The sequence below is a fragment of the Nothobranchius furzeri genome, chromosome 1 (genome assembly GCF_043380555.1).
Source record: "Nothobranchius furzeri strain GRZ-AD chromosome 1, NfurGRZ-RIMD1, whole genome shotgun sequence".
Classification (NCBI taxonomy): domain Eukaryota; kingdom Metazoa; phylum Chordata; class Actinopteri; order Cyprinodontiformes; family Nothobranchiidae; genus Nothobranchius; species Nothobranchius furzeri.
This window is the reverse complement of record NC_091741.1, coordinates 50,758,945-50,901,388: the sequence shown is the minus strand read 5'-3', so window position 1 is coordinate 50,901,388 and position 142,444 is coordinate 50,758,945. Positions and strand designations below refer to the sequence as shown.

Genomic DNA, 142,444 nt, shown 5'->3' with positions numbered 1-142,444 from the left:
TAGCGGTTTTCTCCTTGCAAATTCACATTTCCTTTGTTTCCAGTTTGATCGTGTTCAGTTGATGCCACTCCATCATTCAGGTGCAAAGCAGTTTAGAGTCATGTGTCGAACTAGTTTAGGCTTTGTCAGATTAGAAAACTGGCTTATGATACATTATGTGTCAATATGAATATTTGGTATTTAACTGTTTCCTTGTATTTTGCTTTGTTTTGTGACATTTTGGTTTCAAAAGGTCATTTTTTCATGATCATTTTGTGATGTTTGGTTTTTGTGAAAAAAAAAATTGGGATATCAAACCACAAAACCATGAATCATCACTTGACCCTGATCAGTGGATTTAATTCCTGCTCGTGAGACTGGGAGAGGAGTCTTACGGCTCTTAGCGTCGGTTTGGTCCCTTACATTCTCTTCCGGGACAGGAATTTGGCTTCACACACAGGTCAGATTAGCCTTTTTAGTTCAGAGGAGACTCTTTTTTTCAGACCTTCTCCCCAGCGGTCAGACTGGGACTGGGGTGGCATTACAGACTGATTGGCTGACTCAAATTATGCCTACCCTCTTCGATCTGCGAGTAGAATGACCCTAATCCGCATGATTCATTTTAATGCTGGAAGCCATTGAGTAAACTTCTGTCTGTAGCAAGGAGCTGCCGTTCCAGAGCTGCCGATCAGCGTGGGAACGGGAGAAGAGAATAGCTCTGTGTGTGTGTGTGTGTGTGTGTGTGTGTGTGTGTGTGTGTGTGTGTGTGTGTGTGTGTGTGTGTGTGTGTGTGTGTGTGTGTGTGTGTGTGTGGCACAAGATTATGAGGACACACACAGCAAATTAATAAAATAATGTGGTTTCGAGTCTCCAAAAGCAACACAGCTCATGCTCGCCTTTGTTAACTTATAATGGAGGACACAGCAAACTTTCCTGTGCATATTAAACTCCGCCCACAGGCTTGGGGATTTCTGCATTCCCGAGAAGTCCCTCGGATTTATGTGTGAACACTACACCGCCCATTTGAGGCCGAAGTCACACCATCCAGCCCCACCAAACACAGACCGTGCCGACTCTAGTGTGTAAGCGCCATAAGCATCTACAGCAGGTATAAAAAAAGAATCACCTCCTTTGAAATACTTTGAGTTTTTTTCCTTTACATCCTTAAATTTATGCTTTATTAAAGCTGCAATAGCAAACATGGAAAACAAATTAGCTTAAAAAATGTTCATGCCACTTAACAGCGTTCTAAAATACTACAGCTATAAATGTATTGTGGAGATAAAAAGAAAAATGAATCAAGTGGTTCTCCTGCATTTGTCTTAAAACCTCAGCCAATGACACATTTTGGACCAACAGCAACTATTGGACCATCTGGTTGTCAGTTTTGCCAGACCACACTTCTGCACTTCCCTGGGTCTTCCACTCGTGCATTTAGCAACAGAACACCACTGGTGTGAGATATTTTCCACTCAGTAATGTCAGAGAAGGCGAAACAGCCAGCTGGTACCACTTTAGGACCGACTACCAGAGTCCCAAAAAGAAAAACACTAGTTGACGTCACAGACAACAAAAAACCATCTAGGCCTAGAAAATGGCGACTGGTGTTTAGCACTAGCTTGTTTCCTCTTGTATTGCAGGTTCCGGTATCAGATGGATGTGAGTTGTGTGACTGTATTTGGTTTCAATTCAAGTTTATTTCTATAGCGCCAAATCACGACAATCTCAAGGCACTTCACATAGTTTCAAAATCTAGCTTGTTTGCACATTTGCTATAACGGCTTTAACAGCCATGAGTCTGTTGGGATACCTCTCTATCAACTTTGTACATCTAGATTCAACCATATTTGCCCACTCTTCTTTACAGAACTGTTCATGTTGGGTCAAATTGAATGGAAACATTGGTAGACTGTAATCTTAAAATCTCTCAACACATTTTCAGTTGGATTTGGGTCCAGGCTCTGGCTGGGCAACAAGAGAATGCTCACTTTTTTCTCCTTCAGCCACGGTGTGGTTGATTTTGTTGTGTGCTTTGGATCCTTTTCATGTAGAAAGGAGAATCTTCTGCCCCTCTTTAACTTTCTGGCAGAAGGCAGTGGGTCTTCTTGAAGAATTTATTGCCTCTACCCTAATCAGCCCCAGTCCCAGAGGAAGAGTAACGCCTCACATGATGCTGCCACCTCCATGCTTGGGTATGGTGTGTTGTGGATGGTGAACCGCTTTAGATTTATGCCAGGTGTACCATTTGGTTTGAGGCCAAATAGTTAAAATTTGGTCTCATCTGTCCATAACAACTTTTTCCTTTTGGCTTCAGAATCTTCAAACCAGCTTTAATGTGGCCTTTCTAAAGAAGTGGCTTTATCTTTGTGATCCTCTTAAACAAGTTGCATCTGTGGAGTACTTGTGAAATTATTCACATGCACAGACTGACCACTCTCCCATAAAGTCAACTCCTTCAGAGAGGCCATCAGCCTCTTGGTAGCCTCTCTCACCTGTTTCCTCCTTGTTCTTCCATCCTGTTGTAGGAACAACCAGATCCAGTGAGGGTCCTACTAGTACCAAACAATTAACCACCTTTATTGTAGACTTTGTGTTCCTTGGGAATGATAATGCCTTTGAGATATGTTTCTATCCACCTCCTGCCCACGTCTGTCCACAAGTCAGTCCATGAGCTCGTTTGAAAGTGACTTTCCAACCAGTTGTTTGCTGTCAGTTGCATTTTCTTGTAAAACAACAATCACCCAAACAAAACATAATAATTAACTGTTTAAGGTTTGAAGAAAATAATGTCTCATTTTCCTTAAAGGGCTGGCTTGTCTACTCGGGAATATTCACCTTCAGAGGGCTGCCTTCACTCTAGCTACCCGCAGCTCTTCAAAACGTGCAGGAATTGATTTTTGTTGCAGAAAGAAAGAGCAGGTTTAAGTTTCAAATGAGATTTCATGACAGTGGGGGATGTTATCAATATAAACCTTTATTTTGTTTCATATGTGTTTGTGTGTGAACAGCACAACCCTCAGTGGCGTTGTAAAGACAGAGGCCATCTGAACCTTCCACCCTATTGACCTCTGATCTGGTGTTGTAGCTTTGCATGTAACAGTCCGTGTTCAACCGTCCAGAATAGATGAGTCATTCATTAAATGACATCATAAGCAGATGTGTCATGATGGAAGAATAAACAGCCTTAATGGCCAGTTTTTGGACCAAATGTTTGTTGTATTTCATGTGAAAAATAATGGATTTATTTTCTAAATGAAATATTTTATTACTATCCTGTGAGTAGATATTGCTTCTGTTGTTTCAGGTTGGTGTTTTTGGCTTTTATGATCCTTTTGTTTTGTATATATTGCAGGATGAAATGAGTTTGATGGCTCATCTTCTCCTCGTAAAACCACTTTTTTATGGCCATCTGGGGGACAGTAAATTTTTTATTTGTTACGTTGGACAGAGATGGACAACAGCATGGCTGTAACGGCACACCCAGTCATTCAAGTCATCTATCATATTTATTTGTGGCTGTAGATCATTTGAAAGGGATATGTTCCAACAAAAGAGTTGGGACTATTTCACTCCTGAAGTGATGCTATAACAAGGTTAAATGTACTAAGTGAAATTGGTGACATGTTGAGACAAATGCACAGCTACAGTAGGATGTGTTGGTAAAAAAACAAAAACGATTAAAAAACACAAACCTATTATTGCTTGTCGGTTTTTGAGCCTATTTTAGGATGTGCTCTTTTCGACAGGGCGTGTCTTTGGAGATGGTTGTAAGCATTCATGTTAGTTTACAAAAAGCTGTTAAAAAAGCAGCTCAAATATGGATATAAATACTTTCTAGTCTTCACATTTCCCTCAGCTGTAGTCTGATTACAGACTGTTTTTATACTTCATCCTGTTGGCACAGATTTGTATTAATTCATGTGATATTTTTGCAAAAAATTGTGAAAGACCACAAGGTGAAAATAAGGAGGACATTTACATAAAAGTTAAAGTCCTGTAACAGTTCTAAAAACCCTGTCCTTTAACTTTTTGTGTTAGCTTTTGGCAAAAAGGGTTTCCGTGTAAAAGTAATAATTATTTGGCTTTCTTAGCAGCTACTTTTGTAAAAGTTGCTTTTATGTCCTTTGGGACTTGCTAAGAGCTAATCTAAGTGCAGCCAAGATATAATCATCATTGATCAATGTAATTTATGAATCCAGTAGCAACCGTAAGTCCTTATTTTGGGGAGGAATTTCTTTACATTCGTGTTGAAAAACATTCGTCTTCGTCTTCGTCTTCCTCCGCTTATCCGGGTCCGGGTCGCGGGGGCAGCATCCCAATTAGGGAGCTCCAGGCCGTCCTCTCCCCGGCCTTGTCCACCAGCTCCTCCGGCAGGACCCCAAGGCGTTCCCGGACCAGATTGGAGATGTAACCTCTCCAAAGTGTCCTGGGTCGACCCGGGGGCCTTCTGCCGGCAGGACATGCCCGAAACACCTCCCCGGGGAGGCGTCCAGGAGGCATCCTGACCAGATGCCCAAACCACCTCAACTGGCTCCTTTCGATCCGGAGGAGCAGCGGTTCTACTCCGAGTCCCTCCCGAATGTCCGAGCTCCTCACCCTATCTCTAAGGCTGAGCCCGGCCACCCTACGGAGGAAACTCATTTCGGCCGCTTGTATCCGCGATCTCGTTCTTTCAGTCATTACCCAAAGCTCATGACCATAGGTGAGGATTGGGACGTAGATCGACCGGTAAATCGAGAGCCTGGCTTTCTGGCTCAGCTCCCTCTTCCCCACGACAGATCGGCTCAGCGTCCGCATCACTGCAGACGCCGAACCAATCCGCCTGTCGATCTCCCGATCCCTCCTACCCTCACTCGTGAACAAGACCCCGAGATACTTAAACTCCTCCACTTGCGGTAGGACCTCTCCCCCGACCCGGAGGTGGCAAGCCACCCTTTTCCGGTCGAGAACCATGGTCTCAGATTTGGAGGTGCTGATCCTCATCCCAGCCGCTTCACATTCGGCCGCAAACCTACCCAGCAAGAGCTGAAGGTCAGAGCTGGATGAAGCTAGGAGGACCATATCATCCGCAACAAGCAGAGACGAGATTCTCCTGCCACCAAACTCGACACACTCCACACCACGGCTGCGTCTAGAAATTCTGTCCATAAAAGTGATGAACAGAACCGGTGACAAAGGGCAGCCCTGGCGGAGTCCAACCCTCACTGGGAACAGGTCCGACTTACTACCGGCTATGCGGACCAAACTCACGCTCCTCTGGTAAAGGGACTGAATGGCCCTTAACAGAAAGCCACCCACCCCATACTGCTGGAGCGTCCCCCACAGGGTGCCCCTGGGGACACGGTCATAAGCCTTCTCCAAATCCACAAAGCACATGTGGATTGGTTGGGCAAACTCCCATGCCCCCTCCATCATCCTTGCAAGGGTATAGAGCTGGTCCACAGTTCCACGGCCAGGACGAAAACCACATTGCTCCTCCTCTATCTGAGATTCAACTATCGATCGGACCCTCCTCTCCAGTACCTTGGCGTAGACCTATCCAGGGAGGCTGAGGAGTGTGATCCCCCTATAGTTGGAACACACCCTCAGGTCACCCTTCTTAAAGATGGGGACCACCACCCCGGTCTGCCACTCCCTAGGAACTGCTACCGATGACCACGCAATGTTGTAGAGACGTGTCAACCATGACAGCCCTACAACATCCATAGCCTTGAGATACCCGAGACGAACCTCATCCGCCCCTGGGGCTCCGCCGCTGTGTAGTTGTTTGACTACCTCAGCAACTTCTGCCCCCGAGATCGGACAGTCCATCCCCAGGCCTCCCAGCTCTGGTTCCTCCTCGGAATGCGCATTGGTGGGATTGAGGAGCTCCTCAAAGTATTCCTTCCACCGTCCGACTATAGCCTCAGTTGACGTCAGCAGCTCCCCATCCCCACTGTAAACAGTGTGAGCGAGTTGCTGCCTTCCTCTCCTGAGGCGCCGGACAGTTTGCCAGAACCTCTTTGGAGCCGATCGATAGTCTTTCTCCATGGCCTCACCAAACTCCTCCCACGCCCGAGATTTTGCCTCGGCAACTGCCACTGCTGCACCCCGCTTGGCTATCCGGTACCTGTCTGCTGCCTCCGGAGACCCACAGACCAGCCACGCCCTGTAGGCCTCCTTCTTCAGCCTGACGGCTCCCCGAACCTCTGGTGTCCACCAGCGGGTACGGGGGTTGCCACCACGACTGGCACCGGCCACCTTACGACCACAGCTAGCAACAGCCGCCTCGACAATCGCAGAGTGGAACAAGGCCCACTCGGACTCAATGTCCCCCACTGCTCTCGGGACGTGGTCAAAGCTCTGCCGGAGGTGGGAGTTGAAGACCGTCTTGACAGGTTCTTCTGCCAGGCGTTCCCAGCAGACCCTCACTATGCGTTTGGGTCTGTCAGGTCTACGCGGCATGTTCCCTTGCCATCTGATCCAACTCACCACCAGGTGGTGATCAGTTGACAGCTCCGCCCCTCTCTTCACTCGGGTGTCCAAAACATACGGCCGCAGGTCAGATGATACGACTACAAAATCTATCATCGACCTGTGACCTAGGCTGCCCTGGTACCAAGTGTACCGGTGGGCATCCTTATGTTTGAACATGGTGTTCGTTATGGCCAAACTGCGGCTTGCACAGAAGTCCAATAACAAAACACCGCTCGAGTTCAGATTAGGTGGGCCGTACCTCCCAATCACACCCCTCCAGGTCAAGCTGTCATTGCCCACGTGAGCATTGAAGTCCCCCAGCAGGACAATGGAGTCCCATGATGGAGCACTATCTAGCACTCGTCCCAGGGACTCCAAAAAGGGTAGGTACTCTGAACTGATATTTGGCCCATAAGCACAAACAACAGTCAGGACCCGTTCCCCGACCCGAAGGCGCAAGGAAGCTACCCTCTTGTCCCCCGGGGTAAACCCCAACACACAGGCAGAGAGTCTCGGGGCTAACAAAAAGCCAACCCCAGCCCTCCGCCTCTCACCCGGAGCAACTCCAGCAAAGTAGAGTGTCCAACCCCTCTCCAGGTCTCGGGTTCCAGAGCCAATGCAATGTGTCGAGGTGAGTCCGACTATATCTAGCCAGTACTGCTCAACCTCTGCCACAAGCTCCGGCTCCTTCCCCGCCAGCGAGGTGACGTTCCATGTCCCAAAAACTAGTTTTCTTGTCCGGGGATTGGACCGCCAAGGCTCCCGCCTTGGTCTGCCACCCGATTCGCATTGCACCGGACCCTTCATGTTCCTCCTGCGGGTGGTGGGTCCACAGTTGGACGAGCCCATGTATCCGGTTCGGGCTGGACCCGGCCGGACCCCATGGGCGAAAGCCCGGCCACCAGGCGCTCGCTCACGGGCCCCAACCCCAGGCCTGGCTCCAGGGTGGGACCCCGGTAACCCTCCGGGCCGGGTACTCCGACTCTTCGTTTTAACCGCCATGAAAGATCCTTCGAACCGTTCTTTGTCTCACCCTTCACCTAAGACCAATTTGTCATGGGAGACCCTACCAGGGGCACTAAGTGCCCCAGACAACATAGCTCCTAGGATCATTAGGGCACTCAAACTCCTCCACCACGATAAGGTGACGGTTCAAGGAGGAAATGAAAAACATTTGCAAACCAAATTTAAAGGCTCATCAAATGTTTGCATGAATTACAGAGAAATTGTAAGAAAGTGATGCTGTTTTAAGGTTTTACATTGGTCTTTGCTGTATTGAGGCTAGCTGTTAAAGCCATGCTATGCACCTTGTTAAATAATTTTCTTGAGCCAGTATGTGCTAAAATGACCCTTTACAGGATTAATGAAATGTCACTCAGACTCACACCAACTTCTGTCACCAGAATATCACACTTTCAACTTCAGTGTGTGTTGGACATAGAAAAAATTGGAGCTGACCTACCAGCACTGCAGTCTGCTTCCTGCATGTTTTAGATCATGAACACAGCTGATTTTTTTTTTTTTGATGTAGTGATGAATCACTCCTGTAGACACAAATTCAATTCAATTCAATTTTATTTATATAGCACCAAATCACGACAAGAGTCATCTCAAGGCACTTCACATAACATTCCAATCCAGGTCAGTTCATTAAGCCAATCAGATAAATTGTTTCCTATATAAGGAACCCAGTAAACTGCATCAAGTCACTGAGTAGTGTCAGTGACTTTGCAGTAATCCTCATACTAAGCAAGCATATAGCGACAGTGGAGAAGAAAACTCCCTTTTAACAGGAAGAAACCTCCAGAGGATCCTGGCTCAGTATAAGCAGCCATCCACCACAACTCACTGGGGATCGAGCACACACGCACGCACGCACACACAAGCAATGTGTTTATGGTTACATTGTGATTTCTTAGTAAATTTTCTATTTGGTGAGAGATAAACTTTATTGTATTTATCCTAGTGAATCTATAATTAAATGGGTAAACTAGCAGTAGCACATCCAATGTCAAGGAAAGCAAAGAGTTACAGTATAAAGCCCAGATACCAGCTGAAGCAAAAGTCAGAGAAAGTTCACTAAAATGATAAATTTAAGGTAGTATTCATATTAGAATGATCCACCATAACCAGAGGGTTTCCATCTAAAATACCTACTGCAGCCTTTTTGTGTGAGGTTAGCATTTTCTCCTTGAGCATCTCTGAGTAGTCCTGTTTCCACCAGAACCCTGAAATCCTGTTGGTGTGCTTGTGCAGTTGTTTATTTTGTATTTGCAACCTGTTCAGGTTCTTCCCTGCATTTCTCCTGATGACTAATCAATGGCTTTTAAAATCTACATTTCATAAAACGCGTAGCTCTCGCTACACGTGCACTAATTAGTTGAATGATTCCTGTAGATTTGAATCTTTAGATTTGCAGCATCACTTTGTGATTGGAGAAATCTGATAAACAATTAGGTGTCATGCCTGTAGCCCAACCATAGGCTGATGTATAGATTTGTCCCTAAAGATCTGTTCTTTTGGCATTGTCACTTTACTGTATGTTCTTCAGTCTCCATCTGAGTGAACATATTGACCAGGACCACCACTGCCAGTTAGTCCCACACAGTGGTGATGCTGAATCAATAGACTGCATGAATTCAGCATTTGGAGCTGAACTCCAATCTTCCTGCTAAGATTGTAAGAATGCACAGGAAGTGTTTTGCTTTTAGGTTTATGAGCACAATACACAAAAATCACATATCGGCTCGTTTTGTGCTTCTTTTCTTTACCCGGAGCCTTTGTTTCCAGGGCATTTTCCCTCACATCACACCTCTAGTTGGCACCTAGAAATACAAGCATAAGGGAGGATCGGGGAGACAATGGCCACTTCCTTATCTTCCTCACAGGCAGTAGCTTGTCCTTCACTCAGGATTAGATGCACAAGTATCACCAGCAGCTGGAAGCAGGAAGTGAGACAACACGAGACAAGGCGGGCCACACTTTGAGTTCAGCGGTGTATGACTAATCTTTAGTCTTCTGACCATGCAGGCTCAGTCTTTTACATTTCTTTATCACCATGTGTGGGGAGTCAGATTAAGGCCACATTAATTCTCAACAGGAAAGCCTTTTTAAACCCAGGGGTTGAGCAGATAAGCGTCACAGAACCAAGATGGAAAAGTGTTGGAGGTTTGGAAATAAACCTGTATATAAAAAATGTTCTTGGGTGATGGAAAATGATCAACATCCTGCTAAAATTATGGTGAGAGACATTGGTAATAAAATGGCAAACTGCACTGTTTATCGTTGCAGTTTCTTACTTATTATGTAGAATTGGTTTCCTAAAAAGTGGCTTTTCCTAAAATATCATTTCTAATACCAGAATTGGTCAAAAAATACTAAATTACTCTCAAACTGACAAAATATAGGTTTCCAAAAAACATAAAACACATTCTATCATTAACAAAACACATCACAGTGCTATAGAGCCTAACCACTCCTTCACACTGGAAGCATCAGCGGAGGGGAATGGCAGCAGAACGGTTTACTCTCGACTGTTGCTCCGGGCCAGTACACACTGGGAGAGTCTCATTGCCACGGAGAGGCTTCCTCAATGTGCACCACGCATATCCCTCAGGGTGATGCCATTAAACCAAAAAGAAGGTAATGACATTTGATATCGCTGTTTGATATCATAAATGATGTTGTTCCTCTCCACTGCCAGGATTAAAGCGATTAAAAACACACCGCTGCATTTCTGGGACGATACAGGGAGTAAACAAGCCGTTAGGTCACTTGTATTGAATCTACATACCGTAGATTTGAAATTGTATAGCTGCAATTGTCTTTGTTCCGCTGCCGTTCTGCACTGCTGATGATTCCAGTGGGAGGTGGGGGTAAGCCTCCTCCCTTTCCAGTTGGCTCATGGGTCCCCGGAAGATGAACGGAGCTGAAAGAGCAATTTTCTAATTTGCTTTGCCTTAGGACCTGAATCACACATATGTTGTACTTTCTATTTAAAGGAAAAGTAATGATGTATGTTTCGACCATGTTTGTCATGTACTTTGAGATTTATCAGCTTGTAAAAATTCTTAATTCCTGTGACTACAAATCAATGTCAGCACGTCATATATGTGACGCCACCACAGAATCGCCCCCCCCCCCCCCCCCCCCCCCCCCCCAGCGTAGCTGCTAATTCCCACATGGCCAAATTTTTAGTGGTTCTTTCTTCCTGGACGATGGGTTCCAAGTTCGTTGAACCCTACAGCCATTTTTCCTTCTCCTGTTCTCTGTGTCTGGTACAATGGCATCAATTTGGTGATGTGCATTTGTAGTCCTGGACGTATTTTCACACAGAACCTCAAATAACTTTTGCCCCCATTCAAAAATAAGCACTTTCCTGCCATCCTAATGTGTCTTTAAAATTCATGGACATCATATGTGAAATCCATGGCACATAAGAAGTGGGATTAGAACATAATATCTAGATTGACTTGCATTTATTTTTTAGTTCTTCAAGGCACACATGGTCCAGAGGCTCCCTATCCACCTAAAAGAAGCTAAATTGCACAATTTGCTCTATATTAACAATTTTCCCTGCCAAAAACTACAGACTAATATCTACTTCTTAGTTTCGTATAAACTTTAAACTCTGAGTGGAGCATGCACATTGTACAGTCCTTGAGAAAAGCCTGTTTATTTCTGTCTGTTTACATCCATTGTGTGTTATTGAGCAACCTACTGTAGTAGCATGGTGTGTGCATGCTGTGTGCATGCTTGGCTGAGCAAAGCTCCCGTCCTTATCCATAAAGCCGCAGGATGATGCGTCCTTGTGCTTCTCCGTCTGCCTTTGAAGTTTTAGGTCAAGTCTTAGTACGAAAGTGCATGAGTGTGCATGTGTGGAGGAGGTTAGCCTTGTGCTCCTCCTTAATCCTGTTAAGCACCTGGGCAATAAGAGAACAGCTGGCTTGGCCTTCCTGCGCTCTGTAGCATGAAGTAGGAGAGGATATTATGCATTCAGATAAAGGAAAAAGATAAATAAAAGAGACCAATCTTGTTCTCCTTGGATCTATTTTTCTACCATATACTCTGCCTGTGTGTTTCCATCGGTCCTAAATGACGACGTGTCTTCTCCCTCCGGTCACCAGTGCTTCTCTGTATTGGCCTTGTTGCTCCATTCATCCTCATGGTTCAATACTGGCACAGATGTTGTGGAAAGTTTAAGGGGCCCGTCTGTGCCATTAGTCCAGCAGTAAGGGCCGTGTACAGCGGGGGAGGACTTCTCTAATCAGTTTTATTGGAGCTTTGCTATTGGGTTAACACAACAGGGTCAGGACCAGAGCCCAGCGGCACTCCAGTGTAAATGTGTGTGTGAGAGCACACGGGGGAGTCTGTGTATGTTTATACCCTGGGGCTAAAAGACAGATAGACATGTCTCTTTGTCTCTGTTATGCTCATTTAGACACACAGTTTGAGACCTGCTGAATAGCGGATGAGGTCCATTGTTTCAAAGCTGTCTTTGATGGATGGGATTGGTCAAAAGATTTTCTTGCAAATATATTTTCTGTGTATGTTTGGATATTCCTGTAAAATAAAACAGAGCTAAATTAAATTATTTGTGATGGAAACCTCAGATGGTTTGTGTTTATCAGGAACATGCAGGGAAACTGAGTAAAAATGTTTTTGGGAAATTCCGTTGAAAATATAGTTTCTCACCAACAAAGATACAGGCTGGATGTTCAAGCTCTGTAATCTGCATGTCTGAAGTCTAGATTATTTCCAGGATAATGGCATGTTAATGCTAAGATAAAGACACAGATACAAAATGACACTCTTCATTCCAGAAACCTATCCAATCATTTGGAAGGACTCGCTGTAGGAGTTTCCCATTTTGAGTTTAAATGCCTGGATAACATTCATAATACAAGTTTTGTTGTACATAGAAATAAAGGAATGAGAAAAATGTGGGTTGAAAGGAGACATACTATGCAAAACTCACCTTTTGCATCCTTTTGTCCTGACATGAGTGTACCCACTGCCTCTATAAACACAAAACGTGAATAAAATAACTGTCCTTTCGTCTTCTGTCAGCATGTGGTTTTAGAAATTACGTGCCAAAAACAAGCTGTTTTGAAAAGTTTCTATTTGTGACATCACACATTACTAAATTAGAATGTAACCAGCTCTACTGCAAGCCCCTCCGGGCATCAGAGCTTCTTAGCTAATAGCAGCCTGAGCAGGGTGTATGTGGGCGTGGCTAATTGTAGCTTGTCTTCATAAAGTGGCAGAGCCCTGACAGGATCATTCTGGAAGTTACTGAAACTGTCAAGAATATAACGACAGAGATCGCTTCGTGTTAATGCAAAGAAATTCATGAACATGTATCTTAATCAAGCTAGGCACAAAATTATGAGCGGATTTGCACATTTTCTGTTGGAGTCACAATGATTTGGTTCGTGTGACACTTGTACTATGAATTTCTTATAAGGCCAGTTGCATGGATGGATGGAGGACCCTCTCGAAAACGAGATGTTTCATCTCAAGAGGTTCATATCCTCTGAAAATATAAGTAAATAAATAAATGAACATGGAGCAGATGATGTGATTACAAACAAATTGCAATTTGTGCAGCTCTTACAAATTTTCTTGTCACTATTTTGTCACAAGGGGAATTAGTCAGGTCTCCATTCGTTTGCAATTTATCCTCTCTATATATTAAGTATCTGCATTTCTTTTTGCTATTTGGTCTTGAACTCCCAGCAAAGTTGTTCGACATTTTTTTACTTCTCACTGTCAACCCAGAACTAAAACTTCCAGGCTTTTAGTGTCCATTCAGACTGCTCAGCGGTCCAAGTGAAGCGGTTAAAGTACATCCAAACGTGTTTCCCAGTGCCTGAACACAAATCCACCCTTTTGGGCTACTTGACCCTGCATGGCTAATGCGTTGTGAGGTCATCTGGTCAGATGCCAGTTTGGCTGCTGGCTTCTCACTGGTATTGCTGCTTCTTCTTTTGTTAGCTGATGGATCCAGCCTCGTACCTCCAGCTGCCTGGTAGCAGGAAATCAAGAAGGGTGGAAAATGCTATCATTTGGTTTCTAGACATCTTTGTTTAATAGAACAATGACAAACCAGGTGACTTGCAACGCAAAACGAGTGATTTGATTGAAATTATCTGCATATTGTCTGGCTCCTCTGTGAGAATTTAATTAAATCAAGTCCATCTTCAACTTCCTTACGAATGTTTTTGTTCTTTTCTTGACAAACTGGTTATCCTATCTCACTTTTATGGACTGACAGCCTTTGTTTCTTTTAAATCCATGTTCATAATTTGATAATTAAATGGCTGGGATCGCTTTAGCACTTTTATTTTACATAGTCAGTCATTTCACTGGAACAATCCAGATCGGGAGACAAAGACTGGAGTCGTTATGCCGGTTGGATCTGAGCATTTGTCTGATGCATGCTGCAAAGCAATTAGAGAATAATGAATAGTTAAAATGTAATTACTAGAACAAAAAAAATATTGAAAAAAAATAAAAAAGTGATGCTGCTTTTCAATTACCATTATGTACCATTATTCCCCCTTGGCCTTTAACTCCATGATGTAAGTAGCGCTCTAATTGTGTTTTTATTGAGACAAATGGTTTAGACTTCTAAATAATGTATGGCTATTAACAGCAGTGTAGTGTGTGTGTGTGTGTGTGTGGGGGGGGGGGGGTCGCTTCAAGCTCTTCTCACACCAGCAGAAATGCTGCTGTTTTGTATTGACCTTTAGGCCTAGTCCACACGTAGCCGTTTTTTTTAAACGAATACCCGCTGCTCCAAAAACTTGCATCCACACCACCTCGTTTAAAAAAAACCTCTGTCCACACGCACCCGGATAAATATGTTGTTAAGGACATGCCAGACCTGTAGGCGGCAGTACTTCCCTCGTCCTTCGTCTGTGGTCTTCCGCAAGGAGCAGTAATTCCGCTTGCAAAAACAAACACGCAAAAAGCGCTTGGACAATTGATAAAGCGAGCGCAGCTCTGAGGGCATCCATGCTGTCGGCTAGTGTAAACACAGGTCGCACACGTGATGTCAGCATTTTTTTGTCGCGGAAAGTTACGTTGCAGACCTTAAAACTCCGATTTTGTCTGTCCACACGCAGACACCCAAAACAGAGAAAACGCAGATCTTCACTTTGGCCAGAGTTTTTAAAAATATCCGTTTTTGTGTGAAAAACTCCGTTTTCGTGTGGATGACAGGCCAAAACGTAGAAAAATATCTACGTTTTGGCAGATCCCCAGCTACGTGTGGACAGGGCCTTAGATGTACACAGAAACATCAAAAGGTCATTTTAAAGGCAAACTTCAACATTACAGGTGGTTAGAAAGTTCATTTTGATAATCATTTATTTAAGGGAACAAAAACCTAGACTGAATTTTAAACAGACTTCAAACAAAAAATATTCATTTGATTTTGGCCGTAAAAAGTGCATCTGGAAACCTTATTTTATTTGTTTGTTTTTAGCTGGTACCCTTGCAGACTTTTCATCATCCTCAGAAATGATGGTGCACAAAAAAAAAAAAAAAAAGAAAGAAACACCCAGATCATCATAACAGCATGAGCAAGAGTCCTGGAGGTGTTTTCTTTATTTTTTATTTTTATTTTTTGTACATACCTAAAGATAATAAAAAGCTTCCCGAACAACCAACTTTTCCCATGATAGCCCAAGCTCAGCAGGACAAAAAAGTATTATGGAGTCTCTAAAGGTCCAATCACTAACATTTCTCAGTTCACGGGACTTTATTTATAAGCTTCACCATCAGTTTCGCATCACAGTTATTTACAAGGAAGTATACAGATATTTACAAAAATAAATACAGCATCAAACTGTAAAATGTCCGGAGCATCCAGAGACTAAATTCATTGGGAATTTCTTCACATTTGTACCAAAAGAACCACAAGCATAAAACTGATGGTAGTGTGAATGTTTAAAACAACATCAACAAAAGTTTGAACCAATAAGAAGTTTTTAAATTTTTAAAGGCATTTTCTCCCAACTTACCAGTTTGTTCTCAATGGGTCCACCTACAAAAATTAGCTCAAATCTCGAATTCTATGACAATTTCCAGAGTATTTCTCTTATCCAATGGCACCATCTAGAGGCTGACAAGCACATCACACAAATAGTCTCTCGATCCGTTTTTTTAAGATAGCGACTTCACATTTCTTGATTGTCTGCAGGCAACAAACAGAGCTAAAACACGTTGTTTTATAAGTATTATTCTCATGTTATGTTGTGTTTTCATATATTTATATTTCAAACACTTACTTGTGCTTGTGTGTGTGTATATATATATATATATATATATATATATATATATATATATATATATATATATATATATATATATATGTATGTATATATACACAGCCAAGGGCGTCAGTTTGTTTTCAGAATTGCTTGGGACAATAACCATACACTTGAGTGGGGTTTAAAAATTGCTGGGGACAATAAAATAGGCTAGCACAGGGGTCGGCACCCCGCGGCTCTTCCATCCATCTGATGCGGCTCTCTGTGCTTGTAAAATAATGAATGGATATTTAAATTAAAAGCTTTATATTTTACTGCATTAATTTTACATCTGCCAATTCTAAATGTAAAGATTGTCTGCGTAAACCTGAACAGTTCCAACCCGGTCTTACTGTGAGACCGGGTTGACAGGTCACACTTGTGCTCGCAGCGTTTTAAAAAGAAACCTATATGACAAAAGGGGCACCTGCTCAGTAAAACCATCATCAGGGTGAAAAATACCAAAAATTGAAGGCAGAGACGGGCTACAACTTCTGGATCCATTTTGTATATATCGTTTTATTGATTAGCGTCTTATGAAAGATAACTTTGAAGTACACGAGCGACCAGGTGCGTTGCAAGCTTTTCAAAAGTGTGGGGGATGTTGTCTGTGCCTAAAATAATTTCATATTATTCATCTTGTTAGTTTAATTTCCATAATAGCGGAGCAGGTGCGAATTTTAGACGCGTCACGCATGTCTCCGTTTTAAACATGTTTAAACTGTTCAGAATACAAATCCAGGCTCTGTCTTGTTAGATTGGTGTAACTAAAGTTTGTACTGAATGAAACTTTACATTAAACCATGTTGAAAAGAAAAGGATCCGATTACATCGTTTCCCCCTGATTCACAGTCAGTACAGCGCAGTGTGCATGGCTCTGGGGTTAATCAAGTTTAGTTGTTTCTCTTTGCAACAATCTTCACAGGAAGGCAAACAGTTAAATGGCAGGTTACAGATATTTCCATTTGACTGTTTATTTTGACAGAAACTCAAGGATGTTGGTTGTTTTGAAAGAATTACCCCGATGCACACTGATGTGCATGGATGAGCTGACATTTTAATTGTTAACGCACATCGCAGAGGTAACTTGATTCCCATTAGAACATCAGAGCTTTATACTGGACACTGTGTTCAGCACGGCTCGGAGCGAACACGGTGGACAGTGGGCTGAAGATCTGTAGAGAGGTTTGCAGTGCAGCGCAGAACCACGGCACATGCGATAAGATTTCCTCCCACTGAAATGGTCTGGAAACCTGGTCTCTCTGAGGGATGTGTCACTTGGAAAAATGTTCTCTGATTATGAAACTTTGGCTGAATAGCGCTTGTTCCCGTCTCTAATATGGAGACGCATGACACATCCAGTCTGAGGCAGAATAGCCTCTTCAGCTCAGAAAGCACCTGTAGAGACATTTGATCACGCACAAAGTTTATGTGGAGCAGAAGCGGTCGGGCCACGGCAGGTGAAATGTTCCTAGCCTACATGAAGTGAAACTGTTTAATTGTAACATTAATATGTTACTGGACACGCTGGTCTGGTTGGTTAGACCAGTGTTTGAAGTGGAAAACACACACACACACACACACACACACACACACACACACACACACACACACACACACACACACACACACACACACACACACACACACACACACACACACACACACACACACACACACACACACACACACACACACACACACACACACACACACACACACACACACACACACACACACACACACACCTGTGTGTGCAGGTGACTATTACTGTGCATAATTAATAGGCAACTTAACAAAAAACAAATATATACCGATTTCAATTATTTATTTTTACCAGTGAAACCAATATAACATCTCCACATTCCCAAATATACATTTCTGACATTCAAAAACAGCACAAAAACAAATCAGCAACCAATATAGCCACCTTTCTTTACAAGGACACTCAAAAGCCTGCCATCCATGGATTCTGTCAGTGTTTTGATCTGTTCACCATCAACATTGTGTGCAGCAGCAACCACAGCCTCCCAGACACTGTTCAGAGAGGTGTACCGTTTTCCCTCCTTGTAAATCTCACATTTGATGATGGACCACAGGTTCTCAATGGGGTTCAGATCAGGTGAACAAGGAGGCCATGTCATTAGTTTTTCTTCTTTTATACCCTTTCTTGCCAGCCACGCTGTGGAGTACTTGGACACGTGTGATGGAGCATTGTCCTGCATGAAAACCATGTTTTTCTTGAAGGATGCAGACTTCTTCCTGTACCACTGCTTGAAGAAGGTGTCTTCCAGAAACTGGCAGTAGGACTGGGAGTTGAGCTTGACTCCATCCTCAACACGAAAAGGCCCCACAAGCTCATCTTTGATGATACCAGCCCAAACCAGTACTCCACCTCCACCTTGCTGGCGTCTGAGTCGGACTGGAGCTCTCTGCCCTTTACCAATCCAGCCACGGGCCCATCCATCTGGCCCATCAAGACTCTCTCTCATTTCATCAGTCCTTAAAACCTTAGAAAAATCAGTCTTGAGATATGTCTTGGCCCAGTCTTGACGTTTCAGCTTGTGTGTCTTGTTCAGTGGTGGTCGTCTTTCAGCCTTTCTTACCTTGGCCATGTCTCTTGAGTATTGCACACCTTGTGCTTTTGGGCACTCCAGTGATGTTGCAGCTCTGAAATATGGCCAAACTGGTGGCAAGTGGCATCTTGGCAGCTGCACGCTTGACTTTTCTCAGTTCATGGCCAGTTATTTTGCACCTTGGTTTGTCCACACGCTTCTTGCAACCCTGTTGACTATTTTGAATGAAACGCTTGATTGTTCGATGATCACGCTTCAGAAGCTTTGCAATTTTAAGACTGCTGCATCCCTCTGCAAGATATCTCACTATTTTTGACTTTTCTGAGCCTGTCAAGTCCTTCTTTTGACCTATTTTGCCAAAGGAAAGGAAGCTGCCTAATAATTATGCACACCTGATATAGGGTGTTGATGTCATTAGACCACACCCCTTCTCATTACAGAGATGCACATCACCTAATATGCTTAATTGGTAGTAGGGCTTTCAAGCCTATACAGCTTGGAGTAATACAACATGCATGGAGGATGATGTGGACAAAATACGCATTTGCCTAATAATTCTGCACTCCCTGTATATATGTATGTATATGTATGCATGTATGCAGTTGATGGAGATTTGTGGGATGCACATCCAGGGCATGAAGCTCCCGTTCCACCACATCCCAAAGATGCCCTATCGGGTTGAGGTCTGGTGACTGTGGGGACCGTTGTAGTACAGTGAACTCATCGTCATGTTCAAGAAACCAATTTGAAATGATCAGAGCTTTATGACATGGTGCATTATCCTGCTGGAAGTAGCCATCAGAGGATGGGTACATGGTGGTCATAAAGGGATGGACATGGTCAGAAACAATACTCAGGTAGCCCATGGCATTTAAACGATGCCCAATTGGCACCAAGGGGCCTAAAGTGTGCCAAGAAAACACCCCCCACACCATTACACCACCACCACCAGCCTGCACAGTGGTAACAAGGCATGATGGATCCATGTTCTCATTGTTTACGCCAAATTCTGACTCTACCATTTGAATATCTCAACAGAAATCCAGACTCTGACTAGGCAACATTTTTCCCATCTTCTACTGTCCAATTTTGGTGAGCTTGTGCAAATTGTAGCCTCTTTTTCCCATTTGTAGTGGAGATGAGTGGTACCCGGTGGGATCTTCTGCTGTTGTAGCCAATCCGCCTCAAGGTTGTGCGTGTTGTGGCTTCCCAAATGCTTTGCTGCATTCCTCGGTTGTAACGAGTGGTTATTTCAGTCATCCTCCTCATCATCATCAGATGTTTTTCCTTTTTCACACTATTCTTTGTTAACCCTAGAAATGGTTGTGTGTGAAAATCTCAGTAACTGAGCAGATTGTGAAATACTCAGACCGGCCCATCTGGTACCAACAACCATGCCACGCTCAAAATGGCTTAAATCGCCTTTCTTTCCCATTCTGACATTCAGTTTGGAGTTCAGGAGATTGTCTTGAGCAGGACCACACTCCTAAATGCATTGAAACAACTGCCATGTGATTGGTTGATAATTGCATTAAGGAGAAGTTGAACATGTGTTCCTAATACTCCTTTAGGGTAGTGAATTATATTTATATTCACCATTGACAGACAGGCAGAACCTGATGACTGACTTTACCATGAAATGCAAAGCGACTGTTTGAAGCTCACCTCAGTCCTCCTCACCCCAGAGTTAACTACCTGTCAGATCATTTATTGAGCTTACAAGTATGACACTGCTTTGTTCTGTTATCAAGCATCATACATGAAGTTACATTTTGTGTTCAATACCTACCATATCTCAGCCCCATTTTCCAAGCCCCACACCTGTTAAAACTGTACATGATACTTCAGTATTAAATGAGAACAAGAGTCTGCCCTGTGGCTCATTTCCATGAGAGAAAATAGACAGGATGATAAACCAGTATGAAGAAATGTGTGTGACTCGGACAATAAAAAAAGGTGTAGGCTATAAATGGGGATGATGTCACAGTTTTAGTGGGGCTAGAAATACCCTGATATAGATGCTTCTATAGATTTGAGTCATACCAAATCAATCATAATTAAAAAACATAATTTATCTAAACAACACTTATACTAGCTTCTGTTTGCATTGAACATATCTTTAGTTTGGGATAAAATAATTCTAGATTTCTCTTGTTTATTTTGTTTTAAACAGTTGAGATCTTTTTAGAGCCGACTTTGCTTCTAATTCACTTAGTATTGTTACCTCAACATTAGCCTCTAGCCTTCTTCACCAGATATTGGCGTAAACTGAAAGGATGCCGTGGCTTCTCAGAGTTACAATAAATAACAGTAACTCTCCTTTTATTGGCTGACGTACTGTCCATGACTCTGGAGGTTTTTGCCATCCACTGTCGAGTTACAAATGCTAGTGCAGCAGCGTTAGCTAGCGCAGACTCAGCAACCTTGCAGGCACACAGAATGGAAACATTGACTATACATCCCTTCTTGGCCATTTTGAAAGGAGAAAAAATGACAACTCCACAACCAGCTGAGAATGATAAATGACCTGCACTTGTATTGTGCCGTTCAGTCAGAGGACACGGTGCATCATTCATTCATTCACACGCCAGTGGTGATGAGCTGCAGTGCTGCCACAGCTGCCCCGAGGCACAATGACAGAGCTGTGGCTGCTGTACGTAGGCGCCAGTCCCTCTGACTACCACTAGTAGGCAAGGAGGGTGAAGTGTCTTGCTCAAGGACACAACAGTAGAAGGAAATCTGTTTCAATGCAACTTTCCTTCCAACATGGAGATGCTAGACAGTTTGTGATCATTTCCTTGTAAAATTCTTACTTATTGTACCTTTAATATCCAGACAAATGTTAAAAAAAACAAGGAGAATTCCTGGTTTGTGGTTCAATTCATGCAAAGCTTTAAAGTTCCTTGAGTTTACTCCTTCCTAAATTTAGATCATTTTCAAAAATGCACAGTGTGTTATAGAATTATTTAAGATGCATGTGGTATAATTTAAGGGAAACTCCAGAAAGGTTAAACAGGTTCCAGTTTTGATTCTTTTTCCTCTGTCCAGTCACATGCCAGTTTGGGTTAAAGTTTTACTCTTCCAAATGTTCACCTCTTCAGTTATTTCTTCAGCTCACATAAACATAAAACCAGTGGTGCATCGTAGACCACTGGTTTCCCCAAGTCTTGCGCTACAGATTTGGGACCTTTGAGATTTGCTGGTAAAAGCTAGAAAATGCAGAGGCAAATTGACAAAGCAAAGCTTTATCTACTATTTCTGTCAATTTATGGCTTTTTCTTTAGCTTTTACAGCAATTCTCGCTAAACAGTAAAAATACAACAATCTGGATTAATTATTAGATTGATTTGAGATTTTCTGAACTTCCCAACATCAACTTTGGGAAACATTGATTTTAGTCTTGTTTCCCTTCTTGCATATTAGTCATTTTTCTCTGAAAAATTTGCCTTTTTTTGACCAAGCCAACAAAAGTTAAGTGAGTTGTTTATTCATTGTAACAGAATCATGAAGTTTGAGTATCTTGATGTGAAATATTGGGATTTAAAGAGAGTAGGACACAAATGGGTGATGCAAATATTCAACGGGAAAAGGGCTCTGAGATTAGTTGGTGACATCATCCTGAGAAGTCATTTGCAGAGGTCAGTGAGGAGAGCGGTGACCTCATCATGATACAAGACAAGAGGCTGACTTTTATCTAGGTGTCTGGATATGCTCTGAACCCCCACTCCCAGCCTGACTTTACCATTATAATGTTGTACCTGCATGACTGCTGAAGCACATTTGCCCTTTCCTTATTGGCTACCACAAAATCTGTCATTTAGACATTCTCTCAGTGCTGCAACAGTTAGTCATCGTCGTCGTCTTCCTCCACTTATCCGGGTCCGGGTCGTGGGGGCAGCATCCCAACTAGAGAGCTCCAGACCATCCTCTCCCCAGGCACCTCCACCAGTTCCTCCGGCAGGACACCAAGACGTTCTCGGACCAGATTGGAGATGTAACCTCTCCAACGTGTCCTGGGTCGACCCGTGGGCCTCCTGCCGGCAGGACATGCCCGAAACACCTCCCCAGGGAGAAGTCCAGGAGACATCCTGACCAGATGCCCAAACCACCTCAACTGACTCCTTTCGATCCGGAGGAGCAGCGGTTCTACTCCGAGTCCTTCCCAAATGTTCAAGCTCCTCACCCTATCTCTAAGGCTGAGCTCAGCCACCCTACAGAGGAAACTCATTTCGGCCGCTTGTATTTGCGATCTCATTCTTTCGGTCATTACCCAAACCACATGACCATAGGTGAGGGTTGGGACGTAGATTGACCGGTAAATCAAAAGCCTGGCTTTCTGGCTCAGCTCCCTCTTCACCACGACAGATCGGATCAGCGTCCGCATCACTGCAGACGGCGAACCAATCCGCCTGTCAATCTCCCGATCCCTCCTACCCTCACTAGTGAACAAGACCCCAAGATACTTAAACTCCTCCACTTGAGGTAGGACCTCTCTCCCGACCTGGAGTTGGCAAGCCACCCTTTTCCGGTCGAGAACCATTGTCTCAGATTTGGAGGTGCTGATCCTCATCCCAGCCGCTTCACACTCGGCCGCGAACCTACCCAGTAAGAGCTGAAGGTCAGAGCTGGATGAAGCTAGGAGGACCACATCATCCGCAAAAAGCAGAGACAAGATTCTCCTGCCACCAAACTCGACACAGTCCACACCACGACTGTGTCTAGAAATTCTGTCCATAAAGGTTATGAACAGAACCGGTGACAAAGGGCAGCTCTGGCAGAGTCCAACCCTCACCGGGAACAGGTCCGACTTACTACCGGCTATGAGGACCAAACTCACTCTCCTCTGGTAAAGGGATTGAATGGCCTTTAACAAAAAGCCACCCACCCCATACTCCTGGAGCGTCCCCCACAGGGTGCCTCTGGGGATACGGTCATAAGCCTTCTCCAAATACACAAAACACATGTCGATTGGTTGGACAAACTCCCATGCCCCCTCCATCACCCTTGCAAGGGTATAGAGCTGGTCCACAGTTCCACGGCCAGGACAAAAACCACATTGCTCCTCCTCAATCTGAGATTCAACTATTGATGGGACCCTCCTCTCCAGGACCTTGGAGTAGACCTTTCCAGGGAGGGTGAGGAGTGTGATCCCCTATAGTTGGAACACACCCTCTGGTCACCCTTCTTAAAGATGGGGACCACCACCCTGGTCTGCCACTCCACAGGAACTGCCCCCGATGACCACGCAATGTTGCAGAGACGTGTGAACCACGACAGCCCTACAACACCCATAGCCTTGAGATACCCAGGATGAATCTCATCCACCCCCGAGGCTCCGGCGCTGTGTAGTTGTTTGACTACCTCAGCAACTTCTGCCCCAGAGATTGGACAGTCCATCCCCAGGTCTCCCTGCTCTGGCTCTTCCTTGGAATGCACGTAGGTGGGATTGAGGAGCTCCTCAAAGTATTCCTTCCACCATCCGACTATAGCCCCAGCTGACGTCAGCAGCTCCCCATCCCCACTGTAAATAGTGTGCGCGAGTTGCTGCCTCCCTCTCCTGAGGCGCCGGACAGTTTGCCAGAACCTCTTTGGCGCCAATCTATAGTCTTTCTCCATGTCCTCACCAAACTCCTCCCACGCCCGAGATTTTGTCTCGGCAACTGCCACGGCTGCACCCCGCTTGGCTATCCGGTGTTCGCCTGCTGCCTCCGGAGACCCACAGACCAGACATGCCCTGTAGACCTCCTTCAAACTGATGGCTCCCGAACCTCTGGTGTCCACCAGCGGGTACGGGGGTTGCCACCATGACTGGCACCGGCCACCTTGCGACCACAGCTAGCAACAGCCACCTCAACAATCGCAGAGTGGAACAAGGCTCACTCGGAGTCAACGTCCCCCACTGCTTTCGGGATGCGGTCAAAGTTCTGCCGGAGGGGGGAGTTGAAGACCGTCTTGACAGATTCTTCTGCCAAGCGTTCCCAGCAGACCCTCACTATGCATTTGGGTCTACCAGGTCTGTGCGGCATCTTCCCCTGCCATCTGATCCAACTCACCACCAGGTGGTGATCCGTTGACAGCTCCGCTCCTCTCTTCACGTGGGTGTCCAAAACATACGGCCGCAGGTCAGATGATACAACTACAAAGTCCATCATGGACCTGCGACCTAGGCTGCCCTGGTACCAAGTGTACCGATGGGCATCCTTGTGTTTGAACATGTGTTCGTTATGGCCAAACTCAGCTTGCACACAAGTCCAATATCAAAACACCACTCAAGTTCCGATCATGCGGGCCATTCCTACCAATCACACCCCTCCAGGTCATGCTGTCATTGCCCATGTGAACATTGAAGTCCCCCAGCAGGACAATGGAGTCCCCTGATGGAGCACTATCTAGCACTCTTCCCAGGCACTCCAAAAAGGGTGGGTACTCTGAACTGATATTTGGCGCATAAGCACAAACAGTCAGGACCAGTTCCCCGACCCGAAGGTGCAGAGAAGCTACCCTCTCATCCCCCAGGGTAAACCCCAACACACAGGCAGAGAGTCTTGAGGCTAACAAAAAGCCAACCCCAGCCCCCCGCCTCTCACCCGGAGTGACTCCAGCAAAGGAGAATGTCCAACCCCTCTCAAGGACTTAGGTTCCAGAGCCAATGCTATGTGTTGAGGTGAGTCCGACTATATCTAGCTGGTACCGCTCAACCTCTGCCACAAGTTCCTGCTCCTTCCCTGCCAGCGAGTTGACGTTCCATGTCCCAATAACCAGTTTCCTTGTCTGGGGATCGGACTGCCAAGGCTCCCGCCTCGGTCTGCCACCCGATCCACACTGCACCAGACCCTTCATGTTCCTCCTGCGGGTGGTGGGTCCACAGTTGGCTGAGCCCATGTATCCGGGCCCCATGGGCGAAGGCCCAGCCACCAGGCGCTCGCTCACAGGCCCCAACCCCAGGCCTGGCTCTAGGGTGGGACCCCGGTAACCCTTTGGGCCGGGTACTCCATTTCTTTGTTTTTACATCCATGAAAGATCCTCTGAACCGTTCTTTGTCTCACCCTTCACCTAAGACTCATTTGTCATGGGAGACCCTACCAGGGGCACAAAGTGTCCCACACAACATAGCTCCTAGGATCATTAGGGCACTCAAACTCCTCCACCAAGATAAGGTGACGGTTCAAGATGGAGTTGGTGATTTACAAATTTACAAATCAGTGCAGACATCTTCCAACTCATAACCCAATATTCCTACCAAAACGCTGTGTTTAGATGCAGCTTATAATTGGAAGTGGGCACCAGCACCTGAGGCGAGGCTGAGTGAACAGGTCCCCCTTCCTGGTGCCATTCATTGTGCTCATCCCCAAGGCCCTATGCATTTGTATGGAATGTCATTGATGGAATTGTTTGATTTTAAATGTATTTTGAACCTCTTATAATAGCTTCTGAGACAAATTTCTTCTTTGAATTGTCAGAGTTGCAACTTGCAACAGGAAATATTCAAAATTACTTCTTATTTTTGGTTTCTGCAAGTCTGAAAAAGAGAAATGTGAGAAATCTTTGGAACTGGTTGGAGTCCAAATTGCAGAAAACATAGTCATTTAAAAATGTAGAAAATGTTTTTTTTCCCCCAGCTTGTTGCTTCCAAAAACTTTGACTTTAATTCCCTGATTCTGGTTTAAAAGGTTCATCAACAAAGTCTAAACTCTAGTAGTAACAAACTTCCTATGGAATAAAAAAAATAAATAAAAAGAAAGCATGATTTATGTTGAATGATGTAATTTTCACCATCTCTGCACTTTTAATTTATCTTCACATGTTTCTTCCTCCTCTTTTCATCCTGTCCTCCTGAAGAAATGCACTGAGTGGGACTGGAAGCTAATTTGAATCAATCCATAGCCGTCTGGGATTCTTCCTGTGTGTGAGTTCCGTCCGGTGCCCTTGTCTAACTGCATGCACGGAGAGGAAGCGTGCATTGGAGAAGTATCGCACGTTGACTGTAAATCTATGACAGCCACTAAACACCACTCCTGGAAACGTGGTGCTGAGTGCGAAAGGCTATCTGACTGAATCCAAATGAGATTGATTTCCATGCCAAATCCATTAGTTAACCGTGCGCTCTGACAAATAGCCCTCTCACTAACTTGATTAACTGTAGGGAGGGAGCTTTAGCTGCTCGTAGATATTTTACATTTATAAATTGGGATATTTTTCTGAATATGTGCACACTGACACCAGCAGGATGTCCTTAACCTAACTTACACACAACACCAGCGTTTAGTCACTGAAGTGAGCCCTTCACTCCCTCCACCACCACCCTGGCCCTCATTCCCCTAAACAGCCAATGAGGATGCTGTCTATTCATGAGCTGAAGTGGGAGCAGGCATGTGCAGGCAGCCTGCCACAGGAGGAGGTGTGTCTCTGTGAGCCAAGAGAGTGTGCACGAGCGAGAATGTGCTCACACTGAGAGAGGAGGTGGAGGAGTGAAGAGTGGATGTAGGCATGCAAGTGGGAGTCAGGAGGAGTGACAGGGAAGGTAGAGAGGGGAGCCAGGTGCATGCTGCTGAACGATTACTGACTTACACACTCACCACAAACACACTTCACAACAAAATATAGTGAAACACCGGAGTGTGTCAGTGTGTTTTTGTGCCTGGGTGTGTGTGCGCTCAGCAACAGAGCGGGATCTCTGAGGATACACGGATGAGAAAGAAGAGTAGGGGATCCAAGGAAGAGGAGCCTGAGTGTGCATTGCCCTGGGGGGAGCTCACACACAGCAGACAGCGCACACACTCCAGCGGGCACTCGGCACTGTTTCCCTGACAACTAGAATGGGCTGTAATTTGTGCACCTTGCAGAAACGGGAGGAACATTACAAACTGCTCTACGAGATTGCACAGGTAAGTGAGACTTGGAGGAAGGAGGAAGTCTTCATGACAGCATAGGTGATGATGTAAATCTTGGCAAGAATGATTGGGTGTGAAAATAACTTGATTTCCATCCGATGCAAAGGCAGCACTTCTAACTGCAAAATGAGCAAAGTTAAAGAAAACAGAAAGTGAAGGAGACAGTTTTGGAGCAGAACTTTGGAGCAAACGATGATGGAGTCGAGTGAAATGTACAAAAAATGAGCTGCCGGACATGGTGCCAGTAAGTGTGTGTGTTTCTCCATCAAAGTGAAAGGAGCTAGTTATTTCTCCTCAGTTGCAGAAGATGTGAGAACAAGTTCAGCTCTTCTTGCTGCAGGGGAAATCTTCACATCTGCTCTGCTTGTGCTTGAGCAAAGCAGTTCAAAAAGATGACCACTAAATGAGTTTCACTTCTTATTTCTTTGAGCTGTTTGTTAGGAGTAGACATACTGATCTCTAGGACCTAGTCAGATTTATGCATGCTTTTTAATTAAATGACTTCTTTTCTTTAAAAAAAAAACCCCTGATAAAGTTTTAATGAGATTTAATTAAATCTGCATTGGATACATTTTGCACGCTTTAAGTGATGTCTCAGGTTCCTAATAGGTTTTTGAGTAAAGGGTCCAACAAACATGCAGTTTCATGGTTTTGTTGTAGAAGTTAGTTTTTTGCGAAGCTGATTGTGGGGAAACCTGTTCTTGCCTTTCTCACTAGAGTTGAGAACAACACGGGCAAACATTAAGCCAAGCGTTCATTCATCATTTAGTGTCTTACACTGTTACAGAGCGCAGAAACTCAATACGGTGCAGCCAGCCTGAGCAAGTTAGTTGTTTGGGGGATATTCTTTATATGATCCATAGTATCAGATTACAATAAAGAGATGTAATCTGTTTTGAGTTGTTGAGTCAATTTATAGTGCAGTACAATTGATTGTCTTCTATCGGGCTACTGCTTTTTCAGGGTCTGGGTTAAAGCTAATGGTTCTTCTGTAGTTTGTGATTTGTCTCTTTGTGCACAGATAAAAAAAAATAACTATCATAACTATATCAGAGTGCATCTAAAGTTATATTAAGTGCAAGATTGTCATGGGTTATCTATGAAAAAGCTTAAACTTAAATAAAAAGGGTCCAAATATAAAACCCTGGGGCACACCAACATTATCAATCAACAAAGCAAAATTAAGATTGATGCAAACACGTTTTTCTGTTGCTTAAATATGTTTTTATCATTTGAAATCCTGTTTTGGACTACTGACATCCAAATGTTTTGCCAAAATCAAGCAAACATCTGAGTTGTTTGCTGGAAAAGTTTCAAGAAAAAAAATCGTTTTTCTCTTCTGTCGTGGAGATGCATGAATGTTTCTTTCCATTTCTCGACCAGAACAGACTCCCCAGAATCTTATGAGTACGATGAAAGAAAAACAGACATAAGCATGGCGTGAAAGATTAGGGAAATTTTGGAAATCAATGCTTTTTTGCTTCTTATTAGGTGGGTTGTTGGTAGCATTTGTGTGCAAATATCATAAATACAACAATGGAATTTTAATTCTTTGTTCAGATGCTGGAACACAATTAGAAGCTTCTCCTTTTTAACATGTATGCAACCAGATTTAACCCAGAAAAAGAAGAAAGAAACGGCCTCTAGTAGGTTGTTTTGTGGGTACATTTCAGCAGATGCAGTGTACAATATTGTGTTTGCATGGAAATTTGTTGGAACAAATCCAGGAAGGACCTACTCTTCCCACATTACACTGCAGGTATCTTCACAAAATGGCACATGTCCAAGAATATGTGTGTGCACAAACGAAAGTGAGCAGCCGCTTGCTGGTAAAAGCTCTGTGTTAGGTTGGAAGCAGCAAGCGCCAGAGTTGAGAGAAAGAGAAAAAAGCTCATCAGGCAGCAAGTGTGTCAGCGTGACTTTGTCCTGAAACGAGACTGAAGGGATTCTGTAAATCCACGGAGACTTCCTCAACAATCCCTCATTTCTTCTTTTTCTCTGCAACCTTCGTTAGTTGGGCTCTCCTCCTGCCCGTCTCCCCCTCAACAATCTGTTTCTGCCCACACACACACACACACACACACACACACACACACAACAGTATTCTACTGGCAGGGCCTTTTTGTATTACCAAAGAATATCATACTGCTAAAGGTGTGTGTGTGTGTGTGTGTGTGTGTGTGTGTGTGTGTGTGTGTGTGTGTGTGTGTGTGTGTGTGTGTGTGTGTGTGTGTGTGTGTGTGTGTGTGTGTGTGTGTGTGTGTGTGTGTGTGTGTGTGTGTGTGTGTGTTATAGAAGTAATCAGCAGCAGACTGCAGTTTGATCTCAACAACTGATTTTTATAATGTGCCCTCTGGTTTCCTCAGGTAAACAGCTGAGGTCAAGTTTGATTTTGTTTCACACACACACACACACACACACAAATAAATAAACAAAAAATAAAAAAAAGAGTCCTGACCAAGCCCAGACTGGTCCTGTGTAATGAAGTTTCCAACAAGTTGTTTTTTTAAACGTTAGCACCTTGAAATGTCTTGCCTATTTTCAGAGTTTGTCAAAGCCGGTTCATGTTTCATAGATATACTCTGATTTAAACAGAAAAATGTTGTTTCAAAGCAAATTTTTTAAATATGTTTTAATGAGCTACAGCCTAATCCTACAAATGTATTAGCCCATTTGTGATAACTGGAAGTGAGTCGGAAAATGTGTCCTTTGTTGGCAGGTTTTCCAGAATTAATCTGCCTGTTTTAGACCCAGGCCATCACACAACCACCACCGTGGCATGATGTTATTTTCAATAACAGCCTTAAGTGTGTTTACATGTGCATCATAAAACTGGACATTTGCCATAAATAGACTGATGCAGTTTTTTTAAACGCATGTAAATGCATTCATGCTGAGGGTGAACTGGTTCTAATGTGGGCAACGGTGGCACAGGAGTTAAGTGCTCGTCCCAGAATCGGAAGGTTGAAGGTTCGAGCCCCGCTTAGTTTGTCGCTGTTGTTGTGTCCTTGGGCAAGACACTTAACCCACCTTGCCTGCTGGTGGTGGTCGGAGGGACCGGTGGCGCCAGTGATCGGCAGCCTTGCCTCTGTCAGTGCGCCCCAGGGCACTCGTCCACTGTTTAAGGCCCGGGCCGGGTAGCGTAGGTTGTTTACATATCTGGGTGGCCTGGTATTTTTCCTGGCCAACCAAGGCTCATTCTCAGCCCTCTTCTCGAGGGGGTCTGCTTCAGGCTGACCAGGGCCAACACACCCACTGCTGACAGCAAATTCACACCTTCCATCAGAGCAAGCCTCTGATTGGTGGGTAGAATCAGCCCACATGGGCTTAAGGCAAGGATGTGTGGAATCAACCGGGCCAGGCTGGGGCCGACTGGGGCTACCCGGCCCGGGCCAACCCGGTACAGATGGGAATGGCCCATAATTCTGCAAAGAAAGGGTCTGGTTTCTCACAGGCAGAGTGGCACATGAGGGGAGGGACTAGCAGCTCAAAAATAACCAATCAGAAAAAAGACGGAAATGCCGACTGTACCAAGCGACGCTGTAGTTTCTTAGCTGTAGTAAAAAAAAGGCGTCTGGCGACAGCGCAAACATCATTTATTTTTTTAGAACAAAAGATTTTTGCGCTTATACTTGTTGTTTTAAAGACGTGTCCAAGTCACTTAGAACAGAGGAAAGAGCCGCAGCGAACTACGCTTCCGTCACCATGTTTGACAAACTCGGCGTTTTGGTGTGTGACGTACGCTGCTCAGCGCTGATTGGCTCGGTTAGAATTCTCACGAGGTGGGGTTATTTGAATAGGAGAGTTCCCAGACCCTTTCTCTGTGCAGAATTAAACTGAGGAAGAGTCTGGCAGGCAAGGTTAAGATAATGTGGTAGGAACCGCTGCTTTAGTTCGATCTAGATGTGCATTTACACACGAGTGTCATCTGTAGTCCAGAGGTAATGGGAGACATGCCTTCTTAAGAGATCCAGCTTTCTGCCCAAAAACATTTCCCACAAGTCTTAGGGATCAAAATTACTATTATTTACAATGAATTCAAAACTCATTAACCATCTTAACCATGTGTGTTTTCTTGGTTCTTTTGTTGATCGGTTTCTTGAGAATGGGGTAGGGTGTGTTGTTTTTTGGCATCTTTTAGCTGACATCGTATAGTCAGGAAGGTTCTGATAGAAGTAATCAGGCCTGGGTGGGGCTAATGAAATAGAAAATCATAAAAGAAAACATAGCATATGAAATATTTTAAAAGGCATTTAAAACATTATAAAACAATGTCCAGCAATAGATTACTACATGAATCAAACCAATTTAGGATGTACAACAACAAAAAGAAACAACAACTTGAAATCTTCTAAAGAGAAAAACATAGAACCTCTGAAGCAGTAAATAAGTATCAGACTAACCTTAGATTATGACAGATGACCAGTATGGCTTCAGAAATAATAAAAACATTTGACAACAACTGATTTGATGTAAATAGTAACATTGAGTAATAATGACGAAAACTATAGAATGAGTGATTGTAGATTTCATTCAGTGTACTTATAAAGTACCACGAGTCATCTTAAAGCACCATCCAAAGCAACAAATCCAAATGGTTCAGATTTAAGCTAACTGATTGTAAGAGACTCAATTAATTTGTAACTAAATTAGACTAATCATGAAAAGCTGATTAGTCAAATGTGCCTAGAAACAACAGACTGAATGGCTTCAGGAGACCTGGCTTTAGACCAGGCCAGTCGGCACGGACCGTAGAAGTTTACTGGAGCTTTCAGTTTCTACTTTAGTGCCAGTTTTGTCCCACAAGGATCCAACTCTCAGGTCTGTACTTCATTTCAATAATTAAAGACTTTTATTAAAGAGCAGGGAAAGTGCTGAAGAAACAGTTTTCTTTAAAAGTGTCAGCAGTTAGCTCGCCAGTTACAGTTCACTAACCAGCCCTCTGGGCTTTCCCATCACACTCCTGCAGCCAAATATTAACAAACAACAACAACAAAAACACAGGAAGCTTTTGATATTCTTGGAGACCCTTAAAAGTTTTTTTTCCATTTCTTTTATTAAGGTTTACATTGTCATTGCTGCTGTAACAAAAGTACAATGAATCTTAAACGGATGTAAACCCATGGGCAGACCTTTCACTGTTGGTGTCTTTCATGACGAGTTTGAGTTTCCAGCCTGCAGGCCCAGCTGTATCTGTTCCTACGGCTACATGATTATGGCAGGGCTCCTTGCTGCTCGACCCCCAGCTGCCCAGCAGCCTCTAGGAGATTTATGACTCTCGCCGGACCATTTTACATTCAACGTTTCATTGGTGATTCGCGGTTTGTATGTGCGTCTCCCCAAACTCACTCGGCACGGCACCATTCAGACTGTAGCAAAATACTATTCCATGCATTTTGCTTGTGGCTGTGTTAAATTGTCCCACAGCCTCTGGGCTTTAGAATCTCACAGGACCCATTTGTTTACTGCTTTTAGTTTTCCTCAAATCAGCATTTTCCTATTGGACAATAATACAGAAGGACAAAAACGGTCACTTGCAGTGATAGACGGTACTTCCCAGGGTTCTAAAATAATAAGCTAAAATTATTTTTGAAACAGGAAAATAAAATAAATAAAACACAAAGCTAATCTACAGAACAAGGTAGGCTTTGAATGCCAACACAGTCATGGAACACCTCAGGTATCTTCCCTGGGATGCTTCTGCCGCAAACAGAAGCCTGCGATGCCGAGAGAGCGCTAAACACCAGTCGCCATTTTCGAGGTCCAAACATCTCCAGTTGTCCATGACTTCAAATGGTGATTTTCTTTTTGGGGCTCTGGTAGATTTTCCTAAAGTGGAAGTGGTAGCAGCCAGTGAGACCGACAACCGGATGGTCCAATAGTTCCTTTTGTTCCAAAGCGTTTAAAAAAAAATGTCTGAGGCCCTGTCCACACGTAGCCGGGGATCTGCCAAAACGTAGATATTTTCCTACGTTTTGGCCTGTCATCCACACGAAAACGGAGTTTTTTCACACGAAAACGGATCTTTTTAAAAACTCCAGCCAAAGTGAAGATCTGCGTTTTCTCCGTTTTGGGTGTCTGCGTGTGGACGGACAAAACCGGAGTTTTAAGGTCCGCAACGTCACTTTCCGCGACAAAAAAATGCTGACATTACTTGTGCAACCTATGTTTACACTAGCCGGCATCATGGAAGCCTTCAGAGCTGCGCTCTGTCACTACCCGATCCATCAATTGTCCAAGCGCTTTCTGCTTGTTTGTTTTTGCAAGCGGAATTACTGCTCCTTGCGGAAGACCACAGACGAAGGACGAGGTTAAGAACGGGGGAAGTACTGCCGCCTACAGGTCTGGCATGTCCTTGACAACGTATTTATCCGGGTACGTGTGGACAGAGTTTGTTTTTAAAACGCGGTGGTGTGGATGCAAGTTTTTGGAGGGGCGAATATTCGTTTAAAAAAAACCCCGGCTACGTGTGGACTAGGCCTGAGAATCACTGTGGGTCATACCAAAGATTAAAAAAAAAAAGGGACTCAATTTCTCCCTGTTTGACACCCATCATTAAGGGGTTTGTTTGGGGATTGAACCACCAAATGGTTTGAGCGCAGCCGTGTCTGCAGCTCACCACTCTATTAGGGGATGGGTCAAATGCGGAGAAATAATTTCACCAGTGTGTGAAATCTAATGGGACTTTAACATTATAGAACATAATATATTTATAGCTATACTATGTGTTTTAAGCCATTTTGTTTACAAATTTACCATCACAGCTTTAAAACAAATCTTCCAGCAATTGAGCTTTGAGTGGCTTAGGTTACCTAAAGAAAGGTAGACTTACTATAAATACCACTTAACTCCTTTGTGATGTAGAAAACATTGATTCTTAAGTTGCTTTTGATACCAGTGTCAAAATTTGTCTAGCACCTTTTTTTTTTTTTTTTTTTTTTTTTAAACCTACTAGTGGCTAATTCAATGTCTTTTCTTGGTCTTAATGGAGACATTAAAGTACCATTCTGTCTCTCTGCTGTCCTGGAAGCCCTCAGAGAGCCCCGTCCTCACACACGTACAGACAATATAGGGAGTGTTAATCCCTCCACTTCCAGACTACAAATCAGTTGTTTATTTTTTATCAGTTTATTGTTTTATTTCCTGTAACTTTTAAAAGGGCCATTCTCAACTGTATCTTGTGGGCTCCTAGGTTAGCAATTAAACCAGATTTATGACAATTATAGTACACTATATTTCCTTATAATTGCGAGATAATCACCATTTTCTGTACATTTACAGCTTTTTCTCTTGAGCTGGTCTGGTTAGGAGCTGTCTCTGGTGTGAGCATTAGCTCTTTGGACAGATGCCGCACCTCATGTCCAGCCTGTTAGCACGGAGAGGGCTAGACGGATAGCCCCTCACCCCTTCCCCACCTAAGGTGTCCGGCTAGCGCCACGCGGAGCAGGGGAGGCTCTGGTCACACCCTGACAGCCGTCCTCTCCATATGGCCAAATCAGACCTGAACCCAGACTTAATGTGAGAAACAATGACTATCTGTCCCATTAGTCAGAATGGTTAGATCATCTGCAGACTTTAAGTACAAGTGGTTTTAGGGAAACATGAAAAATGAAATATTGTCACATCTTATTAAAAATAAATCGGATGTCGACCTTTTCATTTTTCTTTCATTTTTTTCAAACCTAACATCTTGTCCACCTGTCTATGTGGGTCAGTAAGTTTGACCTTTTCACCTGAGTGCACAATTCCTCCTGGCAAGCTACACACACACACACACACACACACACACACCAAAGCTTTTGGCCGTTGTCTATCTTTATCTTTCTCTTTTGCATTTTTATCTTAAGACAATGATGTTGTATTTTATTTGGTATGAAATATAATTTTTTTATTAAAAAGGGAGTTTTTGAACTTCCGAACAGTTTTTTCTACTGAAATAAGGACACAACATGCAGTGAAAGAACAGCAAACCGTGTGTGTGTGTATGTGTGCGTGTGCGAGTGTGTGTGTAGCGGGGTTAGGTAATGTGAGGTCCAGTGTGGAAGGGGCTGGGGTGGGGGGCTGCTGTGGCAGCAACAATTGCCGTTTTGCTCCACTGGCCAACAATCTCCTTCTGCGTTGGCTCTGATAAGCCCAGGATGAAAGCTCCTTTTTTTCTGAGCACAATCGTCCACCACACAAAGCTAAAGAAGCACACATAAAAAATACAAAAGTAGACATGCATATTAGCACTGACTATTTACTTGTACCTCACAGAAGGAGGATGATAAAAGGCCCACCTATTAATCACTTTTACTGCATTTTCCCCCCAGTTTTATGATGGTGTATAAATGCCACTCGAGCTCTTTGCACCTCACCTGAGGACTTATCAGCTGATGTCTACACTCACCAATCATCCAAAGGTCTGAACAAAATGATACAGGAGAGAAAAGGGGGAAGGAGATGTGGTAAAAGGAGTTGGAAAAAAAGCTTAAATAGATGAGTTGTGTCATCGAGGAGCCTTTTAAACCCCCTCATTCTCCTCTAACTTCTACAAAAAGCCATCTATCTCACTGTCCCTGTTCTCCCATCACTTTCCAGCCACCAGACACGGTTCCATTTCACTGCTCCTGTCCATCATCCGGCTTGTCTTTTTGACTCATTAATTCACTTTGGCACAACCACTCCTTCAGAGGGACCATGGATTTGTTGTTAAGACCCTGAAAGAGGCAGAGAAGCAGCTTGTCGATCACAAGCAGCAGAGAAAGCCTGTCATTTTGTCTACGGTGTGATGTCAGACAATCACCGTTATACGCTTTGAAGCTGTCCTCATGCCAGAATAACCTAATATTACACCTCATAGCCACTTGCTGCAGGGGATGCTTTGTCAGGTTAGACAGATTCCAAGGAGTTATTGGATGCACAGAGAGGAATGCATCAAATAAGCACAAAAAACAAAATCCCCAGATGTTTAGCAGTGGGAAAATGCACAGAGCTCCAACATGCCTCACATTAGCATAACATTTCTCAACATTCACTTTAAACTGTGCAAATTTGCAGCAGTTTGCTTGTTTTTGCAGCCTTTCTAGAATATACTTCCTGCAACAAAATCACTCCACATTCAGAGAGTTTTCATATTAGGGTGTTCAGATGGGTTGTCATGCCACAGTCAAGTGTGGTTCCAGGGACCAGGTGGTCCAAAGGGAGATCGGGTTACACCAGAGAGCCGGTGTTGAGTCCCCACCTAACCGACTTGGGTTTAGAAATCGTTAGGCCCACTCAGAGCTTGGCATCGAGTCCAGTTACAGATAGAATAACACTGAGCCATCTGCACAGCAGGGGGGGGGGGGGGATTACATTTAGCAGTAGGTGTAATCAAAAGCCTTAAGCGGATATGGAAAATATCCTGCAGCCACGGCACTTTTGGGTTTGTCATAATCTCTCTTTTCTATTTTGCTTTAGGAACTCCAGGGGCTTCGGGATGCTCAAAAGTACACCATACTGCAGTATTACTGTGGCAACATTGAATGTGAAACTAAAAGGAAAACACTTATAGGTTGTCACATTTTCTAAGTATAGCTACATTTAATCTCTCAATAACCTTCAAACATTTTGGGAAATATTATGTAGTCAATAATTTCTGCATTTTTGGTAGCCAACACCAGCAGCTGGTGAATTTAATGTATTATTCATATTGTAAAGAATGAATGATCATAATGCCCTGACCTGCTATAAGAGTAAAACAGTTTAGTTTCCCTGAAAAAGACATTGCACCCATGTTTATACCCGCATATAAATCACATCTAGTCTCATTTAACGTTATTTTACCCTGGTTGAGAACAAAACAACACTTTAGCACATCTAAGCCTACAAGACACGTCTCAGTCTTTCACAGTAAAAAAAACTCATCCTAAAATGCTCAAAAGGTGCAAAGTCCTGACTGAGCCTGGTTAAATTACACAACATCATGTCTGCCTTAGCAAAGCAGCCATGCTTTTGGATGAAGGTGTTTCTATTGCAGGGAGAGCTCCTCCAGCTCACATCTAGTGAAGTGTAAATGAAGTGCAAAGTTATTTTTTTTCTCCACCAAAGGGCAGACTGAGGAAGCTTTGTGTTATGAATAATGCTAATGTGCTAGGTGCTTCCAGTGAACATAAACATGCATCACATTAAAAAAAATGAAAATAAGGCAAAAGTTTGAGGAGAGGAAATCTCCAAGAGTTCTTAGAAAAGATTTTCATCTATGTTTAAAAAGCAGAGCATGAATCTTCAGTTGTTCTGCTCTCTAGTAAAAAAATGCAGTTTCTAACTGCATTTCTTAAAAACTAATCATCTCCAATCCCAACAGCAAACAACTATAAACTGAATGCATTTAGCTCTTTGTTTTCTGAACGATCAGAACAGTTGGGTAGAACTTTTTTGCTGCCTCCACAGCTCTGACACTTTATGGGATGAAGGATTTGTTGTTGTGCCACAAAGCTGCTCAACAAACCTGATTTGTTATAATTTAATCTTATATATCACTGCTTTGAACTCTAAATATCCTGTAGGATGCTGTAATTGTTTGTTTTTCAGTTTGAGCATTGTCAGTTATAGGAGTGATGTGGAGGTGACAACTCCAAGAAGGAGGTAAACTCAAAAAGAGTTTTAATAAGTAACTGAAGGCAGGCTAAATGGAGATGAAACAAGAAACAAACAGAAACAGAACACTTTTATACTGAAGGAGGTGATCACCAAACAGGGACAGGTGAGCTGAGTGCTAAATGGAAGACAGGTGTGCTTAGTTAATTGGGGAGCTGAGGGGAAAGATGGAACCATACAAGTGAAAGTTGAAAAATTAGAACATGTCCCTTTATTTCAGTAATTTCACTTAGATTGAGAGACCATGTAAAGGCTCAGGAACCCTTTAGGCGTTTTGGGTTCATCAGCTAATTAGAGGGTGACACTTGAGTCTTGAATATTTAACCTTTTTACAATATTGTTGTTTTTCTAATTGTCTGAGATTTAGAATTTGGAGTTTTCATGTATACCACAATAATCACAATTATAACAAATACAGGCTTGACTTATCTGGTTTTGCCTTTGTTGAGTCTGTCTCATGTATTAGTTCCACTTTTTAAGATTCAAGATAATTTAGGTGTACAACAAAACTGACTTAGCGCTCCCCAAAGACAGCTCACATAAGGAGGTAGTTAAATATAAGTAAAATAAAATAACAAGGCTAAAACAGAAGTTGCGCACATGCTCTCTCTCTCTCTCTCACACACACACACACACACACACACACACACACACACACACACACACACACACACACACACACACACACACACACACACACACACACACACACACACACACACACATACATATCGTCCACACACACACACAGCCAGTTTAAGGTGCAAAACATAAAAATATAAATGTAAATGCGGTAATAAGACAAGTCTAACTGTTATTCGTTATTGATCGGTGTTGTTTCCAAGTCAGTTTTGTTTCTACAATAAAGTTGGGTAATTGTGATGCCCTCAATGATTTTATTTATTTTTTTGTCTTCATTTTGTTTTTACAGTGAAAATAACATAGTTAACTTTAAACCATTCCGGAACATTAGACAGTATATTCTTCATTTGTTTCTCTTACAGGCCATTAAAGTCAGAATGTGATAATAAAAAACAAGTCTGCAAAAATAAGAGGCTAAACTTTTTTACAGACATTTTTTAAAGTGTTAAAATGGCATGTTCACTGAGAAACCATTAATTAATTATTATTATTATTTTAATTATTGGTTTTTCATTTAGGATGTACGTGAAAATAGTCCACCACTTTTTTCTGCATGAGCATCTGATAGAAAATAGACAAAAAACGCTTGGTTCAGAAAATCCCGACAGATCTATGTCACACTGTGACTAAAGGTTGGTTTATGCTTGACGCGTTCGCGAGGTCCGCACGGCTCTGCGCGGAAAAGTTGCGTCATTTTGCGTCATTTTAACAACCACGCCCCTCCACCGCGTCTCCGCACGGCCCAAGATTTCCGCAACGCGCACCTCGGAAAATTTCTAACCACGCGGACGGTCGGACGCGGAAAAACATGGCGGACCGGCACGGCAGAGGTTCGTAAATACAGACATTTGTATGATTCAGCTCTCAGAGATCACCGTGATCAACATGTTGTTAATAATTCTTGGAGAGAAATAGCTCGCACTGTCAGAAAAGACGAGAAAGCTGTTAAAAATGCTGAAATACCATGTTGTAAACAGTGATTTCTACTTCTACTATGGTGTAGTGTTGGATGCATGCTGTAGAGCTCCATGCTGCCCCGTTCAGTTTGGGAGAATATTGGCTCACCTCAGAGACGAGCCGCACAAACCATAAACGCTGCGAGTTGTGAAGTGCGTTCCAGCCGCGAGCCGTATCACCGCGCGGAAAGTGAATGCGTCAAGCATAAACCAAGCTTTACATTCATGGGCTCACCCATCTTGACTCACCACAGGGATGGCTGTTGTTGGTTTAGCTTCCAGGAAACAGCAGATAACGTCTTGACTAGTTGAAGCTAAACGTTAGCGTTAGCAACTCCACAACATGGCAGAACTCCTTCAAGCTTGTGTTATTTGTGGAGATTAAGCATAAATGTTGCAAAGCAAACAGGGTCAATGGTAGAGTTGCTGTTAGCAAATCAGAGGTAAAATGTACAAATATCAGGAAATACGATTCCAAATCCTGCTGTCGGAAGCTATTTTCTCCATCAGCTGACTTCTGCGTAAACAGGCTCAGCTGAGCTTTTTTCCCCTCAAAGTACAACTTACAAGGCATTGTTCCTACTAGAGATCACAGCAAATGTATCAAAACACGAGTAAAGTTGACCTTCAAAATACATAGAGAAGAGGGCCCACAATGGGACCCTGCGGAATCCCACATGCAAGTTTAGCTCAGTTTAATTTAGTGTTGTTAATACAAACATGTTGTTCCTTTTCAAAAATATAGCAATTTAAAAACATTTTCTATTCCACGTTTTTGAAGTTGATGAGATTAACCTTCTGGAGGCAGGCGTTGCAGATTTGCAACGTTAAAACCTACCTACCTGGGGCCTCATTTATCAAGCTTGCTTGCGCACAAAACGGGGTCGGAAAACTGCGTAAGCAACTTTCCACGCAAACTTTGGGATTTATGAAAGAAAACTTAGCAGAAAAATGTGCGCAACTTTAAGTTGACTAAGAACCTGGCTTACGCACATTTTGGACATGGAGAGCACCTGCAGTGCTGCTACTGAGAAGGATAAAATTATGAAATCATGCAGCATTATCACTCGTACTGCTTCGTTTTCACACAGAACAAGACCCCCACAACCACGCACACGTGCGCGTACACACACACACACACACACAGCCTGAAGCGCAGAATACGGAATGCAGAAAATCAGCAGGGGGACAGATTGAGACAGAATGCCATGCGTCTGTGACAGTGTGCGTCCTGTCACTGTGACCCGATTGATCATGCGTCCTAGCTACTTGTACAGGGTAGATCTCTGTTTGGCTGACTGGTTAGCACGCGTGTGACTTTCACCCGGGAGTCTGGGGATCGAATCCTGATTGGACCATTTTTTTTAATATCTGTCACAGATCTCTCTGAAGAATTCACAACATTGACGGCTTCAGCAACGCTGTGCCACTCCGTGAATTTTCTCTTATTTGTTTTGCAAAAGCACTTCCTTTCATTTCTCCACCTCACCCGCAAGTACCTCAATTTCTGCTTCTGTGAAATAGCGCATCGTTGATCTGTCTTGATCTGCAGTCGCCATGTCATTGGCGGAGCATTTTAACAGCCGGCTTATGTATATGCATGAGATCCACAAGGCACTTTGCATTGACTATTTATGGCAGTAAGTGGGTGTGGTGAGGGCGGGATGTGACTAAAATGCTGCTGAGAAACATTCTCGTTAGTCTCCGATTTATGAAGCGGAGATTGCGTACAGCTGTGCGTACTCCATGTTTGATAGATCACAAACCTGCTTGGCGTAAGTACATTTTTTTTGCTGAGCATAAGTACAGTTTTAGTAAGGATTCCACGTAATGTTTGATAAATGAGACCCCTGGTTACTCCTCATACATATTTCATGAGCATTTTTTAACTCAGAAGTATCCCTGAAGGACTTAGTTGTTCGTCATTTTATCAAAACTTATTTAGAGCCTGAGAGGGTTAAGATTTACTTTGACAAATCAAAATTTTTACTAAGAAAATTTTTTATCATCCAAATCTGCTGTAACCTTGTCCACAGTAGTTACTAGTATAGGACACACCAAGCAAAAACATAAAATATTATTTTTATTGCTTTATTTTGTTTGTTCATTAACAGCTATAATATGTTGTAAGGTAATAAAAATGTAAAAAGGATATTAGGGCATTGTTAATTTGGAAGGATGAGACCACCCACGGAGGGTGAGATGGGGATTATATATATATTAATAATTCTGTTTATTGAAACGGTTTCCTTTTTTATAGAAATATTTGATTTACTAGTGATTTTTCTGTTCTGTTCAGTGCATGCTTTCTTAAGTTACAGGGACTAAACTGTGGCTGACCTGCCAGGTAAAGGGTTAAAAAAAACAATCGTACTGTAAAAACTGCAGCCTAAGAATGCTTGTTGTGTTTTAAAGAGATACTCTCTTCCTCTGTCTTCCCCGTACAGAGGAGTAAAACATAACCTCTTTGTGAACTCTGCCATCTGCTAGAATTATGAGGGTCTAATTGGTGACCCCCGAGAGCCTAATTCAGACTCGTTGCAGTGTGCGTTGTGTGGCGGGAAGTCAGGCCACTCTATTGTTCAGCTCAGCTCACTGACTGTGGCTCTAATGGCAGATGAGAGATTAATGGTGATATAATGAGTGTGGGGAGGACACAATGCAACAATAGAGTCCTGCTACAGCACAGGCCAATTACATTAGTCAGTCAAGGCAACTATTTGCATCAGTGCGCAAACACCCAATTATACTTGCATAAAACGTCTGTAAAAAAAACATTCAGATAATCCCCAGGCACACAGAAACATTCAAAATGTACAAATGTGAAAATGAAAATGGCATTTATTGATTCCTCATCTGGCTTTGCAGTGCACCGTGTCATCAGGAATTAAAAAAAATAAAAATAACTGAGCTGATTCTCAACCCATCTGCCTCCTGATGTGACAAAGGGAGGCTAATTTATGCATCGGTGACATAGTGTGTGAGAAATAAGAGCACGGCAGCGGGGCTGGATGCCCACTCTTGGATTGTGGTAATTGTGATTTGGTTGCTAGGATGACTGTAATGAATGTCTTGTTGATGCAGTTTGTCATAACCCGTGCCATCGATGGCTGCTTGAAGACACACAGCCTATTAGCTAAACAGAGACACACAATGTATGAGCACCAAGATGAACATGTTAGTTATCTTATGGGAGAAAATTAAGAACGCTGCCAGACTTCAGTTGATTTCCAACAAGATTGGGGAGGAAAAATTACGATGTCTGAAGCAGAGTGCTTGACTTTTGCCATTGGGGCTTAATCGTGACTTGCAGTTTGAAGAGCTGGATGTTTTTGGACAGTTGTTTCTGCCTTCACACATAAATAGTCACCGTAAATCACAAAAAAGGGCACCACAAGACAAATCTTGTTTCATTCCAGGACTATACCTATGAAATACATCTGTATTCATGAAGCCTAATTGAAAGGAAGGCTGCCCCGCTTTCAGATGAGGCACAAAGAAGACAAAATCAGATGGATCTTAATGAATCCACTGACAGATAACCTTTGATTTCCCCCACTTACATCAGAAATGGCTGCTTGGAATGACAATTGAGAGTCAACAGTGTCTGATGCATACGTGCATATTTCTAATGCAGGCGTACCACCAAGGAATAACGATAAAAACAAGATAGAGATGTCTTTGTGCGCTACTTCAGCAACACAGAATATGTTTAACCACCCAAGTCCAATGGGTTGACTAATAGTGACAGCAGAAGGAAAAACAAGGAGTTCCTTGACAGAGACAGGAACAGAGAATACAGGAAAAATAAATAAATACAGGAATAAAAGTCGAGAAATCAAGAAATGAGCTCTTACTGCTATCTTGTTACAGTCATAATAAAAGTGTCTTTTTTAATCTCCTGCTGCCCGTTGCATTCATTTGCAAAGATTTCACTGGAAGAACAAGGACCAGTGTTGTGCTAGTTCCTGAAAAAAGTAACTAGTTACAGTTACTAATTACTTCATTCAAAAAGTAACTTAGTTACTTTCCTGATTACTCGCATCAAAAAGAATCGAGTTACTGTTAAAAGTAACTTTTTAGTTACTTATTTAAAATATATTCTTAAAAATGCTGTACAAAATGTAATCTTGAGATTGAAAGAGCAAGTCACCCCCCAAATCAACATTTTTTGCTGATAAATCATATAATTGAGTGTCTAATCGTGCTGTAGACATGTGTAGTCAATAACTTGGCACTTAAGTACATATTAGTTAAAATTTCAATTTTCTGCCAGAAACTGTCAGTGTTGCGCCCTCTTCAGGTAAAAATTCTGCACTGCATTTGAATTTAAAACTGAAATCGTCAATGGCTAAGAGGTTACCCTATGGCTTAACTGGTACCATATGATGTCACAAATTTGTTGTGAGCCTGTATGTGTGTGTATTTGTTAGTGGCTCTGCCCTCTCGTCTGCCAGGCAACAGCACTTGTTGCATTTTTCAAACATGAAATGGGACTGGAGTAAAACTCTGGTAGGGGGTGACTTGCTCTTTAGGAGTTAAGAAGCTGGACTTCAAGAAAAAAAGTACAGTTGCTTTAATTTTAAATTTCAAGATCATCATGTCCTGGATGACTGAGAATCTACAGTTGCTTTAATTTTAAATTTCAAGATCATCATGTCCTGGATGACTGAGAATCTACATTAACATACAAAATATAATTCAAACTCAAACACAATGTAATTTGTAAACTCCATTTTAATCAAGTCAGGCCAGTGAATGATTTCAAAAACAAATAAATAAAAACATAACACCAGGTAAAAATAAAATCTATGAGCAATGCTCAACTTCAATGCCAGTAACTTAAAGTAGGCTGGGTGTATTAGGTAAAATGCAAATAATAAAGTGGTTTCAGGACCATACAACTGCCGAAGTGTACTATTTCCATAGAACATTGTTGAAAAATATTTCAAACCTTTTTTGAGCAACACCATGCATTCATATGAAATAAGTGTTCTGAAATTTAACAAATGTCACAGTGACTACGGTACTTAACTAACACATGTTGTTTTTTGTTTGTTTATTTGTTGTTGTTGTTTTGCAGTAAATGCTGACCTCGAAAAGAAATGACTTAAGTTTGACCTAATTTGAAAGTTAAACTCATTCTAAATTTCTTAAAGAACATGTATGTCCACTAATGCAAGCATCTGGTTGTATGCCATACATGCTACTTGAAAAATACTTGAAAAACAAACAGGTCTCATACAAAACAGAATGAAGACAGAGTAAATATCAGTAGGTGAACAAAATGAAAATATTCCTCAATGTCTCTTTGAAGATCAGAATTGTCCTAATATCTGAAAGAAAACTGAGTTAGAACACTCACAGATATCTAGCCACTTGGGGAAAATGAACTTTCCAATTGAACAAATAAACTGTGAAAAACCATAAGGACATTATGTGAGCATTACCCAGCAACTTGTTTAAACTAAGCTGTATTATTTCAAGTGCAAAAAATTAAACTGGTTTCAACATGAAGTAACTGTATTATCCTCTCTGGATACCAAGCTTATTATTAAATGCACGCACACACCAATCTTTGTCCCAATAGAGCTCCGGACCCCACGTGACTCTCAGTTAGTAGACGCCATATTGGCAGGTAAAAGGAGCTAAACAAACACGGATCTTAAACATGAACGTGAACGGGATCAGCTTGGATTTTACTTCGTCGGAGTATACTTCACACTTTAAAACCGAATAAATTGTTTTATATAGTCAGAAATTAAATAGACTAAACATCTCCGACCCTTACCGTGCCCCTGGGATACTTTTTAAAAACACCAGAAGCTGTCGGAGCGGACGTCTTACTGGATCTGGCTGGAGAACCCCTTGGGATTCCCCCGGAGGAGCTGGCTCAGGTGGCTGGGGAGAGGGAAGTCTGGGCCTCTTGACGCTACTGCTCCCGCAACCCGACTCCGGATACGCGGATGAAAATGGATGGATGGATGGACAAATAACAGATTTACACGTAAGTAGTTTAAATAGAGTGCTGTTCATGTGCACATGAACTTAATTGCTGTGATCATAAAACACGTAAACGGCAGCATGCAGAACTCACGAGGCAACGTTTTACGTGATGTTTACTTGTTGCTATGAGTAATAAGACAGAAAAAGCCACGCCAAAATAAGTTTAGGAAGCCCATTAAGAATCGTAATAAAAGCATTTAAAATAAATACCATACACAGTTGAGGAAACGTTGGTTTAAGTACCTGATATGACGTGGTCGCTGCATAAGAGAAAACCTTTACTCTCTGGATCCCACAGTTTCATTTTAGCCTGGTCACTAGCCCGTTTTATTACAATGATCCAACGTTTGCGGCGCTCCGGATCTTGGGGAATCCTGTAGATGGTTCATTCCTTATGTCCTCCGTGTCTGTTCTGCATCCTGGGGCACAACGGGAATCTACCATATTTCCTGTCTGATTAAGTTTTCTGACAATAACAAATAGTCCAGCTGCTGGCTTCTACCTGCCAATATGGCGCCATTTCGATTTGAACTGTTGCATACCGGGAGAAATGACGTCAACTCCTGGAGCTCTATTCCACTTTATTTCGTCATCCCTCCTTTCAGCTTCTTTCTCGCTGGTTCCCCCCACCTTGCAACAACACAGTGCCCTCTAGTGGCTGGTGCGAACATAGGTCAACATGTTACTTCCCCCTTCTTAAAAAAACAACAACAAAGCAAGTCAGGCCTGTGAATTTTTTTTTCAGGCAACTGAAATTACGAGAATAAACATCCTGAGTAGCATCCATTAATAACATAGCATTCGACTCAATTCAATACTGGCTATATCATTACCATAATAAACAGATGCATTTAGTGACATCATTGAAACAACAAACTTGTGAACAGTTTTTTTAATTTAATTTTTTATTTTTTTTTAGGGCAGCGATCCGCCTGCACCCTTTACAATATTACAGGTCCAGGACCTGTCTTGGTTTAGTAACACGCCCATATCGAGTCGTGTATCCGGGTGTTGTAATGTCTTTATCAGGGGGCTCCGCAGGCGGGGGCTGAGAAGCCACAGCGCTGTCATTGCTGTTGACTGTTGGTTGAATAGACTGCTCACCTCCTACACTTTTGCTGCTTTCGCGGAGATGTTGGCGGTTACGGCGATAAACTTGTCCTGTATCTGTGGTTATGTTGTAGCTTCTAGGCGTGTCAGCACAACTTTCGACCGCAGCTGATTTCCAGGAACCATCTTGTTGCCGGAACCGGACCGGTGCGCCAGGACATAGTTGAGGCAGAGGTCGGGCTGCTCTGTTGAAATAAGTTTGCTGGTGCTGCTGGCAGACTTCTCTCCTCTCACGCACTGTTTGCTGACAAACTACTAGGGGTTCCAGCTGTTTTGGTATTGCAGGGAGGCTGGAGCGGAGTCTCCGGCTCATGAGAAGTTGTGCAGGCGACTTTAAGTAGTCCATAGGGGTGTTCCGGTATGCTAATAGGCTCAATTAGGGATCCTTATGTTCAGCTTTGGCCTTGTCCAGTAGTTTTTTTTTTTGCTGTCTGGACAGTCTTTTCGGCTAGGCCGTTGCTCTGTGGGTAATGGGGGCTAGTAGTGCTGTGGGTGAAACTCCATGACTTTGCGAACTGTTGGAACTTACTTGAAGCATTGCACGGGCCGTTATCACTAATCATTGTCTCTGGAATAACATGCCTGGCCATGGCTGACTTTTGTTTGTGGATCACTGCTTCTGCAGTGCAGCTGTGCAGTCTTTCCAATTCGAAGAATCTACTGTAGTAATCGACGATGATGATGTAGTCTTCCGAGTTCCAAGTGAACAGATCGGTGGCTATAACCTGCCATGGTCATTCTGGTATTGCATGTGACAGCAGGGGTTCCTTGGGGTTAGTAGCTTGTCTCTCCTGGCATGTGCTGCAGGCTCCGACTGCCTCCTCGATCTGCTTTCCCATGCCTGGCCAAAACAGAAGGTCTCAGACTCTGTTTTTACTTTTTTCTATCCCCATATGGCTGGAATGTATCCGATCTATCATGTCCTTTCTGAGCCTTTTTGGGATGATGATTTTCTCTCCTTTAAACAAGATCCCGTCCATCAGTGAGATCTCATCCCTGTGGTTCCAAAACTCCTGGATTTCAGGCGGACATTGAGGCCTTTTATCTGGCCATCCACTCAATGTGGTCCTTCTCAGAGCGTTGAGCTGAGGGTCCTGGGCTGTTGCGTTTTTTATCTCTGAGAGTGTCTGATCACTGACAGGCATGTTGCTGAGGACTGTGTGGATCTACGCATCCATCCCGTCACAGAGTGATTTATCGTGGAACTCTATGGATTTCCGGTAGAGCGTGTCAGCCACCGGGATGTCTTTCCCTGGCTTGTGGCTGATGCTGATGTTGTACTTTTGCAGTTGTAGTATCATCCTCTGTAGTCGTGGTGGTGCTGCTGCTAGTGGTCTTTTGAGTATGGACTCTAGTGGCTTGTGGCCCGATTCAATGGTCACGTGTCGACCGTACATGTACTCGTGGAACCGCTTGCAGCCAAAGAGAACAGCATACAGCTCTTTTTCTATTTGGGCATAGGTCCGCTCAGTGCTGTTAATTGACTTGGATGCATAGGCAACTGGCCTGCCATCCTGCAGCATCACAGCACCAAGGCCACTTTGAGATGCTTCGACCTGGAGTCGTAGTGTTTTCTTGGGGTTGAAGAAGGAGAGGACTGGGCCTGGTTCTCTAATGATCAGCTCCTTCATTTGTTGAAAGGATCTGTCATGGTTCTTGTCCCATACAAACTCACTGTCCTGCTTTAACAGCCGACGGAGTGGCGCATTTATCTCTGACAGATGTTGGGCAAATCTTGCTAAATAATTAACCATCCCCAGCACTGTTTCCAGTTCTGCCCTGTTCTGTGGGGGTGCCATGTCTTAGACTGCTTTTAATTTTTGTGGATCTGGTTTTAGTCCTTTGTGTGACAATGTGTGACTGAAGTAACTGACCTCTTTGACGCAGATGGTGCACTTGTCGGGTTTCAGTTTTACACCTCTCTCCCTGCTGCGCTCCAGCATGGCCCTCAAGTTATCGTCATGCTCCTGTTTGGTTGCTCTGAAGACCAACACATCGTCCACAATGGCTGCCACGCCCCTCAGGCCCTCGTAGGTCTCATCCACGCATCGTTGGAACTCATCCTGGGCTGAGATTATGCCGAAAGGCAGCCTGAGGAAGCGGTACCTGCCAAACACAGTATTAAATGTGGTTAACAGAGACGATTTGTGGCTTAGCTTAATGGCCCAGTAGCCCAATCTGGCGTCCAAGACACTGAAATACTTGGCCCCAGCAAGTTTTGTGGTGACATCCTCCAAGGTGGGTAGAGGATAATGGGGTCTTTGTATAGCCTTGTTGAGGGGTCTGGGGTCCAGACATACTCTGAGACTGCCTGTTTTGGGTTTTTCCAAAACAACAAGTGCATTCACCCAGTCTGTAGGATCTGTCACCTTGCATATGATTTGATTCCTTTCCATGCTGTCAAGCTCATCTTTGAGTCGGGCTCGCAGAGCGATGGGAATTCGACGAGGTGGGCTGACTGTGGGTGCGACTTCTGGGTTTACGTGGAAACTGCATTCACCAGGAAATTCTCCTATCCCTTTGAACATGTCAGCATACTCGTCTAGTATTGCCTGCGAACTGTTGGTTGTCTTGTCTCTTTCCTCCGTCACTGCCATCACGATCCTGACCAGATTTAGGTCACGGCAAGCTTTCATTGCTAATACAGGTGGGGTGCTTGTGTTGACAACGTGGAATTCCAACGTGCGAGTTTTGTCTTTGTGTTTGCATTTTAGCTGGCATTTTCCTTCCACACTGAGTGAGTGTCCCCCGTAATCTGTGAGCTTGTGTGTGACAGGTTTCAGTGTCACATGTGGGAAGAGCGTCTGGAACATGTTGGCTGGAATTGTGTTTGCTTGTGCCCCAGTGTCGACTTTGAACCTCACTGTCTGTGGGGGAAAACCAAGTTGCATGTCAGCATATGCTTGCTCATCGTTTCTTCCTTTATTTTCTATTGTGATGCTATCAATGTAGAAACAGTCTTGCACCTCATCTGTGTCCTCAGTTGTCACTTCTCTCTCACAGAGTGTACTGATTTGAGGTGGGCTTTTGCCTGCGAAGGAAATTTTGACCTGCATGCTCTTGCAAAATGGTTCATTTTCTTGCATTTTGCACATTGCTTTCCTTTTGCTGGGCAGGTGTCTTTATTATTGTGTTGTCCGGCACAATAGCTGCACATTTTCAGTGTTACTTTAGCGCGTTCCTTTGATTTCACGCTTCTTGTTTGATTTTCTTGTCTGTGTGGATTCCTGCCGATAGCATGCACAGTTTCCTGGCCCCTCGAGTGGCCCATGGATTTTAGCTGCTGCTTTGCTAGCTCATGTGATCGTGCTATATCTATAGCTTTCTCAAGTGTGAGCTCTGCGCCTTGGCTGAGTAGCTTTTCTCGGACGTGTGGCGAGTTAGTGGCAAATACGATGCGGTCCCTGACCATTTCATCTGTATTTGGGTACCCACAGTCTTTAGCAAGCAGTTTCAGTTCTGTAATAAACTATTCAAACGCCTCATTTTCACCCTGCATCTTTTCATGGAACTTATATCTGGCGTAGATTGGGTTCGCTTTCGGTGTGATGTAATCGGTGTACTTATCGTAGTACATCTGAAGCCTTCGGGAGTCGTCTGCGGTGAGCGTCCACGTTTTGTAGACGTCCCGTCCTTTCTCGCCGACCCATAGAAGAAGGTAGCTGCATTTGTCTGCCTCCTCCTTCCCCCGAAGAGGACCAGCGAATATTAGCTCGGCGTGCTGCTTGAAGTGCCGCCATGCCTCGGGCAGGTTGCTAGAGTCCCAATCCATGCGCGCTGTGGGAACGCCGTAAGCCTCCATGTCTGCGCTGTCCGATGGCGAGGGGTTGCGTATAAAACCGCTACTCTGACACCATGTATTATCCTCTCTGGATACCAAGCTTATTAGTAAATGCACGCACACACCGATCTTTGTCCCAATTCCACTTTATTTCGTCATCCCTCCTTTCAGCCTCTTCCTCGATGGTTTCCCCCACCTTGCAACAACACAGCGCCCTCTAGTGGCTGGTGCGAACATAGGTCAACATGTTACAGCAACCATTGTATATGATCTCTGTGATAAACTATCCAAGGATTCAAATGAATGTTTGAGTTGAGGTTTAGCCTTCAAACCAGTGGTTGTAACGCATGAGAAGAAGCCTCTCAAATCATTGGTCTGACAGTTTGTTTCTCTTTGGAGACTGCACTAGACTTCCCAAGCTAAAAAGTCTCTCGACTGGTGCACTGGAAGGAGTAGCTGCATTTTTCTTCAGAGAAATCCCCTTTATTGTAGGAAATTGTTTGAGAATCTCTGTACCTGTTTCGGTTGTTCTCAAGTACGGTACATCAATACCTCAGTTTCAACAGTGCTGAAGGCATCATCATCATCCTCGAAGCAGAAAAAGTCCTGCATATTGGAGGAGCTTGAGTTTGGTGTTGTTAGAGTCACTGGCATCTTGGCTGCTTGCTGCACAGGACCAGGTCGAGGGATGAGCTTGTGGCACTCTTTCATCAGCATTCCCTTGACCATCTCTTTCTTCTCCTGGTCTTTTAACCATCGCAGTTTGAACATGGGAAGTGAGGCAGCTGCAAGCATTGCATCATCGTTTTCCAAGACAGATGAAAAACGTCTTTGGATAGCCTGAAAAACACACACCCAAGTGACACAGACCTTAAACAAATGAAAGATTTGTCCTTAAGCAAGTTTTTTAAAGGCTGTACACCACCATGTGATTTTTGAGTTATTGGTACAAGTTCTAAAAATTTCTAAACATCAAAATTACAGCATATACTGTAGACAAATGACAAATGATTAGACAAAACTAAACATTTATTTGGCAAAAAGAAATTGTGGCACAAAGCTATTAACGTTTATTTTTATTGCATAATGTAGGTAAGTGGAGCACATATTTTTTGGTTACATCAGTGGTTGCTCCAATGAAAATATCAGTGTTTACATTTATAAACTTCTCCTGTTATAAAAAATGTATACCACGTGCTTTAGTAAATATGACTGGTGTCTATTTATTAAATTCAGTCTTTTTGTACTAGTAGAAAATTAGATGTGATGATGAATATTTCTTACATGTGCTATGGCATCTGGTAAGCCAGCTGCAATAGTCAGACCTTCTTTCAACTCCAGCGTCTTTGACATCAGTACTTTCAAGGTGGGGAGGAGGGTGCCAAAGTAACAGTTCTCTTCTCCTTGTAGAATGTCCAAAGCAACTGTGAGTGGCTTCACGACTGCACAGTATTCTTTCAGAAACCGAAGCTCTTTCTCACTAAAACATTTTAACTCTAAACGATCAGAGATGGTATTCAAGTCACTTGTAGGCATTTCAACAATCCTTGCCACAGCGTCGTAGAAAGAGTTCCATCTTGTAGAGCATGGCACGAGTAGCTTTTTGTCAACAGTATCGCCCACTATTTCTGAGGCCAAGGTTGATCTGCTAGCTTTAGTCCACAGAGCTGTGCACTTGGCTGTCGCACTTCTATATATATTTTTTGTAGTAGGACTCGAAAGCAGCCACTTGTCCACATCAGAACATGAAATCAAGTTGAGAGTGTGAGAGGCACACCTCAGGTGGGGAGGTAAAACAATTCCCTCATCTGCAGTGGTGCTGAGCACATCTGAAACATCAGTGAAGATGACATCTTCACCATCTTCTTCATGTTTCTGTTGTGGACAGTACAAATATCTGCTGCAGTCGAAATGTGATCAATCTCCTCCAGTGCCGTTTTAAGCTCAGTTTCCATTTTCAAATACTCCTTATCCAGGTAGTCGGAAAAAGTCTTTCTTCCCATTTGCTGTGTGCCACTTGGACATGTTGTCATACTTAGCAGTTGCCGAAAAGCGGGCGATTCCACAGATGAAACAGGCTGCATGTTCTCAACAATAAACCATGCGACGGCCTTGTTTATCTCTCCTTGGCTAACACCAACAGTCCTGTTAAAATCTAATCGTTGTTGTTTGGTTGGCGGGGCATGGCTAGCTTCGTGAGTAGGGTTAGCATTCGGCTTCTCAACTAGCTTTGTGGAAGCATGTCATTTCTGGAGTTGCTTCGACAAATTGGAGTTGCTGTTTGCTGCCGTAGAAAGGAGTTTTGATCCAGAAAGACATAGGTTGCCGTTGACAAGAATATTCTTCTCTTTGTGCTCGATTAATGTGAAATAGTGAGCATATTTCCATGAGGAGAAACTCTGTTTTCTCCTGCTTTGATCTGCCATGACTGTGAGGTCTCCAAATCAAACACTCCCGCAAGGCATCACTGCTGTAAACAGGAAGTAGCACGCAGCTGTCTTTTTTGCCAAACTCTATGAAGTTAGCTGTCTTTTTTGCCAAACTCTATGAAGTTAGCTAGTAACAGACAAATGCGCCATAGCGTGACGATAACGAAGTTACTGTATTTAAAAAGTAACGCATATGAGTATTAGTTACTGACAAATGTAACGGAGTTACAGTAACACGTTATTAGTAACGCGTTACTGCCCAACACTGACCAGGACACATACATATTTTTGAGGACATAAGAGCATCCGTATGATTTATTAGTAGCGGTTGCAGGAAAATTAAAGGTTGAATATGGAACATGAACACCATAGCGGCATGTAGTGTATGAAGGTTGTAGTTTTAGGTCAGGTTCGCTGCCGATACGTGAAGTGACCAACCAGCACCATGTCATGACGGCTTGTACAGAGTAAGGGCTAATTTCTATAAAAATGTATACAATAAATTTAACGTTAGAACATGTTCTGGGCTCAAAATGCCAGCCTCGCTGTGCTGAGCAGACTGCTTGTTATATTTGGCAACCCGCAATGGTGCCCTCTGTTGGCTGGTAGGTGTAAACATAAACCCATTGTTGTGCCAGTCAAAAGAAACATTTGATTTATTTTCATTGAAACATAGATTTTAAAAGGAAGTACTGTACCTTCACACCTCTCAACACCATGTGGATTAGTTTTTCTTTAAATGTAGTTTTTTATTACACTGTTCCATTCCCTAACTTCAATCTCGTGTTTTACATTATTTGCATTTTAGAAAGATTGCAACTCTGAAAGTGTTCTAGTAAACACAACAACGCCTGCTTTGTTCAAGCCTTGCTCTGGTGATAGAGCATCAGCTGCCGAGCTGCCAAGCCAATCGCGAAGAAGGACACTTCAGCTTCACACGCTTCATAATGAGAAGTTTGAATACAAGATAACCAGTTGAAGGATGGTACACCAGAGTGATGCCTTCAGCAAGTGTCATTAAACAGGGACATGTGGGACCATGTGGCTTCTGCTGCTGCTGTAAGTGAGTCACTCTTTAGCTAAATGCTACAGTTTTATCATCACGCTTTCTGAAACCGCATGAGCCAACATCTAAAGCTAAGCCAGTTCTGTCAGGACTGACTCTTGAAGGAAACACACTCTTTATTCTGTTGCACACAGATACTGTGTGATGTGTAGGGGATTGACCTAAGCGGACTACTTAACATCCGTCCCAACAGCAGCTGCTAAATCCATGTTTCATGTTGTCACGCTGACTCCTTCATGCAGAACTAATTGGTTGTTTTTGCCTGTTGTGCATGAGTCAATGTCTGTATGAAAAAAACCTCAAGGACACTCGTAACTTGTACACATACTCAGAGGCACGGCTGTAGATGCAATCATGGCTTTAGACGAGCACAGGTGGGAAGAACTGAACTAAATTCTATCCAGTAGGAGCACTGAGTGAAATCTCCTTGAGCCTGTTGCCAGATTTAAGCACACACACAAATACACACTCGAGCCTCAACGCAAGTCCTCCCCCTTCTGCACTCGGTCCTTGTCTGATTTGCATTTTGGTTAACACTCTAATTGCCTCTCATTAAATACCTTGTCACTTTGATTAATTGGCGTGATACAGAAATGTAAAACAGCAAAGCATTACGACGCGCGGAGAGCCATCGCTGATTGGAAACGACGACCGAGGCCGGATCAGAAATGCTAAACAGAGGTGAAGTGTTAGTCCCATAATTAAAAACAAATAAAGCAAATAAAGTCGAGTCAGGATGTTTTTCATCATCCCTGGGGGTGATAAAAGTTTTTACAACTCTAAACTTTTGTAGTTTTGATTTTTGCTTTTCTCCCTTTTGAGTAAAAGAATAAATTGGGCAGAATAAATTTAGCATTTATGGTTTATAGCTCACTGTCTTCCAACTCGAAGCATCAGGTCAAAAATAATTAACTGTCTTTAGAGCAAGGGTGTCAAGCTCAAATTCACACTGGGCCAAAATGAAAAACTGGGATGAAGTTGCAGGCCAAACTCAATATTTTTTTTAAAATTGATGGCAAATGTTCACATTTTCCTTTATCTACAGATATGAACAGTTGAACCTTTTTATTTAAAAACAAACTTATGTTTGCATTAACACTGAATGTGGACTAACCAAATTACACATGAGCAAGTCCATGTTAAATAAAGCACACATCAGTGGTATTCATTACTTATGTCTTATGAACACCGAAAATGTAACTCTGGCTGAAGAGTAAGTTTTATTTTTGAGTAACGGAGTTAAAATGACACTGGATTTTTACTGATAGTGTTCCTAAATGAACCACAGGACTGTTAAGTGCAGTTTCTGGTCAGCAGAGGACTACATGATGCAGTGCAATAGGAAGTTCTGCCTCAAAAATCACTGAAACCAGTTTGAAAGCAATAGTTGAAAGTGTGAAAAACTCTTCAATAGCAAAAAGGGAATAAAACCTGCTCTACATTACAGAGCGTGTATCATGAACCCCTATTAACCTTGCCATGTATGCTTTGTTGCAAAAAATGTTTTATGTACAATGTTTGATTCCAATTGAAATATGTCCTATTTTCTTGCCATTTTAGTGCCTAACAAGTCTCAGCAACAGCAACCCAGAGGAACACTTACCTAAACTCATATTTTTAAATCTAGATGATACAAAGTAGAAATGACACATTACATTTATCTTTATAGCTTCCCATTGTTAGAAGATTTCAGTATCTCATGACTAACCTTTTGCAAACCCATTCAGTTTTTATGAAGCACAAAAATATTCTCAGACTCACATTTCAGAGAAATATTACAAAGGTGTATTTCTGTATCACTTTCTGGATCCTATTACTGTTTTCTCGTAACACTTCCTTTGGTCTCATGTCAGGTTTCAGTCCACGAGTTCCATAGCCTGCCGCTCAAACGCATGAAAACAATCATCTTTGCCTTTGTCGCACAAGCTGATATTGTCAGAGAAAGACTTTTATTATTGAAATGAGACATTTGTGACAGCGAGCTCTCCTGAATCATCTCTATGCAGCCAAAGGAGGACGAGAAATGAGATTTGGCAGATTGCTGAGGCAGGCCACCTGCGCTTCCTCACTCGTCACAATATTTTGCTTTTAATAAAAGCAGCCTTTTCTTGTACTGAGCTGAAGTTTGCTGAAATCATGATCTAGGGGGCTGGCGAAGAAAGAAAGGGAGCTCCTCTGGGGTGTGAGGGGTCAACGCTGAATAGGGCAGCTTGTTTCGCTGTCTATCGTGAGCCTGTTCAGACTGAGGTGTGGTATTATTCAGTCTGCCGGAGTTAATGCAAACATCTATAGATGTTTCAAGTCTGTCTGGAGGTAATGCTTTAATTGTGCGTGAACAAGTGTGTGTGTGTGTGTGTGTGTGTGTGTGTGTGTGTGTGTGTGTGTGTGTGTGTGTGTGTGTGTGTGTGTGTGTGTGTGTGTTTGTGTTTCAATTTGCTCACAACACCCTATCTGTCAGATTTAGCTGTTAGGTTGAGTGGTTTCGCTCTTATCTCAGTTCAGCAAACACACACACACACACACACACACACACACACACACACACACACACACACACACACACACACACACACTTATACCTATTATCTGAGGGTTTTACTAATCGCTTCTGTTTCTATTCAAGAGTGGAAACTGCATTTAGCCATCTTAGTGGCAAACTGATAAAACTCAGACCGCTACTGAAAGCTTCACATCAAGCACCTCAGTTGGCTCTCACTGTCTCCCAATCGGGTTTGATAAATCCAGCAGCCCTAGACACATCTGCATTGAGTGAATCTTGTGCCAAAATTAGCTTGTAGCTATAACATTTTAAATTGATTCTGTAATGTAATTAAAATCAGTCCATTTCGTGACGTTACAATTCAAATACTTTCCAACCAGATGGTTCGTTAAACCCAAACACCTGTTTTGAAAAGGGCAGAAGACACTCAGCAGGTGATTACTCGGAGCATCTGTCTATCACTGTCAATTATGATCAGATGTTAAACATGCAGATCAATAAAAACACCAGAAGCTAAGCCAGTCATTCAGTCGTGGCAGCTCGAGTTGCAGATCATTGTTCTTATGCTGCCATGCTGATTAGTAAGAACTTTTATTTATTTATTTATTTATTGGAAGCAAAATGATATCTGGAAATTTGGCAAGATGGTTTCTCTCATTAACCAGCTGAGTGAGCTAACAAATCCAGCTGCCATGCAAAATAAATATGTAATAAAGCAACATAGAAGAGAGGATACACAAACAAACCCCCCAAAGGTTTTCTGGTTTGGAAAAGCTTGGTTAAGGCCAGATCTTTTTTCTATGCAGAAAGTTTTTAAAGACATTTGTAATTTCTCACTAAGTGCATTCTAAACCGAACTTAAAAACAAAAACAAACCCAAGTTTATAACAATCTCTTGTCTAAAATATTTCCAAACACAACAAAAGACACATTTCTAATAGCATAAGAAAGTGTCCAAAATGGTTTGAGGAGCATCAACTCAATTTAATGTTGCTGGGTAACAAGCCAAACCCAGAGCTCGAGTAGACGAGACGGCTTGGACGATGTTTTCATTTGTATTTTTTACACTTGAGCTTCATCTGTCTCTTGTTTGTTCTGTGTCTATAATTGTTTGCTCAGCGTGGAGCCTTTGACGTCTGCCACGTTCAGTTTGACTTTAAAACTTTCCTGTTGGATGACGTGTTTTTGGGTGATGAAAGAACTCGAAATATAAAGTATTCATCCAGAAAACCAAGATCTGAAAGTATGCTGTAGAGCACATCATACACACAGCTGACTGTTGTGATCTGAGTAAGTAATAATCCATCCTTAAAGTCAGAAATATCCTGCACGGAAGTCTTCTGCCTGGATTTTATCACTGAGTCAATTTGTTCTCTCAAAACCTTAAAACCATTGCTGGACACAGCATGCCTTCATGATTTGTAACAAAGATCATGTTTATATTGTTTTATTTTGTGTATTCCCAACAAAATGAAACAAAATGCATATGCGTGTGTGTGTGTGTGTGTGTGTGTGTGTGTATTAAGGATGCTCGAGATTGGCTTTTTTATCAATATCCAATATAACGATATTGTCAACCCTTCATTTCCGATACAGATATATGCAGGGTCCTCCCCGATAAAGAAAAAAGAACACGTAAAGTATATTGGGTTACTGACATCACGTATCTCCTATCATGAATGTTTAAACTACTTCCCATCTCACCCTCCGCGGATGGTTTCATCCTTCCAAGCGTGGGTCCTCTACCAGAGGCCTGGGAGCTTGAGGGTTCTGCGCTGTATCTTAGCTGTTCCTAGAACTGCATTTTTTTGGACTGAGGTGTCTGATGTTTTTCCTGGGATCTGCTCTAGCCACTCCTCCAGTTTGGGGGTTCCTTTTTCTGATGTTGCTCATCTGGAAGTCCCACAGGATCTTTGCTGTCTCATTCTCTACCAGCTAAGGGGTGTTACCCACTGTGACCTCGGGACTTCCAGACAATACTCTGCACAGATGTTATTGTATGATGCCAGCCACCTGGTTATGGCATTCCACGTATGCTTTCCCTGCCAGCATCTTACACCCAGCAGTTATGTGGTGGCTTGTCTCCAGGGCCTTTTTGCACAGCCTATGTTTCTGTTTTTGTATTAAGCAGAAGTTGTCCAAAGCTACTTACAAGTGATAATGAAGCCAGTAGGTTGCCCTTGAGGCTAACAACAAACACTAATCAGTCAATCCTAGGTGGCAGTGAGGCAGCATAATCAATCATAGAAGGAAGTGCACAAGGAGTGGGCAGTGGAGAGGGGGACGGGTGCTACTTTAGAAGATGCCCCCTGAAGAGCTGGGTCTTCAGGAGTTTCTTGAAAATCGACTGTTCTGGTTAGTGCTTGGTAGGTCATTCCACGTCTGTAGAACGATACATGAAAAAAGTCTGGATTGTCTGGAGCGTGGTGTAGGCAGTGCTAGCTGACGATCCTTCAATGACCGGAGCGGCCGGGCCGTGACGTAACCCTTTGCAAGAGGATTCAGGTAGATGGGAGCCGTACCATCCAGGACTTTGTATGCTATACTGCTAGTGATTTGAATTTGATGTGTGCAGCTAGCGTTAGCCAATGGAGCTCAGTGACAGAGGGATGACATGTGGTCTTTTAGGCTGATTGAAGGCTAGAATTAAGAAACAATAGTAACCCCAACAAAACAATTGCTTAAAACATTTCAGACACTGATTTACTTTGTGCTGAAAAACATGCAAAAATAAGACATTCATTTCAGCTTTAATAAATATAATAATTAAGTTTGCTTGATGACCAGCAAAGCTTCTTGTTTGCCTTAACATTGTCAACAGTTTAACGAGTTGCACAAAAGGTAAAGGTTGTTTCAGCGTGAATGGGTGAATTTTCAATATGTAAGAATTCCAGCACCATCAGATCGATAGCCTTGGCTTCTATTTGCAAAAAATTCCAGTATTAGCTTTCAAAATCACAATTTTACGTTTGTAATTAAAGTCTATTGTTCATTAATTCTGCTTGACACACCCGAGATGCTGTGTGTGTAAATCCCTCCTAAGATCTACCTCTGAGGTAAACCTTGACCTTTAAGGCGGAGGAGCGCTTGGACGTACAAGGCTTTGGGTCCACTCTACCCGGAACCATTTTTATTGGCAATGATAACCTTTAACTTGAGAGGTATATAAAGGCTGTGCTGTATTGTTGGTTCATTACAGCTGTCCCCATAGACTCAGGAACTCACTCTATTTTTAGTGCTCCTAAGTGTTAGATCAGATGATGAGGCGATATTCTCCTCCAGTCATTTTAGTCACAAGAGCACAGTTGAGTTATGAGAAGGGAATAGTGTAATCAAAATGGAATTAGTGTTTGATGCTGATGGAATCCGCTCACCTATAGGATCTCCGTACATTTATTCTGCTGCCAGCTGCAGCGACATCCAAGCTCACATATATGCAGATTCAATTACTACAACTCCTGTGGGGTCTCAGTCCATAAGTAAACACAATATCTGAATGGTAAAAACAGTGGAGCTGAATTATTTACCACAAAAGACAAAGATGTTTCTGAAGTGCACTGAAGATGTTTAAAAGAGGAACTGATCTATGTCCTGTCCCCTAATGATTTTGCGCAAAATTATTGATGAACAGAAAGATCTTTTTATGTGCATAACATCTGCATTAGTCTAAACCATTATCTTCTGCCTTTTTGCAACATCTGTTGGCTATTAATCAGCTCCCAGTTAGCTCATCAATGGCTGATCTCAAAGAGGAAGAACAGCAGGTAAACACGCATGTGTCTGCTCAATGACTACCTCCCTTTTCAGAATATTCATACAAATGGGACATTAATAGGTCCATCTGGTGCTCGTTATGAATGTTAAGGAACTTTTTCTACACTTTCTTCATGTAAATAGAGTTAATATGAGCAGCCGTTAGCAGTATCATCATGTCATATAAATATATATATATATATATATATATATATATATATATATATATATATATATTATTTATTTATTTATAAATAGATATATATACACTCAACAAAAATATAAACGCAACACCTTTGTTTCTGCTCCGATTCTTCATGAGATGGACTTAAAGATCTAAAATTCATTCCAGATACACAATATTACCATTTCTCTCAAACATTGTTCACAAATCAGTCTAAATGTGTGATAGTGAGCACCTGTGCTTTGCTGAGATAATCCATCCCACCTCACAGGTGTGCCACATCAAGATGCTGATCTGACATCATGAGTAGTGCACAGGTGTACCTTATACTGCCCACAATAAAAGGCCACCCTGGAATGTGCAGTTGTTTGCTTTATTGGGGGTCTGGGGACTCAGAACCGGTCAGTATCTGGTGTGAACACCATTTGCCTCATGCAGTAAAACACATCTTCGCATAGAGTTTATAAGATTGTCAATTGTGGCCTGTTGAATGTTGGTCCACTCCTCTTCAATGGCTGTGTGAAGTTGTTGGATATTAGTGGGAACTGGTACACGCTGTCGTATACGCCGGTCAAGCACATCCCAAACATGCTCAATGGGTGATATGTACGGTGAGTATGCTGGCCATGCAAGAACTGGGACATTTTCAGCTTCCAAGAATTGTGTACAGATCCTTGCAACATGGGGCCATGCATTATCTTGCGGAAACTTGAGGTGATGTTCATGGATGTACGACAAAACAATGGGCCTCAGGATCTCATCACGGTATTGCTATGCATTCGAAATGCCATCACTAAAACACACCTGTGTTCTTTGTCCATAACAGATGCCTGCCCATACCATAACCCCACCACCACCATGGGCCACTCGATCCACAACATTGACATCAGCAAAGCACTCACCCAGCTGATGCCACACACGCTGTCTGCCCTGAACAATGTAAACTGAGAGTCATCCGTGAAGAGAACACCTCTCAAATGTGCCAGACGCCATTGAGTGTGAGCATTTGCCCACTCAAATCTGTTACGGCGACGAGCTGGAGTCAGGTCAAGACCCCGATGAGGATGACGAGCATGCAGTTGAGCTTCCCTGAGACGGTTTCTGACAGTTTGTGCAGAAATTGTTTGGTTATGCAAACCAATTGCTTCAGCAGCTGTCTGAGTTGCTGATCTCAGATTATCTTGGAGGTGAACCTGCTGGATGTGGAGGTCCTGGGCTAGTGTGGTTACACGTCGTCTGTGGTTGTGAGGCCGGTTGGATGTACTGCCATATTCTCTGAAACGCCTTTGGAGATGGCTTATGGTGGAGAAATGAACATTCAATGCACGAGCAACAGATCTGGTTGACATTCCTGCTGTCAGCATGCCAATTGCACGCTCACTCAATGCTTGTGGCATCTGTGGCATTTTGCTGTGAGACAAAACTGCACATTCAAGGGTGGCCTTTTATTGTGGGCAGTATAATAGTTTTTCCTGGGATCTGCTCCAGCCACTCCTCCAGTTTGGTGGTTACTACCCCGTGTGCCCTGATGACCACGGGCACCACTGATGTCTTGGTAAATGGCTTGTATTTGATATAGTGCCTTCCAGTCTTGGAACCCCCCAAGGCGCTTTAAACGCAACCAGTCATCCACCCATTCACACACACACATTCACACCTGTTGTTCCTAGAACTGTACTTTTCTGGACCGAGATGTGTGTGTGTGTGTGTGTGTGTGTGTGTGTGTGTGTGTGTGTGTGTGTGTGTGTGTGTGTGTGTGTGTGTGTGTGTGTGTGTGTGTATATATATAAATATACTGTATATATATATATATACACACACACACACACACACACACACACACACACACACACACACATATATATAGCTTGGTCCGCATTGCCAGCAGTAAGTCGGGCTCGTTCCCAGTGAGAGTTGGACTCCGCCAAGGCTGCCCTTTGTCACCATTTCTGTTCATAACCTTTATGGACAGGATTTCTAGGCACAGCCAAAGCGTGGAGGGCATCCGTTTTGGTGGCCTGAGGATCAGGTCTCTGCTTTTTGCAGATGATGTGGTCCTGTTGGCTTCATCAAAACGTGATCTTCAGCTTTAGCTGGAGCGGTCTGCAGCCGAGTGTGAAGTAGCTGGGATGAGATTCAGCTCCTCTAAATCTGAGACCATGGTCTTGATTCGGAAAAGGGTAGAAGGCATTCTCCAGGTCAGGGAAGAGGTCCTGCTCCAATTGGAGGAGTTTAAGTATCTTGGGGTCTTGTTCACGAGTGAGGAAAAGCTGGAGCGTGAGATTGATAGGCGGATTGGTGCTGCATCTGCAGCTATGCGGGCGTTGTACTGGTCTGTCGTGGTGAAGAGAGAGCTAAGTCAGAAGGCGAAGCTCTCGATTTACCAGTTGATCTACGTTCCTACCCTCATCTGTGGTCACAAGCTTTGGGTAGTGACCGAAAGAACATTATTGCGGATACAAGTGGCTGAAATGAGGTTTCTCGGCAGAGTGGCTCGGCTCTCCCTTAAGCTTGGTTTATGCTTGATGCATTCACTTTCCGCGCGGTGATGCGGCTCGCGGCTGGAACGCGCTTCACAACTCGCAGCGTTTATGGTTTGGGCGGCTCGCCTCTGCGGTGAGCCAATATTCTCCCAAACTGAACGGGGCAGCATGGAGCTCTACAGCATGCATCCAACACTACACCATAGTAGAAGTAGAAATCACTGTTTACAACATGGTATTTCAGCATTTTTAACAGCGTCCTCGTCTTTTCCGACAGTGCGAGCTATTTCTCTCCAAGAATGATCAACAACATGTTGATCACGGTGATCTCTGAGAGCTGAATCATACAAATGTCTGTATTTACGAACCTCTGCCGTGCCGGTCCGCCATGTTTTTCCGCGTCCGACCGTCCGCGTGGTTAGAAATTTTACGAGGTGCGCGTTGCGGAAATCTTGGGCCGTGCGGAGACGCGGTGGAGGGGCGTGGCTGTTAAAATGATGCAAAATGACGCAACTTTTCCGCGCGGAGCCGTGCGGACCTCGCGGATGCGTCGAGCATAAACCAACCTTTAGAGAAAGGATGAGAAGCTCGGTCATCCGGGAGGAGCTCGAAATAGGTCCACTGCTCCTCCACATCGAGAGGAACCAGTTGAAGTGGCTCGGGCATCTGGTCACGATGCCTCCTGGACGCCTCCTTGGTGAGGTTTTCCGGGCACGTCCAGCCGGGAGGAGGCCTAAAGGGAGACCCAGGACACTTTGGAGGGACTTCGTCTCTCATCTGGCCAAGGAAAACCTTGGGATTTCCCGTGGAAGAGCTGGCCCAAGTGGCTGGGGAGAGGGAAGTCTGGGCCTCTCGACTTAGGCTACTGCCCGTACGACCCGACTCCGGATAAGCGGAAGAAAATTAATGTATGTGTGTGTATATGTATACATATATATATATATATATATATATATATATATATATATATATATATATATATATATATATATATATATCCTTACACTGGATTACAAACTGTTTCCTGCGTGGAAAAGTCAGGTTTTGTGTAAATCTTGCTTTTCCAGTCGAGCTAAGTTTACGTCACACCATCCTTCCCTATTTTGTTGCTCATTAGTCTTCATCCGTTTGGTGTTCAGAGAGCTTAATGATGGAACTTCATTATGAAAAACGCATTTGAGTAAGGTTGATAGGGAAAAAGATCACAGGCTGTAACCAGAGTGAGATAAAATTAGCACATAAAATCAGTTTTTTTTTATACCTTTACACTCTTTCTGTAGCCTGGCCTGCCATACTCGTCTTCTAATCAATTCTGCACAGATAACTAGTCTGGTTACTCACAGGCAGAGAGGGACATGAGGGGTGGGACTAGCCAGCTCGAAAACCATTCAGAAAAAAGGCAGACACGTTGTCAGTACAGCATGACGCTTTTAGCTGTAGTTAAAAATGGCGTCTGACGACGGTGCAATTTTCTTTTTGTAGAAGAAAGGCTTTTAGCACTTCTTGTTGTGGTTTTAAAGACATGTTCAAGTCACTTAGAACAAAAGAAAGAGCTGTGGCGGACTCCGCTTCAGATGCCATGTGTATGAGAAACTCAGCATGTGTGCGTGAGACGTGCATGCTCACCGCTGATTGGCTCGGTTAGAATTCTCAGGGTGCAGGGTTATTTGAATAGAAGAGTTCCCAGATCCAATGATTCCCAAAGGAAGCATGGGTCTAGCTGGTCAGGCTACTGTTTCTGCAAAGTGTCAACTAGCTTAAAATTCAACACACTGGTAAATAAGCTGTTACCAATCGTCACGATGGCGGGAGATGCCCAGGTGCCCTGTTTAAAGCCCTTACCTTGTTTTTTAATAATAAACTGTTAATATATGTACAGCAAGATCCTACTGGTAGAACTGCTAGTGAAAACAAAATTAGTTCTTTGTAAAAAAAAAAACTTTTGGACAACGATCCATGGTCCCCATCCAAAATCTCTATTTGTTACCCTAGAAGTTTCAAAACACGACTCACTTCATGAGAGTTTATGTTTTCTTGTATCCAAGGTTAATGGACGGGATTTCTCCAAGGCAGAGCACAATGAGGCAGTGGTTGAAACCATCAGGCGAGACCCCATCGTCGTCCAGGTCCTCCGACACACCCCCACCAGAGCCGCGGCAGCTGTCGTGCACAAGAACCGTAGCTCACCTCAGGATGTGTGTGTGGTCAACGTTTGCACGCAGACCGATATCACCTTTGAGCACATCATGGCACTGGCCAAGCTTCGGCCCACAACCCCGCCAGTGCCGGACGTGTGTCCTTTCTTGCTGTCTGACAGGTGAGGACAAACACTAACAAATGGAAAATTCTTAACTCATTTAAGAGAATCGGTACGTTTTTTTTCCCTAAATTCTGTACACCACTGCAAGCAAAAAACTTTTTTTTTTCACTTCTTGCAACAAATGAATGTAGGTTTCCCCAAAGGTTGCACTGCTGATCTCTTTCACTTCATTGTTGCTATTAAGCAGCCCCCTTCACAGAGTGGAAAGTCCAAGCAAAGCTAAGCACTGTGATATGATAATGCACAACCAAAATGGGATGCAATAATTGCTTTGGTGTGCCACATCCATTTTCTTTAATGGACTGTCATAGCCAGCATCCTGATACTGTATCCATTCAGTAGCTATTTATAAGGCTTTGCCGGAAGTCAGCTTGTCTAACAGACCTGCAAACACTCCATTCTTGGTCAGTAATTATGGTGAGGTAGACAGAGTTACAACATAGAGACCATAGCTTGTTTTTAAAATGTACAATGATCAAACAGTTGGTATTATCAGGTGTGGAAAATAGTTTGACTGGTGCCAATGAGCAAAGCTCATATAGGTCCATTCATGAATAATTATAAGCATATTTGCATATTTTCTTTTTCCTGTAGCTGCCAGTCTATTCACACCATGGAGCATGAGTTCTACGAATGTCCAGAGTATTTGTCCAACACCCCAGCAGAAGTGGAGCGGACAGAGGAGTACGAGTATGAGGTAACGTTTTATAAAACCTCTTATTTATGGTATGTCTGAATGTAAGGGTGGTGTTCTCCCTACAATGTAGATCAGGTCCTTCCATTGACATGCCCTAACTCTAAGAACAGAGGAGAGCGGCTATGGATTTGGTCAAGCTTGCCTTCATATTTCTTCCCACCCGTATGTCAGCATGTGTCTTGTTGTCTAGCAACCATGATAGTGGTAAACAGAAGGTAAAACTAAATTTGACGGTACACGAAGAAATACAAAACCTGCCACACTTGCTTGCTTACAAGTATTTTTCAAATTTTTTACAAAAAAATGTGGAAGAAAGAATATGGAAATGACAAAAGCCCAACAACACAACCGCTTGAAGTTTTTATATGTTTACCACCAGATAATGTTATACTAATATTTCAAACTGAAATCCTCTAGCTCTGTCCACCATTAAAACAAAAACGAATATCTCCTCTTTGGCCCACGATGAATTCTGGATTCGCCTTTGCCAATAAACTTACACCCGACCCGTCCTCAAAACTCGTGAGATGCCTTTGAGGACCCACTTTGAGTTTACTTTGAATTTGGACAGCCTCATGGCTTCTCTGTGACATAATGGACATTAAAATGTGTACTCTGATTGATGCAACCCCTGGATTCGGACACACCTTTTGTCTCTGTCATTTCTGAAATCACGTTTTTGGGGCTTCTTACAATCAACAGAAGCTTGAGATTGAAAATCTACCAAAAACATCTGTTTTAATGCATTATCACCCTAGCAATAGGTTTATCAAACAGGTTACATAGCTTAAGGCGTTGTTAGGTGAGAGTGATATATATGCTTTTGTGGTTTAATAGGTGCTTCCTGGTTCAGTGAACTTTATTGTGCGTTATTAGGATCCCTTTGCTGCCATCTGTGGCCTTTTACCTTGAAGCATCATCCAAGGGAAAGGGCTTCCTGTTTGGGTCGGGGGTGGGGTGGAGGCAAAAAGCTTGTGTGTTGTAATAACTGTGGTATTAGAACAAATGTAGCAATACAACACGCACCTGCCGAACACACACACCACATCAGCGGTCCGGACTTTTCCACATCCATCCGTGTGTATCTAACTGAAACAAGAATGGCTTTCCTCTTGAAGGCAGCAGAATAGGGCTGCCATTCCTGGGAACATTACTTCTGACTGACAGGTCGTGCTTCACTTCAGACTGATTGTCCACATGGGTACGCCTGCTGTCATAATAGTCCTGGTGGTTCTGCCAAATCTATCATCCTATAATACACAGCAGGTAGCAGCAGAGTTATGACTTTGACATACGGTATGAAGGCTTTTATTTATCAAGTGGAAAAGGAAAGTTTAACTGAAAAATGTTCACCTGCAGTTTACATTTTTACAGTTAAAAAAAATGGAAAAGTATTTGTGGCAGAGAAGATTTTCATCTACATTTGCTTAAATGTACTCCTCCCCTCCAGGGAAAAATCCTGTTTAATGATGGCATATTGTGTTGTTAATAAAAGTGGCGTTTCATCACCAGGTCACACTGTGTTGTTAATGAAGTGGCAGCAATGTGCCAGACAGCAGTCAGCTATCTGTTTGTTAGATTAGTCTCATTTTAATTTCTTAATCTGGATTGTCTCCAGGTGTTGAACTTTAAAGGCTGACTTCTTCTAATCTTGCAAACCACAAAAGAAAACAGCTTTTGGCAGGCAAATACAATAATTCCATTGAGCTGTAAGCCGTGCAGGCGTTAAAGAAAGACAAGAAAAGAGCAGCAAAACAGATGCATCAGCCTCAAAGAAGCTTTTAGACTTTGATTCCAGGGCGAGTTTGAAAGCTGCAATAAGTAGCTTTTATTTTAAAGGGGACAAATTATGCAAAACTCACCTTTGGCATTTTTTGTGCTGCCATGTGGTTCTCTACTGCCTCTATAAACACTCCAAACGTGGAAAAAAAATAAATAAATACACCCATCTGCTTTCTGTCACGGTTCAATTTTAGGAAATATGTGCATAAAAGGAACTGTTTCAAAAAGTTTCCATTTGTGACATCACAAACGGGGAAATTAGAATAGAATGACCTCTCAGGGGCAAGAGAGAGCTGCTGCTGGAGGAGCCACGGCTCAACTCTGAATTCCTCCTGGATATCGGAGCTTCTCAGCTTACAGCAGCTTGAGCAGGGGCGTGGCCAGCTCCAGCTCAAGAAGCCTGCAGACATGGCAGACATGTCCATTTAGCTCTCCACTATTTTTGCTTTAATACTTTTAAAAACCTGGGGTCTCATTTATCAAACATTGCATAGAATCCTTACTAAAGCCGTACTTCAGCTCAGCAAAACAAATGTACTTACTCCAAGTAGGTTTGTGATCTATCAAACATTGAGTACGCACAGCTGCACACAATCTCCGCTTCATAAATCGGAGTCAAGAATGTTTCTCTGCTGAATTTTAGTCACATCCCACCCTCACCACGCCCACTTACTGCCATAAATAGTCAATGCAAAGTGCCTTGTGGATCTCATGCATACACATGAGCCGGCTGTTGTAGCGCTCCGCCAATGACATGGCGACCGTAGATCAAGGCAGATCAAGGAAGCGCTATTCACAGAAGCAGAAATTGAGGTAACTGTGGGTGAGGTGGAGAAATGAAAGGAAGTGCTTTTGCAAACAAATAAGAGAAAATCCACAGACTGGCACAGCGTTGCTGAAGCTGTCAATGTTGTGAATTCTTCAGAGAGATCTGTGGAGGATGTAAAAAAAAAAGGTCCAATCAGGATTCGATCCACAGACTCCCAGGTGAAAGTCACGCACTAACCAGTCAGCCAAACAGAGATCTCCCCTGTACAAGTAGCCAGGGCGCATCATCAATTGAGTCACAGTGACAGCACACACTGTCACAGATGCATGGCATTCTGTCTCAATCTGTCCCCCTGCTGATTTTCTGCATTCCGTATTCTGCGCTTCAGGCTGTGTGTGTGCATGTGTGTGTACGCACGCGTGTGCGTGTGTGTGGGGGTCTTGTTCTGTGTGAAAACGAAGCAGTACGAGTGATAATGCTGCAGGATTTCATAATTTTATCCTTCTCAGTAGCAGCACTGCAGGTGCTCTCCATGTCCAACATGTGCGTAAGCCAGGTCCTTAGTCAACTTAAAGTTGCGCACATTTTTCCGCTAAGTTTTATTTCATAAATCCCCAAAGTTTGCGTGGAAAGTTGCTTACCCAGTTTTCCGACCCCGTTTTGTGCGCAAGCAAGCTTGATAAATGAGGCCCCAGGTAGGTAGATTTTAACGTTGCAAATCTGCAACGCCTGCCTCCAGAGGGTTAATATTATCTCATCAAATTCAAAAACATGTGGAATAGAAAATGTTTTTAAATTGCTATCTTTTTGAAAAGGAAGAATGTGTTTGTATTAACAATACTAATTTAAACTGAGCTAAACTTGCATGTGGGATTCCCCAGGGTCCCATTGTGGGCCCTCTTTATGTATTTTGAAGGTCAACTTTACTCGTGTTTTGATACATTTGCTGTGATCTCTAGTAGGAACAATGCCTTGTAAGTTGAACTCTGAGGGGAAAAAAGCTCAGCTGAGCCTGTTTATGCAGAAGTCAGCTGGAGGAGAAAATAGCTTCCGACAGCAGGATTTGGAATACTATTTCCTGATATTTGTACATTTTACCTCTGATTTGCTAACAGCAACTCTACCATTGACCCTGTTTGCTTTGCAACATTTATGCTTAATTTCCACAAATAACACAAGCTCGAAGGAGTTCTGCCATGTTGTGGAGTTGCTAACGCTAACGTTTAGCTTCAACTAGTCGAGACGTTCTCTGCTGTTTCCTGGAAGCTAAACCAACAACAGCCTTCCCTGTGGTGAGTCAAGATGGGTTAGTCCATGAATGTTAGTCACAGTGTGACATAGATCTGTCAGGATTTTCTGAAGCGTTTTTTATCTATTTTCTATCAGATGCTCATGCAGAAAAAAGTGGTGGACTATTTTCACGTACATCCTAAATGAAAAACCAATAATAACATAATAATAATAATTAATTAATGGTTTCTCAGTGAACATGCCATTTTAACACATTAAAAAATGTCTGTAAAAAAGTTTAGCCTCTTATGTTTGCAGACTTGTTTTTTATTATCACATTCTGACTTCAATGGCCTGGTAAGAGAAACAAATGAAGAATATACTGTCTAATGTTCCGGAATGGTTTAAAGTTAACTATGATATTTTATATTATGATCAATCAGGTCACAGTGACAGGACACACACCGTCACAGTCGCATGACATTCTGTCTCAATCTGTCCCTCTGCTGATATTCTCCATTCTGTATTCTGCGCTTCAGGCTGTGTGCATGTGTGTGCGCGCGCGTGTGTGTGAGTGTGCGCGCATGTGTGTGTACGCGCGCATGTGTGGGGTCTTGCTCTGTGTGAAAATGAAACAGTACAAGTGATAATGCTGCAGGATTTCATCATTTTATCCTTCTCAGCAGCAGCACTGCAGGTGCTCTCCATGTCCAAAATGTGCGTAAGCCAAGTCCTTAGTCAACTTAAAGTTGCGCTAAGTTTTCTTTCATAAATTCCAAAGTTTGCGTGGAAAGTTGTTTACGCAGTTTTCCGACCCCATTTTGTGCATAGGCAAGCTTGATAAATGAGGCCCCTGGTGCTTTTCTGTCACTGATTACTGGATTCTGTGAATTTTGTTGGACCTTTGATGATTCTTATGATTTTTGTAATTTCTTGGATTTTAGTTGGACTACAAATCTTTGCATCTGTCAGACGTGGCTTGGCCACTGTATAGTGCTTTCTGCAGCCTAGAAGGTATTGTGAATGTCTGTCCCTCCTCCCCCACTTTCTGCCCCACAATGATGAGTTTATGTTTTTTAAAGCAAATAAAATGATTAAGGACCTTAAGGAGGATGTATGACATCTCTCTGTTGAACTTCAAAGGAAGGATATGCTTCTGGATAGTTTTAGAAATCACCTCCCTTCACTAACCAGTACCATTTTGAGAACTTTTGGAAAAGAAAAGACATCCATGCAAAACCCTCTGCTGTGATTCACTGTTGCTTTGGATTCTGCATCACGACTACTGACATCCAGCTCTCACCCAAGCCCATCTTCATCATGGTCAGAGGTTATGTGTACAGCAGTAGCTCAGGAGGTAGAGCGGGTTGTCCAGTAACCGGAAGGTTGCAGTTTTGATCCCGGCTCTGACCAGAGAATGCTGTTGTTGTGTCCATTGGCAAGACACTAACCCCAAAATTCCACTATCTCCGCTCCGCTGCCGCTCGCTTCCGAACTCAAATTTTACTACACCCGCTCTACAACGCTCTACTCCGCAGTCAATGGACAGAAATCACAACCGCCCAACAGGAAAGGAAGCAAACACAGCTTCCGTTATTTCACAATAAATCAATAACTAAAAGCATTTTTTTGTTTCATATGCACAGGTTTAACAACTTTTTAACAACTATCAATGGTGGTTGAACTTTAAATGCACAAAAATAAGCCATAAATACAGTTTCCACTATCAAAGTAGTCACACTTTGTTGATCCAAACACTGCTGATCTCTCAACACAAATGATGGGCAGATTAAACAGTTCATTTCGATGCTTCTCCCACACAACGGGTGTTTGGATCTAACTTCCGCATTTATTGCTCGGACTGTATCGCAAGATCTCGAAAATCCCGCGCATGCCTGTTTGCGCACCTCAGGTCTCCGCACCGGAGCGGAGCCGTTGTAGAGCGGGTGTAGTATAATTTGAGTTCGGAAGCGAACGGGGGCGGAGCGGAGATAGTGGAATTTTGGGGTTAACCCACCTTGCCTGCTGGTGATTGTCAGAGGGGCCGGTGGCGTCATTGTTTGTCAGACCACACCTCTGTCAGCGTGCCCCAGGGCATTGTACATCATACTCACCAGCGTGTGAATGAGTGTGTGAATAGGTGGATGACTGAGTGAGTGTGTTTACATGCAGCCAGTAACCCTTTTAAAACCCGAATATTCACAATAACCCGGTTCCGCAGGTCCATGTAAACACCGCCAAAAACCCGGACATGCTCATAACCGGGTTTTTAAAAACCCGGTTACTACACCTGGGGTAACCCTTTTCTAACCCAAATGCTTGGTCGTGTAAACGCATATTGGGATATCCCCATCAAAGCGTGTGTTCTGCGCATGCTCTGTTCGCAAGGAATCTTGGTCTTTTGAGTAGCGAGACGTCTTGTATGCGCCAGAACACCGGAAGTAAACAACAAATTAGGAGGACATGGTGAGTCGCGGCACAGCACCACACTTTTGGAGTGACGAGGAAACTAAAGCGCAAACAAACGCGGTCGCTATCTCTTCCGAACTAGGAAACGTGTTGTTGTTTTCACGGATACCGGAACAAGAAGAACTGGAAATGACGCATATTGCGTCTGGACGTAGTCCATACGTCCTGACACTACCCCAACGTCCGCATTTAAATCGGGTTATGCAAGTTAGAGGTAACTCTTTCTATTTATGCTTGTAAACGGGTTATTCTGATCAACTCAGAAACCCAAATACCGACCTTAACCCGATCATAACCCAGATATTGGCTGCATGTAAACGTAGTCATTGTGTTGTGAAGCACCTTGGGGGGTTGTAGAACCCCAAGAAGGCACTTACACGGGTCATTTAACATTTACATCATGTCTGTCATGTTTTGGTGGAAGTCTTGCTGTGGTCTTTAAGGACAAACATGCCTGTAATTTGATGAAAAGTTGCCCTTTTACTACTTTTGAATGTCAGGTCATCAAAATAGAGTTTCAAAATGTATTTCGCTGTATTTAAATCTATCAACCTCCCAGTCCAGCTGATACTTTTGCCTCTGAATTTGCAGAATTTTCATCATTGGTGGTCAAACATGAAATTACACAATGATGACCCTGCTTGTCCAGCAGTAGAGTTCATATCTATTAGAGTCTTTTGCTCAATAACTTTCTTTACATTAGATATGATAAGAATAACAATATTGGTCTTCTGTCTCGTTTACAACTTTTACTATAACAAAAGTTGTTGTTCCTTCTACAGGAAAATATAGTTTAATTTACAAACGTGTAATATTTTAGCCGTGTCAGTGTTTTGGGACAAATTCTCAGACTCGGATCCACCTCACCTAGGCAACCAAGGCTGACTTGAGGCTAGAAACAACATTTTGGCTAATAAAAACACTGATTAAAGTGTGCCTTGCTGCCAGAAGATTAGAGCTGTGTGTGCACAGTGACAGAATAAAGCAGGAGAGGCTGAGCTACAACAGACAGAGATCACAAACCTTTGTCTGTGTGCGGTGTGGATAATTACATTTGCCACAAAAGATTTTGTGGTTTTATAAGCTCAGAATTCATCCATTTGCATGTGGAAACTATTTCAGCTTTATGTGGGTGCTGTTGCATCTGTGAATTTCTTGGGAAACAAATGCATCTCTCCTCTTTTCATACTTTTATCTGCAGAAATAGAAAAAAATAATATAGCAGATTTAAAAAGTGGAATGTTTTAAGGCTTTTTTATTTGCTAACCACTGATAGTGTCATTGTGTCTAATAAGGAAACATATAAGTCAGAGTAGATTACACTTGACAGTAATTATGTTTATATGAAACACGTGGCAGCGTTAAAACTGAAATGGTACATCCAGATGTTTAATGTACCCCTAAAAGCTGCTTTTATTTCTCTTTACAATTAAAATTAATCCACAAACTGCAAAGACATATTCTAGCCATTTTAAAATTCATTTTAAATATGTTTATGTCCAAATGTCACTAATGCAGTTTAGAAATGAACACATTCAACCAATCTGGTCTTTAATCTGGTTTCTGGGTCAAAGTGCAAAGCAGCCAGTTTCTTTAATTGGGCAGGTGTGTGTGTGTGTGTGTGTGTGTGTGTGTGTGTGTGTGTGTGTGTGTGTGTGTGTGTGTGTGTGTGTGTGTGTGTGTGTGTGTGTGTGTGTGTGTGTGTGTGTGTGTGTGTGTGTGTGTGTGTGTGTTACAACATCATAAAACTCCTGATACACTCCTCCACCTTTGAAGGTCAGGGCTGTTTGCACTGGGGGTTAAATGCCACAGAAATTAATTTCTCCCCATGTCAATCTCAGCAATCATAGTTTCCCATGACAGAAAAATCAAGAAGCTTAAGGTTTAAATCCCCGAACAATGTCGTCACCCCCAATCCCTTTTTTTTTACCCTCCTTTCATATCATCACAGAGGAAAAACTACTTTGGCAGACCGAGGTTAATAAAGATTACCCCCAGAGTTATCTTTATGTGATTAAGTTTATACACAACGGAGATCAAATAGGAAGCCAGCTGGGGGGCGGCGCTGATCAAATTCAAGGAAATTTCCTGTGGGAGGAGCTCCTTATAAGTGAGGCCCAGTCTGGATATTTCATCATACTAGTTTTTGTTCGATCGAGCCTTTAATCCACTCATGTACTGGTCAGATTATGTTCATGGATTAGCAGTTTTATTTTGTGTTAATTTAAAATGCCTCTTTGCAAACCGACACCCTGCATAGCAATAGTCTTTGTTTGAAACTGTATATCTAAGACTAAACCCACGTGGAAACGGTCACATCCAATGGAAATGTATTCATAATTCAAATTAGGACTGATTTATATAATTGACACCAATTTTTTTATTGCATTCCCTTTCATCTGGGTTTGAGACCAGCTCTGAATTATTAGGAACAACCGAGTAATCTCTAGGACTCATACGAACTTTGAGGGTTTCATCCCTGTGCTTTTATGGGCTTTTAAATCTTTGCATGGCCTTGCTCCAGATTCCCTCTCAGCTGATATGATGCTCCTGGAAGTCCCAAAAACAAGGCGTAAGCTCAGAGGTGACAGGGCTTTCTCTGTAGCGGCCCCTAGGCTCTGGAATGTGATGCCCTTGAGCATTAGGTCGGCCTCTTCACTGCCTGGTTTTAAATCTCTTTTGAAAACTTAGTTTCATGATTTGGTTTTTAACTCAACATGAGTCTTTGCAGTGTTAGTTTTTAAGCTTTAGTTTATATGTATTTTCATGTTTTGTATTGTTTTTAAATGTTTTAATTTCTGTGAAGCACTTTTGTCTGTTTTTTACTGTTGTAAGGTGCTATACAAATAAAGCTGCCTGGCCTTGCCTGTGTTTTAAGAAGGTGGCTGTGTAGAAAAGAGGTTTCTGCAAAAGAAAAAGGAATACATTTAGGCATAAACGTATTTCCATGGGTCACCTCAACAATCCAAAGTCGTAGAAAGAACAGGATGGTGTTCTCAAACAGGGAAATATCTAAAACATGGGGCAGTTGGCTCTGAAAAGCAGATTTGTGGTCCTCTAGTTCACAGTGGAGAGATGTAAATCAACTGCACTGATGTCCCACATTTCTATATCGACTGACCAATCAAAGTGCTTTACACTACAAGTCACGTTTAGGCATTCATGCACAAACTCACCCCTTCTTTCCACGGGACGCGAAAGCGTTAAAAAACGGCTGCAAAACGAACTACGCAGCAATTAGACGCCATTGTAGTGGACAAGTTCCTTTCTTTTTTCTTTTATTTATTTATTTTTTTTCGTGTCCTGTCTGGCTGTGAAGCAAACAGAATTGATGTCTGAATGCTGGTGACACGCCTTATAGATTTACTCTCAGGTGGAACACCAAAACATCTGCTTTTAATGTCACGCCTGATACTTAAAACTTTATTGTTATTGTTTTTTTTAATGCTTTTTAATTCCAACCAGACACGGAGACAGAGGTGAAAGCAATCAATGATGAACAAGACTCTGCTTCTAGACCTGCAGAAAGAGAAAAAAACAAACCAAAAAAAAGGACACACAGCAATACAACAAGAGCAAGCTATCACTGCGTCAACCTGATGATGAAATATAAAATCAACATTGTTTAACTGAACAATCACACAATGACAAATTACAGAGCATTAAGTGCCAACCACAGCCTTAAGACATGTGTTGAATGTGCCCAAGTCCATACTTATGAGAGCACCATGTGACCACCTGTGTGCGTACCCGCACTTGTATATGTAAGGTTTCTCTATAGGAGCATCCAATAGAGAGTGTGAGGGGCCACAGATCTGCCCCCCCCAAAAAAAAAAGATGTGTAGGAGATGGAAGGAGCTCCAAGTCCCAGAGATCCAGGAGCTGCCCCAGAGCACAGGGACCCAAGGGTGACTGTAACCAGAAAAGCCCCTTGAGAGGCGCAGTGGATTGCCCCGGGGGGCCACAACCAGCAGCATTTACTGATTTGTAACAAATGGTAACAAAACTTTCAGCAATCTTAAACATTGTTTTTTTTAAAACATTTACCTCTTCACTTGTGCCGGTGATTAAAGGGAGTCTGGCGTGCTTGTTATTTTGCTGAAGTTTGCAGTCCCTGCAACTTTTTGACCCTAATGGGTATCCATTGGTAAGTTCTTACTCCAACACAAAAATACTGCTTGCTTGCAATGATTTATGTATCGGCTGCCCCTATTGCCAGGGAAAATACACACTGTCACTTTAATGAAAAAGTTTTTAAAGGATCAGGTGTTCTTTGTGGATATTCTGTTTACATCGTGTGCATTTCTGGTCTTATGTTCTTGTGTAACAGGAAGTGGAACTCTGTCGATTAAACAGCCAAGAAAAACTCGGTCTGACGCTGTGCTACCGAACTGATGAAGAAGAGGACACCGGCATCTACATCAGTCAGGTACAGAGAAGCCAACTTTCCTCCTTTTAAACACATAAAATCATCTTTTTGTTTGTGTTGGTTTACTTTACTCAGCATAACTTGACAGGGAAGCTCCTAAAAGCCTAAATGTGGCACACAAAAACCTGACTTTAACTTTCATGATTAATGTCTTTGGAGCAGAAAGTTATTAAGGGTTTTTTCTGAATCCCGTATGCAAATTTACATTCAAAACCAAGACAAAATGGATTAGAGAAAAAAGGCTAATGTAGTCAAATATCAACTCTGACTAAGATACGCATGACCAAAAGAGGAAGTCGGGTTTGAAATGTGATCCTTCCTGCCGCTCTCATTCCTCCTCCTTTAACATGTTCTAATTGAAGGCTTTAATTAGCTCTGAGCAGCAACCTTCTCTGTGCCGATAATTTATTAAATGACACATTCTCCCATTTACCAAAACCCATCTGAATACCAATCATGCACAACAAGGAAGGAAAATTATTAGAGATGCTTCCTTTTAATTCAGACTGTCAGCACAGGAAAAATGCTAAAGTGGTGATAAGAAAGGATGAAAAGAAATCATTGAGCCATCCAAGACAAACAAATGAATAATCACTTTCTGAGGAATTTAGGCTTTGCAAAGTAAATTAGAAAAATGTTCAGTCTGGCTGCAGGTGCTGCTCTAATCCTATTAACTAAGACACAAACAGTAAGAGCTACTATGAGGATTAGCTTTGCTGCAAAAAGAGATGTAATAAAGCTCCCTTAGCTAGAGTTCCCCTTTAGAGATTTCTAACAAACAGATTTCAAATGATGATTTCATTCATTAAGTCAGTCGGAAGGTTGTTGGTTTGAGCCCCGCTGTCGTTGGGGAATAAACTTGACCCTTCTTGCCTGCTGGTGGCAGTCAGAAGCATATACTTGAATACATAGAAGCCCCATTGGGCACTGGAGAGCATAACAGCATATTAGATGGGTTCCTCACTATCCAAACCCCACACAAGGTGGGCAACTATGCCCGTTTTCCTTGCAACCTGCATACTATTGTAAATGGATCACGTGGTATTAATATAGACTTTTTTAGCCCACCTGTTGGGATTTTATATTTTATTTAATTTATTTGTTTATATTTATATTGTAACTATTATGCCATATAATATTTCTGATTTTGTGAAAAAGCATAATAAATTAGTTGTTTTAGTTGGGTAAACACCTTCCTCAGTAGAAATTAAAGTACTGGGGGCAAATGGAAACCCATCCAAGATGGCGGCCGGCCACTACAGCAGCTCCAATAGGCAGTGCCAGTCCATAGGGCGTCTGCCTATATGTGGTCGGAGAGACTGGTGCCTGTGTTCGGCATATGTGGCTACATTGTAGCTCATCACCATTGTGGGAATGTGTGTGTTCAAAGAGCCTTGGGGGGTTCTAGAACCATACAACCACGCTTTATCAAATACCAGCCATTTAAGGTAAAAAATAATAATTAAAAGTGTACATCTGCTAACCAAAAATAACTAACATCCTGTTGATTTCCAAGGCTTTGGGAAAATATTCAGTGGACCAACAAGACAAAATAGGAGTTTTGGAAGGTGTGATTCCTGGTAAACCTGGTGTAACTGCATTTAAAAAAAACATCGCAACAGGGAAACATGCTGGTGGTAGTTTGATGTTTGGGACTGCTTTGCTGCTTCAGGACCTGGACGACCGAATGAAACTGTTTAGCTTGGATTCCTCCAGTTTTTCCATGAGTTTTCTTAAACTAAAAAAAAAAGTTCAAAAAATATTACAAGTCTGAACTCGCTAAACAACAAAAAAGAATCTGCCTTCAACAATGTCTGTGTAGTTTGGTGTTCTACTTCATTAAAATGCATGCAGGCACTGATGCTAATTTAAGGAATCCATTTCTTTCTCCATATTATTTCTATTCTGGTTTCTTGTTTTGGGTTTTTTCTGTGTTACACCTGTTGATCTTTTGTGTTAGAAACGACTAAGTTCACGAAAGGATTTCTCATTGATGTTGCATGTATGCATATCCACCGGGATGCATTTAGAAAAACAGGACGTGTTGATTCATTCAGTCAAAACAGAACCAAGATTGTGCCACAAACACCTTTTTTTTTCATTCTTAGATCCTCCATTGTGTTTTTATTTACGCCACCAGGATATCTCACTGATCCATTTGTTATTCCACGTTCAATCACTTTTTGTTTGTCACTATTTCCTACAACCATGAAGAAACGTGAATAATATGCAACACAAAAAATTGTGCGCAAAAACCAAAATATATGACAAAAATAGGGTTGTCACTCAGTGGAAAGGACACATTATTTTCTTTTTTCAAAACACATAGTTTTCCTTCAAGCAGCAAACATGAAAGTGCAGCAAAAGTGAGATCCATCATAGGTGTTGTGTTGTGAGAAAAACATCCAGAATGAGAGGCTGTCAGCACTCATTTTTGTGTTCTTTTGTGCAGGTAGAGCCAAACAGTATAGCAGCGAGAGACGGACGCATCAAGGAAGGAGACCGGATCCTGCAGGTAAATTATTTTGTTTGGGTGAATTAAATCACTTTATATTCCATACTTTAAGCCTGAAATCACTGTGAGCTTTCAGTTCACAAATAAATACCTTCCATGTTCAATTTCTGTCAGTGTGAGAAAAAATAAAACCTGCCTATAGCTCCTCAAAGCTGCTTCTGAGACGGTCTTGAAAGAGGAGTGGCTGGCGTCTTGGGTCTGCGGGAGGATATGTATATTTAATCACCTCGTTTTATCAGGGAAATTAAAGTCCTTAGTAGCAGTTTTGCAGCCACTAAATCATCTCAAAGGCTCCATTTTTCTTTTGTCTCCATCTTCCTGAGAAGAAACAGAGAATAGCTTTTCAAATGCACCAAGACCGATCATAAATGAATAGATGTAATTTAATCTCATAGCTACAAATTTAAACATTTTATTGTAACAGGTTGTTTGTCTGTGCATTGTTTTCCCACTGGAAAACACATTCTGCCCTCTTGAACCATGTGTCTCCAATAAGTGGCAGCAGGTGTGTGTAACTGCGGGGAACGGTCCCTCGTTAGGCCTTAACGAGTTCTTACCTGCTGTTTTTTTACAAGATATTATGGATTAGAGTCCAGCAAAATTTGTTCCCCTTACACATGTGACCCAGTCATGTCCACAACTATTCATTCAATAAACTGGCTGATATAGAGGATGAATAAAACATTTTTCTCTCTTAGGCCTGACCTCACACAATGAGTTTTTGAGGTCACAGAAGACACCTTGTTAAAGCCTTCGCTCTTGATTGGCTGAAAGCTTAGATGGATGTGACATTCTGTAAAATGTTCTTGTGGTTTACAAACCTGGGTTCCACTGAATAGTTTATCAGTGCCACATGAAGATGGCATTGGACTGCAGCGCTGCACTGACAACACCAATTAAAGTTAATAATGCACGTCGCCTTGAAGCATTCATGTCACTTTGTGAATGTGAATTTTGTCAGAACAAAGCTTAAAAGTTTTAGGTGCGAGGACGCTCGCAGATGTTCATTACAGTTGGAAAAAAAATTGCATAATTCCATTTTAAATGAAGAAATCAAAATATTGTGTCTGCTGCTTCATATAAAATGCACACACCACTTTAGTAAAGTAACACAGAGCAGTTTCCTGCTCCTCCGCCTTACTGGTTAGAAGTGGAATTACAACTGCCGTGAACAACCCTGCAGTAACCTGTTGTAGCTAGCGCTAACAACAAGCTAACACTCACATGAATCAACTAATACTAATATAAACCACCAAGTACAAGGATTTATACTATTGGACAAAAAATTATTACACACAAGTTAAGTCGCAACAAATCCAGGTCACCATCAGTCCATGATTTTGTAGCCACCTTTACCATTACTCTTCACTTTCACTTCCAGGCTCCACCATGATGCCAACAGAAAAGCAAACTTCTTCTTTTACTTCTTCTTGTGCTTTTAATTGATGATTGGCAAACTAAAAAAGCTAACTGTTAGCATAACAGCTAACAGCCATAAAGCGGGTAAAGAGCTCCCCCATAGGGCACCGATAATTGCCGTATATCGCCAGTAGAGGGTTGCAGAGTGGTGTCAAACTTTACACTGGTCAAGTTTCTAACCCAACCATAAATGAGATCAATGTTAAAGCTCTAGCTTAAAGTATACTTTAAGTATGTGTTTGCTAGTTCCAAGTTAGACTCCAGTTTGGCTTCAGAACCACTTTAATTCTTCAAGTCAGCATTTGAATGAGATGTTGGAGATTTTAGTTCATATTGAAATCAAAACATTAGACATCTGCATATTCATGATGTGAATTCAAAGTTCCACAACTTCCCAAAGATGCTGGGTTGAATTGAGATCTGGTTTGAGTGACAGATGATTGGATCTTTGTGACATGGAGCATCATCCTGGTGGAAGTAGCCATCATATGTGAGTCCACTGTGGTCATGAAGGGCTGCGCTCCAGAACTGTTTAACCCCCAATCTAGCCCCTTAATGCTGAGTGTCGAGCAGGGAGGCATTGGGACTCGTTAAAGTCTTCTGCATGATTCAATCAGGACTTGAACCCTGATATCCCAGTCCTTGGGTGGACACTCAACCACTAGGTCACTGAGACGTTTAAACTAGACTCAGTGGTACTAAGGGGTCCAAATTGGGTCTAAACAGGTATTCCCCATACCGTTGTCTCAACAATCTGAAACATTGATCCAAAGCGGAATGAACCCATGCTTTCATGTTGCTGACACCAAATGCTGACCCGATTATCTAAATATTGCAGTGGAAATCTAGACTCATCAAACTAGTAAATGGTATACCAGCCTCTTGTTGAGCAGCTCTGGCAATCCCGTGTGACTTTAGCCTTAAATTCCTGTTTCTGGCTAATAGGTGTGACACCAGGTGTGTTCTGCTGATGTAGTCCACAATGCTTCAAGGGTTGTTGTGGTTCACAGATGCTCATCTGCAGACCTTAGTTATAAAGAGGTTATTTTAGCTGCCACTGCTTTTCTCTAGCCAGTCTGCCCATTCTCCTCTGACCTCTGTCAGCAACAATACATGTTCATCCAAATAACTGTCACTCACTGTAAAATTTCACCTTTTCAGAACATTTTCTGTGAACTGTAGACATGGTTGTGCGTGAAAATCCCAGATCAACAGTTTTTGACAACACCATTCTGCCAGATTTCTTTATGGAGCACATAAGTGGGAGCATGTCACTCCGCTCCTGACAGCTTTGGACTGGCTACCGGTGAAGAGTTGCATCTCGTTCAAAATCCTTGTTCTTGTTCTTCAATCCCTGTCTGGATCAGCACCACCATATTTAGCCTCGCTGCTGGCCCGTTACGTCCCTGCAAGTTCGTTACGTTCGGGTCAGAGTGACCTTTTGGAGGTACCGCGATCAAAGCCTAAGTCTGGGGGCAATCGTGCCTTTGCGGTTCTGGGTCCTCGGCTTTGGAACCAACTCCCACAAGAAATCGTGCAGTCCACATCGCTGCCCGCTTTTAAAGCAAGACTTAATTAGATCTGTTTCTTAGTTGTTTCTATTCACATTTAAAAGTTTTTGATCACTATTCTTATATTGTTTTCAGCTCTTTTTTGGTTTTTAAATGTTTTTATTTCTGTATTTCATTATAGAGCTGTTGTATTGTGCTGCTTCTTTGCACTATGCTCAGCACCTTGGTCCCCCTTGAAAGGGGGTGGGAGGAGGCTTTATAAATAAAATGAACTTGATTCTAGATTTGAACTTCAGAAAGTCATCTTTGTCTAACTTAGACCTTAACAAGCAATTGAACAGGTGTGACAGCGAGTTTTTATGGTTTGCTCATTTGTTGCTTATACCGATGTTATTGTTGATCAGAGTGAAATGAAGAAGCTTTCGGTTTTACTCCACACTCCTTCCTTCTTTATTCTTTGTAAATTGAATTTTGAGTGCCGCCGTTCCCTCACTGAGGTGTTTGTTTCTTGCTACTATGAATGATTTGGGGGGAGCGAGGCTCGCTGTACTCCTGGCCTTATTATCTTCCACTGACAGCCCCATTACTCTAGTGAAGAAAAGATGAACGCCACCTGTCAGAGAACAGTTAATTGTGTCTGGACAATGTGGCGAGAGCAGACTTTTGCAATTGACTCCTCTTCCTGAGTATGTATCTGTAGAGATGCAGACAGGAGAGGATATCAGCTATGAAATGTGCAGAAAAGGGAACTAATGGAGTGCAAAAATGTACAGAAAAGGTTACAAGTTGAGGTGCCTTGCACAAAAACTCAATGACCTGGAGTGCATTACAGTCATTTTTCCTCCTGGTACTTTACTGATGACATCTATTTTGAACTTGAAACCAATTTTCATGTATTCCAAGCAAAATTTTCCTTTGATGTGCAGATAAATGGCTGTGAAGTGCAAGACCGAGAGAAAGCAGTTGCCTTGCTGTCAAGTGAAGAAGCAAGAAGCGTCACACTGCTGGTGACAAGGCCAGAAATCCAGGTAAACACACACACACACACCTGCGCAACCCCTTCTGCTCCGCCTTGACAACCTGTGTCATGTCAAATGAAATGAACTGCTTACTAAGAGCCGTTTGCTTTTCTTCCCTGTCGAGGTGATTGTTCGAAGTACCTGCACGCTCACACACACACACAAGTACAAAACAAGAGAGACAGGTCTTTGACAAGATCTTGTGATTACAGCTAGAGGAGGAGGAGGAGGAGGCTGGATGGCTGGTTGATGAGCAGCAGGAGCTTGCTGGGGAGCTGAAGATGGATATACTAGAAGAAAGGAGGAAGCAGAGAGAGTACAGCTTTCAGAGGCCAGATGAGGTGAGGGTCCATGCTTAGTGAAACAAATCAAAACAAGAGACATGAAATAGAGATAGCAGATGAAGCATGGTGCAGAGCTCTGAGTTTGATTTATGGAATCCTGGTCTTATCCCTAACAAAGGTATGAGGCCCAAGGAGAAACAAGCTTCTAAAAAATAATCCCACCATCTTAAACTGCAGAAAATTAAGTCTAATAAATTTGCCTACACATGTCAACAACACTCTTTCATCAGCACAAAAAGCTGATTTGGGGGTAATTTGCTCTTTAAATACCAGATCTCTTTCCCTCTGCGGCTTCAGGGTGATGACGATATGAATCCAGACACAGCAACGTGCTCCTCCAACAACCAGGACAGTGGGTTTGGGCGAAGCACAGACAGTCCAGAGTTCCAGCCCTTGTTGGCCAGAGTTCACAGGAGGAGCCCGGCCCAATGCCTGAGGGATCGATGGCGATCAGAACATCCGCATACAAGGCAAGGGATTGTTGGGTCACAAGAGAATGAAGGGGCAAGAACACATTCTTCAACGCAGGGCAGTGAAGGTGTTGTGAGTATTCGCAATGCCGGATGTGGAGTCATAGGTCTGGAGAACTGCTTTCAGCAGCTCCTGGAGCTTAAGTGCCAAATTCGCAATGGGGGTGAATGTGGGGTGTACTCCATACGACACAGCATCGAATGTAGCCTCACTGAACAAGGTGGAGGCGACAGAGATGATGACGATGATGAGGGTGCAGGGGGAGGGGTGGAGCACGAGCTGAGGCTGCTGAATGAAGAGCTGCGTAACATTGAGTTGGAATGTCAGAGCATCATGCAAGCCCATCAGCTCCATCAGTCCCACCAACAGGAGTACTCAGAGCCTACGCCCTGCTCACCAGGACTGAGCCTTAAAGATGGACACAGGCGGCTCGGAAGACTGGCCGACATCCGTGAGCACCCGGAGAGGTCAGACAGTGATAAGATCCGTGAGAAGGACAGCTCCAGTGCCTACAACACAGCAGAGAGTGCTAGGTCTACCCCAATAGGCATGGAGAGATCTCCTGAGCACTCCCTGCAGAGACACATCAGCATCACTAACCAAAAAAACCTCAGACTGACCCCCTCTGCCCCCTCTAATCCCATCCCTATCCCTGAGCCTCAAAGCACACCTAGAAGCTGCAGACTAGCAGATCCTGGTCCAGTTATCTCGAGCAGCCCAGATCAGAGCAATCCTTCCAGATCTGAGTCAGATCCAGCTTTGCCAGCAGATGATGAAAGGTGTGAAAAGAAGAGGAGGAGCAGAGAATCTAGGAGAGGGTTCCCCTACGGTTCTCCATCCACCTTACATGGCCAAGGAGGATCCAAACAGCTTCAGGTGCGTATGTTCAGAGACATAAGTGCTAATCGGCTTATGTGCATCTGTTTAACAGCCATGCTGCCATTATTGTGTGTTGCAGAGCTATATGCAGCTCCTGCAACAGCACTCGTCACTGGAGTACTCTCAGAGCCAGCTGAGTCTCCTCAGTGTTTGTCGAGATTCAGCGCACCGAAACGGACGTGCCGGAGAACCTCGTCTGGAGTGGAAGGTCAAAGTTCGCGCTGATGGGACACGGTACGTTGCACGGAGGCCTGCTCGTGACCGCATACTGAGGGAGCGAGCGCTAAGGATCAGGGAGGAGCGGAGCGGAGGCATGACTACGGATGACGATGCCATGAGTGAGATGAAGATGGGTCGCTACTGGAGCAAAGAGGAGAGGAAGCAGCATTTAGCAAGAGCCAAGGAGCAGAGAAGGAGGAGAGAGTTCATGCAGAAAAGTCGCCTTGAATGTCTAAAAGAGGGACCAGCGAGCGGAGCTGAGGGCAGGAAGGAGATCAATATCTTAGAGCTCAGTCACAAAAAGATGATGAAGAAACGAAACAAAAAGATTCTGGACAACTGGATGACCATCCAAGAACTGATGAGCCATGGAGCCAGAGTCCCAGAAGGGTCAAAAGTACACAATGCCTTCCTTTCTGTCACCACTGTGTAAACGACATGTTTAAAACCTGAAACGGACACAGAAATGTAAATGGTAGCATTCCCAAAGCAGCTTTGTATTGACCATTGGACCATCTGTACCACACCTGAGCCATCAAAACACAACGCAGTACCTTCAAGTTTTGGTGATGAAGTGGGAAATGGTAGCGTGTTGGTTCAACCAGGCTCAAATAAAAATAAAAGAACCAACACAACAACGTTTTGTATACTTCCTGTTTTCTCCATCTTTGTCATTCACGTTTCACTTGCCTTGTTTGAATTGGCATTTTTTTTATGCAGAAATAACTTTATTTTTTACACTTTGTATCTGAACCTTTTCAAAGGACGTTTTTACATTGAATGTCAACGGACTGTAAAGGATTTCATATAATGTCTTATTTATATTTGTATCACCAAGCTATTACTGTTGAGGTGAGACTATCTGATTGTACTATAGCTCATGCTGTACACCCGAGCAACGGGGAGACATCTGCTGGAGGCCAGCTCAATACAAAAACACGTCTTTTATTGTGTTACCGTGCGCTGAGACGTCTGGTAAATGTATAACACTTGCTTCAAAAAGGTTTTTTTAGAGATGTTTTACCTCAGTTTGCAGCCAAAACTCTGACTTGAATTACATGTTTTGTACAATAGCATTATCGACTAAATTTACATCTTTTTCTAAGCTTCAATCTGTGAATTATGTTAAAAATTGTAATCAAACTTTTATTTATATTGTTTATTGGTAATTGAATTTATTGTAAATTATGTTACCTTTTTTTATTTACACTACATCTAATCTGACCTGGGAAAGGCAACAGATTTCCTCAGACTATGTATCATATGTGCAGCCTTTCTCAGTAAAACTGCTGCTTTTTACTGTAAAGTTTACTGAAGAGGCCTCGAGTTTGGTACTTGTTGATGGTAATGTTTGTAATAAAAGATTATTAAAGAAAGAAAATGTCACCCTTTTTTTGACCGGAAAATGTTGGTTTGCCAACTCTGGGTCGAGAGAGAGGTCCTGCCTCGAGTGAAGGAGTTCAAGTATCTCGGGGTCTTGTTCACGAGTCAGGGAGGGAGGGAGCAGGAGATCGACAGGCGGATTGGGGTAGCGTCGGCAGTGCTGAACCGATCTGTTGTGGTGAAGAATGAAAAACTGAAAATGTCCATCCTGTCGAGTAGCAACGGTTGATTTTATTTCAGTCTGATTTCACCAAATTTTTTATTCAGGTCGTATTTTGAATTAGTCTTTGAGTGACTTTAATAACTATAATCGCTGATTAATTTAGCTATTTAAAATTAAATTGACTTTATTTTCCGCACCGAGCCCGGATCGCTATTCTAACACTCACTGGAAATCAAAGCAGCTTTCTTTGTGCCTTAATGTGATTTAGCCTGTCACTTTGGCTAACAGTATTCATGCACACGAGGGATGACTGACAGTGAGGTAAAGGTGCGAGGAGGAAATGCACGTCCGTGTTGTGATAGGAAGCATCAAAGCTGAGCTAAACTACCATTTGAAGTCTCCTCTCCCATGTCAGTCTGCAGGGTCTGTCCACAGCCCACTGAGCTGAGGAATTAATGAGACACTTCAAGATGGCATTCAATCACTGGGGCTTTTATGCATATTATTAAATCAGGTAAGCATTACACACAGTTCTCTCCGAGCCTCCCCGTTTCCCTGTACTGGGTGCATTGTATTTATCTGACAGCAAGCATCAGTAAAAACTATAAAATAATTGATTTCAATCAGCATAGAATTATAAGTTTATGCAAAGCAGGAATAAGTAAATAGCCTGACAAGACACCCTATATCATTTTGCTTCAGTTACCGGCTAGGCTAATAAGTGAATGCATTTCAATGCTAATCTTCTGTGGAAAATATATTTCTTAGGTTTTTTATGATAAAGACAAGCTTCTTCTAAATGCCGGTGGTGGTTCTCACTTTTCTGGTAATCCTAGCAGAATAAAACGTTTCTGGACTGGTTTGTTTCTGTGCAGACTTTTCATCAACAGAAAAATGTAGAATAATAAGCTTTAAAGGTGTGGTTCACTCATGTAATTGATAGATTTGCAGTGGTCTATAGTAGAAATGAATGCCTTGTAAGTCATACTCTGCAGAAACAAAGCTCCACTGCGCCTGTTTCAGGAACTAGAAGTGAGCCAGGTCAGAGTTGGGTCTCAGATGGCAGGACTATGAGTCTTATGTCCTGATACTAGTTTGCGTGCCCGTGCACATGCACAGATTCTACGAAGGGGTGTGGCATTGTAAAAGGTGCAATCGTTTGCCCAAGTCCCTTTTCATCAGGGCTGTGCCAACAGAGCTGGGGCTGAAACTTGCAAAGAGCATGACAGCGGTGGCACGCACATTTAGGAAGCCACTCGAGATGGTGGCGTTTATTTGAGGAATTATATATATATATATATATATATATATATATATATATATATATATATATATATATATATAATATTTAATGGCCATCGGTTGACTGATGTAGTTATCAAACTCAGTTCTGAAAAATCTCCGTTTACACTACGTTGTCAATGATGCTTATCACACACACACGCACGCACAGACACACACACACACACACACACACACACACACACACACACACACACAAGCACACGCACACACACTCGCACACACACTCGCAGAGGCTTTGCTTTTCCTCTGTGCAGCAGGAACATTTTCAGATGCAGATGGAGCACGGAACCGAGCCGGAACCACTAAGAATCCCGCACAGCGAACGTTTAAGAAGGTAATCCAAGGAAGTTGTAAATTGCATACAGCCTCTTCTGCCTTTGATTTTCATGCTTTGTACTTCAAACATCAGTGCTAAACTAAAGGCTTATTAGCTAAAAAGTTAGCTTAACAAATGAGTTGTCGGATCCTAGAAGACAGTTACAGGAACACGTCCTTTCAAAATAAGACAGGCTCAAACTGAGCTCTGGTGCTTACAACAGTTATCCTCGTTTGAATGCGGTGAAATGACCAGCTGTACCTCTGCGCTGTGAACCTGTTTCTGGCATCACAGACTACCATGTAAGCAACGTTAGTTATGACGCTAACAGCCCAGATGAAGATATCCAAGATCTGCCACATCAGGGCTGCAAGGCCACGGAGTCCCGGGAACAACATGGTAAATGGCCTGTATTTGATATAGCGCCTTCTAGAGTCCTGGAACCCCCCAAGGCGCTTTACAACACAATCAATCATTCACCCATTCACACACATTAACACACTGGTGGGGATGAGCTACAATGTAGCCACAGCTGCCCTGGGGCGCACTGACAGAGGTGAGGCTGCCGGGCACTGGCGCCACCGGTCCCTCCGACCACCACCAGCAGGCGACGTGGGTTAAGTGTCTTGCCCAAGGACACAACGACAGCGACAGACTGAGCGGGGCTCGAACCTGCAACCTTCCGATTTCGGGACGAGCACTTCACTCCTGTGCCACCATCGCCCTAGCCGTCACCATAGCAACGCAACATGACAACGTTTCCGGCTTCAGAGACGACCACGTTTATTTTAATTATATACAGGGAGTGCAGAATTATTAGGCAAGTTGTATTTTTGAGGAATAATTTTATTATTGAACAACAACCATGTTCTCAATGAACCCAAACAACTCATTAATATCAAAGCTGAATGTTTTTGGAAGTAGTTTTTAGTTTGTTTTTTGTTTTAGCTATTTTAGGGGATATCTGTGTGTGCAGGTGACTATTACTGTGCATAATTATTAGGCAACTTAACAAAAAACAAATATATACCCATTTCAATTATTTATTTTTACCAGTGAAACCAATATAACATCTCCACATTCCCAAATATACATTTCTGACATTCAAAAACAATACAAAAACGAATCAGCGACCAATATAGCCACCTTTCTTTACAAGGACACTCAAAAGCCTGCCATCCATGGATTCTGTCAGTGTTTTGATCTGTTCACCATCAACATTGCGTGCTGCAGCAACCACAGCCTCCCAGACACTGTTCAGAGAGGTGTACCGTTTTCCCTCCTTGTAAATCTCACATTTGATGATGGACCACAGGTTCTCAATGGGGTTCAGATCAGGTGAACAAGGAGGCCATGTCATTAGTTTTTCTTCTTTTATACCCTTTCTTGCCAGCCACGCTGTGGAGTACTTGGACACGTGTGATGGAGCATTGTCCTGCAGGAAAATCATGTTTTTCTTGAAGGATGCAGACTTCTTCTCGAACCACTGCTTGAAGAAGGTGTCTTCCAGAAACTGGCAGTAGGACTGGGAGTTGAGCTTGACTCCATCCTCAACCTGAAAAGGCCCCACAAGCTCATCTTTGATGATACCAGCCCAAACCAGTACTCCACCTCCACCTTGCTGGCGTCTGAGTCGGACTGGAGCTCTCTGCCCTTTACCAATCCAGCCACGGGCCCATCCATCTGGCCCATCAAGACTCACTCTCATTTCATCAGTCCATAAAACCTTAGAAAAATCAGTCTTGAGATATTTCTTGGCCCAGTCTTGACGTTTCAGCTTGTGTGTCTTGTTCAGTGGTGGTCGTCTTTCAGCCTTTCTTACCTTGGCCATGTCTCTTGAGTATTGCACACCTTGTGCTTTTGGGCACTCTAGTGATGTTGCAGCTCTAAAATATGGCCAAACTGGTGGCAAGTGGCATCTTGGCAGCTGCACGCTTGACTTTTCTCAGTTCATGGGCAGTTATTTTGCGCCTTGGTTTGTCCACACGCTTCTTGCGGTTTGTCCACACGCTTCTTGCGACCCTGTTGACTATTTTGAATGAAACGCTTGATTGTTCAATGATCACGCTTCAGAAGCTTTGCAATTTTAAGACTACTGCATCCCTCTGCAAGATATCTCACTATTTTTTACTTTTCTGAGCCTGTCAAGTCCTTCTTTTGACCCATTTTGCCAAAGGAAAGGAAGTTGCCTAATAATTATGCACACCTGATATAGGGTGTTGATGTCATTAGACCACACCCCTTCTCATTACAGAGATGCACATCACCTAATATGCTTAATTGGTAGTAGGCTTTCGAGCCTATACAGCTTGGAGTAAGGCAACATGCATGAAGAGGATGATGTGGACAAAATACGCATTGGCCCAATAATTCTGCACTCCCTGTAGATTTGGACATCTCACCACATCCCAACACGACTCTACAACTGACTTTGTTTTATATCTCTGGTTAAACAGAAAATCCACTCCTTTGGCACATGAATACTTTAAATGTTTTATAGACCTATTGTTCATTTAAAGGCCTACGTTTTATAAATAAAACTGAATTCAAAAGAAAATAGATACTGCTCAAATTTTGTTGATAGATAATGATGCTGCTTTATGCAGCTGGGTGTATTTTTAAACTCAGTAGTGAGCTAAATGATGAAATCTGGCGTTAATTTGATTGGTTAGTGCTAAATTTGCATGAAATATACTCATTTTTGATTAGCAGACTTTGCTAGGCGAGAGATAAAATGAGACAGTTTTATTTGCTAAGTCTGATTAAAGCACAACATATTAATATGAGCTGTAGAAATCGTTTAAAGTGGAACAGAATCATATGAACGGGGTCCTTTGCGAGATGAGAAAAGAGAAAAGGTCTGCCTGGTTGTATATTGATCTGGTGGAGGCTGCAGAGGACAAGCAGGAGAAACTACAGGCTTAGAAAGAGCATTGTCTTTCATGTGGCAATAAAAGGTGCAACAGGATATCCCATGAAAACAGGATGTGATGTAGTGTTGCATGCCGTATAGATTTATGGGAGAATAAGCAGGCCTGCGATGTGCAGTGAAATGTAAAATGGGTTTCTTCCTTGTTCATTTTGTCTGTATGCATCACTTTATTTCATTTAGATATTTTTTCTTGCTGAATATTAACACCTTACTAGATGTCAGAGGAAATTTGAACACGAGAGCAGATACTTTTAGCTGTAAAAAACATTTAAATCAAATGAGTGCCTTCTAAGTGAATGTTAAATTACCTTAAAATTGTTTCATTCATAATATACCCACATCCCAAAAGAAGCTATTAGGTACATTAAAAAAACGATCTTATTTCATCATATCACTAGAATGTTTTGTACTCAAAAGGTCTTGGCAAGAATGAGCCAAATTTAAGTCACTACGCAAATATTTGGAGAGGCTGCAAATGTAGCCCCTCAAAAAACGAAATGTGGAAAATTATTAGCACACAATCAGAATAGCACGTCTGTCATCTGGTGGCTATTAGTTAATGTATCATGATTGTGTAGGGCTCGGATCACATGACAACATTTTAAAATTGTTGATCAATTTTCAAAACCTGAGAGACCAGACACGAAGCGATAAATAAATTAAAAAAATTAAATAAATAAATACAACAGATGCACAACTTTTGGCCTGACTGTTTTTGGCCACACAGGAAATACAACAAATGGATTTCACAAGCAAACATTCTCAGGTTAGGTTCAAGATCAAACGTGACTTCGGAGTAGTCAAATCAACTTTATTCATATAGCGCTTTACTACAGCATTAAAGATCACCAAAGTGCTTAACAAAACAAAACAAATCCTCTAAAATAACAGCTACGTACTACAATGCTGAGAATGAGTTATGATAAAAGGCTCAAAATATATTAAATAAAAACTAAACATAAAAACCAATGCAAAACAAACACGCTCACACTCAATTAAAAGCAATGAATTATTAAAAGCCATTTAAAGCCAAACAATGAAGAAGACATCCTAATCTGAATTAGCAGCACATTCCACAACCTTGTGGCTGCTACTGAGAAAGCTCTGTCACCCCTGAACTTCCACTTCGCTCTCAGCACCTCCAGGCTGCTCAGCCAACCTCAGTGACCAAGACGGGAAGTGAGCAACCAAAAGCTCAGAAAGATACTGTGGGGCAAGGCCATGTAGAGCTTCAAACCCAATAAAAGCACCTAATACTGAACCCTGAAATCATAACGCAACCAATGCAACAAAGCCAAAATTAGGGTGATGTGATCCCTTTTCCTCAAACCTGTTAAGAGGCATACTGCTGAGTTCTGCACCATTTGAAGGAGACGTGAGACTGAGGGACACCAAGGTACAGTGAATTGAAATTGTAAAGTCGTGGCATTATAAACATGTGAATCATTGTCCCAAAATCTTGTTTTGAGAGCACATGCTTAACCTTGGCAATCCTTCTCAATTGATAAAAACTAGCTTTCGTCACAGCCTCAATTTGCTTGTCCAGAACAAGGTCACTGTTGAGCAGAACTCCCAGATTAGTTGCCAAAGGTTTCAGAAATGGAGGCAGTGGACCAAGGTCAGTTGAACATGGCCCACTAGACACACTCAGTGCGGTTGCATGCACACTGACTGGCATCTAAGTCAATCCAGGTCGATCTTATTGTAATAAGCTGGGAGTCTTTATCCTCGTTTACATGCGCATTAGAAAACCGGACTCTGAAAAAGAGTTTGTTCCGCTCCAGTACAGTAGGTAGTGATATGCCATATTTCATGTCGACATTCTTCTGGTTAGCTTATAGCAACACAAGCAGTAAATAGAGACTGGTGGGAGTGAAGCAGACGGAATTGAATCAAGATATGCACAATGGCTGAAGGAATGTACAACAATGCTGCAGCACAGTTTATTTGGTTCGGACTGTCCTGTTTCATGGTGTTATGCGTGTTGCTTTGTGACGAGGGTCTTCTCAGAAGAACGGACGTGAGTCTTTTTAGGGCAATACTTTGGTTTTCTGATGTGCATGTAAATGCACTGACTGGGACTAAAAGGCATAACCTTTTTCTTATCATCACTGAAGTGAGGTACGTTTGCCAACATACAAATTTTACCCTCATCAAGGCAGTTAAGGAGAGGATCTAAGTTATGAGGTAGGCCGCGTTTAATGGGAATGTAAACCTGGGTTTCATCTGCATACAAATGGAAAAACATTCACGTTTCCTAAAAATAGAATCCAAAGGCCGAAAATAAAAGGTAAACAACAAAGGGCCAAGCACCGATCCCATGAAAGAGGGGAATGAGCTGACGAGATGCCACCTAAAGTGACACTAAATGATCTCTCAGCCAAATAGGACACGAAACCAGTCCAGATCAACCCCTCAAACCCTAACAAAGTGCAAGTAACGTGAGTAAACAAACATGGTGGATAAAAAGATTCTCCCTGTTCTGTCACTTCCGTTTCTTATTGGCTTTGTTTGTCCTCAAAAGTGGGGCAAGACAATCCAACATTTTGAACACGCCTGATGATTTGTGATCTGATTGGTCCTAATGTCCTTCTGAGCAGAACAATGCCCACTTAAAGTAGCTTTCCAGAGTTTTCTCCTTTCAGAAATTATGTATTAGTTTTTAGATTCACATTACTGTGATATAACATGATTTTTTTTCTACTAAGCACGCCCCCTGCCCCCGCAGAGCTCCGTGCAATAGGAAACTGAGTGCTGACCAGAACTAACCAATAGCATTAGACTACCGCTTACATTCTTCAGATTTATGGAAGTACCTCAGCTGATGCAGAGTTGAAAATATAAATATTTGAAGATTTCAGAAGGGGAGAATTAGATAAAAAATTAGCATTATTATCTTGCTTTGTCATCTTTCATTAAAAACTTAGATTTTTTTCCCCACAAATACAAAAACACTAACTAGGGGTGTAACGGTTCACAGGGGAGTGTGAACCGTTTCTGTTCGGTCCATTTGCATACTGTTTTGGTTGATTTTTTCTGTTAAATAATGAATTTTTATTCGCGTGATTTAAGTGCAGCAGATAAAAGTTCCTAGGCGAGTTCCGCACGGACGCTGTATTGAGTGACGCATGATGGCTGCACGCACCCAATCTCCATTTAAAAAATGTGATCTGCAAATTCTGATCAACGCCTTTCAGGCCGAATCAAACCAGCTGGCCGTCGCTGCTCCTGTGGAGCCAGATGCTGAACGGAGCGTCACCCCTCCCTCCCATCTCTCACACTGTGCAGGTACGCAGTGGCAAAAATGGAAACAAACATGTCTGCTGAACTTTCCCCTGGGACAACTGATGTAAAGTTTTCATCCTACAACAAAAATACGGCACGGAGGAAGCTCGTTATCTAATACGAGTTTTAAAGAAGAAACTGGGCGGTGTGAAATGAGTTTTTAAGGCTCGCTGCAGAAATAAAAACACGGAGCATCAACAGTCAAACACAACACTTGTCTGTATGAGCGTGACACTCATAGCTGCACAAATCTTTAGCTTGGTTTACCCTCTCGAAATATAAGTTAATAAATAAATAAATAACCTGTGAAATAAAGATATCATTCTAGATCAGCAGCCTGTGATATTACCTACTTCTACTCACTACAGGAGCAGCTTCAGATATTATTAAATAAATAAATATCATAATAATATACCGGAAATTAATCGAGCCGTGCTCTTCAAAACACTGAACTGAACCGAATATGATATGAGCGTACGTTACACCCGTAACACTAACCATTAAATATCAACTATGGTTGCAGCTAGCCCAATAGCTGCCACTTAAACTAAGAACAATACTTCAAACAGAGCTGAAGTTTTCCCTTTAGACCGTTTAAAGAGCAAAGTTGCCAGTTGTGTTGGGTTGTTATTGTGCTGCAGAACAGTTGCTTTGTTTATGTCTTCAGAAAAAAGGTTTATAGTTAGGCTAGTTTCTATAGCTGCTTCCCAGTAAAAGCAAAGCAGAATGATCCTCACATCCTTCTCATGTAAATCAGTCTGATTCACATCCCAGCATCTGAAGGGGAGCAGTGAAGGAATGTAGATGAAAAAGCATATCTTTAATCTAACGATGCCTTTGAAGCAGGTGGAAAAACCAGAACAAAGTCAGGTGTTCTTTACTAAGATGCTGGTTGACACATCGTGCACGTATTTAGTTGACAACGCTGTGCCCTTCAGTGTGATTAAATAGCGTATATAATGTAGATAGATTCAGCCACAGCACTGTTACTATCTTAAAGTCTAACTTGGTGATAATCTAGCATATTTAGATCAAATTTCTTGCTGAATAGAACAAAGTACTTTTTATGCTTTGGAGTGTGTTGAATGTTCAACCCTTTGAGACTAGATTTAATTCTCAATTCAGTTCATTATGTCTTCTGGGTTTGACAACTGAAACCTGTCAGGATAAAAACCTTTAAGGATGGGTGGGGAAAAGTGTCAGGTGTGATGTGTGATAAAAGTGTTTCGGCAAGAATGAGTGAAAGACAGGAGGCACAGCAGGAGGTTGCAGAGCTCAAGATGTTGAGGTTCTCTTTGGGAGTGACGGTGATAGATGGGATCAGGAATGGGTCTATCAGAGGGACAGCTAACGTTAGATGTTTTAGAGATAGTCAGAGAGGACAGACGTGATTTGGACATGTCCAGAGGACAGACAATGATAACAGAGGTAGAACGATACTGAAGTTGGAGTCACCTGGCAACCAGGCAGGAGGCTGAGAGGAAGACCAACAAGGAGATTTATGGATACTGTGGAAGAAGAAGAAGAAGAAGAAGAAGAAGAAGAAGAAGAAGAAGAAGAAGAAGAAGAAGAAGAAGAAGAAGAAGACAACCTTTTATATAGCACCTCTCAAGATAAAAATCACAAAAACAAAAACAAAAAAGTTTAAGCATTAAAAGAGTTCTAAAATTATTAAACACATATTTAAGAGGAGAAAATAAAGTAAATGTAAGGAAAGGAAGAGAGAAAATGAACAGGAAAGAGGGAAACCAATGGATCCCGGGAAAGGCGGAATAACAACAGAATTAGGAGAGGGTGGTGATGAAGGTCACACCAAAGCCAGCCTGAACAGGTGAGTTTTCAGCTGCTTTTTAAAGGAGACCACCGAGTCACCTGATCTCAGGCTCAGGGAAGACAGGTCCAGAGTCTGGGGGCCACAGCAGCAGATGATCTGTCACCTTTGGTCTTTAGCCTGGTGCACTGCACAACCTGGACCTCAGGGACCTGCTGGTGGTGTAGGGAAAGAGAAAATCACCAATGTATGATGGTGCTTGTTCATGTAAGGCATCCATCCATCCACCCATTGTCTGAACCCGCTTGGTCCACGTAGGGTCGCAGGGGGGCTGGTGCCTATCTCCAGGGGTCAATGGGCAATCATGTGGGGTACACCCTGGACAGAGAGCCAGTCCATCGCAGGGCAACACAGAGACACACACAGGACAAACAATCATGCACACACACACACACTCACACCTAAGGACAATTTAGACAGACCAATAAACCTAACAGTCATGGTTTTGGACTGTGGGACGACCATGCATGCACAGGGAGAACATGCAAACTCCATGCAGACAGATCCCAGGCTGGGAAACGAACCCAGGACCTTCTTGCTGCAAGGCAACAGCTCTAACCACTGCACCACTGTGCAGCCCATGTAAGGCCTTAAAAACCAAAACCAATAAAAATTATTAAAACTTATTAAGAAATATCATAATAAAAATCTGAAGAAAGGAAAAATCATCTGCATACAGATGAAACTTTACACCATGCTGCCGAAGGAGATACCCCAAAGGAAGGAAGTAGAGAGCAAACACCAGGGGACCCAACACAGAGTCCTGTGGCACTCCTCAGTCAAGTCCCACCCAAGACGAAGAAGAATCTCCTATGTTTACACAGAAGGTCCTCCCCAGAGGTAGGACCGTAGCCATCGCAGGACCGCCCCACTGACACCCACCCACTGCTGAAGCCGATCCAAGAGGACAACATGATCTACTGTGTTGAATGCTGCAGACAGATCCAACATCAACAAAACAACAGCATCCCCCCTGTCAGCAGCTAACATTGTGTCATTAAGAACAGATAAAAGTCAAGTTGCAGTGCTGTGGCCCACTCTGAACCCAGACTGAAATGTTAATGTCCACAGGATGCAAAATGATACCTAAAGTTACATGCCCTGTAGGTTACAAATTGTAAGTCGCTTTGGATAAAAGCGTCTGTCAAATAAATAAACATAAACATACATTACTGAACCTCCATCTTTCTGCTTTTATTCAGTTAGGCACTATAGTGTTGTATTCAACTTCAAAATTGTGCTAATTTGACAGAATGTCACTACGTCTGCAACTATGTCTGTTTCTTGTATTTGTTTTGTGCAACAAAGAAAAAAATCCACCACTAAATCTGATTAATCAACATTGTTTTGTCAAAGCAGCAAAGTCCGTCACACATTTTCACATGACTGTGACTCGTATCTTATCATGGGATGAATGACTGATTAGGGTCGGGTAATGACAGATAATTTTCCATTCATTAAACTTCTATTCATGGCCCCAATTACACGCTAATGACTCATTCAGACTTCTAATTAACAAAATGGATATTTTTTGCTGCCGTTTCCACCATGAAGGACAACTTACTGCACTCCAGTGGAAGATTGGTAGCAAACAAACATTTTATAGTTCTTTTATAGCTTTGTTGTAAAGCTGATTTAATTTGTTGTCATGCTGCTTTTGTAGGAAAACCTTTCAATTTGTTCCCAACTCAAAGGGTTACGTTTATTATAGCTTTGAGCAACAAATCACTAAGTAATGGTTGGAATTATTGAAATGGTAATAACATTTTTAATAGCATTTTGGCAACATTGTGTTTTTACAGCTTGTAGTACAATTTTACAAATGTGTATATAACCAAGTATTGCGCATCTTCAATATTAGAAAGATTTGTTTGTCTCATGCAACTTTAGGGGGGCAGGTTTTGCAATAATACCAGCATTGAGGTCAGTGGGTTGCTTCTGTGCTGCTTTTCCCTTTGCAACACTGACAAAAACCTAAATCTTGAAACGCTGAGAGCTGCTCTTTTGAGGTGAAAATTCATGCAGAGCTGTGAGACTTCCTGTAAAGGTGGCTCAACTTGTCCCTAATGAGAGGTATAAAATATTCAGAGCACCAGTGAAGATTTAACACTTGAGATAATTGGAGCAGAAGCTAGAAAAAGAGAGGGTGTACTATGGGATGATGGACACAAACTCTCATGAGCTTTTAGGTTTAGCACCAAAATCCTTCTGAATTAAAAATCCAAAATTATCCACATTTGTCCTGCTCCCCATGAGCCTTTACGTGAAAAGTGCAACCGACTTTTGGTCCACATCTGTTTACACTGAGACAATGCAATCCCTTCGTGCTAATCCTCCTTTTATGGGCTTTTAGAGACAGAAAATGTGTGAACACCATATGTCACAGAGCACACTGGGAGAGTCTTGGCCGCGGAACGGCTTACTCGCTTGACTCACGAGATCACAAAATCCCTCAAGACTTCTGCCATCCTCTTCGCTTGACTTGTGAGGTCACAGGATCACTCAAAACTTTAAAGGTTGGTTTGTTTCTGCAATCTGCCATTAAACCAAAAAGAAGGAAATCAGGTTTGATATCACAGTTTGATGTTATATATGATGTTCCTCTCCACTGCAAGGATTAAAGCCATGAAAAACACACTGCTGCACTTCTGGAATGATACTGGGAGTTGGGTCATACATAAGCTTAGTTTATATGAAATTGCATCACTGCAGAACTTTTAGTTTGAAAATTACCAGGAATTTTACACTGAAATTGTGTGTGATTTCCTGTCTAGCCCTATGTTAACTGCGGAAATCGACGTGTCCCAGAAGTGCCTCGCAGCAAAAATAAAACCCGATCCTATCTTTAGCGGCCCAGCACGGCGTGCCACTTTTGGGAAGCGCCTGTAAATTGTGACTCCATCGATTGTAATGGATTCTATTTGAAGTAGCGACATTTTTAGTTCTTTTTTTAACTTAGTCATGGACGACAGCGAGGCAATAAACAATCTTAAAATCTCCGAGGCTTATCAGTATGTACACAGTAATAACGCTGGTCGTGTTTTGTTAAAAGAGGCGGGACACAGTCTGATTTACTTAGAAGCAGACGTAGGACAGAGTCAGAGTCTTAAATTCCTCATCACCAAGCCTGGGGTTTAGCTTCTACAGCAGGTAAATGGCCTTCTTAGGGCTCTACCCCCCAAGGCACTTCACAGCACAATCAGCCATCCACTCATTCACGCGCCGGCGATGATGAGCTAACCCAAACATCATCACAATGTTTTTGTGATGCAGGGAGATGTGAGTTTACCTCAGCTATTTGTTGGACTTCTCTGAACCACTGTTAGGGGCAAAATGTCATTCTGTCTGGAGATTTTCTAACTACGGCTGCGCACCACCTAGCTTCCGCTAAAAGGGACTGATGATGCATTTAACACACTTTAAAAAACAAAGACATAGCAGGTGAGGCATAAAGTAATCGATATAACCATATATATAAAACCATGGTTTTACAGATAAGAGACACACATAGAAAGATACATTGCGATTTGGCCATCAGTTGTATCCGATACACACTGGAGGCATCTGCGGCATGAAACAGCAGCAGAAGATCACTGCTTCAAATAGAATCCATTATAGTCTTTGAGGGTGATTCAAACCAGCTGCGTCTGGGAAATTTTCAGGTGCGTCCCAGAAGTGGTACACCACGCCACGCCGCTAAAGATAGGTCCGGGTTCTGTTTTTGCCACTTCTGGGACACGACACAGTTAACATAGTGTTAGACAGGAAATCACACACAGTTTCAGTGTAAAATTCCCAGTAATTTTCAAAATAAAAGACTTGCAGCGATGTAATTTCATATCTGTGTATTACGTCAATACAATTGACCTAATCCCTTATTTACTCCCAGTATCATTCCAGAAGGGCAGTGGTGTGTTTTTCTTGGCTTTAATCCAGGCAGTGGAGAGGAACAACATCATATATGACATAAAAATAAATCAGCGCTTTGTGATTTATATCTGTGAAAGGCGCTATATAAATAAACTTTTACATACTTACTTACTTACTTAAACAGTGATATCAAACGTTCTTTCTTTTGGGTTTAATTGCAGATGGCATAAACTTGAGGGATTTTGCGAGTTAAGCGAGGGGGATGGTGGAAGTCCTGAGTGATTTTGTGACAGAGATGGGAATTGTGGCATCAACAAGTCAACTCCATGCCGTGATTTTGTTCTGTTCAGTAACTGAACCAGATTTATTCACTATGCTGATTAAAATCACCTGGTTCAGTTGCTGAACTGAAGAAAAACACTGCATGGCGATGACTTGTTGATGCTACAATTCCCCACCTCTGTTTTGTGATCTTGGGAGTCAAGCGAGGAACACATCGGAGAAGCCGCTTCACGGCTGAGACTCTCCCGGTGTACAATGGGTGGAGCAATTGTCATGAGTAAACCTTCCGCTGCTGTTCCATGCCGCTGATGTATCGCGTCAGACCCGTGTCACAACCCGTGCACGCGCATTGGGTCCACAGCGCGCGTGTGAACGGGACTCGCGAGCGAAAATATACATGGCAGCGCGCGCGTGAACGGGACTCGCGAGCGAAAATATACATGGCGAGAGGTCATTTGTGCACTGAGAGGGAGCAAACTGTGTCTGTGAGCACACAAGGATGTGCACAAGTGACAAACCTGCGTGCGCGCGTTGCCAACGAGCACACGGCAGAGGAAAACGTGCGCGCGCAGCAGCCTCTCTGCGCGCTCGGCAGCCTCTGCGCGCTCGGTTCCTAATTCCGCTCGCTCGGCTGTGAGGAGTTTTGGCACTCTGGAGGCGTGGCCTGTGGCAGATCTTCCCTATCCTCTGATTGGTTAGTTTACCCCGCACTTTACTCTCTAGCTATCTATATAAAAAAAATCTGATATTCAGCAGTTGCTGGCATAGCTCAGCTGGGAGAGTGGGTGACTCTCACTCTGGAGGATCCAGGTTTGAGTCCGGCCAAGTAACATAGAGTTGATGTCATATTATTCTTTCCTAATTCCTGTGATATTATTTTACAGTTGTGACCGTTCAACTGTCATTAAATGTCCGAATGTTTGCTGGGCAGTGTTTTAAAAAGTGCACATAAGCTAGATGGTTTAAACCAGGTAAAAATAGACTTGTGGGTGTAGGTATGTTCAAGTTTAAAAAGTTCTTGCCTCATTAATGTATTGTTTATTTTTTTCAGCATTTAATTGACAAATTATCCTTTCAAATAATTAATTGATGAGTTACATAATTGTCCATTTAGAATTGTTGAATGGACTGAGTCAAGTTTGGTGCACTTTATATATTTCAAAACATGTTTTTTTTATTATGCATATAAATAATTTTAATGTTAATTTATTGAAATATTTCTATTTTTTCATTACCTCACCCTTGTTTTGACAAAAACAAGACCTTGCTGGATAATATCATGGAGAAACTATTTGTTCACAGTACTTGGCTCAGTGAGGATCTGTATACCAAAGGAGGAGATACTCAGAAATCTGTCTGCAGATTGTTACCACCCAGACTGGAAGTGGTGGGCTGTAATAAGAAAGGAGACCAAACAGAGGAGTGGGGGGTTCAACAACTGATTTATTTAACCAAAGTAAGGATTTACTAAAGCAGATCAGTGCAGTCAAGAATTACTGGTGTTTGGGTAGTCCTGAACGTGTTGTGATGCCCCCACCGTCTCATTGGGTTTTCATTTGTGTTTAATTGTGTTTTTCTTCTGTTGTAGGCAGCTCGTTAAGCAGCCTTGGAGGCACCTGGGCTCAGGGTGTGGTGCTGCCTACAAAGCCTACTGTTTTTCTACTTTCACTGGGTCTCTCCTGTGTGGTGGAGAGTCCTCACTGGCCATTTTCTGTTCACTAACTTGCTTTAGTAAATCCTTACTTTTGTTAAATAAATCAGTTGTTGAACCCCCACTCCTCTGTTTGGTCTCCTTTCTTATTACAGCCCACCACTTCCAGTCTGGGTTGTAACAATCTGCAGACAGATTTCTGAGTATCACCTCCTTTGGTACACAGATCCTCACTGAGCCATGTACTGTGAACAAATAGTTTCTCCGTGATATTATCCAGCAAGGTTCCGTTTTTGTCAAAACAAGGGTGAGGTAATGAAAAAATAGAAATATTTCATTAAATTAACATTTAAATTATTTATATGCATCATTAAAAAAAAACATGTTTTGAAATATATAAAGTGCACCAAACTTTACTCAGTCCATTCAACAATTCTAAATGGACAATTATGTAACTCATCAATTAATTATTTGAAAGGATAATTTGTCAATTAAATACTGAAAAAAATAAACAATACATTAATGAGGCAAGAACTCTCTCTCTCTCTCTCTCTCTCTCTCTCTCTCTCTCTCTCTCTCTCTCTCTCTCCCTCTCTGGAGGCCCCACTCTAAGGGAGTTTGCAGTGTATTAGTGAGTCATATATTGTACAACCACAGTCATAAAGTTTTCAACCAGTAGTTTTATTTCAGTATGTATTTTTCCAGTATCACCAAAAATGTAATTTTATATGGTTAAAACCATCTAGCTTATGTGCACTTTTTAAAACACTGCCCAGCAAACATTCAGACGTTTAATGACAGTTGAACGGTCACAACTGTAAAATACCTGAAATTAAGAAAATTTAACATGACATCTACTGCATTTTCCTTGCCCAGACTCGAACCTGGATCCTCCGGGCCGAGGGTCACCCGCTCTCCCAGCTGAGCTATGCCAGCAACTACTGAATATCAGACTTTTTTATATAGATAGAGGGTAAAGTGCGGGGTAAACTAACCAATCAGAGGACAGAGAAGATCTGCCACAGGCCACGCCTCCAGAGTGCCAAAAGCCCTTACAGCTGAGCGAGCAGGAGTCAGAAACCGAGCGCGCAGAGAGGCTGCCGAGCGCGCACAGAGGCTGCCGCGCGCGCACGTTCTCCTCTGCCGTGTGCTCGTTGACAACGCGCGCACGCAGGTTTGTCACTTGTGCACATCCTTGTGCACTCACAGACACAGTTTGCTCCCTCTCAGTGCACAAATGACCTCTCGCCATGTATATTTCCGCTCACGAGTCCCGTTCACACGCGCGCTGCCATGTATATTTTCGCTCGCGAGTCCCGTTCACACGCGCGCTGTAGACCCAATGCGCGTGCACGGGTTGTGGCACGCTTTAAATGCCATACTGATGCTTCCAGTGTGCAGCAGGGGTAACGTTATGAACGAACCACCAGTTCAGATTGGTGAATCTCTCCATTTCTAGTGGGTTGAATGCTTTGATTGAACAGGTATGTGCTCAGTTATTGATCTAACCAGCTGCTTCTTATCTTGCTCATTTATTACTGGTTTACTGAAGGCATCGTGATGGGCTCAGAGAGTGTTGCTGAGAACACCAGATTGGGAGGTTCAAAGCTCTTTTGACCAAAGTACAGGATGTGAAAAAAAGTGTTTTCTGTAAACAAGTCCACTTCAAATGTTCTTTTGGCAGCAATCCTTGGAGAACTTTTTCTTTAAAGCAATGGTGCTCATTAAAAATGGTAAAAACAACTGATGTCCTGCACTGGAGCCAACCGCCAGACTCTCACTTGGAGGAAGGCATCTCTGAAACAAACATTGTGTGACCATGGTTAAAACCATCGATCTCATAATAGTTTAGAACCAGCTTAAATGTCTGCCTGAGCTGTTGGCAAATTTATTATGAAATGAATTAAAAAATTCATTTTAATGTAACAGTTAAGCCTCTGCACTGCATCAGAATACAAAAAATTGTTGTGGTGGTGGTGGGGGGGGCACTTTGACACCAGATTTTAGCTCAAAATCTGAAAAACTACCTGAGTTAAAGCCAATTTTGTGTTGGGTGAGATTGATCGTGGCAGCCATGTTGAATTAAATTGCTTCTAAATGTTAATCAGGCGTTTTAGCATTGATGTATGAAAACATTGTTGCCCACATCTGACAGGAAACAATGATGCCTTGGTTTAGTCAAGTTGTTTCAGGTTTTCATGCTTGTTCTCGATCCTTATAGTAATTAGTTGAAGACTGAAGAATAAATGCTTCTTTTGTTCTCTGCATAGTCTCTAAAATGGATATTACCTGAGCAGGATAATGGCATATGCCAAATTGTGTCTCTTTCTTTGTGCTGTTGACAAAAGATGATTGGAGCTAAATAGGGAAAAACAATCAAGTCATTTGACAATGACCAGTAGACAATGGCCAATGCTAATCTGCAACTCTCTATAATACAATTAAAACGCTGAGATTTCATTTTGTCCATGAAGACAAGCTTATCTCAGCGAAGACTTCCTAACACTCAAACTCCATCCAGAGAACGGTGGCTTTGTTACAAATCAGTCCACCATATTAACATAAAATTGATTGGATTTGTAAAATGGTGCATTGTTTACAGTGAAGCATCTGCAGGATTTAATAAATTTATTGTGTCAGTAATGTTGTGTGCATGTGTTTCATATCCTCTCATGAAATATATAAGATGCTCCTTCCCAACAAATTATGCACCCAACCTTTGCAGAGTTTCTGCACAAGAGCAGATCGCATGGAGAAAATAAAAACTGCCCATGTCTGTGTGAAAACCCAGAGAAGATGAAATGACAAGCTCTCGCAAATGCATGTAGTTAATAGGCAGGCAAAGATAAAGGTTTAGGTCCTACCTCCGACCAGTGGAGGTGTAGGTAATAATGGGCATTTTACTTCAAAGGCCTCTGAGGCTGGCAAGAGTGAGGCAGTTTGAAGAATCCATGTTGGCAGGCAGACAAGTGGAGGAACAGGCAGGCGGCTAACGATCCTGCTGTAGAAAAGGACAGGTTAGCTACCGAAAACAGTAATAATCATTGAGAACAAGTTGAAGCTAGCTTAGAAAGAAGCTACCACAGAGAAAGGGAGGAAACAAGAACTCATTAGAGTCTAGGGGGTGTCAGGGCAGCAAGACTCCACTCACTAAACATCTGTTGACTGGAGCTTTTGTGCTCTTTGTCCTTTGGGGCTATGAGCAAATCAGAGGTAAAAATGGAAGGAAATGCACAAAAAGCACATTTTCAACGTAAACTAAACATCTTTTTGAATTTCTGTGTAAAAGGCTTTTTTGAAGCATAGAAAAAAATCAATGAAACATTAAAGTCAGGGGAAAACACAAATAACTGCAGAGAATATCAATAAAAACTGCTTTAAACCATAACAGCTTGTTTGACAGCATGACAGAGAACTGTGTGCTTTGGGATCGATCTTACTAATTAACTGTTTCACACGACAAAGCTCTTTAAATTTCTTCTTAACGACCAGTCAATAAAGCCCAAATCTGTACATCGTACATGTGGCTTTAATCTGCTTTAACAAACATGGCGTTTGCTTCATACATTGATCAACAGAATTGTTCCTTGTATTTGTCACATAGTTCATAGACACGTAAGTAGTACTTTTTGGTCATTGTTTGTACAGAATAATCGGTAGTTGTAGTCTCACATTTGGGCTAAGTGACCTCAGAAATGGCACGCAGCCTTGAGAGTCGATAGGTCTTTTCCACAGAAGACATGTTATCTTAAAGCTGCAATGGCAAGTCTGGAAAAAAAAGTTTGGTTTTCTACACAAACAGGATCACAGAACTTTTGTTTCGGAACCAGCATTGCATGCCACATTTTCTCCCTCGGGTCTCCACACACCAGAGGGACCTCGATGTCTGGGGCTTGGATCGCCTCCATGTCTTCCAGGAGTCTTGGTGGGCAGGTCTGTGGCCCCTCACACTCACTATTGGACATATATTCCCACCAGTGAATTCAGCTTAGGTACAGAATGTTCCCAATAAAACTCCAGAGGAAGGAAACCAGTAGGCTTCCTAGCCAGATGACCGAATAGCCTCAACTGACCTCTTTTGATGTGGAGAAGAAGCAACAAGCTATTTATCACATTTTTACTGGCTTATTGATCTCTGTTTTTCTACAGTTTGTACGATATTTGAGGTTTGTTTTCCAGTTTCACTCAAAAATGTCCTCCTGGAGGAAGAATTGTATACTTCCTTAAAGCTAAGCTCAGCTCATTTCAGCCTTATGTATCCATCATTTCTTTTTTATTTCATGATATAAAATCTTGTCAGAAGTGAGAACATTTTAAACTAACATTTGCCTATAGGGTTAAAGAAAATGGCTCAGCCCCTTGTTTGCTAAAACCGACAAGAGAAAAGTCCTCATTGCTGAAGAGGAAACCCCAATCCATTGGTCCATCTGTCACTTTTTTTCAGTTAACACTTAAACAAAATCCTCTACTTGAGGCAAAGACTAATTTCCAGTCCAGAATGAACCTTCTGCCTTGTTCCTGCCTTGCTGATTCTTCAACCTGGCCTTGAACTACCTCAGTGATCACTAAAGATCGTGGTTTGAAGGTCGTGGCTAGACGCGTCGATAAGGAATGCAAGATTCTTTTCTCAGCGGATGGCAGCTGAAGCATTCGAGCAGACGTTCGAACGCTGTCAGGCCAAAATGAAGACATTAAAGCCTAATATAGAAAAGTTAAGGAAACAGCCGGAGTGGGATTTTTTTTCGTACTGGAAATATGAGAAATACACGGAGGTGCTACGACACGCTTGATACTATTTATAGACACAGACCTGCAAACTGAGGCAGCGATGCAGGCCTGGACTCAGCGACCGCACTCTGGAGTCACGTGGGGAGCATTTCTTTTTTGTCTTTAGCTCTACAGACCATTTATTTCAGCACAGAAATACAGAATAGTTGCACATGATGGTTTGTTTAAACCTGCCTGCTGACATGAGAGCCCAAACTGCGGCAGGAACACTCGGTTCCACGATGACGTGCTCCGCCCGTCCTGAACCCTGCAGATGGCTTGAATGTCATCCTAGCACCCAGAAAGAATGCCTTGCTTCCTCAAATGAACAAAAAAGATCAATGTAACAAATCACCCTGAACAGAAAGAACAGGCCGAGCCATGCAGGGATTCTACTTATTTTGGCTGTATCTTAGAGAAAAAGATGGTGCTTACACAAACCACAAAGGCCCGTCCAGCTACTTGGGATCTAGGTCTGAGAAAAGACAAAGGCAAGGAATGGACTGACTCCCTGGAAAGATAATTATCTAGCAGGTGTAGCCTAAAAAAGTTAGAAACTGTCACAGGCTCAAGCTAAATTTAGAGACAAGTCTTCCACCCCAGAAGGACACATTTCCTCTTTCTGCCATTTTCAAATCTTTGTAGGGGTTGGAGCTGGGCTCAGCTGAAGTCTCTAAGTTTCACCAAACAGCACAAAGTAGTCAGCTAGAGAGGCACAAAGAGATGAGACAACACTATTCCACAGCTATTAGACAAGCATCATTTATAACACACTTTTAAAAGCATCCTTGTCCTTAATACTACGTTGTTTTTAGATTGTTACTTGTGTTGTGTCCTAATACCAATGCTTCCCTGCAGAGCTTTCCATAATCATGTAATCCACCCATCCACCTTCTTAAATCTCCCTTTCATTAGCCTCCAAATGGTCCTTGGGGTATTAAGGCCTGCTAGCAAGCAATAAGCTACAACTAACCGAATCCTTCATCACTGATAAGGAAAGAACCTATGTAAAACCACTGGGAGGAAAACAAAGGTAGCCATTTGTAATGGACCACATCTTCATGTATAAGCATCCACATAAATACACTAAAGTGGGCAACTTTAACTCTTTAAACACACAATCACAGAAGCCACATGTCTGTATTATGTCAACGCAATTTAAATGCAAATCGTCCATTGGAAAAGCCTTGCAGGAATCACCGCAACAACAGACATCCGTGCAATTATCAAATGATCAGAGGTACAATTAAATAATTAAAGCCACTTTTTTACATTGCCACAGGCAGGCGCGCAGATAGGGTGGGGGACGAGGGGGATCTGCCCCCCCCAGATTCAGATCGACCCCAATCCGTCCCCCCCAGTTTGAAAACCCTATCTGCGCCCCTGGCCACAGGACAAGTTGGCTCCACTTATGTGCAGGTTCTCACATCATCAGGAATGCATTTCTGCAGGGGGGAGTCATTTTACAAAACTTGTCTGACACTATTATTTTCACTAGAGTGGAACATAGAGAATTACAAAGATATGTCTTCATAGTGACAGTAATGCTTTGTTGGTTTGATACGGGACACCATTTGTTTTTACGAATTAGGGAGAAAAACTTAATTACATTTTCTGACAGCAATACGTTGGCTGCTCTCCTTGTTCAGTATAAACACCGGGGAATACATCCTCAGAGCCACACCAATTACTGCTGATAGTTGAAGTCTGTGCTCCCTCCCGAATCATGTGGTGGTGGTGAGGGGGGAGCAGTCTCACACTGGAAGCTACTGTATATGGTAATAAGGAGAGCAGAGGCTGCTTTTTGTAGACTTCATATCTTCTCATATTAGAGGTCACTGTTGCTTTATTGTTACCTTGACCATCTTATTTTTATGCTCACTCTATTGAATTGGAGTGTGATGAAAACAACACAGAAGTATTGAAAATCCTCAGTATTTTCAGCGTGTCCTGACAGTGATGGATCGTGTTGTACGCCACGTGACAAGATGAATTACAGAATAGATTTTTGATTTCTGTCTGACTATCAAAACATATCTGTTTACTGCCTTTTGTCATTTTTTGTAGCTTGTTGGGTGCGTTCTGGAGGAAGGGTAATACGGTTTAGTGTTATAAAGCAGAGAGATGTGGCTCCTTGTTAATCCCTTGTGATGACTGAACTCCAACCAAAGGCAACAGTATTGAACTACTGTCTTCCAGCGTTTTTCGTTCTGAATAATTTCTCCCATCCTGCATTCATTACCGCCTTCATTGCCATGCTGGGCAAAAAAAAAAAAAAAAAAAAAAAAAGAAAATAACATGATGCTTCTGTGTCAAAAAAGACAATGTGTTCATTTCAGTGCTTCGGGCATCATGGTAACAGTTTCAAAAGAGTCTAAGAGGTCACTTCCTCCTGCGGAAGGTTTTTCTTCTACTTATGCACCAAGCTCTCAGTACTGAAAAGAGCTGGCTTAGTTGCAGAGCAATCAGGGAGCAAGTGAGGGCTGTCCTTTGACGCTGGGGGGAAAAGAAAGCTCAGAATACTCAGCATTCAGCTTCCCCGCTGCTTTGTTTAAACAATTCATCACATCACACGACTAATAATTTACCTCGAGGCACTGGAAGCACGATGCAGTCGAGGCCCCGCCCTTTTTAGTGTACAGTACATAGTTGTGCACGGAGGATTTGTCAAAATGCATTCTCTCCCCAAAGCATTTCCAGACACCTCTATCCAAGGACAAATCAATTAGGGGTGAACGACAGGCAGATGGTTTTGAAGGATGCCAGTTCCTGTGCCTCAGGTGAGAGGCATCGGATGGCAGCAAGCAACTGTCAAGTAGGATTCTCGTCTGAGTGAATTCCCCATGTCTCACACACACACACACACACACACACACATCTCCCCGGAGCTTCTGCCAATATCAGACACATGCTGCCACAAAGAGCCCGCTCACAGGATGCTAAAATCAATGCAGGGAGATGGAGAGGAGTCTGAATATTTCATACACGTATTATCAAACTGAATTGCAGATTAGCATTCCTTCAGAATTACCCCAGGTGAAGTCAAAGAGGCACTGGAATTTTGTGCTTCTGCTGAGCACAAAATAGGAGATCAAAATGTGAATAATAAAAAAAAATTTAAAAAAAGATTATAGAAAACCAGGATGAAATCCAGCCAGTTAATCCATGATTTTGCCACCAAAGGAGGTAAAATCATTTATTTATTTATTTGCTGATACTTATCTTGCAGAATAAAAATTAATCTGAGTGCCTATTAAAATGATTTGCCTAGCTTATTTCCTTCCACCTTCTGATAAACAAGATCAAATTAAATGAATTAACCATACCAGTTGTCTTCAAATTATCCCAAAACGACTTGGTTTGGTAAAAAAAAAAAATTGTTAGAAAGCAAATTTTCTTCAAATCTCCCATAACTAAAGACAATGCAGTACAGGTGAAAAAGTGAGAGAAGATAGGAAAATGTAAAAGTAAAATCAAAAGCACATTTCCGGACGTTTCATTTAAAGTCTTATGACTCACGTTGTTTATTTCCCTTAGCTGTTGCAACAATATTTCAGTCAATGCCGGCGTATTAACTCTGCCTGACAAGCAGCCAGCATCTAATCATGGTGATGGACTCCGCGTAGCTGCCAAAAAGATCCTAAGGCTGACTAATTAAGATTCATGACTTCAAACAGCAATCAGATGCAGTGATTAAGCCTTAGCTTGTCCAGATCTTTAAGTCGTAGCTTCCCCTCCCAGAGCAGCGTCCTCCGGTAGTTTATGTCTCATCATTCCATTATTAATCCGTCTTTGTGTTGCTCCCTTGAGAAGCTCCAACTTGGCCCGGGTAGAAGCGGTAAATGTTATTCCACAGAGTCATAAATTCAATCCATTTTTATTTAATAAAATAACATAAATCAGTTCATTCATGGTGGTTTTGAGTTTTTGATTGGTAAGGATCATCATAAAAAGTACTTTGGGAAGTCTTCAAAGCACAGATGGGAAACCAGAAAACCCAAGTTGACTCCGTACTTTGGATTTTTCTTCAGATCCTCAGTCAGCCAGTTATGGTCAGTTATTTTACTACTGAGGGCTACGGGACACAGGTAGAAAACAGATGTTAAATGATAACTGACCCACACTTGTATATTCAGAGGACTCCAAAGTGCTATAGAGTGTATCATTCACCCATTCAGACACACATTCACACACTGATGGTGATGAGCTACAATGTAGTCACAGCTGCCCTGGGGCATGCTGACAGGGGCGAGGCTGCCAAGCACAGGCACCACCGGTCGCTCCTTACCACCACTACAAGACAAGGTGGGTTAAGTATCTTGCCCAAGGACACAATGGCAGCATTCTATGCCTTGAGCTGGGATCAGTCATCCAACCCTCCGATTACCGGACAACCTGCTCTACCTTCTGAGTTACTGCTGCCCCTAAATGCCCCCAATGTTTTGAGAATGGTTTGTGGGTTTAGGAAAGGAAGACAAAGCACCCGTCTGCAAAAAAGAGAAAAGAAATGGAAAATAGAAAATGTAATCTGCACTAGACTGGGATGCCTTCTGGGCACCTCCCTCTGGTGGTTTTCCCGTTAAAAGGAGACAACCAAACAGACACAAACTTTGACCAGGGAACATCTTGGAATCCCCAGGAGAGTGAGAGTTTGGATGGATGGATGGATGGATGGATGGATGGACGGACGGATGGACGAATGGACGGATGGATGGATGGATGGATGGATGGATGGATGGGAACTCCATTGCAGAAGGCAGCGTAGAGCTGCTCATTCATACTAAAAGTAGACAGTTGAGGTGGTTCTGGCATTTTCTTAGGATGTCTTCTGATCACCTCCATCTGGAGGTTTCCTGGGTACGTCCCACTGAGAGGGGACTCTGGGGTAGACCCAAAGCTTGTTGGACAAACATCTTCTGTCTAGGTCTGGATTCCCCTCCGGTATCTGTTACCTCTGCAACTTGACCTCGGATTAGCAGCAAAAATGGATTAACGGACAAACAGGTGGATGGATGTAGTAATCTCAGTTTGATTAATACCAACTCACAAAACGGAAATCTCCTAATGGACCAAACTCAAATACAAATACAACCCAAGGTCTATATAACAAACAAGTATGGCAAGTTATTCAAGCCAATAACAGAGCCATAGAATCATAGACATGAAGTGGTTGTTTTTTCAATTTCTCCAACACAAATTAACTATACAACCAAAATCTTCTATAGAATAAATGAACGGTGAGGATAGTTGATGATATTTCAGGATTTCACTAATTAATTATTTCAAACTCACTGGGAAATCTAATCTCAAATTGGAGGCCTGGAAATGAGATTTGAGGGTTACTGTCATTGGAGGATTGATAATAATCCATTTAAAGTTAAAGTCCCATTAGTTGTCACACACACAGGTGTGTGTGCGAAATTTGTTCTCTGCATTTGACCCATCCCCTGGGGGAGCGGTGAGCTGCAGACACAGCCGCGCTCGGGAACTATTTGGTGGTTTAATCCCCCAATCCAACCCCTTAATGCTGAGTGTCAAGCAGGGAGGCACTGGGTCCCATTTTTTCAAAGTCTTTGGTATGACCTGACCAGGAATTGAACCCTGATCTCCCAGTCTCAGGGCGGACACTCTACCACTAGGCCACTGAGAAAGGTTCAGTTCTTTTGCAGTAAGGCTCACAAACAGAACAGATTCACCTCTGAGGCTGTTACAATACCAGTGGTTGATGTGAGTTTACGTTACAACAGGTAAATTAAACCAGTACCAACACATCTGGATGAAAATATCACACTAATTCACTTTGTGTGGTAAAGAAGGTAAATGAAAATATTCTGGAACAAAATAAAACAAACTATAGCAGCTTATCTGAGTACATTTAATCCTTTTTTATACATTTTCTGTAGATACAAAATTTGTTTATTTGATTGCTATGTATATTGAGCTATTTTGTGTCTTCTTCATCTACGTATGTTCCTAAATGATATTGCATTAGACCCTGGTTTTCTCATTCTGGGCTTTTTCCCTAAGAATATTTTATATGAACCTGGCCTGCCAGACTCGTCCTCTGTTTAATTCTACACAGAGAACTAGTCTGGTAACTCAGAGAGGTACATGAGGGGCGGGACTAGCCAGCTCAAACATAACCAATCAGAAAAAAAGGTGGAAATACCGACTGTTACCGCGCAACGTTGTAGTTTTTTAGCTGTAGTCAAAAATGGCGTCTGGCGATGGCGCAAACATCTTTCTTTAGAAGAAAGGCTTTTGGCGCTTTTATGTGTTGTGGTTTCATTTAGAACAGAGGAAAGAGCCATGGCGGACTCCGCTTCCGTCGCCATGTTTATGAGAAACTCGGCGTTGTGGTGCGTGACCATGTGCGTGGCGTACGCTGCTCATTGCTGATTGGCTTGGTTAGAGTTCTCAGAGGGTGGGGTTAGTTGAATAGGAGAGTTTCCAGACCCATGCTGGCTGGTCAGGCTAATTTTACCTACCAAATGTGAACAGTTGTTCGTTGACACGTGTTTATAACAAACCAAATGATTAATTGCACATTTTTGGAAGAAAGCAGCAATATCAAATCGTAAACATCGGATCAGATGGATGTTGACGACCCTACCCTTGGAACGAACTCAAAGAGAAAGAGGGATTTATTTGAAGACATTTGGAGACGTTTTGTGTCTTTTGTTGTCTGTCTGAAACGGGGGAGGACATTTACATGCTAACAGGACTGGCTTGGAAATCTGACAGAGGTCAGAGTCTCTGTATCAACATAACATGTTTTGTAAAAAAAAAAAAAAAACAATGTCAGTGGACCAGGGTGAGTCGGAGTTATTTGGTTCTTGAGTCGTTTTTGCTAATTTTGATTTTAAATGTTTATTTAAAAAGTTTCTAACTGATACGGTCAAAGGTCATGATGGCCTAACTAACTAATCATCTAGGGATAAGCAAACAGCTTAAGCAGTCATCTGACCTCAGTTCCGACGTGTTTCCATTAAAAATGTGAGGTAAAATCTCAGTTATCTTTCTTTGTGGTTTTAAACGCGCTCTGAAACTGTACACAATATTTTCCAAGTCACGAGCAGAAGGCACTGAGCCAGGTAGGATCAGCTACTGGATCCTCCTGCTGAGGCAAAAATGTTGAGAGCATTTCGTCCGTTTCGACACACCTGACTTTGATCTGGGAATACGGTCAGATCCACGGAGCCCGCAGCTTATGTAAGCAGCCGGTTGTAGTCAAGGTCATGCACAGCTCCATCACTTCTTTAATCTTCTTCACTCTGCAGCTCAGACGGCGTCCTCAACGCTCGAGTTGTCCGAGAGAACGACTGTGTTCAAAGGGCTCATTAATTAGGTGCCTAATAACTCGAAATGCTAAATTAATTTCACATCAAAGGCAGTTCTCCCTAGAAATATGTGTTAATGGGTTGGACAGAGTTCAGCCATCACACCAATGTTCCTTAAAACGGATGGAAGCCTAATCTTTTAGTGGAATAAATTTCTCCAATCAAAGAAAACAGCCGTGTTTTTGAAGATTTTGTAGAGTAAAAATGAAAAAGTGGAGTTTTTGTTTGAGGACTGACATAAATTAATGAACTAAATAAGATTTTAAACCTAACAGAAGCCTGGTGGAGGACTTATATTAATCATAAGAATGAAAATACAAATGTTTTTCTTCACTGATGATAAGTAAGAAAGTTACAGCTGATCATAACGTACCTGCAGCTTGTCATAATAAAGCTGTTTCCAAAGCGCCTGATGATTGGGAGTCATCATAAAAAGACACGCGCTTTGGAAGTGAACACTATTTCAGCTGTCATATGGTTATAATAGCCGATGGTGATTAAAGATTTAAATTTTGATCGTGTGTGTGTGTGTGTGTGTGTGTGAATAACCGGTCAATACTGGGCTGCACCACACCTAAAACGCATGCCAATCGTTTTTTTAAATGTGTTCATAAGTTTTCAGCCTTTATTGGTGCTACACTGACAATTCAAACTATCATGAGTTTATTTTTTACTCGATGTGTTAAACAAGCAAGTTTGCAGTCCCTCTTTATGCGTTTTCTTTCAGGTTGGTGCAGATTTGATACGTGGAACATCTGGAATACAGAGAGCATCTCTTTTGAAGCTTCATATGTGTGTGATCCAAAAGAAGAAAAATATCTAAACATTTTCTTTTGTTTGAATTTTTTTAGCACTGATTGTCCATTGCTTTTAAGTTTGACCATGAAAAATCAGTTTATTATCACCGTTCAAACCATTAAAGTGATTATGTTACTGTCCTGCGACTGTTGGCGAACAGTTGGTTGAAACAAACTCGTGAGAAAATCAGAGGCGCCCCCCCAGGAAATTTTCATTTGAGCGGCCAAAGGGGGGCGGTGAACGTTATTGGTTATTGCGTAGGGAGGGGCAGTGGGGTGGCCAACATTTGTCCAGGGGTGTTTACTGGCCCCCAAAGCCACTCTTTGGTGGGAACAACTAGAGTAAACATGCATTTTGACTTGGAATCCTATTGAAATTATACTATTAACTATAATGTCATATAGGCCCAGGTGTCCTGGAATGCAATTACAAGTAATGTTGTGACATTTGTACAAATACAAATACAGTTTGCACAAAACCGGCATCAGTAGATCAGGAGGGTGAGCGGGTTGTCCAGTAGTCAGAGGGTTGTAGGATCGATCCCGGCTCTGGGCAGAGGAGTTTTCCATTACCACAACGACAAGGCCCTGCCACAGGACTGAGGAACCATTTTGAGACATTTTAAAAAACTTTCCCTAATGCCATTTGTGACATTGTTACTGTATGTAATTTGATCCATTCTCTTATTCTCTCACACACCACATCAGACATGGACAGCAGATGGTCCAGTTTCAGGAGCAGCTTGAAGATATGTAAGTGGGAAAATCAAACAATGGATCAAGCAACCAATGATTCTAGCTAATGCAGCATTTGGTGACAGTAAGAAGGAAAAACTGGTTTAGACAGAGAGCTTCAGCAGAGCCAGACTCAGAAACTTCTAGCGAGATCAAAAATGTTATTTTGGTCTTTGGCAAACTCTTATCAAGGTTACTCGAGGATCATTTTTGCTCACCAACAATTATGTTTTCTAATAGCACATGTAAATTATTTGATTGCTTTCCCCCTGAGGAACTGCATTTCAATTCCTGCATAATCAATTTCCCTCTGGGATTAATAAAGTATTTTTGAATTTGAATTGAATTTGAATTTTCTTCTGACATTCAGCTTTTTCCATTTTCATTCACTTTTTATCTTATTTCTGCTTATTCTTAAAATCTTTTCATCAGAACTTATGCAGCTGTCCCTTTTTCTTTTTTATTTATTTCAGCACATTTTCACTTTGGTTATTGAACACAGTATGTCATTTCTTCTTATATATTTAAACATAGTCAGGCAAACGTGTGAGGGTTTGAACAGCTGGGAGCAACGTGATTTTGTCTGACAATCCATCTACCAGGAACATAATTAGGACTTTTTCTAATCATATCTGTTGATGTTCCTGCGTTAGGATGGCTGGCTGCTTATCAGTGACAAATCCCAATAATCAGCCTCATATCCTTTCTCACATCCTCCAGTCGGAACTAGAGGAGAGCCGGGCTTGTTAAACAACCCAGATAAACACGTATTGGTTTGGAACCCAGCCGGGGGCTGTTATTCATTTTACTCAGTGACTTCATTTAACCACTAAGCTCTTAGAAATGGAGCAAATATGACAGAAAATCTTTACGCTTGACTGTTTTAACCCGGAGGAATAATCCTTCTACAAACAGAAACAAAGGCGCATTCAGGGTTTTCACTTATTGAGTCTCCAAATCATGATGGGTTTTGAGTATGTGCTAATGAAAATGCTCACTTTAACCCGTGCATCACATCACGCACCACAACGAGGAAGTAAAAAAGGCTTTAATTAGCAGAATAGATCCTTAACTATAGGGGGAACAGATGGGATAAAATGTCACTGGTGTGTTTTGCCACCTCAAACGGCTTGAGAATTGCACAGTGAGAAACACACACACACACACACACACACACACACACACACACACACACACTCACACTACAACCCTTCCATCAGTTTGTAAGCAGACGTTTTCCTTTGTCTTAACGGAGCTTTAGAGGCTCACGTGTGTCCAGGCAGATCAATAGATGCTCACTGTAAAATGGACCCAGGCGTAAATTAACACACCAGGGAGTGACGAGCAGCAGCAACATCCACCAGGGTGTCATTTGAACAAATGCACCTCTGCTGCCTGAGTGCTGATGCCTGAGTGAACAACAAGTAGTTGTTGGTGTTATTTACAGCACTTTTTTTCCCTGTGCTTTGATACCTTTTTTTTTCTTTTTGAAGTGGCATTCATAGTTATTTATATATTTGGCCTGGTAAATAGAAAGATGCAGCCTATAAGAATGTATAAATAAACTTTAAACTTTATTAGTTATTGTCATGTTTTCAATATATTGTGTTTGGGAAAGCTGTGTTCAATTCTACTATCAAAACTCAGGCAGAATCACTACTAGATCTGTAGAAGTAAGACATATGTCAATAGAACCAGTCTGACGACATGAACTAGGCTCAAAGATCTCAAGAAGAAACAATGCATGCCCCATTCTTAATAATGTTTTTCAAAAAGAACGCAGAACAACATCTAAAACACTGAAAGCATGTCTCCCCCCCCCCAAATCTTTTTAGTAATTACAATATTCTATGGACTGGCAAGACAAAAGACGAACTTGTGTATCTTGATATATTCTGAATATAACTCACTCTTTATTCCAGTAAAACAACATACCCAGCAGTCAAACACGGTGGGGTAGTGTGATGTCTGGGGCTGCTTCGTTGTTTTGGGACCTGGACCAAATGACATTTGACCTTAAACAGGCTGTTTATGATGGGAAATCCTCCAATGGGGCTGAACATGAAGACTTCTGCGGAGAAGACTGGGATAAAATGTCTCTAAGGATGAGAGACTCATTACCAGTTTTTAAAAATGCTGCATTGCGGTCGTTGCCACCAAGAGCGCTTCGACCATTGTTTTAGGTTTAGGTGTCCATTACATTTTCAGACGGGACCAAGTCAGTTTAGCTCTTATGGTGCATTTATGAGTCAGAGGACTCCAAAGTGATTTTCACTACAGTGAATAATTCGGCCATTCACGCACACATTCACACACAGATGGTGACACACACTGACAGAGGCAAGGCTGCCTTAAACTGGTGCCACCAGTCCCTCCGACCACCACCAGAAGGTAAGGGGTGTGAAGTGTCTTGCCCAAAGACACAACAGCAGAATTCACCGCAGGGACCTGGGATCGATCCTGCAACCCTCCCATTGTTGTAATGAAATCAGAAATATCAGGGCGAGTTTTTCACCAGTTTTTCATCTTTTTTCTCTCCCATCCAACCACCTTCCTCCCAGTCATGGTTCTTCATTACTTCTGTAAATTCCCAGGACATTTGCCTCATTCAGAAACACATAAAACCAACCTCATGCCCTCATGACATTATCCCTATGACCTTGTCCAAAACTTTTTTTTATTACTTAAGGAATATCTCCAAACTGCGAAGGTTGGTGTCAAAACATGAACTTGAAATGGCTATCCATACCTTTATCTCCTCCCATCTATTACTGTAACACAGTCTCCACATGTTTAAACAAAAAAGCCCTTGTGGCCTTGACCACTTTCAGTTGGTCCAGAACTCTGGAGCAAGGCTCCTAACTGGAGCAGAGAAGAACACACATCACTCCTATTCTGATGTCTCTGCACTGGTTACCCATTAACTTCAGAGTCCACTTTAGAATCCTGACTATAACTTTTTTTTACCTAAACCGTGTATTTTCTTATTTTTAACTCAATATTAATTTTACCAATGTTAATCTATTTCTGTTTTGATATCAATTTGATTTTATGACTTTGTTTTATTTTGTTTTGATCTATGCGAAGCACTTTGTGATTCTGTCTGTAATGAGTCCTATATAAATAAAATGTACTTTCTTACTGCTCCTGTTGCCCCACTTTAATAAATTAAATCATAATTTAAAACTGCAGGTTTACTTTGATAATTAAATTTGTTTGCTTCTTGGAAACAATTAAGTCATAAAAAAAACCAAAACTCATTTAAAAAAGTATTAAGACATGGAGTAAAACCTAATTTGCTTAAAACAGGAGCTGAATGTTTAAAAGTGAAATAAATCCGGTGCTTGTAGCTTTTACAGCCTGAAGGCAAAATCTTACCGCTGACCTCCCACAGCACTGCTCACATACCCCCAGACGTCTCCTGGCGTTGTGTAACATTTATAATTAAAGACGGGCTGATGTTGACTCGGTAAGCATGAACTGAGATAAAATTACATCCCAAACTTCCTTTATTGCTAGATATAAATATGTTAAGCATCTCTGACGACTGCACAATGGATTCTTAAGAGCCCAAATGAGTGTGTGCTCAAACGTACTTGTGCAGATGCAAACATATACACAGACAGTGCAGAGACATGTCATCACACACGTGTGTGTGTGTGTGTGTGTGTGTGTGTGTGTGTGTGTGTGTGTGTGTGTGTGTGTGTGTGTGTGTGTGTGTGTGTGTGTGTATGTGCAGACAATAGCCTCCAACTCCCTTCCAGCTTGGCAGGTAATTGCTGTCTATGGGAGGACAGGTGCCTCTACAATAGAGCGCCGGTGTCCAGACAGGCTCTATTCACTGCCATTGTAATTACCTAAATGAAAAGACCACAAGGGAAGGAGGGAGTGTGTGTGTGTGTGTGTGTGGTGAGTAGAGTAAAATGTGGAGAAAGGAATAGATAAGCTTAGAATAAAACATTCACATAACACACACACAAATGCTTTTAGACGACTGCACAACTAAGACATTTGTTTGCACAAAAACAAATATGAACAGGACCACACACACACACACACACACACACACACATACACACACACTGAGGCTTGACGTCTCTTGTGAATCAGATCACTTTGGGGCTAAAATATTGCCAGGCACAGTTGAGGGATGGAGTGACGGAGGGGGCAGTAATGGGAAATCTATTGTTGTGCCATGAGGATGAAGCAGAGAAAAGAGGGGGAGGGTCAGAGTATGATGAAATATCAAAGCAGCGGGGGCCACCCTCATTCCCAACGTCAGCTTTTCCGTCCAAGCCCTCACTCTGCTCCAGCCTCGAGTTAGTATATAATACAGAGTGAGGGAAGCAGCTGGAGTTTGTTTATGAATATGATGTGAGTGCATTTGTATGCATTTGCATGTGAATGCTTTTTGTGCAATATGCATGTTAATATGCACCTTGGGTGTCCTGTTCTGTGCAGTTTGTTACCAACAGACTTCTGCTCTTTACTTGTACTTTGTAGGGTTTGAGAAATTGGGTGCTTTAAGAGCTCAATATATATTACCTCTACTTATGACCAATAGATACTCTATATAAATATAGAATATCAACCCTGCTTGGTCTTTACTGTGTTTAATCAGAAGGTTCTAGGATTCTTTGTTTATTGAGGGATTGTACACACTTCGTTTTGATTCAGAAAAGAGTCAGGTTAATAAAAGTAAAATTTTATTTTTAAAACAATTAAAACATGACAAGTTAACTAACATTTACTGTGAGTGGATGGATCTAGATGGAGCAGGTGTAGTGTATGGTGCCTATGTGTGAATGTGATGTTATTAGAACTTCCGTATTCAGGAGAGCTGTGTTCTGGGTGTAAAAGAATTTGGTTTGCGTTAAGCTACGAAGTTGATTATTGTCAAAAGGCATCAGACGCTATCTGTGTGTCTACTTCACCCATTCTCGCAGACCCTCTTCATGGATCAGAAGGTCAGAGAGGTCGGATGACCTCTGGCACCCAGGTCCAGTAGATTGACCACAGCACTGACTTCTCCAGTCCAGAGATGTCTCGGGTCACGACAGATGAATGGAACCACGCATATGGGACTCTTGAGTCGAAACAATATCAGCTTGTTCTGCAGGAACTGTTTGCTGTATCAGCTTCGCAGGTGCAAAAAGATTTTGACGGCGTTTCAAAAGCATTGATGGGTTAGAGAGGTTTTGTTTCAGATGGCCGGTCTGAAGCTTTCCTCAAGAACTGGCTGAACCGCTGAGCTGAACTGAACTGCTGAATCACCAGAGTGGTCCAGTTTTAATGTTCTCATGTTATGATTGGTGTAGCCAACCAGAGGTTGACAAGTTGAGGAATATTACCAAGGCAACCTCAGAAACATGCCTTCCTTGATACCGATGCTCTGATCTGGGGTAAAGGACTATCTATGTGTCATGAGTTTAACTTAACCTTACTTTGTTCTTGTGTGAGTGCTAATGGTTCTGACCTTGTCATATCAACATGCTGAAACATATTTCAATCACTGTAATCATAACATAACATTCATTTCAAACTTCAATCAGTCAAGCAAAGATTAATGAAAGCATTTCATTACATTATAATTATTATAAGTAGCAATAAACAAATGTTTATTTATTGACTATCTAGCTTATAAGTTGTAGAAGTTCATATTTAAGAAATCATTCTTTGATTTAGCAACTAATCCGAGCTGCGAATGTTCCTTATTCAGAGGCATGAAGAATCCTGTAGGACGATAAGGGAAGCTTGGACCTTGAGGAGAGAACATCATTGTTGACAATACGTTATCATGTGTTCAGAGCTGCAGAGAGGCTCTGAACCCCCAGCTGATGGGATGAAGGCAGGCCGATTTAAACGGAACACATGCAGTCTCGTGTCTCCTTTTTGACCAGATGTTGAAGGGACAAACTGTACCTAAAAACTGACCATTGCTGGACGTTACAACTTTATATTAGGTATATGATCATAAGCCCCCACTACACTACTGGATCACAGACAAAAATACAAAATCCATGTCTGTGCTGAGATTATAATCATTAACTTAAAAAACAAACAAAAACACAAAGAAACAAATTAGATAATACTGTAAAAATCTGTAATAATCTGAATGAAGCCCAGAAGTTTCTAACCAACTAGTTTAAGTGCTAAGTGAAAGTCCCATAGCCCCTAATTTAAAGCAGGGGTATTTGATTCTGGTCTTGGAGGGCCGGTATATGTCACGTTTTAGTTGTCTTTCTGCTCCAGCACACTTGATTCAGTGGTTGTATCACCTGTGCAGCAGCTCATTAGGCTCTGAAGAAACCTGTTAATCACCTGCGGATTGAAATCAGATGTGTTGAGTTGCAACTAATACGTGCTGGGTACCAGTCCTCCAGACCCAGAATTAAATCCCCCTGTTTTAAAGAGAAACTGTGCAGTTTGGGTATGGTTTTAGCACCCCCTGAAGTCTGTTTTAACTCACTGTCGCAAAACTGAAAGTAAAACTCTCCTCGCTGTGCATTCGTGTTTTTAAAAGCTGAGGTGTCTCCTCACCCTTCATTAGTTTCTTCAGGATCTGTTCATCACTAAATCAAACAGATTGGCTGTGTTTATGATTTAAAACATACAGGAAATGTGCGGGAACCAGACTGCAGCACTGGCATGTCAGCTCCGCTTTAGTTAGACTAACGGGGTGCGGCCTGCCACACTGAAGTTGCAAGTGTGGTATTCTGGCCACAGGGGGTGGTGTGGGTCTGGGTGACATTTCATTTACCCTGTAAAGGGTCATTTTAGAACATACTGGCTCAAGAAACTGATTTAAAAATATGAAAAATTACATAGTATGCCCTTGACAAATAGGTCTTTGTTTTTGAAAAGAATAAATAAAATAAAATAAAAAAATGAAATACCTTGCTTTAAGTTCAAATATTACATATACTTTTTTTGTTGTTGCAGATTAAACACTTTAACCGTGTTTTGAAAATATGATTATTTCTGATGTGATTGAGAAGCTAAAGGCTAGTCAAAGAAGGGTCACTTCCAGAAGGCATTCGTGCCATCTTCATTTGTATCGTACTAATTGATGCCAACACTATTTCACAGACATTTATACATTGTATAGCTCTATGGTTTGAACCAGATGATTATTTGTAAATGACAGCTAATTTATTCCAGTAGGTGTTTGCATGAACGGATTTAATATCTATGGAATTTGAGCTCTACATCAGAACTTGTCCTATTGTTCTAAACTAGAGTTGCTCTAGGATATATCTGCAGCAGGTAATTAAGTGATTGTTCATAAGCTTTCACGGAAAGCCAGTTCAAAAGATCTGAGCTATCACTTTAACAGCATGATGATTGCGTGCATGTATATTTACACCCACTTCCCAAAATGACTTCATTGTTTTTTGTTTAAAGTAGGTTTGAGGGATCTGCAAAATAAGATGTAACATCATTTCCCTTTTCTTAATGAAGTACTTTGGAAGTGCATGTACAGTGAAGATATAGTTAAAAGTAATTCTGAGGCCATTTTAATACAAAACGTGATTTTACTTTTTCCAGCTAAAACAATTTTACTGAAGCAAATCAGTAAAACCCTCACATTAAAGTGACAGTGTGTATCTCCCCTGGCAATGAGGGGCATTACATACCTAAATCATTGCAAGTAAGCAGTATTTTTGTGTTTGAGTACTATCTTACCTTACCATAAGACCCGGGTGCGCAATTTTTGAACAAGTATTTTGTCAGATCATTCAACCTCTAGGAAATGACAAGGATATCAGACTCCCTTTCATCACTGGCAATGAGTGAAGAGGTAAATGTGTAAAACAACGACGTTTATGAATGGCACAAATTTTTAACAGCTTATCAGTAAATGCATTTTGTCCTCATGGGCTCCTGTAGAAGGAAACAGGGTGCCGCCCAGAGACTTAGACTCACTCCCATGTATTTTAGACCCAATTTTTATGGTTATTTGTTACGAAGCCGCCAATATTTCTTAACAACTGGGCGTCATTTAATTCATTTTCAACAACATTTCGACAGATGTTTCCAGACATTAACGGTATAAAATTTATATGGTTTTTAAAAAATAAACGCTCATATTGTTCTTTAAATTAGTATTAATCATAGTATATATTGTGTAATAATTTTATATATATATATATATATATATATATATATATATATATATATATATATATATATATCAGTATATGATGGAGGTGTCTAAATTCTAGTATTCTGTAATTGCAGTCAGGTTCCTGCAGTAGAAAACATTTGAAAAATTACTAAACTTTTTCACATCAGAGATGTATCCTAAGTTACTTTTATACAGAGAAAAAAAACTTCTTTGAACAAGCATTTGTGATGGAGAAGAGAGGAAATAATTCCCTTTAGAAAACTTCCTGTAGAAAGAGACTCAGGGAGGGAGGCCATTTGCCTCGACTGGTTGAAGTGAGGCAGCAGGATGAGAAAGGAGGATGGCAAATGAAGAAAAAAGGCAGCTAAACACTTGGCATGATACTGCGTTAGCAAACAGATCAGAGGGATACAACTTAGGAAGCAAACATAGCTGGAAAAATGTTTGAGGAGAGAAAATAAAAAAACTGTATGAACACAAATGTGAACACCAAGAAAGTAAGTTCTGTGGATTTTGGAGCTTTTTAGCCCAGCGGGCCTGCAGTGGCTTAGTTAAGGCATCATTTAAAACAGTTGAAGACACATTTTGAAACGATGGTCGAGAACAAACGTCTAAATGACATGACCATAAACACTTCAGGTGTAAATTATAAAATATTAATTATATAAAACATCTGCCTTTTAGAAAGACGTAATAAAGGAGACATGTTTTTTTTTATAAAGGAGGAGGAGTTGGCCCAAGTGGCTGGGGAGAGGGAATTCTGGACCTCTCTGCAAATGACCGACACCAGATAAGCAGAGGAAAATGGATGGATGGATGAATAAGTTTGATTTAGAGAAAGTTGACCATTTTACTGAAAAACTAGACAAAGAAGTAGTAGAAATGTTTGACCTCACATGGTGAGTGTCTTCACTCGTTCTATCAGAGGGAAATACAGCATAACCTGAGATGTACTCCACTAAAGACGTGTCCCTAAAACCCAATTTCTATCATGATGACATCATCACTGTGACCAAATGGTGTCAATGATGGTCCTGGGCCAAAAAACAGGTACAGGTCCAGAACTGAAACCAAAGAGGCTGTAAACTAAGGTAGTAGTTCCCAGCCTTTTTTCACGAGTACGCACTTTCCTGTGTCTAAAGCCGTGTTTGCAAAACAATGCCGTCAATTTGCCACAACGACGTAGCAGCATCAGGGACCCTTAGGTCGTTTAGAAGTGGTCAGACCGTGGTGGTAGTGGCACGATCGTGTCTTTTTTTATAAAGGAGTAGGCGATGGCAGCATAAAAAGGGTATGGGGTGGTCTCTGCGATGCCGTGGACTTCAGTTTATCTTGGACATAACTTGCCTTTTATTGCGATTGAAGCCGCGATCGTTAAGTTTTTTAACAAGCTGCTCCCAAAGGTGTCTGTCTCCATCAGACCCTGTACAGTCCCTGATGATCTGAGCTTCAGCTCTAACATAGAGATGCTCATGGAGCGCTGTAGCAACTCACAGCTGCTCTTGATGAACATAACATCTATGATTGCTTCCAGTCAGGTTTTCGTAGAGCTCATTCAACTGAAACAGCTCTTCTTAGGGTCTCTAATGACCTTCTGACTCACAGTGATGCAGGGGACTGTTCTGTTCTGGTCCTGCTGGACCTGACTGCAGCTTTTGACACTGTTGACCATCACCTGCTACTGGAGAGGCTGAGAGACTGGGTAGGCCTATCAGGAACTGCTCTGGAGTGGTTCTCCTCTCATCTTTCTGAGCGTTACTTTTCTGTGGCCGTCTCCAAGTTTAGGTCCTCCATCACCTCTCTTACCCATGGTGTCCCACAAGGTTCTGTGCTGGGGCCTCTGCTCTTCCTCTTCTATCTGCTCCCTCTTCAGCACATCCTGAGCTCGTTCAAAGGAATTTCCTACCATCTTTATGCAGATGACATCCAGCTGTACATCTTCTTTAAGCCCCATGAGAGGTCTAAGCTGCAGCTGTTACTCACCTGCTTAGACTCTATCAAAACCTGGATGGCTGGGAGCTTTCTTCAGCTGAATGAAGATAAGACTGAGATCTTCATCTGTGCACCAGACAAGCTAGTTCCCAAAGTCTCTCTTGGTCAGCTTGCTTCTCACACCAAACCTTCTGTCAGGAATCTTGGTGTGACCTTTGATCCAGCTCTCACCCTGGATTCTCATGTCAGTTCTCTTGTTCGCTCTTCCTTCTTCCATCTCAGGAACATTGCTAAGCTGAGTCCCATTCTGTCTCGCTCTGAACTTGAGACAGTTATCCACACCTTCATCTCCTCACGCTTAGACTACTGTAACTCTCGTTTCACGTGTCTGAGCAGAACCTCCCTGAACCGTCTACAGGTGGTTCAGAATGCCTGTGCTCGGCTTCTGACCAAGTCCTCCAAACACACCCACATCACCCTGCTTCTCCTCCAGCTTCACTGGCTGCCAGTCAACTTCAGGGTTCATTTCAAGATCCTGGTTCTGGTCTATAGGGCCTTACATGGACACACACCATCTTACATTGGTGATCTTCTTGGTCCCTACACCCCCAGCAGGTCCCTGAGGTCCAGTGATCAAAGCCTACTGGTTGTGCAGCGCACCAGGCTAAAGACCAAAGGTGACAGATCATTTGCTGCTGTGGCCCCCAGACTCTGGAACTCTCTCCCCCTGAGCCTGAGATCAGTGGACTCAGTGGTCTCCTTTAAAAAGCAGCTGAAGACTCGTTCAAACTGGCTTTTGCATGACCTTCTTCACCACTCTCTCTTTATTCTGCTCTCCCCACCTATTCCACCTTCCTCAGGATCCATTGTTTTCTTTCTTTCCTACTCACTCTCTTTCTTTCTTAACATTTTTTCTTTTAAATCGCAATTGCTTATTCTTGCTCATTTTAAATATATTTTTAACCATTTTCTAAATTCTTTTTTTATATTTTTACATTTTTTGTTTTTGTGAAGCACCTCGTGATTTTTTTCTTGAGGGGCGCTATAGAAATGATATTTTCTTCTTCTTCAACAGTCCCTGCAGAACAAAGCTGCTATTGTTCAACTCCCTAAGATTTATTCCTGAGACACAAGCTAGTCCAACCTGTGTGCCTGGTGACATCTCGGGACTGGGGAAGCCGGTACTTGTGGTCAATCTACTGGACCTCGGTGCCCCGAGGTCATTCGACCTCTCTGACCTCCGGATCTGCGATGAGGGTCTCCCAAAAGGGTGAGGTAGAACACAGTAAAGATTGCGTCTGATGTGCTTCTGATGATAACAACTTCATAGCTTAGCGCAAACCAAATTCTTTTACATCCAGACTCAGCTCTTCTAGATAAGGAGGTTCTAACACCGCATTGACGCACAGTTATACAACACATTTAGTCCCATCCACTCACAGTAAATGCTTAGTTAACTAGTCATGTTTTAATTGTTTATAAACTCAATTCTTACTTTTATAAACCTGACTCTTTTCTGAATCAAAACGAAGTGTGTACAATTGCTTAATAAAGCAAAAATCCTAGAATCTTTTGATAAATACAATAAAGACCAAGCAGGGTTGATATATTATATTTAAATAGAGTATCACAGCTTATTGGTCATAAGTGGGGTAATATATATCTTGAGCTCTTAAAGCACTCAATTTGCCAACACTGCACAGTGATATTACTACCAAGCGAGGCGGAACGAATGCCGCAAAATTTGTGCAATGCTATGACGGCATGGTGCGTTTATAAGGCACACCATTATCTCGTCAGACCCGTGCCACAACCCGTGCACACGCATTGGGTCCACAGCGCGCGTGTGAACGGGACTCGCGAGCGAAAATATACATGGCAGCGCGCGTGTGAACGGGACTTGCGAGCGAAAATATACATGGCGAGAGGTCATTTGTGCACTGAGAGGGAGCAAACTGTGTCTGTGAGCGCACAAGGATGTGCACAAGTGACAAACCTGCGTGCGCGCGTTGCCAACGAGCACACGGCAGAGGAAAACGTGCGCGCGCTGCAGCCTCTCTGCGCGCTCGGCAGCCTCTGCGCGCTCGGTTTCTTAAGCCCCATTCCCACCTGTACCGGGTCGGCCCGGGCCGGGTAGCGTAGGTTGTTTACATATCTGGGTGGCCTGGTATATTTCCGGGCCAACCAAGGCTCATTCTCAGCCCTCTTCTCGAGGGGGTCTGCTTCAGGCCGACCAGGGCCAACACACCCACTGCTGACAGCAAATTCACACCTTCCATTAGAGCAAGCCTCTGATTGGTGGGTAGAATCAGCCCACATGGGCTTAAGACAAGGATGTGTGGAATCAACCGGGCCAGGCTGGGGCCGACTGGGGCTACCCGGCCCGGGCCGACCCGGTACAGATGGGAATGGCCCATAATTCCGCTCACTCGGCTGTGAGGAGTTTTGGCACTCTGGAGGCGTGGCCTGTGGCAGATCTTCCCTGTCCTCTGATTGGTTAGTTTACCCCGCACTTTACTCTCTACCTATTTATATAAAAAAATCTGAGATTCAGCAGTTGCTGTCATAGCTCAACTGGGAGAGTGGGTGACTCTCACTCTGGAGGATCCAGGTTCGAGTACGGCCAAGGAACATAGAATTTATGTCATATTATTCTTTCCTAATTCCTGTGATATTATTTTACAGTTGTGACCGTTCAACTGTCATTAAACGTCCGAATGTTTGCTGGGCAGTGTTTTAAAAAGTGCACATAAGCTAGATGGTTTTAACCAGGTAAAAATAGACTTGTGGGTGTAGGTATGTTCAAGTTTAAAAAGTTCTTGCCTCATTAATGTATTGTTTATTTTTTTTCAGCCTTTAATTGACAAATTATCCTTTCAAATAATTAGTTGATGAGTTACATAACTGTCCATTTAGAATTGTTGAATGGACTGAGTCAAGTTTGGTGCACTTTATATATTTCAAAACATGTTTTTTTATTTTAATTATGCATATAAATAATTTTAATGTTAATTTATTGAAATATTTCTATTTTTTCATTACCTCACCCTTGTTTTGACAAAAACGGGACCTTGCTGGATAATATCACGGAGAAACTATTTGTTCACAGTACATGGCTCAGTGAGGATCTGTGTACCAAAGGAGGAGATACTCAGAAATCTGTCTGCAGATTGTTACCACCCAGACTGGAAGTGGTGGGTTGCAATAAGAAAGGAGACCAAACAGAGGAGTGGGGGTTCAACAACTGATTTATTTAACAAAAGTAAGGATTTACTAAAGCAAGTTAGTGAACAGAAAATGGCCAGTGAGGACTCTCCACCACACAGGAGAGACCCAGTGAAAGCAGAAAAACAGTAGGCTTTGTAGGCAGCACCACACCCTGAGCCCAGGTGCCTCCAAGGCTGCTTAACGAGCTGCCTACAACAGAAGAAAAACACAATTAAACACAAATAAAAACCCAATGAGACGGTGGGGGCATCACAACACGTTCAGGACTACCCAAACACCAGTAATTCTTGACTGCACTGATCTGAGGTGTCAATTGCCATATTCCCCTCTCTTCCAGAGTCATACATTTTCCTCAAGTTCAACTGCACTCTGAAGAGGCTCATTTGGATTGTGCCACATAGGCCAGTGACCTTTGTCTCAGCACTGTATGCTGGAACTATCAGCGACCAACCTGGGAATCTGGTGTGATGAAAATGCTACAACTAGAGATGGTCATCATGGTAGACAGGGGTTTCTTCATTGATGACTGCAAAGTGTACAGGCCAGCTTTTCTTTCTGGCAAACCTCAAATGTCTGCATGTAAAGTTATAGAAACAGAAGCCATAACATCTCTGAGTGCATGTGGAGCGCTCCATTCATCTGGTCCAAGAACACTAGGTTTTTGATTGTTATTCCCCTCCTTGCATTTGTAAACAATCAGCTATATGCTGTGGTTTTTCTCCTTACCAACTTTTAAAATAGCCCACTAGTGAAGGCCTGGGCAAAGAAGCCTGATGTCTGAGAACCTCAACATATGTATGGCAACCACACTGTACATTTACACACTTTCATAAAGAAACTGCATATCAAGCTTTCATTCAGATGACCTTCAACAGTGCTGCACCCTGCTGAGGGACATCCGAGTAAAACCTTGAGATGGCCATTTTCTGTTCACTAACTTGCTTTAGTAAATCCTTACTTTGGTTAAATAAATCAGTTGTTGAACCCCCCACTCCTCTGTTTGGTCTCCTTTCTTATTACAGCCCACCACTTCCAGTCTGGGTTGTAACAATCTGCAGACAGATTTCTGAGTATCTCCTCCTTTGGTACACAGATCCTCACTGAGCCATGTACTGTGAACAAATAGTTTCTCCGTGATATTATCCAGCAAGGTCTTGTTTTTGTCAAAACAAGGGTGAGGTAATGAAAAAATAGAAATATTTCAATAAATTAACATTAAAATTATTTATATGCATAATTAAAATAAAAAAACATGTTTTGAAATATATAAAGTGCACCAAACTTGACTCAGTCCATTCAACAATTCTAAATGGACAATTATGTAACTCATAAACTAATTATTTGAAAGGATAATTTGTCAATTAAATGCTGAAAAAAATAAACAATACATTAATGAGGCAAGAACTTTTTAAACTTGAACATACCTACACCCACAAGTCTATTTTTACCTGGTAAAAACCATCTAGCTTATGTGCACTTTTTAAAACACTGCCCAGCAAACATTCGGACGTTTAATAACAGTTCAACGGTCACAACTGTAAAATAATATCACAGGAATTAGGAAAGAATAATATGACATCAACTCTATGTTACTTGGCCAGACTTGAACCTGGATCCTCCAGAGTGAGAGTCACCCACTCTCCCAGCTGAGCTATGACAGCAACTGCTGCATCTCAGATTTTTTATATAGATAGCTAGAGAGTAAAGTGCGGGGTAAACTAACCAATCAGAGGACAGGGAAGATCTGCCACAGGCCACGCCTCCAGAGTGCCAAAACTCCTCACAGCCGAGCGAGCGGAATTAGAAACCGAGCGCGCAGAGGCTGCCGAGCGCGCAGAGAGGCTGCCGAGCGCGCGCGTTTTCCTCTGCCGTGTGCTCGTTGGCAACGCGCGCACGCAGGTTTGTCACTTGTGCACATCCTTGTGCGCTCACAGACACAGTTTGCTCCCTCTCAGTGCACAAATGACCTCTCGCCATGTATATTTTCGCTCGCGAGTCCCGTTCACACATGCGCTGTGGACCCAATGCGCGTGCACGGGTTGTGGCACGGGTCTGACGCGATACACCATTGTGGTAATGTTACACCGATTTAATGGCATGGTGCCCCCCCCCCCCCCCCCCCAAAAAAAAAACAACTCTGACTTGCATGCACACAATTAAAAGTTAATTATTACAAACTTTATACAGACATACAGAGTTGTAGTGGCCACACAGTTTGATTTTACTATTGGGTATGTTAATGGGATTTTATAAATGTAATTTTTACATATATAATCTTGGTAACCATGGGGACCCCCTGCAATCTTGTGGGGAACCCCTTGGGGGAGTCATAGACCCCAGATTGGGAACCACTGAGCTAGGGCATCAGGGCGTTCCCTCCTCTTGCCCAACGGCTGCTATCGTCAATAAAGAAGACACAGAAACTGGACGTCTGAACCTCATAAAAGACTATGAAGTCCTTTATTGTCCTTGGGCATTTCTAACAGCCTGGTTTGAAAGCATGCGAGCCTGATTGGTACAAAGCTAAGCAGCTTCTCTCCCCTAGGCCAGCAATTCACACGCGCTGCCCCAAAATGTTTAGAGGTACAGTTTAATAAATCTTCAAAGCCCTCTGCTGCTGTTTCTTGGGAAAAAACGTCTCTAGCTGATGGGTCCATAGGATATTTTTGTATTCACAGTAAGATTTTCTGCCCTCCTAAAATAGAAAAATAAAATCTGGGATGGGAAACTGGGTCAGCCACAGAAGTAGATTTATCAGGAAGATTCTTGGAGAAAAGTGCAAAGACGAATGGAGAGGAAGCAGAATGAGGAGAGAAAGGTGAAATAAAAAGAATATGGAGCATATTTGGCAGACGGCCCGATGTTGACGGCTGAATGCTCAGCTCTGGTTTTCCTCCCGGAGCTGGAAGGACATCACTTGGCATGGCTCTGTGGCATTTCCGATAGAGAGCCTGACAAACAAACACAGTAAATAAGCTGCGAGGTAAATAAAGCAATCTGCTGTGAAACCCGTCCATTTCTCTGTCAGTCCTGCTACTGAGTGAATCAGAAAAGCAAACTCAGTGTCAGTTTGGGCAAAGATGTTCTATTTCCATCTCACTGAGCATCAAACGCAGCCTGGAGTTCCACATGTGTAAATAAGAAGTGGCAAACATGACATTCTGTTTGTGGGGGTGTCTCTTCTCCTGCAGTGCTGACATGTAGACCTTATTACTGCATGTAAATGACCCCCCACTGAGCCATCTAGGGGTACAGTCTGACAAAACAGGTGCAGTACTTTTACCCTGCATGTGTAGGGACACATAGCTACATACCAAGACTCCACAATCAGACACATGCCTTGTCAGAAGCAACTTCAAAGCTTGCAGTTGCAGTAAATTACAAATATAAACCCAAAGTTTTCTGGCTTTGTATCGAAACGGCAGCTATGCAACTCAACTACTACGTACATACTGTCACTTTCAATGCTCTTTACCACAATGCATCTGAAATATGTTGTGGAAATTCTCAAAACATGTGAAGGAATTGCAGTTTTTAAGGTCTTTGTGCATTCAGTTCAGCAAATAAAACGCAGCTCTATCAGACTGAGATCAAGCGAGTCACTTGACCGTTATAGAACATGCATCTGCTTTACCTTCAAACCTCCTCAGAGGCGTTTACAGTATGTTTTGGGCCATTGCCCATGAAGCAAGGCAGCCACATTCACCTCCCTGCATTTGGTTCAATGTGCATTGACCAATGTGAATCAGGGAGCACTAGTTATTTTTGTGTCACTCTCCCACCTTTCAGTATATGGCATGTTTTATGAGCTGGTTCTAGCTTTCATCAAACAACTTTCTTAAGTGTCATTTCAGTATTAGTTGATTTTCTTTATTTATTTTTTAATGTATTTTCTACATTAGTCTAAAACGTGTTTAAAGTAACAATGTGTCATTTTTATCAATAATCTCTGGAAACATCTATCTAACATTGTTGAACATTAATGAAATGATGCCCAGTTGTTGAAAAGTATTGGCGGCTTCGTAACATATAACCATAAAATCGGAAAAAACATGGGAGTGGGTTTAAGTCTCTGAGCGATGCCATATTAGACGCCATATTTCCTTCTACGGGAGCCCGTGAGGACAAAATGCATTTACTGATTTGTAACAAACAGTTACAAAACTTTGTCCATTCATAAACATTGTTTTACACATCTTCGCTCATTGCCAGTGATGAAAGGGAGCCTAATGTGCTTGTCATTTTGCTGGAGGTTGCGTCCCACGGATTTTTGGCCCTAATGACTATCCGTTAGTAAGATATTACTCAAACACATAAATGTTACTTGCATGCAATTATTTAGGTATGTACTGCCCCTTCTTGGCAGGGAAAATACACATAATTACTTTAAGAATTAATTTTGATTCTAATTAGTCAAACCAACTGGCCTAAATCTACTAACAAGTTATTTTTCTATTTATTTCAACTCAATTTGTTTACAGAGTGCCGAATCACAAGTCACCTCAAGGCACTTTACAAAGTAAACATTCCAATTGAACCTATCAGTGCATTGAGTTCAAGTCATTATGACTCTTATTTTCCTATGTAAGGAAAACCAGAAGACTGCATTGAGTCACTGACTTGTGTCAGTGACATAATGGGCCATTCCCATGTACCGGGTCGGTCCGGGCCAGGTAGCGTAGGTTGTTTACATATCTGGGTGGCCTGGTATTTTTCCGGGCCAACCAAGGCTCATTCTCAGCCCTCTTCTCGAGGGGGTCTGCTTCAGGCCGACCAGGGCCAACACACCCACTGCTGACAGCAAATTCACACCTTCCATTAGAGAAAGCCTCTGATTGGTGGGTAGAATCAGCCCACATGGGCTTAAGACAAGGATGTGTGGAATCAACCGGGCCAGGCTGGGGTCGACTGGGGCTACCCGGCCCGGGCCGACCTGGTACAGATGGGAATGGCCCATTACAAGCTCCATCCTAAGCAAGTATGTAGTGACAGAGAGGAAAACTCCTCCATTTATTTATCATTTTTGCACACTTCACAAAAGCCTGCATTACAAACGTGATATTTAAAATCAAATAGGCCTTTAACCCGATGATTTGATGGAGAAACTAAAGAAAACAACATTATTCAATGGTTCCCAAACTTTTGAGCCTTTGTTCCACAAAGTAAAACAAAAAATAACATAAACAAATGAATGACTAACATGTAAAAACGGTGCCAATGAACCATATTAAATGCCTTTTTAACCAGTGTAACAATATTTTATTCTTTTTCTTACGTCTGATTTCAAACTACATTTTATTTCTGAAGGTCATTTTTATATTTGTAAATAACCTGAGAATTCAGGGAAAACATGGCTATGTTCAAACTGCAATGGAAAGTGGCCAAAGTCCCACTTTTTTGCCAATATGTTGGGAAATTGTTTTTTAATTTACAACCATCTGACCAGCCCAAATTAGTTTCTTTGTTTTAAACCCATTACTTTACTTACTGAATCCTAAACCAAAGAAGAAATGTTTCAATGTGACCAAAGTCTGAATGGTCACTAAACATTTCATAAGACTTTTACACCATGGATGTGTGACAGACGTCATAATTCTGTGACAAAAATGGTGTAAAGTAGAACAATTTCACTAACATTCATATTTACATCCATAAACGTGATGTTACATTTTCTTTTGCGCATCTGTGAGACTTCAGGACCATGGACAGTTCACACTAGACACTAATAGCATTTTAAAGTGGGATAGGAGATGTTTTTCTGGATGTTTTTGCTATATTTGTTGAAATGTTCTTCACATACAAATTGCAGCCAACAAATTACACATTTTGTCCAAAAAAGGGCTAATTATTATCACCTCGGAAATGTACAATACCGGCTAATCGGTACTGAAGCCATAAGCACGTCTTTAATCCGTTCTCCAAACAGAAAGTTCAGGAAGCCATGATTTAATTGTGACTTTCCACAAAGACAGCTTTCAAAATAGCCAATATTTCTCTTTAATTATCAAACATTTTGCCCAGTTAGCATCCAGGCCTGATAGACCAGCTCTCAGTTCTCATACACGACTTAAACATGTAAAAAAGGTTGTTTGTTCTTTTTACTTAGCACTGATGTATTAACGGTCATCCACTCACCCACCTCTACTTCATCCTCTAAAACGAGTCTTTCCTTTGCTCGACTGGAGCTTTGCAGCATGAATGGGACCGTTCACATTAGCGATGGTTTACACCGTGTCATCAAAGAACACATTACATGTTTGTTTTCGCTGAAGGAAAATGTCTCTTTTGATTAAACCATTTTGAGGTTCAATTCTGTTTTCAGGCAGATGCCAAAAAAAGAGAGAGAGACAGAGAGAGAGAAAGATCGCCCTCTGGAGCCACTAAAGTACCTTAATTGCTGTAGAGGCGATGGCGGCTCTTTTTCTTTCATCCCTGACACAGCCTTTTCTCCATCCTCCCACTGTTAGCTCAGATCTGCTCTCAGGGAACAATAGCAATATATATATATATATATATATATATTTTTTTTTTTTACCTCTATCCCCCTACCCCTTATACTTCTTTGTCCTTCTCAGAAATTCACACACACGCACACACACTTCTTTAATTGTACCACATCTCCATTTTTACAAGCACTGTCCACTCGACCTTCCCCAAAAGCTGGATATTATGGTTTTTAGATATTTGCACCACAAAAGACGACGGAAAATAGATACAATTCAACTAATTCATCACGAAATGAAACATTGTTCCAGGAAAATTAAACCGTGGAGACGAACCAGCGCTAAAGTCAAGCATCTGCTCTGCCCTCTCCCCGAGGACCTGGGATGTTACATGTTGCTTTGGGTCAATACAGGTAATTGATAAGCTCTCATATGGATATATAGTGATGAATGAAGGACATTTATAGTGTCATAAATCAAACTTCCTCTGCAGCCATGCACAGACCACTGTATGCCCCACCTTAATGGGAATAAGCATAAACTCATCGCCTTAAATCAATGACATAGTCAAAGACAGACGCCTATAGGGTTGTGTTATTGGTCCATCACTTACGCTTTATGAGCTCCTCAGAGCTGAGGCAGGGATAGCGTTGCACTGGCTGATCCAGTCATAGATTATTGGCAAAACCATTGATCTGTCAAAGATGGTGCTAGAAACAAGGCATTAATCTCTGAGTTAGATCTTTAAGACCAATAAAAGCAACTTTTATCACCAAAAATTGCAGGAAAATACTTTCCTCTCTGCTAAAAATGCAATGAAAAAATGCTGCCCTCTGGTGGTCAAGAGAGAATGCACAATGTTGAAATGATTTTTTTTATGTAGAAACAAGAAAACAGACACAAAATCACAACTTTTCATTGCAGAAACACCAACTATTGCAACAACAAAGACATTCAGTTGTGCAGAAAAAAACTAAGCAAACTAAATCTTTGGCATTATAAAGGTAACACATCCAGCACCTGTCTGCTAATGGATACAGATACATGCACATTCTCAGCCGTTTGAGAGTCAAAGTTTGTTTATCTAAAGTTAAATAAGAGCATGGATTTAAAAACAAAGACTGCAACAACAATTATTATTGTGGCATAAAATATATTCTATGTTGTGGGTCAAAAGTTTCCGTTTTGGCATGCTGTTGTGTATTTATCGTGATTAAAATAGTCTGATAAAAGTTTTAAGTGATAATGTTTTGGCTCTTGACAAAAATAATATCCTAAAGTTGAAACTTATTTCTATTTTTCAAACCTGGGCCATGCAGAAAGACATTTCTCCCATTTTTATATACCCCTTTTAAAGTGTTTCACAAATTTTCCCAAGGGAAAAATAAAAGGTATGATACAAACCCATCACATTCTCCAATATGGAAAGGCCAACATCACTACGCTTAACTCCGAAACCAAAAGCATGTTAAGAATAAACTCCTATAAAATCTGACAGTACTGTTGTTGTAATAAACTCACATGTTCTTTGCGTGTACATTCGGCAATCCGGTTCCTGCAGGTTTCAGAGATTTACATCATACTCGTCTCCAGAGTGATTTTACGAGAGGTGAGCAGTTATTATTAGCCTCACGCTGACACAATCCCAGCTGGCTTATTCAGCTTCAAAGCAGCTATTCTTGAGAAAGAATCTCAAAGCTTCTCGTTACGGCTGTCTTCTGTTTCAAAGTGGTACGGTTCAATAACTCTGTCAGGTAGCTTGTTTACCAAGCTGCTCTGTTTTCCTGTGGCACGCACACACATACATACACACACGAAGAAAAAGTGCTGGTCAAGAGAGAAAAGCCCAGTCGATCGTTTAGTTCACTTTCTTGTGAAAACTTTTAAACGTTCGTCCTCTTTAACGTCACGATCCACGGAGGGGGGTTTCCTGTTGACGTCCGCCAAACTCAGAGCAAGTCTCTTAGTGAAGAGCGTGTGTGATTTTCCGCAGTATGTGTGTGTCGTCTTCAACAGCTCCTCTTCCAAAGGATCCAACAAGGACGTAACTGGGTCTGAGCCATAGGGGTACTAAAATGACAAAACATGGATGTTATGTGTTAGGGTTTAACTCGTGAACACCCGTAATACATGTAAACCGTGCAACTCTTGAACTTTTGGTTGACAAACCGAACGTCCTAAACTGTTAAAGTGAGCCGATGTCCCGCGGGACCATAAATCTGCTGGAGTCAGTCTGAAGCTATAGGCTTAAGGTCCAGTAATAACCAGAGACGGCAGTACAAGTTTCATGTCTTCCCAATAATGGAGGGGCCTTTACAACGCTCCAAGGAAATCAAACCGGGATTAACATTTTTATGCTGGCTCATTTGCTTCGCAGTTGGCTCTCTGGTATCGGGTCACAAAGAGAATGGTGCTTTTATGAGCGCATACTCGTGCGCGCTCGCCGCTCGTAAAGCTGCATTTACAGTTGTTGTATTGATTTGGAACGGCTGACGGTAATGCTCGCGTGTGGCATCAAACTCTAAATGCACCACCAGCTGTAAAACTTAACAGCTGCTTCTTGGGCTTGGATGTTTGCGACCGGCGGGAGGGAGCAGGTCTGGGATGGAGACGCTTTGTCTGACACTGATGACCACAGGGTATTAGAAATATTAACCAGCAGAATATTAATATCAATGTATCTTCTGAGGACCTTCTTATTCCTCACCTGTGCTCCATTTAGTCATTTTGTATCGAGGTAAGTCGAAAGTTCAGAAGGCCTTAAAAGATCCGTTTAAAAACACGTATAGTGCCCGTGGCTTTTGGATGGTGGCTACGTTTACCCCAGCTCAGCTGACTACACACCTGTTCCTCACGGGTTATCAGCCCTCACCTGCAGTATAAATATGTTCTCCAACCATTTTCCTTCTTTTAAAGGTCTGATTTACTCATCTTTTCCATAGATTTGTTGCAGTCTCTAGTATGAATGGATGCCTTGTGAATCCTTTTCTATGGGGGGAAAAAAGAAGCTCTGGCGCTTGAGTGGGGGCAAAGAAAAACAGGATTGCAAGTAGGGCTGCTCAATTAATCGAATTTTAATCACGATTATGATCTGAGTTTTGAACAATTATAAAAACAAAACAAGCCGATTATTTGCTCCTCCCACTTGCGCTGCCCTGAGTTGCAAATGAAGCGCTCCTCCCACAGTGTTGACAACTTAGCGACTTTGACGCTATTTCCAACAGCGTTTCAGACCCCCTTCTTGACTTTTTAAATCTTAAAAGTACCTAGAAACATCTCTGGTAACCCTTAGCTACTTTCTGGATAACTGTAGTCGACGTTTCCTGCAGGTTAGCTAAACACTCCGCCTGCGCTCCGGACCGTTCTTCACAACATTAGGAAAGGGAATGATGTAGTGATGTGTCGGTTGCTAAAGAAACGGCTCTCGGAGGCGGCTCCCTGTTGGAGTAACCAGAGTGAGTGACACACACACCGCACCTGCGGACTCCTGAGCCACTAAAAACGGCAAAATGTGCGCGTGTGGCGTGCTAAACACGTGCAGCTTGCCACTGATTGCTGTGAGACCGGGTTGGGGGTGGGGGGTGCAGCTGTGGTTGGGACAATCATTACATTAACTGATGGACTTGTAAATAAATAGTTTATAAATAAGGTAGAAATAAGTTCCTCACGCTGATAAATAATAACTAATCTCTCTGAGGACACGGTGCTAGTGCACTCTCCTACAGCACCCTGACACGACTCAATAAATGTTATACAACATTTTGTGAACATCAATTTATTTGCATTTATTTGTTATAAATGCCACTGTATAATTCTTGCTGTCAGTATTTGTAAGATATTGGTATTTGGGTCTGTACTGGTTAGACTTAAATGAGTTAAACCAAGGTCTATAGCCCTTGGGTCATAGACTATGAGCTGTAAGTATATTGGTCTTTTTATACGAGTTATTTTAGTGATCATCTTGTTTCTTATTTATTTTTGTCCTGATTGTGCCCTAAGCAATTTTATGACTGAATAAAAACAAATAAAATCAACATAAATAGAATAATCGTCCTAAATAATCGTGATCTCAATTTCAGTCATAATAATCCTGATTATTATTTTTGCCATAATCGAGTAGCCCTAATTGTGAGTCTTACTACTTAATATTCATGATGTCCAAAAGTGTCACCTCTGATTGGCTAACACCAAAGTGACTCTTCAGCTGCCTTTATTTGCTTTACTTACTTGAATAAAAAAAGCAACATTGATGTTTTACCTCCACAAACAACACAAGCCTGAACATGTAGTGGAGTGGCTAATGCTAACAGTTAGCGTCTATTAGCCGAGAAGTGCTTCGACTTCTCCCCTCCCAGCGGTCCCAAGCCAAAGTGGGTGAGGCCATGGCTACGCATTTTCCCTGTGATGTAGATGTGTGTGGCCATCTCTGACCTGACTTGCCACCTATATATTCTAATAGTCCTTTTTTAATATGCTTCTCTCTCTCCCTTCTCAAAGGCTTGTGTGTTCATGTAGGTTTGTTGTTTGGTGAAAGTTTTCAAAATTCTAAGAATTACCAGTTATTTGGGCCAAGTTTGATCAGGTCAAGAAGGCCAAATGTTATTTTTCTAAATAACCGCTAAATGGTGTAAATAAAGTGGTTCTGGTGCTAACAGTAAAAAGTCTCAATAATGGCCACAGACAAGCATTCGCTCTCTGCTCTTTGCCCACACAAAGTGGACTGCAACATTTCAGGTTGTATTGAGCAGCAAAGTTATGAGATAAATGACTGAGCTGAAATTTCCTTTGATCACGTTTTGATTTTGTGTCAGCGTTTAATGTATTTCCCCTTTATTAAATCAGGTGTTTCTGTTTAACTACTGGAAATAGATCAGAGGCAAAACTGTAACCAAATAAAACAGTCTGGTTTTGTCCTGGGAGCAAAGTTTCATTCATCATCTGACTTTGAGAGAAAAAGCAAGTACTGAATGGCATTCTTCATCTGAAATCACCCTGAAATCAGGTGGGCTTAGCACCAGGGCTGCAACAGAAAACAACTACAAAGATGGCGTCAGCTCCAGTATGGTGCCATTTAAAACGGCTTGGGCATCAACTTTAGATGATTTAGACTTGGGCTTTTCTTTGAAACATGAGCAGATAAGAGTCCTTTATATGAAAAATTTTGCATTTGCTTCTTCTACGGTGTATGGCGGACTGTCCCATTGACCGGTTACCATAGTGATGAATATGTCACCTTGTTCAGTGCTCTGATTGGCCTTGGTGCTGTCCAATTTGTGTGTGGACACAGTTTAAAAGACAACCGTACAGTCCACCCAACGATCGAGTTCTGTTTATGGGTCTTGGCCAGACTATAAAGTTGCACATCGAGGATGGCTCACCAAGCTAGCCATGATTTCACCACTGCAGTTTTGTGGCCATCAGGTTTCAGCAGTAGATACATCTTGACTCCCGGGTTTGTGAGGAGACTCTTTTCATAGGATGCCAGGGAAAAAAGGTTGATGTTGGGTGAAGTTTTGGGCCAAATCAACATGACGGAGATTAGGAAAATGAAGCAAGTAGTGCTCGCATCAGAACCACAAAGGTGGAGCTGCACCAGAGTCAGCCCCGCCCATTCCAGAGTCAGCCCCGCCCATTCCACCAGAGTCAGTCCAATTCCTTCCAGTTGTCAGACTTAATAGCATTCTGGAACCAAAGAGGGTGTTATAGCTAATATCATCTAAAATGCAAGATTGAGGACTGAGTTGAGAGGTTAATTGAACCATTTTTGTAAAGGTTTCATATAAATAAAAATCTAACTTTTGGAACTTTTTATCATGTTATATTGTCGTTTCCTCATAAGAAATACGCCAAAGCCATTTCTGGCCTCATTCACACATTTTCCTCCCATCTCAGCTTCAATTTGGTCCTCTCCTCCGAAGCGGGTCTGGTCTTGGTTCTCAAATCTGGATATTCTGTGAATTTTCTGACAAATTATCTCTGAAATGACTTCTACTGAGACACCGCTGAAAAACCCTACATCCCATCTACAAAAACACACTGGATGGCACAATTTCATGTGACGCCACTATCTTGTTATCAGATGTAGTGGTGAAGTGGTTGTGCAATTAGCTTGGCATGTAGTTTTGCGCAGGTTCGCCTCCCGGTAGCGGCGCAAACTTTTTTCTTCTTTTCCAGCTACACTTGCCAGTACTATGTTTTTAACCATTTATTGGTATACCGTTTACAATATAAGGACTAATGTGTTTTTGTATTTATTTATTCGTTTATTTAGCCAGTGTGAGTCCATTTGTGAGCAGAGTTTCAACTAAAATGTTGTTTAGGAACGACCAAATTCAAACAACTTTTAGAGACATAAATATGTTGCAGAAAATAAACATTACAACTAAAATATAAACAAATTAAATGTTTCAGCTGGCTAAATAGATTGCTGCCGACCCCACTGAGAGTGGAACCAGGATCAGCAAAGGGGAAAGCAAAACTTAAGTTTGACGATCTTGCCACTAGACTACCAGAGCCTACTAAACAATTGTCCTTACATGCTGTCGTAGGCCGCTTTTGTTGGAGCGGCTGTGGACAGATATTCGCTAAAAGAAACCTTTTCATTTCGGGATATATTCAGGCTTTGTCATGTAGCAAGTTATATTTATCTTGCTTAATTGGAGCATAGAGCATAGCATTTACATTTGTAAAGTAGTAACAGCCATAATTCACGTGGGTCAGGTTAGTTTGCAATAAAATAAAAATAAATAAGAACAGAAGAAGTCAGTGGGCTAGGCTGTTTGAGTGAGTGGGCGGGGCTGACTCTGGTGTAGCTCCACCTTATGGTGCAGCTCCGCCTTTGTGGTTCTGCAGCAAGCACCCTCTCAGATGAAGTGCCAACCAGCTACTGACATCTGTGATCCACACTCTTGTAGGGGCTGAACAAAAGGAGCACCAGCGTTCCTAAAAGGAATAAACCATTTCCAGATGGCTAGTATCCTCCTGGTAAACTCGACTTGATCACAAATCTATAAAAGTATCATTTTGGGAGGAAATGTGTCCGTGTGTTTAGCACCTCGGGTTAATCCTGGTGATGCAATCGATCCTGCCCTATAAAGCCATCGTTTTAACTGCAGGCCATGGATGAGGTATAGAAAAGCCATCAGCCTGATGTATGTTCAATAGTAAAGCAATGAGACCCGCAGTGTTGATGGCTTCATTAAGTTAATTCCACTCATCTCATCAATATCATTAA

General features: G+C 42.3%; 2 protein-coding genes across 2 annotated transcripts in view; one reads left to right on the top strand and one right to left on the bottom strand.

The window, feature by feature from the left end:
- Positions 1 to 26,793: 26,793 nt before the first annotated feature.
- On the top strand, positions 26,794 to 86,206 carry pdzrn4 (PDZ domain containing ring finger 4). The gene is made up of 9 exons (XM_015957762.3): positions 26,794 to 27,213; positions 64,795 to 65,066; positions 65,664 to 65,766; positions 76,347 to 76,445; positions 78,898 to 78,960; positions 82,817 to 82,918; positions 83,122 to 83,250; positions 83,551 to 84,600; positions 84,683 to 86,206. Exons 1-9 carry the CDS (start codon positions 27,145 to 27,147, stop codon positions 85,253 to 85,255), a joined length of 2,460 nt encoding a protein of 819 aa, XP_015813248.3. The 5' UTR covers positions 26,794 to 27,144; the 3' UTR covers positions 85,256 to 86,206.
- Positions 86,207 to 136,851: 50,645 nt separating this feature from the next.
- The window catches only part of gxylt1b (glucoside xylosyltransferase 1b), a 9,435-nt gene continuing 3,842 nt past the window's right edge, over positions 136,852 to 142,444 (bottom strand). The window contains exon 7 of the mRNA XM_054739645.2: positions 136,852 to 137,280. Coding sequence (XP_054595620.1) covers positions 137,074 to 137,280 — 207 coding nt within the window. The 3' untranslated portion in view covers positions 136,852 to 137,073. The remainder of the gene's footprint in view (positions 137,281 to 142,444) is intronic.

Coding starts and splice junctions, on each gene's coding strand:
- pdzrn4 (XM_015957762.3), top strand. CDS start 27,145: ATGGGCTGTAATTTGTGCACCTTGCAGAAACGGGAGGAACATTACAAA. Junction 76,446..78,897: donor CCGGCATCTACATCAGTCAG/GTACAGAGAAGC, acceptor TCTTTTGTGCAG/GTAGAGCCAAACAGTATAGC. Junction 84,601..84,682: donor GAGGATCCAAACAGCTTCAG/GTGCGTATGTTC, acceptor TGTGTGTTGCAG/AGCTATATGCAGCTCCTGCA.